The following is a 143,201-nucleotide window of genomic DNA, read 5'->3' on the forward strand; positions in this document are numbered from 1 at the left end:
AATCGTTGAACAAGGAATTTCGCTGGAGCAAATACGCTTCGGCTAGAGGACTCGTCTTCGTCACTGACGAAGACGACAAATCTTATTGTCGAGTCGAAAAGTTGGCTCCAGTGGCAAGTTTCCTGTTCATCGTTTCCAACCTGACGAAGACGTGTCCTCTTGCCGATACCTTGTCTTCAGTAACCTTTTCTTTTCAACGTTTTCTGTCTGACGAAGAGAAGTCTTCTTGCCGAAATGGTTGCTACTTATGACAACCTCGTTCCAAAACAGATGCCAGAAAGACTCGCAAGGTCCCTTATGCATTCGTCTAAGACGACTCGAAGGCTAAAGCGATGCAGTACGCCATAATTCGTCGTCATTTTGCGAAGTAGCGAAGTACCCACTACGTGTTCGCAACGCAATGTGCGCACCTACGTAGCTGCACGTGCACAGCTGATGATGATGAATTATGTCTCAGCCCTTTGTAGTGGGTGGGCAGCTTTAAACCACCCACTGGTTACGAAATTCACATGGTGCGAGACCTGGTCTGGTTCTGCGCTTCCGCCATGGAATATTACATCTGTCAACGTGGCTCCGTCGTAGAATACTTGACTGCCACGTAGAACGCCCGGGTTCGATTACGCCTGGAACCCTGGTTTTCAAATGCGACGCTTGTATGACTGCCCTGTGAAGCTGGTGATGGTGGATGGATGGATACAACGTTATTGAATGTCCGGCAAAGTTTAACGCGACCCGGGCAGCCGGGCTTAGGTCCCCCACGAGGCAACGTCAAGGCCTCGCCTCAACGCCGCCTCATGGGCTCGCTGGACTGCTCACGTTTGGATGCCGAAGTCTGAGCTGCGCGGAGCGGCGGCCCACCTCGATGGCAGGGTCTCCGTAGTGACTGCCATCATTCTGATAACTATATTGGACTCCTTTAACCTGTGTTTGAGTGTTGCTGGCCCTTCCTGGCACAATTTGCACGTTTCGTCCTGATGCGAGTCTGGGTAGATTCGTTTTAGATGGAATGGGTTAGGGAAAGTGTTCGTCAGGAGCTGTCTCCAGGCGACGGCCTGCCTCCTGTTCAGCTTGGGACTCGGCGGTGGGTATATCCTTCTGGACTTTAAATAAGCTTTTGTAATGTGATTGTATCTAGTGAGCCTATCCCGTTATGCGCGAGGAGTGTTCTCCATCGTGTGAGAGGCGTGTCCCTGTTCGGCGCGGCGGGTCATGTCTCGCGCCGTCAGGTGCGCCGTCGCGTTTAGATTCGGGAGCGCGTCGCCTTCCGTGGTGACGTGAGCGGGGGACCATACGATCGTCGAGCTCGCGCTTTGGGGTCTGTCCAGGGCTTAAAGTCTCCCTTCATTGGAGGGGGGCCCTGAGAGGGCGGCGACCTGTATACATACATACCCACATACAACATACAGCCCCTTCTTAAGAAATGGAAGTGGGGCCACCCCTCCCCCCCCCCTCCCCGAGCCTCCTCTGACTTTAAGCCCTGGGTATGTCCGCTTTTGCTAGAATGGCAAAGGCTTCGTTGGAAATGATGCTCCAAAAAACCCGCCGCCGCGGAAAAAACACGTGACACACTCACCCAAAAACCCTCCTCACCCACAGCTGGCGCGCATCGAAGAAATAAAAACATAAATAAATTCTCTTTCCAGGGTTTGAACCCGGGTCGCCCCGCTCTGAAAGCGAATTGCCTTGACCACGTGCCCATGCATGCTTGCCTGATGTGAACTGAACTAAAGCATACGAATGCGTTCTACCGACGACGCAAAAAATAACAAAAAAAAAAGCCTTGGGAAGCTGTACACTTGCTATGGGCGCTTCATCGAAATATTTCGTGTTGGTGGAGTAAAAACGATCTGCTGGACAACGCGCATCAGGAGTTGCCAGAAAAATTCTGACCTCGATAAAATTCAATTCCTAACCCGCGTTTCCATGATCGCATGAGCAGTTCTAGCATGCTTACTCTCGATTACCGAACAGCTAGCCATTTTTTAGAGCAGAGCTCTTAAGGCCGAGGCTGACCGTGTGTCGTAGATAGAAAATTATCGTCATCGTGAACCGGCATGCGCCATATGGTGTGGGCGTGTCAATTAACACCAGACCCCCCCCCCCCTACCCCATCCCACCCGAGAGGACTGGGAGGCGGCCCTGCTCGACTGCTCGGACCTGGCCAGCCAGAAGGCCCTGGTCACGCGCGCCCGGGTGGCGGCCTCTGCCAATCAGGGGCGTAGCCAAGGGGGGGGGGGGGGGTTCAAACCCCCCCCCCCCGAAATTTTTCAATTTTGCTTGCGCATATACACGCACACATAAAAACTCACGCACGAACATGCATAAAGTATGGTTGAACCCCCCCCCCCCCCCGAAAAAAATTTCTGGCTACGCCCCTGCTGCCAATGGACTCCTGTAAGGAGGAGCCCACCCAGCCATGGCCCCCATTCGGGGAGCCTCCACCTCTTGAAACCCACTCGAAATAAAGTCTTACTACTACTACTATATCTTCGTCCTCTTCGTCATCGCCTTCTTCCTTTTCTGCTTCGCTACCAGAAGACGTGCGCCGATTTGTCCGGCGAACGATGCGGTAACTTCATGGGCGAGAGAACGAGTGAGAGAGAGAAAGAAAGAGGGAGAAAGAGAAAGAAATAAAGAGAAAGAGAGAAATTCTTGGCGAAAAAAAAAATTCGCCGATGCGAGATTCAATAGCAAAAAAAGGAAGAAACAGAGAAAAGGATAGAAGGCGAGAGACCGACTACAAAGAGAGAGAGAGAGAGAATAGAAAAACAAAAACGTAGAAAGAAAGACAAAGGGAAAAAAAGAGAGGAAAAGACAGAAGCAACATCCACACAAAAGATAGAAAAAATATTACCGACGATTACGATATTGCCTGATGCGAATTCTGCGCGCAGCTTCATGTATGTTGGGGCAAAGCCAACTGTGCCTGAAGTTTTGGCTACCCGCAGTTGCAGCAATGTAACATTCGTTACATATTGCCGCAGCGACTGCTAGCGCTGGAGTGTTACGCACACCACTCTGTGCATTGCAGGCGTCGCGAACCAAGCGAAACGCCGACAGCCCCGTTACGACAAGCGAAGCCAGCCGCTTGTGTTCGTCCTGTACTAGCGCTTGCGTTCGTCCTGCACTTCTTAGTCCTCGTTTGTTCACGCTTTATGCTACAAGCCAGCCGCAGTGCACGTGCCAGCCCTGCATGCGCACGAGCTCCGACCGAGGGGCCAGCGCGCGTGACGGAGGAAGAAAGCGAGGTTAGAGGCCAGTGGCTCGTGATATCGGCAGACTCCGCATTCGGTCTCTTTCGTCTTCGTTCGCTCTATCGGTTACGCCGCCGACGCCAACGGCGACGCCGCTCAACGCGGGAACGGGCGCCGAATAGCTGCGCTCTAAAAGAGAGAAAACATAGCCACGTATAGTACAGCTAGTACAGCAAGTATAGTTTGCCCTGTAGCGTAGAAAAACTATTATCGTCATGAACCTGCACGCGTTCTCTTCGTTTTCTTCAACTTCGTCTTCTTCCTCTTCGCTCACAGAACACGTGCGCCGATCTGTCCACGATGATTTGTCCGCCGGATGGGAGAACGAGCAGAGACAGAGAGAGAGAGAGAGAGGTAGGTAGAAAGAAAGAAAAGAAACAGATAAAACGATTGAAGGCGAGAGAGCGACTACACAGAGGGGGAGAGAAAAAAAAGAAATTGAAATAAAGGGATAAATAGAGAGAAAGAAAGGGAGAATAGAAAGAAACAGACACAAAAAAGACGGGAAAAATGGAAAGAGAGAGGTGAGAGGGTAAAAGCCTAGCCAAGCCAAGATCAGCCAGCTGCCCACCGGCTCTGCTGTGACACAGCCTTGTGCGACGTTAGTGCAAGCTGCGATAATTTTTTCCCTTCCTTCACGTGTATTCAAGGCAAGTGAGTAGGATCGCTGGAGAGAAAATGTTTTGTGTGGCTTTAAATAAAGCCCGTGGCGCACTTGCAGACTGCCAATTTAAGCTAATCAAAAAGCCCACCTCGCTGCGCCATGACAGATTGGACGGAAAGGTCCTCCTTCATGCAAAACAACAACAGAAATGACGCAACAAGACCCGTGGTTTGTAAAGATCCTTTATTAATATTCAATTCTAAAACTTGATACAAATTTCCGACATTGTTATTGCATAGTCAACAGCAACAGTATATCTGTTCTTATTTTTTTTTCTTGGACAGAATTCGCAAACTACCAACAGTGTTTACTCTTTCCCTAACTTGGGGACATTTAGAGCCGATGACGCATCAAAACTGCCCCATAATTAATGACCCGAAAAGTCTTCTCGACATTCAAAATCAGTGAGTATACCACAGTGATGAAATGGTGTTAACCAAAATGGTCTACGTATTCTTGGATGTCATATCAAAGCTCGTGGAGAACTTTTGGCACAATAAAAAATGAGGAAGTAAAATTTTTGAAAATAAGTGTCATAGTAACATTATATTGCACAATCAAAACACACTTGTTGATGTAGTAAGCCTAGTGTATGAAGCACCAGATCTTCGTATGCGAAGCAAGCTCGCCATAGGTCAATGGGAGAATGCCCACAAATTGAACGTTCGTATGAAAAATCAACGTAAAAATGCTTGAACGATACAACAGATACAAAGCATGTGGACATGAGCTACAACTTTGTTCAATTGCAAGGACGAAGTTTGCTGATACAGTCGAGCACTGAAAATTGAAACCAGTTTTTAGGCAACCTGGAAAGAATTCATAACCTGTCGTAGCATGATCAGATAATATGAGCTGTTGAACTTATCATGGGTGGTACTTGTAATTCATGAATGTACAAATAGTCATAGAAAACATGAACTATGACAGGAGACCTAAAGCACAAAATTGCCATTGCACTGGAACACCAAACATACTTACTATAACGCACGAAACATGCATAACAATATTTCTGAATGTTTCACAAATACAGGGGTACTGCAAGTTGGGCAAACAGTGAAACAGATGAGCACATGGCAATTGTGACAGATAAGCACAATATGATACAGAAGCATTACTGGGGAAACTAGCATTAAAATAAGTTGAATGGTCAGGCTGGAGCTACGGTAACTGCTTTCCAAACATGCATATTATGCCATTATTCACATACAGTACCTATAAATGGTGCCCAAAAAGGAAACACGAAAATGGCATTAATTCAACATATAGGACCTCGAACATTGATGATGTAGATCACGACTCAAAGCAGTTAACAGCATACCACTGCATAACTAATTAGTCAAACAGCACGAAACAGGATGAAGACAATGAGAAAAGGATATGTATTGCCACACTAATTTTAACTTAATTTGGAGACAACTCAGTGAGCATTTCTTGTTTGTCATCTCTTACACTGCTCAAATGTCAAGGTGTTTAAAAAGATAGCGCGAATTATAACGCCTGCTGAATCGCCCTCAGAGACAGCACCTTGGGTAAGCATACCAATATTGGCTACTGCATCGCTAACAGCCCCAGTACGTCTGGTTCTTTCATCAATCCGTAACTTCGTGTGTACTCCGGTTTTGTGGAGAGGTGACCACAGTCACTGATCGTCACTAACATGCTATAGTTATTAGAAAATCTATTGAATTCCGCACAGGCAAAACTGGGCGTAACATGAAAATCATCATCCTCGTGTCCAGCTGCAAATCTGGATTACAATGACAATAACACATAGGAGTTGTACTTTGCACTAACACAACACTTGAACAACAGCATCAGTAACAAACCGATGTACTCCTATACACAAGAGATCTTAGTGGGCAGGAAATTTCTGAGCTGCGTTGTAGACCAGCTCGTAACACATACCTTAAAATACAGACACAAGTGAACCACTCATAAAAAGTTGCCACAAGTTAGATTTAGTGCCCACTTATAGATACGCATTGTCGCACTACAGCAGCATCCTGTAGAGCGTGTACATGGCATATCAATCACTATACTGCTCCTTCAAAAGTGTGACACTTTGCTAACGAACAAGATGTACAAAACGTACAAGGACGATGACCGTTACATGTCACTACATGTCAATATGGCTGACTCAATCACAACGTCAACACCTACCTATCACAGATAACATCGACACTTCTTCACGTGTTCAAAAAAAGAGCTAAGCTCACAGACTTGATGTTCGCTGCAAATGTATTATCAAGACAGCCAACTTCACCAAAAACATAAACTCTTCTGACACAAGAATACATTAAACTATATGTCTACCCTCAAGTGTACCCAGCATTTAAGGTTTATGCACAAATGAACATCAAGCACTTGCTTCATGTTTAATTGTGAACATCTTACAACTTGGTTGACATTCACAACTGAACATCCAGCATGTAAAAAGCACTGCTTTTTAAACGCATTCTGCTGCCAAATTATGTTGCATTGAATGAATTTTCACCTGATGACATGCACATAAAAAGCAGCAAAATGGATCACTTGAAAACTTAATTGAACATTCGAGTCCGTCATTTTGTACCAAGTCTAGTACGTCCAGTACTCCTACAGGTATGGCTCACATGTCATATATTAAATTGCTGAAATGTGTGATGCCAGTGCGTTTCACAATTTCCAATTTTATATTTTGAAACCATGCCTGAAAGCAAACAACTGAACTTTTGGCAGCTTTACTCACTCAATACTGACAGGATATGAAAAGCATAAGCAAAAAGATACCTATCGTTTATCATTGAAAATATCCACATTACAAAAATCAATAATAAAGCAATTGGATGGAAAAACAGCGTGCAAAGTGAGAAAAACTGTACATGGTCCTAGTTCTGTCCTTTCTCTTCAGTGTTGGTCATTAGACATTTTTTCTATCATGAACCTGTAGTAAACTAATGCTCGAATGTTTATGTAGTAATAAAGCGAAATGTTACCGACTGAAATATCACCTATGTATATATATATATATATATATATATATATATATATATATATATTATATATATATAAACCTTTCGCTCCTTTACTCATTACCTATATACATGGGAAAACTGGATTAATGATCTGGGGTCACCCTCAAGTCGCTAATTAGGCAAGGATGCAAGAAAATTATACAATCATGCATCTGCTCATGCCTATTACACATCCTTTGAAACAAAGAAAAAGGAATTAATAATTGAATTCTTTAGAAATTTATGTAGTGGTGACAAGTGTGTAAACGAAAAATGGCTACAGGAATGTATAAGAAGGTAGATGCCAACTTTTCGGTGATGACATGAGTACCACTTTCCCTCAGTACCCTTGCAAAATGAAGTGACACTAAAGTGCACCATAATTACCTAACATTATGTGTGTACGCATGAGTACTGAGCCAACTATATTATGTCCAGTGCTTTCACAGCTGCCTGTCTCGAGTATTTAGGTAATCAATCAGGCAGTGGGCACAGTCAATGTGTCTCACCTAATCTAATGATGCAAGGCTTCTTCACAAAGGCTCCTGGAATGTCACAAGCTAGCACAGTTGGCCTAAAAAAGTCAAGTCGAAAGTTTCAACTATCTGACGGACAGCCTATTAGTTAGCAATCAGTATTCTCACCTCCAACCATTTAAAACTACTGACTTTGTATAACAATAGTAAAAAACGTTTTTGTTGGCTGTGCTTACTAGAAGATAGCACCATATGTATAGCTGTGTTTTCTGCAAAAGTTTCCGTCTTCTTAAGAATCGTTTATCAATGTGCATGTAAGATATTATGCATCGTACAGTGTGCAGCAATCATTATTGCATGATCATGAAAGTGTGACCGTTTCAATTTTGAATAACAATTATATGCATCAGGTATCATTCAAGATGTTAATGTCAGTTGATGAAATGTGTGGCAATTGCACTAATGAGCTCTCGCACATCAACATGTCACTGACAGAGCTGGAATCATTGCCACACCACTGTACGTCTGACACAACGTGCTATTATCTACACAACATAGTATGCGGCTGCTGAAAGGCAGCATGAAGAGCTAAGCTTGCGTTGATTTTAGCACTTCACATGAGCATGAAACATGATATGTTAAGAATTACCTTCATCTTGTGCTGCACTGCACGATTCAGACAACTCACAAGCGATGATGAAAGCCCCATGAATAAAAATTCCTTGGCAAGTTCAGAATTTTGTGCACCGAATATTAGCACCAGGAAGTGAACCGTCATTCGGATGAGCATGTCATAAGCAATTTGGCAATAAGCCATAGCTAGCAATCAAGTTTTTATGCTACAAAAAAAACAGGACATCTCGATACTATTTCGCAGATCGATTTCTGCTGCTAATGCAGCTCACAAACAGTTATAAGTGGTTAAACAAGTCACAATACAGCTCACAGAGTCACACAAACACATTAGGGCAAGCCAAGACAATGATGACCAAGTAATGTAAAATATGGAGTGACATTCACAAATCACACAATAAATAGCATCGCACAAGCAACGAGTACAAAGTTATCATAAGAGCTAGCTGAAGACTCGCTCTTAACCATGAGAGTTAAAACGTGTGTGATTTCTATGAACTATCAGGAACCTGCCTTATCAATTACCTGCCAACTAACTGCACTTAGTAGTGGAGCTAACATAGTGTTACGATTTAATAAAGCTAAAGCTTGGCACATACCAGCTCACAAAGCGCTCAGTTTTGCAAAATCTGCTGGTTCATAGACGTCTGCAGCTGGGACAAACATTTCAACACAAACTGGCAAGCACTTTAACATAATGTTACCTTATACAAAAGCACTATGGCACAACATAAAAATTAAAATTCCGAAGGAACCACTATACAACAAAAGTTCTGGCATTTTGCGACAGGAAATACGTTGAATATAACATGAATGTAGCATACATACGTGCTGAATATGACCCTAAAAGTTTGCTTGTGTGTGTAACAAGACTTCTATATAGGCAGTAAAATAAAACTTAATGTTCACATCATCGGCAAGAATATGACAAATCATTTCTCTTGGCAAAAATAGAGAAGCCACCATTCCCCATCATTGCAAAAGCCTTAGTAGGGGTTCAAAGTGGGTGAGTATTTTAAGATTGTACCTAACTTTGTGATCGAAACTGCTGCAACAGTTTCCCAGACAGCAAGATTCATTATCCCATTAGCAAGCTAGTAATCCTGAAAAATTTTGACAGCAGAGCGAAAATGCTCGAAGGAGAAAATTCCATGACTAAGGCATGACAAGATACCGTCATAAAACACACCTAATGTGTGACGTGACATCGTCACGAGCACTTCTTCGGCACGACGAAATACCATCACCAACTTCTAGGCCATAATATGACGGTACCATCTGGTGATTCCAACTTCTAGGCCATAATATGACGGTACCATCTGGTGATTCAAAAGACAACTGCCACATCGCCCTGTTCAAATCACCGCTCACGTTTTTATGAAAGTGGGGCAGCTTTACTAAGTAGTGTCATTTCTTGATTGGCGACCACCCTTATCAGTTTATTGGCCCAATTACTTCCAAATGTTACGTGAGTGTGCTTTCTTTGTCATATGTTTTGAACATCAACAGAAAATTAACACTTCCATTCCAACAGTAGTTAGCAATCTAAGCTGCCACTCTGCTTCTTTTTCACGTAACGATTTTCATTCTCCATGCTATGATGAACACCTATCGAGGGTTTTTTCTTTCAAAGCATTTTGCTCTGTAATGATCTTCACACACAACTTAGCTGCAGATAGTTGCAGTCGATAAAGGACTAAACCAGCATGCAGTGACAAGTGAGATTACATGCACGCTTTGCCTTAAACTAAAGTGGGCAGCACGAATTTCAGAGTAACCTGTGACACAAATTATGAACAAAAATTGGCAGCAGCTATGACAGTTTCAAAGAAAAAAAATTGCAGCAAGCACTTTCTCATTGTGCTTGCAGCCATCAAGACGCTTGTATAAAGTAGCGACCCCTGGCAAGTTGGCGAAAGTGAGGAACTAAAATTCATCATCGCTGATGACACGCTCACTTGCTCTAAACAGCAAGGCGCTGCAGATGAGTGTAGGGAAAGTGATGTTATTCAAGGCACTCACTGGTTAACTACTGTGACCGTTTTTGTCTCAACAGGTAGAAAAATGTGAACCTCAACGTCTGAGTTCGTCAACTTTTGGTAAGGCATCACCAGCATGATAGAGTTACTTGACTAGATATTTCATGGCAATGTTCACTACGCACCCCAACAGCTTGAGATGGGAGACCTAACAGATCTCATAAATGTCCAGTTGATCTTTCTAAGCAGGATATATTAATATATATATAATTATACTAATGTATCATACGTATGCAAGGTAATGAAGATGATATGATAAGGTACTCAGTGCAATCAATATCAACAGAAATGTTGTCCGAGACACCGTCAAAAATAAAACCATAAAAGAAAGGTCCTCCCTCTTACTGCTTCATAGCTACCACATATCTTATGTGGCATTTAAAACTGCTTCAACAGCCAAATTAATTAACCAAGATTAGCAACTACAACTCGGAACTCACAAAGTACAAGTGGTTAGTAAGGGTGAATCGCTACAGATGCCAACTCGTTTACTATCTCAAATGACATCATCTGTCAAAAGCAACTTGATCGACATACATATTGAAGATGGGACCGCACATAACATCAAGTAATATAAAGACAAACAGCCACTTCCCACAAGTTGGCTTCAAAACACACGAAAAAGTGCACAAACACGACCTCCCGGAGCTTACGTATCACACCAATAGTGATCTACACACCAAACACCTCCAGCACAAACGACAGAGCACTGATTAAATCACCACAGTCGCGTGTCATCGAAGTGAAACAATGAAGTTAAAGGTGCGAAAAAGGCGGGACGAGCGCACTGATATGACTTTTTGCCTGAAGCTGTAGACACGATACATCCACCATCTAAACATGCCAGCCTCAGGTCCCACCTACATTTGTATAGCAGTGATGATAAAGCTCTTTGGACAGGCTGGAGGTGTTCAGTGACCTTGATTAGCTAAGGCCAATCGTCTCAGGCGCATTCAGCCCAGATCGTGCTCAAAAGCTCTCAAAAAGGCCAGGACCCACTGCTACGACACTGCTGCCAAGATGATGACACAACTGGCTGCAATGCCAGGTAATGAGTAAATGGCAGGCCCGCGTGTCTGATAGGCCACCAGCTGCCCATAGCTTCTGCAGCAATCGGGCGTTGCCACAGGCCATAGCTGTTGTACGAGTCCAACGACAGCTCAACCGTCAAGTACGCTTCCAGGCTTCTGCAGGTGTCTGCGGACCATTACCGAAAGCTTTGCTTGTTGACCACCAGGCTTCCCGACGAGCGACTCACTTCGCAATCGAGGTCAATCTGGTGCAGGGCGTTGCCCCAGGTGGCATGTTCCTTGTCCTTTTCCTTGTAGAACTTAACTTGCAAGTTAACCAGGAGCTCACCAACATCAAGAATCTGGAAGCAAGATAAAAAAAAAATTAGGAGCCCCTCCCCTATTAGGAAAATGGGGCTAAGTGAAGCTTGGCGTGTGCTTGCCTGACGTTCTATTTTTCTTTTTTTTTTCTTTCTACTGCGTTGCACAATGCTCTGTCCTAACATTCTTTTTCCTGAAAATCGGGAATCGGACCTTCACCCACATGCTTAGCAGCGCAACGCTTCTGTTGGTACAGGCAATAACAACGGCCATGCGTGAAACAATGAAAATGCAACACTGGAAGGCAACAAAGAAATGTGGCCACGCAAAATTACAAGTGACCTGGATAAAAGATCAGATTTCTATATCAGAAACAGATGATCGCCGATGAGCCTACAATCGAGAGAGCGTCGGTTATTGGACAACGGCGCATACAAACATTCATGTGACCCGTGCACCTTTGAGGGCCTATTTGTGTGTGCATTTCTTCGGCTCACTCGCCACGCCGGGTCTTTTTGTGAATTATGCCACTGCCACCGAAACCTAACTTACAGATGCTCCGCTTAAAATAAAGTTGTAAGTTGTCAGGTTCAGCCAGTGTACGAGAAAAGGCAGCACATACGAGACCTTTTAAAAGCTTGTTGATTTGCACCTGAAAAGGAACTTTCTTGTGACAAAAAGTCTCGGACGATCACCCTGCCTTGTCACTTCCTTGCCACTTCAGAAGGTCACATGTCAATGTGTAAATAGCTAAACAACTATGCCTAGAGCGTGAGACAACTAGATTCAGTCATGAAAATTCAGTCAGCATGAAGGACAAACTCAAGATACCAGCAAACACACATGCCAGTGCTGAAGCAAAGCATAAAACCCAAAAACCGAAGTGCACAGACTGTTCCGAACTAAAAAGGTAAGTTTAATGTAAGTCTATAACAGGCTAGTTGATAGGGAATCAACATAAATAAAGTTGGACATGCAATTACACAGATACAAGTGATGGAAAACCAAGAATACAGGTGCTTTTTCTGATTTTTTTTGTTAATCTGCTTCCATTAAAATAGCACCCAATTAGATTATTCTGGACATACTAATGGCAAAAAGAAGTTATAAAGTGACAGAATAGAGCAGCTGATTGAATGTTTCTAGGTATTTCTTGATGCACATTAAAAGAATGACGTCAGCCTATGTGGCCCAGTAGTGCACACATTCTGCTGCTGAACGTAATGTCACATGCTAAAGGAAGGCAATTAAATTCTGCAGTCTTACAAGGCAAAACCAGGACATGATTATGGGGAGCACTGCGCCAGAAGACTCCGAATTAATTCTGACAACTTGGAGTCCACTAACGTGCTCCTTAATCTGAGTATAGGGGTGTTTTTACATTGTGTCCCCGTCGAAATGCAGCCCCCAGGGTTGGGAATCAAACCCACGCCCTCATGAGTGGCAACGCAATGCCATACCAACAAAGCCTTCGCGGCAAGTGTTGTGTGTTCCAATTCCCGGCCACATTAAGCACACTTCCATGCATTCAGTGCCCATAAAATGCAAGTACTCTCGTGTACTGAAGTTCATGTCACGTTATACGATACCAGGTGGCTTGAAATTAATTCACAGACCTATACTAAGGAATCTCGGATAGCTCCAGTCCCATAGGTGTGTGCACAGGAGGGGCGGGGGGGGGCAGCCCCCCTAATCATCGAAGGGGGGGCACCAAGTCTGCCCGGTACATTTACTCAGATGAATTGCTTAAAGTCCAGGGTTATGGCAATGCAGATTTTGACAATAATGTCAGCCAAGGGCTCTTCACGTTGCACACCAAGAACTACTTACTTCCTGCCTTTATCCCATTTGGTCTTTGTGAGAAATCATGTCTTTACTTTATTTTTATCTCTGCATCCATTTGGAAGCTTAATTCCTTTCAGGCTCAACCAAATGGTAGGGGGGGGGGGGCTGCAGTAGAACTTTACCCCACCTAATGGAGAGCCATGATGCATATGAGTATGTCCAGCACTGCACTGAAGCATTAATCTCATAATTCTATCAACCAGAATAGCACACAGTTCATCAAACAGAAAAGCTTGCAAGCTAAAAAAAACCTGTTTGTCAAACGCATCACCAAGAGATGTTAGAACAATGAGACCCACAGCCAGGTGAAAGAGACGCAGCTGCACAGAACTCTTCCCGCAACTGCTGCGGGCTGTCAAGCAAGCCCCATTCGGATAGCAGCTGCTGTGCCGCAGCTGCAACCTGTTTCGTGCACCTTGGCTTCTGCGTATCAGATCGTCGGGCCCCGACGCACTACTATGCTAACATTTTTTTTTTTTTCACGTTTCACCATCGTACGATGCAGTTGTGTTCGTGACCTCCTCCTCAGCTTAATTTGCACTTAATTCATCTCTCCCTGCCTGATCTGAATGCAAAGTCGATTTCTTCACAATACAAAACACCACCTGCTGTTCAATATTCCTATTAGCATTGACATTTGCATGGTTTACCCTTTGTCAAAGGGCATTAGACACTCATTCATAAGCATGCTTCACAAGAAGTTAAATGGTAGCTGGCACTCGCAGTGTACAGTAAACAAAGATGAAGCAATTCTGGTCAAACAATTTTGAAATCAGGTTATTTAGGTTAAAAGACACACCGCCACCACTGAAGTCGAGATTTTTTTTTACTATTCTTGCGACATGTGCATTAAATACAAAAGCTTCTTTCCTTATTAGGCACTACATGGTTCTCATAAATGTCACTGAGAACTAAACAACACCATTTATGGCTGTGTTTACAGCACATGTGCAAAAATTGGGCTCGTTAACACAATTTGGCATGTGTGGAAAACAGTACTCAATGTCCAATTTCGATTTCCTGTTCAACTTTGCCTTCCTAAATGTGTTTTGTTGCAAAGCATATTAATTGGAAACAATTCCCTCCTTCTTCAGTGTTTTCTCTTCAACTCTCTTCATTTCAAGGTGCCAGAAATATTAGGGGCTGGGGGGGCAATCAGGCATTTAAGATGCACTTGAATTGTTACAAAGTAAGTGAAAGGGATGATTGACAACCACCAGTTTGTAGAAAGAAGCCACAGGGAAATCCATAACGAATTTCTTAGACCAGGAAAGCTTCTGGTTGAAGAAAAATTCGTCCAGGTCCCGGGATAGAACCCAGTACTAACACCTTTCCAGTGCAGTTGCACTACCAATTGAGCTATGCAGCAAATTAGCAATTGGCAGCACGAGGGCAAATTAGTCAACAACTATAAGCGCATGGGCACAGAATGTGGACACAATGCGTACCTGCAACGCAAGAGGGATTTTATCCCGCTTGCCATGCTTGGTGACACCCACGCCAAGGCTTGACCATGTGATGCAATAGGTTGAGGAGGCATGGTCCCGCGACTTCTCCTTGGGAGAGTATCGTGATCCCATCAGTGAGATGCTCCTGAGAAACACAAATAAAAAGTTAGATGTTCCTATACATGTAGCCGTCCTCAAGTGACAAGTGGCACAGTCCTTATTGAAGGTTTGAAAGCAAGTTCACATATTAAATTTGCAGTGAAGAGAAATATGGACACAACAGCCGAACAAAGCATTGAACGATGCACTTAACATGCAATTTGCTGGTTGTTGCACCCCCAACACAAATGAGCGCTATTCCTATAGTGTTGCAAGTGTCTGTGCTTTCTTTTTCTTTGAAAAGATGTGTGGACTAATGTTCAAGCATGAACAACCTATATCAAAATGCAAAGTCAAATATTTATTCACTTACTCTGCACCGGCCTTCTGTAGAAGCTGTATTTGTAATACTAAAGATTTAGCTTCTGCCTAAACAAACTGTCCTTCACAGAAAATCACATTACAAGACTTGGCTTACAGTAACAACACTGGCAGCACTTTGTGATGTCCAACCACTATATATTACCACTATGATGTCCAACCACTATGTATTTGTCCAACCACTATGCATTAGAAACAATCAGATGAAAGCATATTCATTGAGTAGATATCACAATCATTATTGATCAGTGTTATCATTCGTTAGTTAACACCACATTGCATGTCCCTAGCAATTCTTTTGACACACATTTCTCTGAATTCAATTATTCATTTAAATTATACTAATTTGCTCTCCTTTAAAGCTGAAGAGACACTAGCCTGAGACATGATCAAAGGATACAGAAGTACACAGTTATGAATGAAATTGACATTCAAAACTAATTCAGACAATACGACACCCAACACAAAAGTCTCAACAGGAGCTACACACGAAAGCTATGCAATGCATAAGAAACATGGAACATCTCTAAAAACGTGTAACTACGACACATGCACATAAAGAGACGAATATGTCACTCACTCTAACGTTTGTGCTGGCCTGAAGCACAATGTTAACGTATAGGACGTTTCGACGTTCAGTTTTATTGTGCTCTCAGATCCAAACCGGGTTCCGTCCACCTGAAACAGAGGCATGATGATGGCACCTGATAAATTGTCTTTTTCGTGTAATGCTAACAAAAAAACCTTACATTGTTCTCAAGTGATCGTAAAAACGTTTGAAACAGTGTGCTACGCAAGCTGGTAAGGTTAGGTTCAGTGAAATAACAGCTCGAGGCGAACAATCAACTCAGATGGTCTAAATTCACATTCTTCGCCTCATATTGTATTTTCATAAATGTTACATTTAGCTTGCTGCAAAATCAGCCTTATTCCTGGTAACGAACGGTTAATCAGATGCTAGCCAGCAAGCAAAAAATTGCACTCCTGCCAGTTGCAAATAACTGAACGGCTAGATTTGATTCAACTGATGCAGTTATTTTAAGTGATAACATTTCGATCATTCAATTGTATATATCGGTTTGCACGACTGAAATAAGTTTAAATTAAACTCAATAGCGGAAGAATTAGTAAAGCGCCCAGGATCTTGATGAGCCCCCTCTTTAAGCTTTCTCAAATACCTCATTTTAACATGGCTTGCACGAAAATTACTCAATGAAGAAAATAAATGACCACGTACAGAAGCGCGCATCATGGATACGTGCAAAACCGCACGTATCCAATGATGCGCCTTCCGGAGTTGCACGTGTGCGCACGCGTTTGGTGTCACGTAGCACTGAGCTCAAATGATCACATCAAAAAAGGTTTAAAATTTCATATTTCCCCCAACACCGACTCTCAATCAAGCGCCTAAATTATCTATAGAACATTATGATCACATCTATAGAGTATCACGTGCGGTCTTCGTTTTGTTCCACTAGCCGCAGCGCCGTTTTTACTCATTTCTTTTTGATTCTATAACGCTAGTTTCAGCAAAACGAACGACTCGCACCTGACGCGGCTGGCGCTCGAGATCAACAATACGCCGCACCGCAATCGATAACAAGCTTCGAAAAACGTAGGCGTTAGCGCGCCACCGATAACGATTATTGTTATATTTGGCCCCTGACCTCCCCTTTGGCCGGCAATCGCGTTATGAAACTGCGGAATAAAACGCCGATTCTTGAAGAGTACGAATGTGTTTTCGAATACGGATTGAACCGCCTGATCGTTTCTATTAACAACGTGTGTTAGCGGCAGCGCGCGCTCGCATTGTGCTTTCGGTTTTGATCATGAGGTGCGCGGTCGCACCTTCGGACACTGACTCCGCGCTAGCAGCCGATCGTAGCTTGCGATACATCACGTCTTTGGGTGGGCTCACCTTGTAATGAACGTCACCGTTGTTGTTTCCTTCGCGTTGCATGGTTAAAACCACCTTGAAGCTGCGACTCGAATCGTCTCCCATGGCTCTCAGTGCGCAGCGAAAACAGAAAGAGTTGAGTATCCTGCGGGTGGGTCACAGCACAACGTCCGTACTATCTTGCGTACGCGCCACCTGCATGCTTTGCCGCAGCTCGATATCTGTCTTGTTGCTCTTTACCTCCTTTCTCGTTGCGCAACTGATAGATTGTCCGAGTAAAAACTTATTTGTAGCGTGCCGCCATCTGGCGGTAGTTACGGTAACTAAACACTTGCTTGGTGGCGGCAATTTCAAAGTTTTGAAATCGATTGAACAGCGCGGTCTGTTCCAACATGAATATCACGAAGCATTGAGTAATCAAACTCTAGCTGTTAATTACACGATGTATGGGGAACATAGCCAGGGTCGCAAAGGAGGGGGGAGGAGGGTGTATTAGGGTGTATAAGTCGCACTAAGTATGTTACTCATGGGCGTCCCGAGGGGGACGCAAGGGGCGGGCGGCTGCCCCAACCTCCCTGGAATTTCGGATAAAATTTTTTCTATGCAGTAGCAATAAGCTACACGGCTTGATTAGCGCACTCTCTTCATATCCGCGTCAAAAGACCTTCAGGATTGCCAAACAACTTTTTCACGTTACACACAATAACCAATCTTGCAAGTGATGTCACGGCAGCAGGCCCGTGGCCAGGCCCGAAATTTTGGTGAAGTAGGTGTTTTTTACAAAAAATAAATAATGAAAATAGGTGTTTTTCTCAAATAGTCAAGGTTTTCAGCAAATGCCACCCCCCGCCGAAAAAAATTCCTGGCTACGGGCCTGCATAAGAAAGGCTGGCTGTTCTGAATTCTCCCCCCCCCCCCCCACTCCTGCGGATGCACCCCCCTGCAAAAAGTTCCAAGTTGATACTCCACTCCATTCTCCAGAAATTTCAGTGCACTGCAGGATGGCTAGCATTAACGTTGCGTGACAGCGCGTTCGTTTGCGCTGAATGGTATTTGCAACTACCGATTTTGAATAGCGCAGACGTAAGTGAAAAGAAAACGAGAGTTAATACAGAACGCCAAGTTCCTTACAATTTTTATTCGTGCAAACAGCAACTATAAAGTGCAGCTTCCAAAGTCATCGCGTTGCATGGAACTTTATCACCTTTATAGGGAAAAAAATCTCTTCCTGCAGTTAGAATCATTGATGGACCATGCTCTTAATGCACCGCGCACATGAGCCGAACACATGTGAAGTACCCGATATATTTAGGCCTATTTATAGCCGTCCTCTCTGCGGGTCAGGGCAACCGTCTTCAACCTGAATAAATATAGTGGCGCTATCGAGACACTGGCGTAAACAGTTTCCAAAGTCGTCCGACCCAAATACGAGAGACGGTCAAAACATGTTTTCGGGTAGACAGTATATATTTTCGATGGCAGCTCATCGAAGTAAGCCGATTGGTTCTTTCTGTTTGCTCGGACTTCGAACTTCTTTTGTTATTATTGGGGAGTTTCCGAATAGGGGCCCCAAACGCCTTGGGTCCTGAAAGATATAGCGTCGAAGCCACTACGCATGCGCGAGACCCAATTAACAGCGTTTGGGTTTTGCGTTGGGGACGTTATTTCTCGAATTTAACGGGAGCCCCAAAACCCACCCCAAAAGCTTTGCGGCAAACAAACATGACGGCACTCACTGAAGCGACGGGTCTTGGCCAAGACTAGTGACCTAGAATAGGGGGAATGTCCAAAGCGCCGCAGACCCTATTCGAAAACTCTTGGCTCCTGATTGACCCAAAGCGAGCACACGCAAAGGGCTACTTTTGGGGCCCCCTTTCGAAAACTCCCCATTGACACAATTCTGTTTGTCCACATTATTTCAATCTTGAATACAAGTCTCGAAACTCAAAAGAATGTGTTTTTTAGCGCACTATGACAGCATTTTGACAGCTTTCGCGTGACGTCACAGCGGTAGCTTTTTTAACAGCACACCCACTGCCACGGAAACCTGCTTCAATGGCGTAAAGACATGACCGGAGCCATAGGCGTGCGTAGGGCATTCCATTAGGGAGGGGGGGGGGGGGGTGAAGCAGAACCTCCCGCCTCTTCCCCCCCCCCTCCCGCTGAGGCCCTCACAATCACAGCGCCCCCCCCCCCCCCCCCGTCCCCACGCGCACGCTTATGACCGGAACGCTATTGGCCCTTGCGCCAGAATAAAGAATCAAGACTGCAACAGTCCATAAAGGGGGTAACAGCATAAAGCTTACTTCACGCTACTGAAATATCGGAAACAAGGCAGGTTTTCAAAGAAATATGGAGGCTTGAAGCGATGAGAAATTGCCGAACAAGGATCGAATATGTTATACTGGAGCCAATGTTCCGACAAGGGGGTTTGCCTCCTATACAAGTTGTCGAAACTTTGGCTCCAGCAGCATTCCCTGTTTGAACTACGGGCGGTGCACGTGTCTTGTCAGGCTGTTGTCGATGTCGTTGGAACGACGCTTCCAGTCGTCGAGACGTCTGGGTGAAGAACGCAGCGACAGCACAGCAGGGCGGAGTTGAGGAACCAGCACGTCGCCGCAAGCCAGATGGCCAGCTGCAAAGAGAAACTTTGCGCATTAATTTGCGGAGTTATATAAGGAACAACGGGGAGATGTGCCTAGTAGAAACTGGTGAATCTTAAAGGGCCCCTAAACCACTCCAACAGGGGCGTAGCCAAGGGGGAGGGGGGGATTCAAACCTCCCCCCCCTTGAAATTTTTCAATTTTGCTTGGGTATATATACACGCACACATACAAACACACGCACGAACATATATAATGTATAGTTAAAGCCCCCCCCCCCCCGAAAAAAATTTCTGGCTACGCCCCTGCACCCCAAGTTCAAAGACGAGGGAGTGGTTTCTTTGTCGCTTTCACTACCCTTCCTACAGGAGCTATCTCCTCCTCGCCACCTATTTCTTCATAAAACAGGTGGAAAAAGTCAGCACTAAGCGTTGAGCCTGTCAGGATTTCACGCTTTTCGGGTATATACGCTGTTATCTCCGCTTGCGCAGTCGAAAACGCACAAAACGAAGTGAAACCAGTTGATCGCGTAGGATAGTCATGCGAGACAAGGCAGAACGGGCGTGCGACTGCATATGGCAAATCAGGGTAGGAAACAATTCACAACTGATAAACGAGAGCGTATTTCCTCATAATCTCGCGCGAACATATTGCTGGCGTCACGAATTGTGCCGAAAAGACGGGAGACGCCACGGGAGATTCACATGCCCGTTCTTTGTATTTTCATATAGGGGCCCGTTAAGGCCTTATAGGCTTTTGGGCTAGTTGGTTATTTGCTATAAATGACGTCAAAGCACTGGAGAGAAAGGACGCGAGAGACGACAAGACATGCGTGAATTATCAACATACTTAAAAAAAAAAAAGATTCAGTTGATAAAAATTCAGTTGATTCAGATGCCCTGTCGTCCGTGACGCCACGTCTTTCAATCGCTATGGCGTCATTTATGGCGAATCATGCCTAACTGCGTAAGCTTTTCTTTATTTCTTTTTTTTTTGTGAAGTGAAAGCTGAAATAACCTACAAGATAACGTATCTAGCGCTCACTGCGAACAGGCTGAAAGTAGTCTGGATATGATATTTCCGTGAAATTAAGTTACCGTGATAAATGAAAAAAAAAGAAGATAACTGCGACAACTAAATGCGCCCTTGTTCAATTAGTAGCATGCACTCAGAGAGAATGGGAATACTTGTTGGACGTATAGTCCTTCCTTGACCACTTATGGAGGACCGCGTTCATGCTCTCATTCACTCCGATTTTTTCAACCTGTACGTGCATTTATTTCCGTTTCCATCCCACCTTACTATAATCCTTAGTAGAGGTCCTATTAACGATATATGATCATGTTGATTTTCACGGTCACTGAAACCGCCATGTTGGAGTACCACCATGCTGGGGCGCGAAATTTGTGATGTAACGTTAACGTTGTCTGAACATATCACATGGAGGTTATTTCGTTACTCACGCCCGGAAGACAATAACGTTCCTGGTGCGTCGTTATCACAATGAAACATGTTAAACGTGATAATGCTACCTTGAAATTATTAAGGCGGCCACGTTGGAGTACCAAGAAGTTAGGGAGCTGCGTCTATGACGTCATGTGCAAGCTATCTACACAGCCGATCGATGGAATTATGTATATGGTGCACTTTCTTTAATAGGGCGGGCTCTGTCCTACAACTGAGAATATAATGGTGAGATTTAGAAACAGCAGGGGAATAACCTTTTCCGTTAAAGAAAGAAAAGATGCTGCGTACCATTCACAGAAACGACGATCATTTTTTAATTTGTGCGCGAACAGTCCCCACGTGGGAGTGGCCCGCGGTGTTACTCTAAGGGGTGGCACTTCTCCGGATCTTTAAATAAAGTTCTCTGTACCGTACCGTACCATATTCGCAATTCATGGATGGTGGAGAGGCCACGGGCAGCTGATATGTTTTAAGGGCACCGGATATCAAGGGAAAGGACAGAAAATAAAATAATGTGCATATAGGAGCATGCGCTTACTTCGGCTCGGGTGAAGAGCGTGTGGAAGTTGGCCATCCTGATGACATCCGGCTTCCAGGGCAGTTCCTGAGCATCGCTGCAGCTGCACCGTACAACAACACGTTCTTCAGAGTGTGGCACGAACTGCTTTCGTTCCACTTGCAAGTTGAGGAAGTTAAATGCCATCTTTGTAAGTGCATACATAACTTCAATATTTAACCCGCAGTACGCTTACACAACCGAGATTCGATCATTTTTCTTGCCACAGCATCTCGTAAACGACTGGCCCCATGCAGTGTCCGATCGTGGGTGTAATCTGCAGCCAAGCTCTTTTTTTTTTTTGTGCTTATATCCGATAAGGCACGTTGCCGGGCTAGTTGGTTGGGATTCATATTTCGTATGGCGTAGCGCACGACAGGGACAGAGAAGAGGGACGCACACACACAGCGCTAACTTGCAACTAATGGTTTTATTTGCGATCACACATGCCTTTTATAAAATAACAGTGAATCGATAAAACCGAGAGAACAACATGTAAAGATACAGCACAACGCCTTCACGTGCCATCACTAATCACAACAATCTGCACCCGCCAACGTCAAAGCGAAGATTCCAACAGATCTGACAGGGCCAAAGAAGGCACACTCGCACATTTTTCTTTCCTTTTGTCGATTTCGTAGGCTTCAATTATTTCCCGCGTGGTTCTACCGCGGGCCCTATCGAGAATACGGGTATTTGGAAACATTGGAGCGCAACCACACCTCTGACAGTGAATTCCCAAATGACCATATACAGCTTTTTCTACATTGTACTGGTGTTCCCTAAGTCTTTGGTTCACACACCTTCCAGTCTGGCCTATGTATACGCGTTCACATGTCAAAGGGATACAATACACAACTTCTCGACTGCAATTGACAAGCTTTTCCCGGTGCTTCATCACACAATCCGGCTTCCCGCTACTCTGTGCATACTCTCTGTGTGTGCGTCCCTCTTCTCTGTCCCTGTCGTGGTGCGCTACGCCATACGAATTATGAGTGCTGATATTATCGAGCTCCCTCCCTACCTTTCCTTTATTTTCATCCCTAATACCCCTTCCTCCTGCAGAGGGCCGCAAACCGAACACACGCGCCTCTATAATTAACCTGCATGTCTTTCCTTTTTTCCTTCTCTCCCACCTTCCTCCATAAAGACGACCCAAATTTAATAACTTACTTTCAGATTGGTGAAGTCGCAGCATCTTATTGTCCTGGGAGCAGCGGCGCGTGATTTTAGAAATATTTATTCCCTGTTTTTAGGCTAATGAATTATTCTGTTGAGTGAGCTAAAATACAGTTCCGAAACAGTACTTCGCCATTCTAAATTAACTTAGGTCGCTCTTGACTGTCCCTTCCAAGTCTCAATCAACGTCGTCATCCCAGCAGGCAGTCCAGGAGTCGAATTCACAAAACTTCTCTTTCGTAAGTGCGTTCTCCCATCGGTCAGCCGGCTGCGCTAATAATATGTCCCACATCCCGACTGGCTGAAACATTCTCTTACGAAAATATTTATCGTAAGATGTTCTTGTGAATACGGGCCCAGGAAGCTCTCACCTGACCAGAGTGTGCCGCTCCAGCGAGTTGCAGAATCCGGCCTGGCCGACCGTCAACAAGATGGCGCAGGTGAGCACGAGCAAAGAGAAGATGCAGGTGATGAACAGTGCCGGCGGGACCATCTTCCACGGGCTGCTCCTCCTGAAAGAAGGGGAAAGTGTGTGTTGTACATAGACGTGCGCAGAGTTCGCCATTAGGGGCGGGGGGGGGGGGGGGGGCAAGTTTTACCACAGCGAATCCCCCCACTCCCTTTGTTAATCGAGTCTGAAAGAAAACAAGCTCTTCAATGGATGCAAAAATCAAAATGAAGCGATGACGCACTTCTCACAAAGGCCTGCCATTGGTCCGTGGCTTTCCGCAGTAAAGGTTGGAAGTATAAACAGTTCCTTGAATGCAACATCCGGGGCCTTTAGTCGCCATTATCGTCAAAAAACATGCGTATAAAACCATAACCATGCGCATTAAAAATTGACGTCAAAGGTCCGACTGAGTAAATGTGTGGGGCAGAATTGGCGCCCCCCTTTAGATGATTAGGGGGGGGGGGGTCTCGTGCGCGCGCATATGGTGTTGTCCAAGTGGCCGTTCAAGAAGAAGAAAAAAACATGATCGACTCTTTTTGGGAGGATAAGTGTACGTGCGCCCTGTACACTCAGCTCATCTTGATCAAGATGATCAAGGGAAATCTCGAGATTTCCCTTACACTGTTCTAAACTCAACATCCTTTAAGATAGGTTGTGTTCGGTGCATGCATTGTGCAGGATGATGATCATGATCTGAATATTACGTTCGAAACGAGGCAGTGGTATACATGCACCAAGCTTGTGTTCCCGTGCACTGGCAAACTTGGAAATATCGTTACACTTTAGTCTACGGTTGTCCACTCTAGGAAAAAGACGATTACCTTAGCTGCTTCTTATTTTTTTTTTTTTTTGAGTCCAAGAAAGAGTTTACGTCTATCTTAGAGAGAATTATATATATATGGCAATTGGTCAGGACTCACAAAAAAAAAATAACAAGTAATTTTTATTTTTAGAGTGTAGAGAGCTGCTTCATTGTGCGTTATTTTATTCCTATATGCGCCAGAACCCCAGCAGTGTTTTGCTGGTATTCAACATCAGTTAACATCAGTTTACGCCTCGATCAAGCATACTGCTTCCACGTTTTTTGTTGGATGGATACTTTGATATTCGAAAGTTTCTATACCATTTCCACACCATATATTTACAAGCGGAAATTCACGATGGTTGGAAGGATGCTATGAGCGTCCCTTTTATAACGGGGCGGTGACGTATGCCACCAGGCTCGACAAAAAAATGAACACTATTTTTGGTTGGCCTAATACCTTGTCTACTTCCATTAATTCGATCTTAGCATAGAAAAAAAAGCATAAATTCACAGCCCAGTTTTCTGCCCCTTACGCCAGAATGACCTTATTTTCGATAAACGGGAACAACGTCGCCTATAGAACGAAGCATGCGGTACCACGGGCGTCACACACTGGAAGGGGGTGGGGGGTTACTTAGTAGTGGCTTAGCATCTTTAGCTTTACCGTTCATTACTTCTAATATTCTCCTTGAATTACCTTGAAAGCGAACATTAGTCATTGCTCAAATTATTCGAGTAGATACGGTAGGCTTTACGGAGCGGGCATAAAACAAACTCGTGCGCTTTCTGTTTGCCCCTCCTGATGCTAACAGGTCTTCAACAATACTAATAACATCGCATACGCTATAGAATAAAGACATTTGTACTTACACCACAGACATGTTTTCCATCTTGCGGGAGAAGGAACAGAATATCCACAGCCACAGAAACGCGTAGATAAATGAAGACACCGTCGTGAAGAGGCAAAAGTCGCACGTCCGCTTGCCACCCCAGGAACTGGTCGCGTGATCAAACGAGTAGAACCGCACGCGACCCGACGCACCGGCGTTGCCGGCGACGTCTTCATCGCGGACCACGCTGACGTTGGCGAAGAGCGGACAGTACAGCTCGAAGTTCTTGAGCACCATTCCGAAGGCTAGGATACCCGCAAGAGAACACAGGAAAGCGCCCATGAAAAGACCGATGTGGACCCTCTGCCACTGGTGCAGACGCTTCTTTGTCAGGTCGTGTCGAGTCGAGTCGTCTTTCGGGTCGCCTTCGAAGTCGCGTCTGGGTGACGCTTGATCAGCCGCAGTCTTGGTAGTTCGCGACACCTGCTGTGGTCTGTTGTCGGAATCGTGTGTTTGACACGGTTGTCGATTGTACTTCTTCCTTCCCATGGTATCCCGCAACCTGTCGACGTCGTGTTACATTTATGGTGACTGTCCGACCGCTGCAAATGAAGGTAAAGCGCGTATGCGCAGTGAGGAGTCGTTACGACCTGTCGGCATCCGTCTTCGAAAAATTGCTTCAGTTGCACCTTGTCAGACTCGTCGCAACAAAGTTCTTGTTCTACGTTCACCAGAACAAGTGCTGCGAAGACTTGTCAACGACCGCGGTTATCTCTTCTCTGATGTACGTACACCAGGAATTCGGCTCGTGTCAGTTTTTAGACAAATTTTCATTGTAAATACATAAACTCAGCATAGATCCAGCCATGACCTCATGTTCTGATAGTTCATCAACAATTTAACTTTCTGCTATTTGCAGTTCCTTACACCGGGTGCTCACGGTACACTTCATCTTCATGTATACGAAAAGCTTCATAAAATTGCATTTCCTTATTGTGGACAACAGTCTTCAGTACCTTTCACACTGTCCCTCATGTATACTTATTATAAACGTCACAAACGCGTCTATTTCTTGTCTTGCACAAAAGCCTTCTCCATCTTCAGCACTCCAGCTTAGACTCGAGACACAGTAATACGTATAACAGACGTCATAAACACGTCTTTCTTAATCAGGACACCAGTCTTCTATAGCTTTCCTTTCTCGTCCTGCAAAACAGCCTTCTCCACCTTCAGCAGTACAGCTTAGACTCGAGACACAGCAATACGTATAACAGATGTCATAAACAGGTCTTTCCTCATCCTGGACAACAGTCTTGCTTTCCCACTCCACCCTAGACTCGACACTCAGTCAGCTCGAAGTACACACGCCTGTACATACGCAACAAACACTGGATCGTCGTCACGCAGTTCTCTTCTACGCTGGGTCTGGCCGCTTTTCATTCCAAGACCAAGTTGCTTGCGTCGTCACGTGACAGGTTCAGGCACCAAAACACGAGTTGAAATCCCGACGACGACAACGTCAGCTGTCGTGTCCAAGACAAACAAATAGAGCTAGAGACCCAGCTCCAATACTGACAGCGCGTCTTGAGCGTGTGAGAGGGTGCCGACCTTGCACTCTTCCGGCGCTAGGCACGTCGCCTCGGTCATTATTGAGCAGCCGAACCCGCTGACGATCGCCTTGTTCTCATATTGAACAGCCTCGCACGCTCGTTACCTGCTCCAAGTGCGTGCCGAACAGAATAGGAACGTACCATATGTTCGAACGTCCGTTGCAGTGGCCTGCTCATTGGGGAGTGCCTCGAGCAACTGCTTGTCTTAAAGACTTGTATAGGGCAGCTGCTTGCTTAGCCGTCACTGCACGCAACGCACCTTGCAAGAGGTTTTCCTAATCGCGCAGCTTTTCACATAACGAGCTTCCTCTTTTCTGCACGCGCCGTTGAATCGTGCTGGGCTTTCTTCCGTTGCAATCATTGCTCGCTTCCTCCGAACTGCACACGAGCGAGAATTCGCGCTTGCGACCCTACGAAACCCTCTATTTCGTACATTGCTCGCCGTCGACCTCCCTGCTTTGGGAACGAGCTAATTTTACAAACCCCGAGAAGTAAATTGTGTAGTGGCAGGTTGGCAGCGCCAAGGGCCGGCTGCGCGTCAATCGGCGGTTCCATCTGGAGGTGTCGGAGATCTTGTTTGAACAACGCGCCACCGTGGAGCCAAGACGTAAACGAGCGCTCACTGGGCAGCGGATTAAAAAACAAAGAGTGCTGGAGAGAGGAAAGGCAGGATGTTAAACAAAGCGGGCGTAAACTTGGGGGACTTGGAAAGTGGCGGAGGTGTGAGGTGGTTGACGCGACGAGCAAGATCGAGGCTGCGCCTTACCACATTGCTCTGCAGGGGTGATTTATGGTGAGCCGCGCAAGGTGTGGAAACGGTACACCTGTATGACGACCGAGGGAGGAATTTCACAGCGAATCAAGTATACACTTTGCGGCGACCCAAATATATCGCATTTTCGTTTCGCTTCTTGCGAGCTGTGCTGTAGGAAAGTATTTCAACTGTCTAGCTGCGTGCGCTCTGCTTTAATACATATGTATGTATGTATGTATGTATGTATGTATGTATGTATGTATGTATGTATGTATGTATGTATGTATGTATGTATGTATGTATGTATGCATAGGCGTGCGCAGGTCCCCATCAGGGGGAGGGGGGGGCGAATGTTCATCGCAGCGCCCCCCCCACTAAGTCAATGTACGAGGCAGATTTTCCGCCCCCATTTTTAGGTGACTAGGGGGGCGGCCGCCCCCCCCCTGACCCCCCCCGTGAGCACGCCTATGTATGTATGTATGTATGTATGTATGTATGTATGTATGTATGTATGTATGTATGTATGTATGTATGTGTGTGTGTGTATGTGTATGTATGTATGTATCAGACTTGTACACGTTACAGAAAATAAGTAACCAATTGCAAATTAATTACAATTACACTCATTGAAATGTAATTGATTGCAGTGATCAATTACAGCCCCAGAAAAGTAACTGAGCAATTACAGAAAATTAACCGATTACTTTTGCGTTACTTTCCGTCAAAGATTTATTGCCGTAACACAATAACACAAGTTTACTGAGTACAACGAATTATACTGCGGCTCGCATGGTAGAGAGAAGGCTGGAGGCATGCGTGAACGCTGGCCGAGAGACAAGTGGCTTCTGTGATGTAGTGTTACGCGTTGTTAACTTTCAACAGGAGTTGTTTTTTCAAAGCTGCCTCGCGCTGCAGGGAACATTATATACGTAGGAAAACTCCGAACACCTGACACACCAGCTCGTGCGCAGTGCTTTGATGATAGTGTCCATGTCTTCTATGATAATAATTGCTGGGGTTTAACGTCCCAATTAAAACCACGATATGATTATGAGGGACGCCAATATGTCCTCTATGAAGCCTCGCACTTCGCTGTCGCTGGCGCTCTACTAAGGCGTTGCAGGTAATTATGCCAAGGAAAAGGTGAAAAAACAGGCTTAGTAAAACCCTCCGCCACCCCCCCCCCCTCCCTCGTCTGACAGGACGGGTAGTCCATACAGAACGGGTTGCATATCGGGACGAGAACTGCCGTAGAAGACTGGTTACAACTTCATTTTGAAAAAAAAAAGTAATTACAAGTACTCAGTTACAAGAAAATGTAATTGAATTACCCAGAACGTTACAGTTTCGAAAAAGTAATCGAATTATATTACAAAATTACCGGAAAATGTAATTATTTACAAGTAATCAATTAATTGTGACGCGTTACGTACAGTACGCACGTATTGAAACGAGACATCCAATTTTTTAGTATAACGACTGGATGGTATGCGCAATTGCTCGAGATAACTACGGCATGTCGCAACAAATCTGGTCTCGATAATGTTGGCCCTTATCTACGCTTCCGAGTCAAAATTACGCCGATATGACCCGAACTGCGGTGGAAACAAAAGTATGTGCATATACTTAACCCTAAATAGTGTTATTTCGATCTGTGAGTACTGTACAACTCTGGTATGTATGTATGTATGTATGTATGTATGTATGTATGTATGTATGTATGTATGTATGTATGTATGTATGTATGTATGTATGTATGTATGTGCACGTGTGTGCGCGTGTGATTTGATAGTATATATGCAGGTGTTTCAACGAATACGATAGTTATGTTGAAAAATGTGGTTTTCGACGAAACAAGAAATTCTCTAGAAAGTAAACTTTCAAATGCAGTGGAATGGACGCCCACTATAATTATTAACAAATATTCATCACGAATTTTCTAATGAATTACTATGTTGACGAATGGAATGCTAGTGAGGACGGAATCTGAGGGTGGCGCGGATTTTATTTTAATATGTGCCATGAAATTTGCGGTAAAATGCATTGTTGTTAATTGAGGGAAAACGTGCGTCAGCGAGCTCTCAATCGCGCATCTTGAAAATGATATTGTGTTTTTGTCGAGTTAATTTTGCTATCTTGACTCGTGGTGGACATTCGTTGTAGCTTCATCACTGTGATCATGTGGCAGTTTATGTTTCTTTTTAGTTCATATTTTTAGTATGTACGTATTTTCTGTTGCAATAAACTTGCGCACAGTATTGTTCGTCAGCGCTTGTGTTGTTTTTGTTCCTTAGCCCTCGTGCCGTTTTCGCGCTGTTTCAAAGCAGTAACATGCACAAACTGGCCCTTCAAGACACCCTTGGAACATATATCCCGCTGCCGAATTGAAACATATCTTACTGCAGAATAATTAAATGTGTAATACACCGCGGCAATTACGATTAATTACCAAAACTAGCACAAAACAGCATATTACTTCACTTTCTTCCTTGGTATGTGGTATCGAGTGCCTTGAAGTTATGTTGCGTGAATTTGACACAGTTGCAGGCGTCCCGTCATAATTCGCGCCTGGAGGGGATATTCTTTCGGCGTCTATATACAATTATAACTCGATCTAACAAAACAAGATTTTGCGAATTACTCGATCCAACGAAGAAATTTCCATTCCCTGACAGGCACCCATAGGGTGCAATGTTGTCATCAACTCGAATTAACGAAGCTTTCATGGCACACTCGATTTAACGAAGTTTTTCAGGGAATAAATGAGTAAAAGATGCAGTGATCTCTTAATTTTTACAATGACGGGTTTTTCTTCAGGCGTGCACTGTAACGCTCGTTATAACATCTAGCCGCCCTAGTCACGAGCACAGTTTTATTTTGACGAAGCTGCACGCCGCACCCATGCACGGAACAACAGACTGAACATGTCGGTATACTGATTTTACGTGGCTAGCGCCAACCGGAGGCTCACCTTCTAATCTATCTTTACATTGTCCAGAGTGTAAGTGCACGTCCAAAATTCGATGAATGCGCGGTTTTGTACTGGCACAGCTGATGGTTGAGGCCTGGCATCGATAATAGTGTTAGCGCATGCCTGTCAACCGTCGATTAATTTGCATAAAGAATAAATCAAATGTCTTAACAGTTATCTTTCACGTAGACACCCACGCGTGCCGGATTGATAGGTTCGCCTATTACCTGGGAATGCGCAGATAAGTTTGCGTGCCTTCTTTCTTTCCCGCCACTGCACGCCTCTTCAGTTGTTAGTCGGCGTTTGTGGTGTCTTGACTTCTTTCTTGTGTCCATGTTTGCACGCCCTGTCCCTTAGAATGAATACTTACCAACTAGCTCAGCTCTCTGTAATTCTAAACACATATCGAAGGCGAGTTTACTTTGCCAAACCTCCTGTATACAGACGGCTCTAAACAAGTGCGGAGCACAGTAATTTTTATGCTGATATTTTATTTTGACATTGAAGCCACTTTTCGCTTCGTGCACCTACTGACGTGACGTGAGGCTACAGTATCAATTCTGGTGAGTTCACGCACCAGTGGCTAGTTGTGATGACGTCAGCCACCAAAGCGTACAAAATTACCATAGGCGTGCGCATGCAGGGTTCCCCTTCAGGGGAGGCGAAGGCTCATCGCGGCGTCCCCCCTCCCTATTAAGTCAATGTATGGGGCAGACTTTGCGCCCTCCTCATCTTATGTGACTAGATAGGGCGGCCGCCCCCCTGCCCCCTGCCCCCCCCCCCCCCCCCCCCCCGTGCCCACGCCTATGAAAATGACCGCTTGCGCGTCGCCAACCAACGGAGTGATGGCAGGGTGGCTAGTCACGGAGCGGAGCCACCGTGGATACGTCATGATATCTTTTGCGTTCACTTGACGAGAAGCTCCGTGCCGTGACGTCCGAGTAGAATCCGAAACTATAGCTTTTAAGAACATGTTGTAATTAATTTTTAAAGGCGCACTCACGCTCACCAGTATATTTCCGGGCTCTTGAGGGCTTGGCCTTTCATAAATTGTGCCCGTAACACTATATGACGCAAAAAAAACTACAGCTGAAAAATTTCGTCGTAGTACCCAAGACGCACTATATAAAGTGCAACAATTAATTGTTAAGACTGATAAATTATTCTTTGAAAACTCCGCTAGTTATGTTTTTCCTTGTTCGTTTTCTCCTTGATGTGGGTTGAAGTCCCGTCAAGGAGATGATCGACGTCGATGAAGCAGGAGGCAGGTTGGAGGCAATAAAGACTTGAAGGTATATTGTAGCGAAATATTTACAGTCATATGTACATCTTGCCGAAGCACACTGATGATAACATAGACATCAACAGTATCTTACTCTTCTACTTAACTTTTCTTAAGTTAGAGCCTAGAACACTGTTACTACATACGAAGAACCGAGTCTCACTGTTCGACCACCAAGTGGTTACGGCCCAGACAGAAGTTTCATCGTACGGAGTCTTACTGATCTATCAGTTAAGTGATTACAGCCTAGACTGAAGGGAAACGAATTCCGTCCAGTCTTAAGTACCTTGCGGTAAACAAAGAAAAGGAGAGTTGGCCACTGGTGGTCCGCCTCGACATTCCCTTATCCAATCCGTTTATCCTCAGATTAAGGTGGGCTGTCCCTAATCTCGACAGCAGTGTCTTTACAGTGCAGACAGGCGTTTTGGCACTCTTTCCCATCATGGTTCTCCCTCTCCTTATCCCACGCTCTCAGGGATTCTCACGGTCGAAATACATTTAGCCCTGGTGCATTCACGCCATTATACCATACTCATCGAGTTGAGCCCACGGCGCCAGTCGTAAAGACGGTTCCGGGAAACAATTTGCGTGTCTTCGCCTTTCCCGCATTCGGACCGTGCATTGTTGCGACTCAACCCTGCTTTACCGTCAGCGCGCCGAAAGCGCATGCCGGTCATTGTTGGGGCATTCTTTTTGGGAAAAGAAAAGATAATAAAGGACGGTCTGACGGTATTCAAGATGTATGCGAACCTCCGATTGGCGGTTGCTCCGGCAATTTGCGCACTTGCACTGCTGGCGGAGTTCTTGCCTGTAACGCCTACTTCGAAAACAGGAGATGTTTGCCCTCCTCATTTTCCCGCACGTTCGGGCCGGTCTTCCCGAAGCCGACCTCTGAGAACGGTCGCGTACCCGGAACCCCTGGGGGCCATCGTGGGATCGAGCTGCTCCCTGCAGTTTGCCTTCCGTTGATAATTGCACAGTCAAAGACCACGCAGAGAGGGAGCCGAGAAAGAAGCTTTGTACGACGTACAGTGCCGCGCCGTCCCGTCTGCACGATCGACTTATGAGCGGCAAACATAACACCGCTGTTGTTGATTTCACCGTCATAGATTTAGTAATAGAAGAGAAAATGAAGGCCCAAGTTTCATTTTCAAATTTTGCGCTAATACCTCTGCACATGAATTTCAGCGTGACGTCACGGATTTCAAAGTGTCTTTTTTTAGCTTTTTGCTTCCATTTTGGCTGAACAGAATTTCCTGAAATCTGGTACGCCGAAGGGTTCATGAACTGTGCAACCCTCGGGCTTGGCAGAAAAACGCATCCTGCGGAAAGCGGATACTTAGCTGTGAACAGCTCAGCCAATTGAACCTTCGCAGTCGTGCGAGTCAAGGAGAGTTTAGAAGTGGAGCACGAAGCTGCCATTTTATCAGGCGCCCTCTTTTGATACAGAGGTCTGCGCTCTCTCCGGAGCTGCCGGCGCCTGCTGTTCGACGTCGAACAGCAGGTAGCATGCTATTGGCTAATAGCCGACATATATCAAGAGCGGCGTTTGAATCAGATGCAGCAGGGATGTGGCCACAAGTTTTTTCCGGAGGGGGGAGGGGGGGTGAGCACGGGCTCGGTGTGCCACCCCCTGACTACGCCATTTATATATATATGTATGCGTTTCTATATGCACATGTAAAAATGAAAAAGTTTCGGGGGGTGGGGTCCTCCTTGCTACGCCAGCAATCAGATGCGCTTCTTGCCGCGTGGTGCCGTGACGTAAAATTACGTATTAGCCAGAGTTGGCGCTTAGAGGGGCCCAGCAGCAGTTTCCCAAGTAATCGTCTAATAGTTTCATTAAAAGAGGTTATTGCCTCACAAATGGACTGCCGCAAAAATTTTTAGAATCCGTCAAGTACGAGCGTAGTTACAGGGATTTGTCGCCCGGGCCGCTTCAAGCGCTTTCTCTCCCCTTTCGTGCCAGCGAGCGCGCTGACAGCTATATACGCACGGAGGACTATGACAAGGGGGCAAGATGATGCGTCCCTTCGTTAGCGCGCGTCATGACTTTTAGCACTTTCTTTTCTGCGAACACGCGGCTTACTTTCAGTGCGACCGTGAGCGCGGGCACGTGGCGACATCCTGCGGCGGCCACGGTAACTATGCAGCTCGCGATGCCCAAATCAGCCAACAGCCACATTGGGTATATGGCGCATCAATTTGGGTATATGGCCCCATTCGTAGAAAGAAGAGGGAGCGATTTCGAGCTGACTGAGAATTAATTGTAAATTCCAGGCCGCGTGCTGTGCTATAATGTTTGGCTCGCATGTTCTCAGGAGCCTCGACTACCGATCGGCAACGTTTCCTGACCATGCTGAAAAAGTGTTGCAGCGCTCCTTTAGGAATCGTAACGGGAAAGAGCGATCACGTTCCGTCACGCGCGCTCAAGTTCATGGCACGCGCTGACGTCAACTTCTTTCCTCGTGCCATCCCTCTCACTGTAGCTTCCAGCGCGCACGTCGGGACGAAAGGAGAGATAAGCGTGCGAAAAATCCCTGTAACTCCACTCGTTCATGAGGAATACGAGAAATTTTTGAGGCAATCGATTCGTGAAGGCAATAAACTCCGACAGTGACGTCATTCGACAATTACTTGGAAAAGTGGTTCAGGACACCTTTAAGTCTCTGACCTCCTTAGAGGACAATGTATATAGGCAATTTGTTCCGATTAAAGAACTATGCGGGCTTCAGCAGAGGCCGTACGAATGTATGATGTCATGGCAGGTTGGTGCGGAAGCCTCAAGGCGGCATCGCCACCTAAATTTTCTTTCTGTCGGTTTTCTCGCTTACCAAACGACTCCTCGCGGCAAGAGGAAAGGGCAATTTATTTAAACTATAAAAAGGCTTTGTTTCTTACGTGTCTCTTTCAATGCATACATAAAATAGTCATGCGATTTTGGCTTAATGTGGAGGTTTGCGAAGAGTAATTTTTAATATAGAATCAAGTACGAATCAAATAGTACTGCATTCAATGTAATATTTTTTATATTTGATTGAATTTCGCACTGAGCCTTTTCTGTCACTCGGACACCACTAAAACACTTTGTCGATGTTGGAAACCTGCACTACCATAATTCGCAGTGGTATATTAGCAACTACAATGTAGTGCTGCTAAGCTGTGAAAATGCAGGTTCAATTACCAGCTGCGACGGACACACTTCGATGGCAGCAAAATGCAGAAACATCTGTGTACTTCGATTTAAGCGCGTGTTAAAGAAACCCTGGTGGTCAAAATTAATTTGGAGTCCCTTAACGTGGCGTGGTGATACTTCTATTGCAGTTCTACATCGAACCCCAGAATTTAATTTCAGTTCTTAAGGTCAACATCTATTTGAAACAATCCTACAAAACTGTTAAACAGGTGTTCACCTTAGGAGGCCTGTGACAACGTTTTATCCAAAGAAAAGAACAGGCTGATACAGTACCGCTGTGAAATAACATTTAATGTGTTGTGCTCTATAAGAATATACTTGGTATAAATAAAGGTGCGCACGAGAATCTTAAATGTTTACACAGTTGCACGAATAACTTCGGACATGAATTGCATGAGACAGCGCGACAAACACACTCGTAACGCACCAGCATTTCCTTCCTAAAAAGAGGCATCACCAAGGTGACCCTCCAAAGCAAAAGCATTGTCCTGCACGCAGTCACAGTTTTCACGCTAATGCACGCTCAATAAACAATCATTTAACACACTGTTCAATGCTTCTTCCAACATGACCAAGAAAAATGAGAAACAGACACTGATTAGAACTGTAGGGAGCAACCGCAATATCGCCGAAACGCGGATAATTCAGAACTTTTTTTATTAATGCAAACAAAACTCGGAATTTTTGGTATCGCGTTCGTAACACTTTTAAGTTGCCGGATCAAAACTTTCTGACTTCTCCGAGTGGAGCAAAATTGCCAAGAACGACTTACGGCACGAATATTCACAAGATATAAACACATACTCAAAACGTACCCACATTTAATACTGAGGTTGCTGTGGATTTTGACAGGCGGTGTAACAAGATAACATCGCTAAGCCTCTGGTACATTCCACACTATGACATACCAAATATATGGGCTTAAGTACTCTCTGCCACTGTCTCCAGCAATGGCCTATCACTCATTCACGTAATCTGCGCAATTCACGACATTCCTTTGTACAGTAACGCACAATTATGCTTTCGCATAATCTCTCTTCAGACAAAATGTGGATGTTCCCAACATTCCCAGTCAACACAGGTTGACCATAACCAAACACCGAGTCTGCGCCTGTAAGCGCAAGATAAAGACTGTCACTCAAAATGCGACGAGACAGTAAAATTTTAAGGGGCCGTTCACCAGGTTTGGAGACTGCAAACAAGCAAGTGTGTGGTAACTCAGTAGCGATCATGTCTGCAAATTAAGAAATGCTGGTATGGTGCCAAAATGGTCTACACGACCCACATACAAAGCATTATTGTGTACCGTAAAATCCCAAGCAAGCACCCCCCCCTACAGCGAAAGATAATCGGACAAGATTTGGAGGCAGTGCCTTGCTCGGTTGCCGCCCGAAATTCAAGATGGCAGTGGAACAGCCTCTAAGAAGAATACACACGCGTACTGTTTTTGCCATAATATACCACCAACTCGTCCAACTTTCAGTCTTGCTTCAAGAATACACACGTGTACTTCTAATGAAATGCTTTGACGAATATGTGTTCCTTTACTGTTTTTATTGAACTGGAGAGAATCCTCATGTGAAATTTCATGTTTTACGACAAGGGTCTTCAAATGTTGTGACAACTCAGAATGCAACCCCGGGGCACCGCCCTGTAAAAGTGCTAAGAAATCGTGCACACACCTAAAGACTCTCAGAACTTGGGTTCCTGGGAACCACTGCTGCAGGATTCTGTAGCGGAGAACAGGTTGAAAAAAAAAATGGTGGGAGGGGAGGGGCGCTTGCTCCGTCTTTGGCGTATATTTCAAATCTCCCGAAAAGGGGAAGGGGACACTTATTCGGGATTTTAGGGTATATCGAACAGTAGTAAAATATCCTAGAACATATTTTCGATATGTAAAATATATCACATACCAAATTGCTTATATATATAGAACTCTTGTAATCCCCTTCCAATTCGATATATCTGGGTTCCAGTGTATGATATTTGAAATGAAACCTAGTGAGGGGCCCTTAAAGAAAGCAACTCCACTTAAAGCAGGCAGAATTCAAGGCAAACACCTTGTGCAAAGGAATTCGCTAAAATGGAACAAATGCAAACTGCACGTGCTTATTTTTCGTTTGTAGTTAAAAACGTTACCTAAAGACGTAACTTGTTCTCAAGAGTACTGGCCACCACTTCCCAAAAATAGGTTAGTAAAAACAGAAGTGCGTAAATTCAAGTACGAGTGGTGTAAAAAAGAATACAGACAACACGACTGAAGAGCAATCACCACTAAAAAAATGGTGGCCAAGCCAGAACTGCACATTACATCAATGACAATTTCAAATGCTATCACACAGAGAGGGCTGTGAAGGAAACTAGCCAACAAACTCTATCTCAATACTATCTTAACTATTATTCTCCTTTTCCCCCTCCCCACGTGTAGGGTACCCAAACGAGCATGTTCTTGGTTAACCTCGCAGCCTTTCCCCTTCGTTTCTCTCTCTCTCTTGATAATTTTGACTGTCTTCTCCAGTAGCTGTACCTTTGTCCACAAGTAAACAAAATATTGTATTGAAAAGGAAGCGGAAACGAAAGCTGACTGGCTTTTAGAGTATATAAAAGTACAAAGCCTGTGACAATCCACTGACATCACTGGGGTTGCTATATTTACGAGTTTCTCATTATGCAATATACTGACAGTGCTTGCACAGCACCATGTATCCATTTTTCTATTTTCTACAAAGATACTGCTGAGTTCAAGGCAAAGGCAAGTATTTAAACCTGGAAATTTAGCACTTTTCTGGAAGGAAAAAAAATGCAAATTGGCCCATAAGTGCATGAATATCATGACATTTGCAACATCGTGCTTACTCATTCAGCATCCTGATCTTGGCACAGAATGAGAGAAATATAGCTCTGGCTTTCATTTTCTTCGCCGACTTTTGAAGCCTTTTCTGATTAATGTTTACCTAAGTTACCCATTCCTTTAAATTTTCTTTCAAAAAGGTTTTAGTATATAACCCATCTCCCATCTTCCCCGAACGTCTGCCTTTTATTATAACCCATGCGGCAATAGCATAACTATGAGCAAATGCCTCCACAACCATGTTCTTTATAGACCAGAAAGTGGTTAGATTTGTTCAACAAAAATAAAAAGTGTTATATAAAAACCACCACAGATCGTCGTCAAAGTAAGTGAACAGCTTCCTGAATCTGCTGAATTATCTGTTGGAAGTCGCCAGCACAGCCTTTCTTCCCATTTCTGTGCAGTCAATGGCTGGGTGTTGACTGCACAGAAATGGAAAACTGCACTGATTGGCAAACCATTCGTTTTTGTTCCTTGATGGTCAATGCACCCAGATATTGATGCCACAGTAAGGGTCGGTTTTCCAACTTCCTTTACTTTTATACTGTTTCCAACATCTGTAGCTCTTAGGCTACAGCAGCACTGGATCATCACTTCACCAACCATCGAGGCTTATAGACTTTTGGCATGACATTAGTGTTCCTTCAACTAATCCATGCTTGGTGTAACATGCTAAGCCAGAAGGCAAGCTCGGCAACTTTTCTGAACGGTCGATTGCAGTGGAAGCGATAGCCCATGTTTTTTACCCCTGAGGCACTGATTTAGGTGTTAGAAAAAAAAAACCTCTGTGTTCACAACCCTCCAATAGCTCAGCTATCTTATACACATGCAACTTCGCAGCCATGAGAAACATCTGGTCAGCTTGTCATATACACCACATTGATCCTGTGAGATTGCTCTTATTTATAAAAAATGCTCGCGAACCTACTTGTGCAAGACATTTCAAACACAAAATACTCTTTAGAACATCTCTCGCACAAACAGCTATAAATGTAAAAACAACCCGACTACTGCATTCACAATACGTCTAAGACTGCTCGTTAAAAAATACCTGTGGAGATGCACGCACAAGATAATCAAAGCCCCACACAGGCAAGTTTCAAATTCGACACTGCACCGTATAGGATATCTTTCACACACATAGGCTCCCTAACATTCGCAACACAAACTCGAGACCTTTCACAAAACGTCTACCGTGCCTGCCATACCAAAGGAAACGCGGTTCACAGTCACGTGGTCTTGCCGGAAGTAGCAGATCTCAGAATCAATTCAGCATGCAAAACCACAAGACTGCTTCGTAACCGCACCGTTGAAGTTCTTGGTTTGGAGAACCTCTCCTGCCTCCGCCAAAGGTGGCAGATGTCGTGGAGTTGATTTGATTGCGTCGACTCTTCTTCCTTCACTCGAGGATGGGGATCGTGTCGTCGACAGTCTGCGCCTGGGATTCGTGCGAGGCGTTGAGCAGACGTCGTTCCCGGGCCATGCTGATCATGAGGTTCTCGCGCTCATGGTAGAGGCACAGTTTGCGCGTGCACAGCACCGCCTGGAGGACCCAGCACACCCAAGAACTCCAGGCACCAAACTTCCAGAAAGAATGAAAAAAAAAATGCAACGGTCAGGTTGATCAAGATAACGCAGCTGATCTCAGCGTCTCGACAACTTTCCATGACACGTACAAAATCTTGAAGGTAAATTTGTAATACTGAGTAATATCCTTTATACAGGTTGCTTTTGGTTTTTTGCCGAAAGTCTGACGTCTGTCACTACCATCAAATCAAGAACCAAATTAACATTCATTTAGAATCTCTTCAGTGCAAATTATCACAGACCAAAGATCCCACAAGAGCATTTCAATGCAAGCGTGCTAGAAAAACCCACTAATTTAATAATTTATTTTCAGTGTTTAACATCTTGGAGCAATACATGGACTATAAGTGGCTCGTTTGACAGTGTTCACTGAGGCAATAACATACTAACCCAACTCCAAACTTAGGCAGTTTGAAACCTGATGAAAAAAATTAATGGTCCATAAAAAAAAATGAAGCACACAGACTGATTAACTGCAAGGAGTCCGGGAGCTTCCTGTGTACTTACTTACATAAAACCTATTCTCTGAAATGAATAACGCGAAGAATTCCTCAGCACATTTTCGAGATCAGTTAATGTAACACTAGCGGCGGCTCATAAGAAACGTACTTACCTGGGCTGTGCCGACGTGCATGTAAAATCCGACGGTGTCTACGTGGTCTGGTTTGCTAATTTGCGTGACTGACGCGTCTTCGCACCTGGAAACAGATATGAAGATTGGTTTCTTGCAACAACAACCCAGGATATGGACTTAAGATGAACAACGAACATTTTTCGTGGCGTCCTTTTTAAAAAGCATCAAAAGAGGCACTCACGCTGGAAAGCGCTGGGTGATGGCTCGGCACCATGCCCGGAAGCCGTCCGACACCAGCACGGAAGTCGTGAAGACCAGAAGCATCACAATGACACTCACCACGGAGTCCAGGAAGGCAGACAGAAACGAGCTGCAATTGAACATGGCATCGTCACTATTGAAACACCAAAATGAAGTTAAATGAATGCACATTTGTTACGCAGGAGGTTCAGTTCATCCAAACCTCAATGTATCTTGCTCTTTCATAGGCACTAGTCAATAGAACTAGCAAAAACAAGTTGTGTACACAAATGTGTACAAAATGTCTCGAAACAGTTAAGGAAGGTGACAAATGCCAAGTGACCTGAAACTAGAACTGAAGAGAAAAAAATACAGAATTGAAGAATCCAACTAAAATGGTCCAAGTACACAGCACTGCCACTTATGTTGAATTCCAATGGCAGAGTCGGAGCAGCCGATGGACTCCGCGAGCGAGCACTCGACTCTGGCGTAGAGCGACGCCTCCAAATCCGCGATTGGAACACAATCCGCGCCGCCGGAGCAAGCATGGGAGCAAGAGGGAAGCGGAAGTGCTTGAGTTGCTCAAATTACCTTGCGTGTAGTTATTCCATTCTGCTAATTCCGCTGTCGAATTCCCGCTCGTACGCGGCAGTTTCAGTGTCGCTGTCGCTATCCGATGAATCGCTCGTGCAGAAACTGGAGTTTTCTGACTTGGAGCTGTCGCTATCGATCAGCGGAAGCAATGCCGCACGATTTGCCCAGACACCCATGTTGTCCGCTATTACTGTCAAAACACGCGACAGCGGCAGCGCCCCCAAGCAGGCAAACTGGTCGACTCCGCCGATTTTGGCAGAGCAACTTTTCCTGCTCAACAGAGTGACTCCCGCTCTGAATCCACTCCGACTCTCCCATTGGAACGCTTGACTCCCGCCCTCACTCTGCCATTGGAACACACTTGCTCCAAAAGGAGCAGAAAAGCTTGCTCCGACTCCGCCATTGGAATTCAACATTACTTTCAACGAACATTACATGATTTTACATACGTTGCATATAGCTTCAGGTATACGTCACCTGGTTTCATGCTCATGGAGATCTTATAATCTGACCACATGGCTTGTGTTATGACAATGTGGAACCAAATAACAGTAATGTGATGCATAAGTGTCCCATTTATTCAGTAATGTTATGATAGAAGTAAGCACTAGTCCTGTGTACTTATTTCTTCTGGGCTTCTAAGACAAGCAAGAGCAGTGACAATCAGCATGACATGGTGCGACATAAGAAACGTATCAGTGTGGCATAAGATAGTGGTGCATGCATACCCTTCAAGAAAGGAAACGCAAGCAGACCAGATGATTATTATTCCGTGCCTGCATTACACTGCAACGGTGACACTCTTAAAAGTGCAGAAGCACCGGGATTATTTTAGAACTGTGTGCATGAATCACACTTCTATGTGCAGTGTATGCATTATTACTCCCTTACTACTCCACCTAATGAGATTCGTGGTGCAGGGTGCCAAACCTGTCTGTGCCCACATAGAGGAAGATTGACATGCAGACCGTCTGTATGAGCGAGTTGGCCACCATGAGTCCACCAACGGAGATTATCCCGTAACTGAAATACGCCCTGAAGGTGACACTGTTTCAGAGTGCAACAGCAACGGTGTATTTTGGGAGTGTGTGTGTGTGGATCACACCTTTGTGTATGGCGTGTGCATTATTACCCCCTCATTGCTCTGCTTTGTAACGGAGAGGGCCAATTCTGTCTATGCCCACATAGAGGAAAATCGACATGCAGACCGGCTGTATGAGCGAGTTGGCCACCATGAGTCCACCAACAGAGATTATTCCGTAACTGAAATACGCCCTGAAGGTGACACTATTTCAGAGTGCTACAGCAACGGTGTATTTTAGGACTCTGTATGTGGATCACACCTTTGTGTATGGCGTGTGCATTATTACCCCCTCATTGCTCTGCTTTGTAACGGAGAGTGCCAAACCTGTCTGTGCCCATGTAGAGGAAAATCGACATGCGGACCAGCTGTATGAGTGAGACGGCCACCATGAGTCCACCAACGGAGAGCGTGAAGAAGCAGTAGAAGGGCGACGCCCATCGGGCGATGAAGTGGCCGTCGTCGCTGTCGAAGGTGCCCGTAGTGTAGAGCAGGCAGTGGCCGTCAAACTTGGACACGTGCACCGCCATCGGCACTACAGTGCACACCGAAAGGATCAGCGTTATGGTGTAGCATGTGGCCTGCGTCAGCAGGAGTATGTTGCCCAGGCCCATTGTGGTTCCGGCTCAGAAATGGTGCAAACCTGCGTACAGACAAAGAACATCAGATAACTTTAATTTTTGGGTTTTACATGCCGAAACTAGTAGTATATGATTACAAGCCATGCTGTAGTGTGGGACCCTGGAATAATTTTGACTGTCAGGGGCTACATTATCATGCACCTCAGTCTAAATACACAGGCGTTTCTAATTTCACCCGCTTTCGCATTGTGGCCGGGAATCGAACCTGCAACCTTATTATTATTTTATTATTTACTCATACTATTGGCCTGTCGGCCGTTACAGGGTGGGTGAATAGCAGCACTTTTGCCTGTTGTACATAAAAAATAGAACTAAAAAAAACACACTTGAGAAGAGAAAAAAATACACAAGAAGCCACACTACATAAGAAAAAAAAAACACAAGCGTACATATAAGAAACCACACTACATAAGAAACCGTACATAAAATACTACAGAAGAAAACATATATGTACATAAGCCAAATAGTTCGTATATACATGATCAAACAACACCAATTATACAATTATACAACACCATAAACACAATTATACAACACCACAAATACACAATTAACAAGCGATGTTAGAAAATAGAACTGACCATTGCCGTACAAAAACACACAGCCGTTCATAAGCAAAATAATCTGCACCTACACCGATCAAACAATACAAAGCTAACAGCACAATACTGACGAATGAACTCACACAACCACAAAATAAAAATCATGCATAAATGCGTGCGTCTTTATTGGCCTGCTAGGTTATTTTCAAAATGATCTGCATTGATACTTTCTCGCGTTAGTAGTGGCAATTGATTCCATTCTTTAATGGTTCTTTGGAAGAAGGAAAACGCGTAACTGTTAATATGCATCTGAGGTATTTCGAATGTACCATCTTTGCTTTTTCGCAATGCTCTACCTTGTCGTGCTATCAAGTACTGACTGCTATTGATATTAAATTTGTTTTTAGTGAGAAGGTAAAAGAACTTTAACCTTGCTATGCGCCTGCGTTCAGCAAGCGTGGGCAAGTTTAGCAAACTGAGCATTTCGGTGACGGAATCTGTACGAGAGTATCGCGCTAGAATAAACCTTGCTGCTCGACGTTGAACTTTTTCCAGTCTCTGAATTAACCCTGACTGATGAGGGTCCCAGATTATACTGGCATACTCTAGCGTGGGCCGAACGTAGGTCAGATAAGCTCTTAGTTTTTCTGACTGTGAAGCTAAATGCAGTTTCTGTTGCAAGAACCAGAGCTTCTTTTCCGCAGTTTCGCATATTTTGCCAACATGGTAAGACCAGCTTAATTTCGTGGATATATTTACGCCTAAGTATTTCAGCACGTCAACTGTAGAAAGTACCGAGGAATTTGCTGTGTAATTAAAGTAGAAGATGTTATTTACTTTATTTGTTACGCGCAATAAGACAGTTTTATTCTCACTTATTTTCATTTTCCATTTGTCGCACCATTCTTCTACTGTCCTAAGAGCGTCACTGAGCAACTCCTGATCTTCCGGGCTATCAATTTCTTTGTACAGTAGACAATCATTGGCGAAAAGCCGTACTGTGATTCTTTCGTCAATTTCAGAGGCGATATCGTTAATATAGACTAAGAATAGCACTGGGCCTAACACAGACCCCTGTGGAACACCTGACGTCACGTTCAATGGCTTTGATTTAATGTGCTCTACTTCTACGTACTGCGTTCTGCCCCGAAGGTACGCGGTTATCCACTTTACTATTTGTTCGTTTATTCCCATAACTTCCAGTTTCAGAAGCAATTCTGCATGTAGCACTCTGTCGAATGCTTTCCACAGATCAAGACAGATGGCATCTATCTGTTTCTTTTTGTTTAACATCATGGCAAAGTCATTAATTGTTTCAAGAAGCTGTGTTGTTGTGGAAAGGCGCTGTCGGAATCCATGTTGGTTGGGAAAAAATGTGTTGGCATTTTCAATATACGTGTAAATTGACTTGGCTACAACGTGTTCTAGGAGCTTGCAGCAAAAGCAGGTCAGCGATATTGGACGATAGTTTTCAATGAACTGCTTATCGCCAGACTTGTGCACAGGTATAACCATAGGCGGAGAGTTTTCGTTTTACCGGAGGGGGCGGGGGCCCGACTTGCTATATATATATATATATATATATATATATATATATATATATATATATATATATATATATATATATATATATATATATATATATATATAGAGAGAGAGAGAGTGAGAGTGAGAGAGGAGTCCAACTTCCGAATTAAAGAATTTAATGTAACTTTAGTCTCTTAGGTGCCCGCGATATCATAATGAAGATGTGTAAGTGGAAGACCCTAGATTTATTTTTCAGTTTACACAAAGACATCGATCCACCTGATAACTCTTGGCTCGAAGCGAAAAAGGTCGCGTCGGCGACCTTTTTGCGTTGGGTTAGGCTTTACTTTGTTAAAACATGCGCCACACAGGAGAAAGTGGGCTAACGCCATCACGGGAAGCTTTAATTGTATGCCAGTGAGTTCAATTCAAGACGGCCGAAAGTAATTCTGAGATCGTAGCAAATACCATTTGCTATGACTACACCTTGTGCGAAGCTTCGGTTATGAATCTGGACGAGTAATGGAGTTGCTCATTGGTGGCCAAACTTTTATTAAAACCCTTTACTGATAAATCAAAACTGCGTACAATCTTTTCTCGGCACTTTTATAAACGGGCATGTCGAAGGGTACCAATATGTAGGCAACCAAGAAATTACCCGTTTTTTTTATTGGCGAGTAAGTTTGTGCGAAAGCGTTCACCGACTGACTGTGTCAGGATTGCTTTGTATTCTCAGTATCATTTTTGTGTTCTCAAAACCATTCACTACGAGCTTCAAGACAATTAGAGCGCAGCTCTTAGGCGTCCGTTCCTGCGTTGAGCGGCATCGCCGTTGGCGTCGGCGGCGTAACCGATAGCGCGAACGAGGACGAAAGAGAGCGAACGCGGAGTCTGTCGATATCACGAGGTACTGGCCTCTAACCTCGCTTTCTTCCTCTGTCGCTCGTGCACATGCAGGGCTGGCACGTGCACTGAGGCTGGCTTCGCTTGTCGTAACAGGGCTGTGGGCGTTTCACTTGGTTCGCGACAGCTGCAATGCACAGAGTATATAGTGTGCGTAGCACTCGAGCGCTGGCGGTTTCTGTGGCAATATGTAACGAATGTTACATTGCTACAACTGCGGATAGTCAAAACTTTAAACACAGCTGGTATTGCCCGAACACGAGGCTGCGCTCAGCGAATTAGGCAGCATCGTAATCGCCGGTGAATTTTTTAATTTGTCATAGCTTAAGTCGTCGCTTCAGTTGTTCATCAGCACAACATATTCTGCACGTAAAAATCCGTTTGAGGGGCATTTTTCCATTGAATATTTGACTTGTCACTGGCCTATGTGCCGAACTTTAAATGGCTGAAATGAAAAAGAAGCGGGCATAAACAGCCTCCTGTGAAATAGCTGCCAGACAGGACGACCCGGGGACCTAAGCCAAGCTCTTAAAGAATACCCTGGGCCGGCGCCAGGGGGGGCTCTGCCCCCCCATGAGGCAGTCCGGGGGGGCCCAAGCCCCCCAGCCCCCCCGTACTCTCCGCCTATGGGTATAACCTTTGCCGTAAGCCAATCATCAGGGATTCGGCATTCTGCGAGTGATGTGTCAAATATAATCTTTAAGTAATGAGCAACCCATTCCGCATACCTGTGCAGAAATGCGTTCGGTATCTCATCAGGGCCTACGGACTTTTTTACGTCAATATTCAGTAGTTGGGCCACAATTCCCTCATAAGAGACTTCAACGTCTGGCATTTTTTCCGAGCGAAACAATGGAGAGGGAGCGGATTCGACACTGGATTGTGACGGAGTAGAAAACACCGACTGAAAGAACTCGCTGTAAGAAGAAGCGATTACTGCAGGATCAGTAACCACTGTGTTATCCACTACAATGCTAAGTGACTCGTTATCCTTTTTCGACATGTGACGCCAAAATTTATCAGGAGACTTCGTCATGAACTCTGTCAGTGTTTCTTTGTAATATCTATTTTTGGCTTCTGTAAGCATGGAACGCAGTTGTGCAGACAATTCAGTTATTTTTGCGCGGTCTTTTGTTACTTTGCGTCTCTGGCGGCTTATTCTACGCTTCAGTTGGATTATTTCTCTGCTTATCCAAGGGTTCCGCTTAGCGTTCCTTCTTTTCCGAAACGGTACAAAATTTTTGATACAATGGAAGATAATATTCTTGAAAGATTCCCACATGGCATTGACGTCACCTTGAGAATCAAAACTGTCCAGTGCAAATGACAAGTAGTCAATGATACTTGTGTCATCGGCCTCAAAAAAAGTTGGGGACATTCGTAATCACCTCTTTATGTTTTGACATTCTTTCGTTATGTGTTATTTCGACAAAGACAGCTTCATGGTCTCAGATACCCTTATCAACTGACACTTCAAACTGGTCAAAGCGGCCGTCAAGGAAATGTTTAGCACGGCAACACCATAGACACCAAGCTGCCACAGTGCACCGACAATGAGTATAAAACAAAAATTATGGCGAAGTGTTGCTTGGTTAAAGTATGCTAACGCTAAATGTTTCTATTTCTGACAAGCCTTCTCTGGATGCTCTAAAGTGTTGTTCTTGTACAGTGTATACAAGACACAACAGGAACGTTCAGGAATTGAATAAAAGTACTGCCATTTGAACCTTCTTTACTATCATGCATAAAAAAAAAAAACACGAGTTGACAACAAGCTCGCGCATGGTGGCTCTGGATAATACAAGTGCACTTAGAAGAAACACCGAAACAAACATTTCACGTCTTATCTTCTGATCTATTGATGAGCAGTTGATCAAGCTTGTAACGATGACCTAATATAACTTTAAATTATTAAGAGATGCCAATTCAGATGTGCATGACAGTAGAGATGTCAGCTACAGCATCACTTTCCGTTGTATGTGTAAGGTATTAGACGTCAGCATACAAAGCGTTCCTACATTTAAACGTGTGGCGCCTTCACACCGAAAACGCCGTGCCGAGGTGAACTCAACAACCACCACGCGATCAAGCCCTTTCGAACCAAACCCCCGGAAATGTCTCAAAAGCCGCTGCGCGACGTATTTCCAAGTGTCAATAATGCGACCTTCACGAACGCTAAAAAGATGCACAAGGCAATCAGACCCATGTTGAGAACAAACTGCTGGACAAGTATACGAAAGGCGTGGCCAATCACTCTCAAGCAAACGTTAGGCGAGTCCAGTTAAAGCGCATATGCGGGTTGCTGTTAACTAACCACGCCGAATATCTTGCAGATCGGATTGAAGCTGACAGCCGTTGCAGCGAGTCCGCTCTTCAGTAGATACACTATTATTTGATTTGGTCACTGATAAGCAATCACAAGGGAGCATGATACCGTTGCGCACTTGTATATACAAACAGGCGTGGGTCGACTGCACTACGTAGCGCGTTTGAAGGGTCAGCAAACACGAGATTTGGGAGCTCGCGACAGCTTACCTCGATCGGTAAATAAACAAGCTTTCAGCACATGGCAGCAGCGAAGGTCGTCGGGCGGTGTTGCTGGTTATCTTCGCGATCGCGGCTTCCGCGGCCCAAGGAGATGACAAGGCGCGCAAAATAGCAACAAGTAAAACAACTGGAAACCTAGGAGACCGATGTTTGTCGTGGTGTGAAACCAGCGAAGCGAAACGAGCCCGCCCCGTATCCGCCTTTTAAAGATATCGCCCTCCTTTTCTTTACAAGCAGAGAACGCGGACGCCGGTAGTTCGAAGTCTCATCGGTCTCCACGCCTCTGTTCGAGCTAAATTTTTACCCACGCGGTGGATTAACTGGTTTGATCAGATGCGAGTATAATGAGTTTTGAGCAACTTGTTTCGGTTTGTGCCGTTTCACGTTTTGCAAAATGGCGAGCGCGCGCGTTATTTTACCGGGTTTGCCTAGTGAATTTGCCCGTCGAAATAGAGGAGGCGTTGGTTGTGTCTCAGCCTCGTACGTTTATTCGTGACTCGTGCTCGCGTTATTTTACCGGATTTGCCCAGCGGACTTGCCCGTCGAAATAGAGGAGGCGTTAGTCGTGTGTTTATTTGTGATACGGGGGACCTGTGATCTTTTGTTGCGGCAGTTTTATTTCCCCGGCCGTTATTCGGAGTTAATCTGGGTAAGCTTCATTATTTATACACGAAGGTATCCTCCTTCTACGAATAAATTGAGTACCCAACGTTCTGGGTGGGCGTGGACGGCCGAATTAAAGCGCCGTTCCGCTCCGACTGGCCACTTCCGTATCGGTCAAGTCCTCACTGGCTGATCATCGTTAATCCAGGTTAATCTGAGTTAATCGGGTCCTACTTGGCCGACGTTACCTACCTTGCTGGCCTCAAACGTACGTCAGACCCTTCGAATTTACGTTCCCAGCCGAATTTTCGCTACAGCGTTGTTCGTTTGGTCGTCCTACCTTCGCTACCGCGCAGTACCTGCCGCATCGCGCGAATTTAATTCGCTTAACGCAGTAGCGTCATTTGGTGGAATAAAATTGGTGTTTTAATTCTTGACCAGAACCTATTTGTCTCGTTCCCACCTTCGATAGCTTATTGCGTGAATGATTGCCTTTTTGCGTAATTGCGGTCACGACAAAATGGTAGCGATCTTTTGTTTTGGCGAGGTAACCGCAGGTATTGTAACGCGGTTGTTGTGATTCTTTGAAATCTCTGAGCCACGTAGCACGAAAATGGGCCTTGCTATTGTGCCCTTTAAACAGTTCTAATTGCGTTGTAACTCAGCAGAATGAGGCCAGTTTACGATTTACTTCGTGCCGTCGCCGTATCGGAACTGCTCGTGAGCACATGATACGATTACCTGCGCTGTTACCTGAGTATTCATTCTCTGTACACCGGCACTATTTTAAAGTAGTTACTATTTAGAGCTATTTGCGTGCCCGTCAGTTGAACGGTAAACATTTGCGAAACCTGATCACGGAAGAGGCTGTGCCCCAAACCTGTCATTTACATTCGATTTCGAGAGAAAACGGGAGCTATTTGTTCTTGCGCTTAGAGCTTGTAAGCTTGCGGCGTCGTGTACTATAAACAAAAGCTAGTTTGCGCCTTTTACCTGTTTAGTTTAAGTAGGTCGCAGTGTTCATTGAAACGTGGCCTCGCATCCAAGTGATCCTTAGCTAGTAACACTAGGTTTTCACCTTGTTAATTTTTCATGCTCTCCTGGGTTTAACAATTTGTGTTGGAAGAGTCATGCATATCACATGCTTAGTCATGCGCATCACTGTAGGGTTGATATCTTTGTGCAAATAAAAATTAATATTACTCTTACCATGTGAAGGCATAATGACTAGGAATTGATAAGGTTTGTATGAAAGATCATCTGCATGTAATCTACTTACCTTTTTATTTCTCTTACTGCAAAAAAGCCTACAATCTCTACTGAAGATTCACAGAATCAGTGCAAATTCATCGCTTCATCTCCGCTATTCGAAGAAGTACGTATTTTCATTTCACACGGTGATTATCAACATGCTAACTGTAAGATTAGAGCTCAGGGTAGGTGACCGTGAGTTTGATGTCCAAGAAAAGTTGCACAAAAAACATGAGCACCAGAAAGATGATGCAACAAAATGTTACCGCACCAGCGTTCTGTTCGTTGTTTGTTTTCAAAGCTTTTCTGTTGTGTTTCCATGCCGTTATTTTCTGTGCAAGGCTTCCATGCAAGGTTTTTCTGTTGCACCGTTACGACCATCAAGAATACTTGTTAATCATGCTAAAGCTGAGATTTGTCTGTTATTGGCACTTGTCCGAAATGGTGCTGGATACGGATGGTTGAGAACCCCCGAAGGTAGCGGGATCAAATCCCGGCTGCGGCAGCCGCATTTCGAAGGCATGATGCTAGGGGCCCGTGTGCTTGGATTTATGCACATGTTAAAGAACCCCAGGTGGTCGAAATTTCTGGAGCTCTCCACTACGGCGTCTCTTATATCATTGTTTTGGGATGTAAAGCCCCAACAGTTATTTTGAAGGTTGAGAACCAGTGCAGCTCCCTTGCACACTTTCTAAGATAAAGTGGCATGCTGAAAATTTCTAGGTGATTCGCCGGGATTTGCGTTGGTATCTACCAAACCACTAGTTACGCGTGCTATGCATGGGCGTCCGGAGGGGGGTGCAAGGGGGGGGCGGCTGCCCCCCCCTGGAATTTCGGATAATATCTTTCTGTGCAGTAGCAATAAGCTGCACACGTTCGTTAGCACACAAAAGGGGCGCATATCCGTGTGAAACAACCTTCAGGATTGCCAGCCAACTTTGCACGTTATTACATATTATTGACTAACCTTGCCGGTCAAGTCACGGTAGTGAACCCCCCCCCCCCCCCCATGGATGCACCCCCTGGAAAAATTTCTGCGGACGCCCTTGATGCTATGTGCTCAGGTGGTGTTTAGAGGCTGTCATATAGAAAATAAAACAATTGCTGCTCATGCTTCTTGGTCGAGTTTGCTTTGTCAGTATAAACTATTAATTTTTAGACAGTTGAGCCGAAGTAATGTTCTGTTACGCTTGTCCTATAAGCCCACTGCTAATTGCCAGCTGCTCCCAAACCTGCATTAGTGAACTGGATACAGCGATTCCATGGCTGAAATTTTGCTGTTCTTTCACTGCGTCCAGTTTGCCACTTTTGGCTGTGTTTCCATTCCACAGGCAACTATTGTTTCCAATATGTCACCTCTTCATTTGTTGTGTGCATTACGCAACTTGTCCAAGTCTATTTCACCATAGACTACAATGTCTGCTAAACGGCCCCTCCCCAGGTTTGAGTATTGCTTGCGGAACAAGCGCGACGCTTACACCAAATGGTGGCAGTTTCGCCAAAGCATTGACCGACTCCATGGTGTGGAAATGATTGAAATTTCAAAATAGAAAAGTGCACGCCTTGAGAAAGCTGCTCTTCAAGCCAGCGTAAAAGTCCCACAGATTGCTTGGAACGTGGCTGACCGTGTCATGTGACCGGTTCATCAGCCAATGCGGAGTCTCCGTAAAGCAAAATAGAACTGATGTAAAAGGAGGCGGGGCTTGTCACGGCATACACGCTTCCTCTAATCCACAGTATGCCACTTGCCAACACCATAACTTAAGGGCTGACTGTCTCTGCTGGAAGTGCTTCTCCCCTCCTTACATCATGGTAATGGGACTGCTCAGCTTATTCTTACCCCCGTATTCAGAAACGCTTTTTGGCTTGAACTTGACTTGCCACTGCCTCAAGGCAGCGTGTGTGAAACACGTTTGTGCTGCCTTGGCACCGCCTAAAGGCAGAGCGCTCGAAATGCATTGAAGGCGGTGGCAAGTCAAGTTCAAGTCCAGGAGCGTTTCTCAATACGGGGGTTAGTTGTCCAAATGAACTGATTTTAAATGTTTCTTCCATAAAACGCTGCCTATGCTCCCTTTCTTATGTGCAATGCTGTGAAAGCTACGCAAGGAGTTCAGTCAGCAAAATGTGTGTCTACGTGCCTCGTGCTTGGATTTTGTCATTGTAAACATGGCCTCTGCAGTTGGCTGTGGCTGCAAGCTGCTGGAACCAATCGTGGAGTTTGATACGAAAAACAAAAAGACACTAAGTGTTTGAGGACAACCTATTGTCAACTGTAATAACGGGGTTTATTTCTAAGGCACAAAGCATCTTCATTTATTGCTCAGTCTAAAAACAAAAGAAAAAGATCACATTGCGGATGGTAAAATCATTGAACTATTTCTTGGTGTGAATGCATCTACTGCAAGAAGTCTTGCTAGCTTCCGTAGCATGGCACCTCATTTATGAGATGGGAGTATTCATGACTCCTAACAACGGCCACTGTTTAACGAAAATTTTCAATGATCCTGGTCAGAGGTACTTTAACCTTGTGTGTCTTCTACAAACAGGGTCATGTCCTTGGCCTTCAACCCATCATGTGATAGCACTAATCCCTTGTTCTTAACCGATTTTTACTTTTTTTTCCAGTACGCATCGAGCAAAACACGATGCACTCAAGCAAAAACGGAAGCGACAGCACAAGCAGCTCCTCCTCCGCGTCGGCTGACGCCAAAGGTGAGCGTGACGGTGCAGTGCGCTGCCACCGGCAGGGGCTCCCCCCTGTCTTGCTTCCCCCCCCAGTCACTCCCCCCTTCCCCGATCGCTTTTCAGTGACTTGGCTCTGTGAGAAAACGGCCCACCCGCGCCCCCCCTCGGGGGTGCTCTATTGTCGTTTTTGCATTTCCGGCAAAACGTTGCCTTCTGCCGCCTCCTTCGGCCGGCAGGGGGCGCCACGGTGGCAGCGCCGAGAGGAAGCGACGCCCGACAGGTGCGCCTCACACACACATAAAAAGTGACAAAAGAAATTGCCGACAAGGGCGGAGGAGGCCGCCGTTGTTGCGCATCTCTTTGTTTTTCATCATTCTGACCCTGTTTTGCGTTGTGCTGTTGTGTTCCGCGGACCCCTCCTGTAGACGCACACGCTCTCTCGGTGGTCGTAGACGTCACGTCGAGACGGGGGACGTTGCCACAGTGGGATGATGACGCCCGCCACTCTTACTACTACTTCTTGTAAGCTAAAGGGTTGACTCCCAAGGTAATAATTACATCTTTAAAATGCCGATGCCTTCCTTCTCTCTTGCACTCGTTTTCTTTCGTGGGTGGACCGGTTCGGTGGCCCGCGCTTGCTAACTGGCTGTGTGTCTCGTCTCTTTTTCTTCTCCCCCGCTTCTTTCCTCCTCTACCTGTGGCTTCTACGGGTGGATGGGGTCGTGGCCGTGTAGGTGGCGCCGGCGATGTCAAAAAGGAAGGTAAGGAGTCGGTGGAACTGGAGAAGTACTGGCAAGTGGTGCGGAGCAACCCGGCGGACTTTACTGGGTGGACCTACCTGCTGCAGTATGTCGAACAGGAGGTAAGAGCCTAAAGAAGCACTGGTACAAAAACTTTGTCTTACTGCTCTGTTGCAATAAATAGCTAACGACCCACTTATCATGGCTGGAAACCTCATTTGATCGAGCGTGCGACGGTTAGTTGTTTAGAAACTGTTTTAGAGCGCCCAGTCACAGTTTCGGTTTGAAAGAGCACCAAGTAAGGCGGGACCCAGAATGGTCATTGTGCAAACATAGCTGGCTACTTGAGCACACAAGACTGCATTCATAGGAGCACTGCATTGACAACTCTTTTCGACCAAGGCTCCCAAGGTGCTGCTATAATCCCCTCTGGGATGTTGTAATTATGTACGACCCACCAAAAATGCACAGACGGTCAGCCTTTGTACTCCCGTGCAAATCCATAAAGGAGGTGCTCCCTCTATCTGTTGAAAAGGTCGACTAGGAGAGAGTGCTTGCAAGGATCATGGCAACCAGCACAAGCGCGTGATGCAGGTGGCAGCTAGTTGCTTACAATAAAATTAAGCTGGCGTGAATGTCGTGAGGTGGAACGATTCGCGTGCAGTTGCGCAACTTGCACTTTAAAATTGATTTTAAGTATGTTCTAGGCTATATTAGCCGTTGATATTTTGTAGACGATGCATGTGTGACCCCACAAATCTATCCCACAGGTCGTCTCGCCTTCAAAGTTTTGTGTCGTTACTCCTGTGACTAGTGCACACAGGAGTATTTTCTGCTTGTCAGAGTGTCTGCTTAGTTGTTTTCATCTGCCAATTCTGTCATTTGCTTTGTCGTTTCCTTCGTCTGCTACAGAACAACCTGGCAGCTGCACGGGAGGCCTTTGACAAGTTCTTCTCCTACTACCCCTACTGCTATGGCTACTGGAAGAAGTACGCCGACATGGAGAAAAAGCTGTGTTCCGTCGAGAAAGCCGAGCAGGTGAGGACGTGTTTGACATTCACGTCAAATCTCGACGAACCGGCCACGTTTTGTTGTCACATGCTTATTGCAGGCCGCTCTTCCTTAGACGTTCTGGTCGTGACAGATGAATCACTTGTCACACATTTTTGTATAGCATGAGATATGCGTGGAGCAGATCTGTGTTCTGTTCTGCACGTAAGTGGTTTCTCTAGACGAGACGTTTCGGGTAGGTACTGCAAAACCTGTGTGGACAGTGCAGTGGTGTTTCGCGTTGGACTGTGTAACGTTAAGCTTGACGTGTGTCACCGTTGCACCCTTTTCCAGACGTTCGAGCGAGGTGTCGCTGCCATTCCGCTGAGTGTCGACCTTTGGATTCACTACATCAACTTCGTCAAGCTGCACTTCAAGGACGAGGAAGACTACTACACCAAGGTTAAAAAGTGAGCAGTGATGATACTTGTTGCATTTTGTGTGATGCCCTACTGAGGGCACTGCACAGACAGACGCGTCGAACGTCAAGGGTGCTCTTCCAAGAGAACGGAATTTTCGTAGTTCATTCCGAGGGATACTTGGAAAGAAAGGGAGGAGGTGCTTTTAGAACAAGGCTAAGAGACTTGGTGCTGAACTACTTCAGATAGCTGTTGTCGCTGTCTGCGTTAAATCCACACGTAGAGTCAGCATGCTGTGGCTCACTGCTGCTACGGCTGTCGAAGAAAATAAACTGCCAGTACAGCGGAATTGCAAGATTTATGACGCTTTGCATGGACCGCAGCACTAGCAAAGGCGGCCATTTTTTCACTTTCAAATGCTCGGGTCTTCCAAGCCCCCCCCCCCCCCCAAAAAAAAAAAAAAGCTGTGTAAGAAGTGAAACTTGTCCATTTGCTCTATGTTAGATGATGAGCGTGCTTGGAGAGGGCTTTTGAAGAGTTCTGAAAAGTGACGCTTGGAACCCTGCGTTAGCAGGCAAAAATGCCCACTGGTTAAGAGTTAGCGTGATTGTTTAGTGTTCATTCGCGCTAAATGCCTCAGCTTATTTGACCAAACAGAAACCTTTACGTAAGAAATTCATTTGGTTCAGTTCAGTTGTTGTGTCTTGTTAAAAGTCCAATGGAGAACTTGCAGTGCAGCTTAGCGTGACGTTTCCGGGAGAATGATAAGGCCTACAAATGGTGCACCGGGTTGGGTGTCGAACCGACAGCCGGCGCCGTATAGGAAAGATAGCTGTGCCAGTAGAAAACTGGCCGCATAGCAACCGTATGCCTAATGCCTCCTGGCATTGTGCTTTCATCGAGTCTGGGATGTGTCTGAATATGCTTGCCCTTGTCCTGTAGCCTGTTCGAGCGTGCCATCGAGTCGTCGGGCCAGGACTTTCGGTCGGATCGTCTGTGGGACATGTTTGTCACGTGGGAGCTGGAGAACAAGAACCTCAAAGAGGTCACCGCCATCTACGAGCGGGTGCTCCAGGTGCCCACGCAGCTCTATGGACACCACTTCGAGAAGTGAGCAGCCATCATACTGTAGTTTGTTACAGTCCATGTCTACAGTGGCATGCTTGCTGCTGCGTAACCATAGATGCACCAGCCAGTTATGTCCGTTCATTTCTATGACACGAAGTGCTTTTCCGTGTTAAATGCAGTTAATTTTGCCACACACATGTTCCTGTGTCGCTAGTCTTTTTTGGTTGAGCGAAAGAAGGGAAATTTTAAGGGCTCGTTTTCTTTTTTAAGACTGGGCCCTTAGAATTTCCCCTCTTTCATTCATTCATAGCGAGGGTCTCGTTCTGGCAGACCTGATACCTTCTAGTAGTGTGCGAGGGATTATTGGTCAGCTGCCAGCTTGTAAAAAGATCACGTGCTGTTTACGTGACGCCACAAGGCAGAAAAAATGAGGGTTCCACACTCGCTACCATGGCTACGATCTGTGCTGACTAGCACTCCCAGGTTTAAGGGGAGATGCGGGTCGAAAAACGCAAGTTTTCTAAAAAATTATCGATTTTTTGTTTTCACCTGTTTTGTTAAGATTAGTACCTCTACTGTTCTGACAAAAAAATTCAATGTCGAGACTCAACTGGAAATGCTTTAAAATTGCGTCTAAAGAGCACAAGGTGGCTGTCAAAAGGCCGAAAGTGTGTCATCTTCGAGCACCTTGCCGCTGATAATGCGCCGCCGCTCGCCATTGTCGACCGCATGAGGCGAAGAGCCGAGCCTCACTCTTCAAATAACGACGGTTTCCCGCGCTGCTGCAGCACAAGAAATAATAAAGAGCAGCACGCTTTTGCCGCCTTTTTCGAGCGCCGCGACTGGCTTTAAATCACGTGGTACGGATCGGGAGCCGCCATTGGCCGCTGCGTGCCTGTGTGTGCTGTGAGGCCTACTTGCAGGATCCGCGTCTCGTCGAGCAGCGCAGCTGAACAACGCTTTTCTCGAGTGCTGATCCGTTATGGATGAAGAAAGCCGTAGGAAGCGTGGTCACCGTCCTGTGAAGTTTCACGCGGCACACAAATTTCGAAGACGCCGGCGCAAATCAAAGCCGAACACTCAAACCACGAAAAGATCATCTGCTGCCGCAAGGCGTAGTGGCAGTGACGCCGATGCGTCCGACGAGTTTGCCGCAGCATTCGAATATGTGAGTGCCTCCCAGAAAAAGATCGGACTCATCGAAGACGAAGAAAAATCACAGAGCGACGAGTCTTCATTGACTGCTGATATGACAGCACTGAACATGTTGGTTTAATCTAGGGCACTCCAGTTTTGAACGTGTTCTGGAAGAGCTTGGCGTGCTACCGCCTCATAATCTGGTTGCTCTTGGCTCATCACGGGACAGCACACGCCAGAAAAAAATGTCTCAAAAACTAACAGGAGAAGCAAGGGCTCGTCGGCGTTCACTGAAGAAAAAATCTCTTGTCGAGGAGTCAGCTCGAAAGAGCCGTGAGGGCCAAACCTATGGTGCTGGCGCATTTTAATGGCAGTGGCCACTACAAGGAGGATTGTTCTTTCTTGTGTACAAATTTCGTTGCATTCAATGACATCTTTGATAAATAAACATGCAATTTTGACTTTAAAACTCGTTTTTCTCAAAACACAAATTTTGCCATTTTTGTCAATGTGCCCCTCCTTTTTCGGGTACTTCTGGTGCTCAAATCTGCATGAAATTTTTCCCAGATTTTTTCCAATGTACGAGAAATGCAATTATCTTGTTTAAGTTTCAATATTCTTATTATATAATAAAAAAAGGTTATGTAAACTTTTACTAGGGTAGGAGAAATATGAACTTCCCACGTTAAAATTTTTCACGTCTAGTACATATTTTGTATGGACTTCCTAATTAGTTATTTGCATTCCACACTTTATTTGAAACATTATGAACTATCAATTGTAAAAAATTATTGAAGTTTAGGTCTGAAAAGAGGGGGGGCAAAAGGCTTAAGTTTTTCACTTTGTCACGTTGCAGAACTAAAAGTATGCAACTTGCAAGAAAACTAATTATATATTTGAAATCAGCATAAAAAGTTCTATAAGCAGCTCAAGTTTTATTGCTCTAGGGTGAATATTAAAGAAAAAGTGTCTTCGAGTAGCATCTCCCCTTAAATGCACAGATATACCCAATGAAGTAGATAGAGGGATGCCGCCGCTGTAGCTCAGTTGGCTGCGCATCGGACATGTTTGTCGAAGGTTGCAGGTTCGGTTCCTGCCAGCAGCAAGTTATCTTTTCGTCCACTTTACTTTCTTCGCATTTATGTCATAGTTACTACAAATAACACCCCTATACTTTCTTTGGCATTATTGTCCGTTAGTTCTCATTAGTCTTTTGGTTGAGAACTTAGACATCCTTGTAAATTTTATGGGAGAGCCAGATAGTCGGCCAAAAAGAATAGGACTTGGTCAAAAAGAAAATTTTTGACAGAAGCAAGAAACTGATTTTCTAACAAGAACACTCCAGCTAGCATCTAGCATATGAAGCTGTGAGTTTTTGAAATACTAGTAAAAGCCCACTCCTGCGGGATCATATACACTGAAACCTGGATATAACGAAATATCGGTTATAACGAAGTAAATGAAGAATAGTCTTGCAAATACACAGTGTTAGGAATGTACGTTTATAACGAATTTTTGGATATAACAAAGTTATTTTCGTGTAAGATGTAGCTTCATTATACAGTATAGACCGCTTATAACGTAAGTCACCGGAGTCGCGAATATCCGCACTATAAGCGGTACCGCACTATAACCAAAACAAACTTCTTCAAAGGCTGCACTTGCGCAAAACGTGTTGAGCATGTAGCCTCGCGTGTCCGATAATCGACATATGCGATTTGGGGCGCTTACAACCACTTAAATCTCCGAATGTTCAAAAATTAACCGCCAAGACCCGCATTGCCAACGAAATGAACACGGGGGAAAAAAGCAAACAAAACAAAGTGCCATCGCGGAAATTCGCCGACTACGTTTCAGGCCACCTCGAGGTACGCGCATTACACAGAAACCAGAATCGCGACCGAAATTTCACGTGCTGAGCGGTACCGATCGTTCGATTTCACGGGCGCGCACGCGATGTCCAAGACATTGCAATCGAATCCGGAACCACCATTCGAGAGTTGCATGTGCCAACCATGCCCTCGTTTGCATTAACGATATGATTCCCTTCCCTTCAAGTGCACCCATCGCAAAAAGTTTCGTTGATTCCGCACCAAACCGAAACTTTTATCGCCCGCGACCGCTACCGAAAAGCAACCAACGCTGATTAGGCCTAGCCTGCGGTTCAGCATGTTGTCGCGGGAAGTTTGTCTAAGACAACATGAAGATCGGACGTCGAAAAGATCGCACTCAAACACTAACCCAAGAACAGCGCGCGTGATACGAAGTTTGTGTTCGCGGCCGGGAGATCAACGGCGACAAAAGCCCGCCAAGCTCGTTTAAGTCCGCGCACTGGCAGAAAAGGCGAAAGCTCGCGTCATGAAGCCGCAAAACTTTTCAATTTGCGGACGAGGTAGCAAACGCGATATCTTTAGCAAGTGTGATAACGACGACGCTTTTCCCGACAGGAAACTTACTTTAAAGCGCACTTGATGAGGACGCGATCGTACGTTCCACGCGGAGCCTTGCCGCCTCGCCACCGCCGGTGCAAAGGCTACTCCGTCGCCTAGGCAACCACCACCCTTCCCCACTTGGCGAGCCCGCACAGCGCTGCCGCGGTCTTTTTCCTTCCTCCGCCCCTCGTTCGTTCACTGTGCGTGCCGTCGCCCTTCGCAGCGACCTCTTCGCTCCCTCCCCAGAGGCGTACCTCCTTTGAGAACCGCACTCGTTACCACGTTTCTCAGAAATATTTTCCCGCCACCGCATTATAAACGGTATTTCATCTTGGGGGACTGCACAATAAGCGGTATGCGTATACATGCGGTTCTATGGGAGGGTAAACGGGAGTCGAAAAAGACCGCACTATAACCGGTCCTGCACTATATGCGGTTACGTTATAAGTGGTCTGCACTGTAACAAGGTTTGAGTGTAGTCCAATTTTAAGTGAAAATGTGACTGCATTATCCGTATGAGAATATGTTGCTCCTATAGGACGTTATTCAGGAAAAGATTTAAAAATCTTATCCCGAAGAGCATATTATGCAGAATCGTATCAACAAGGGTCCACTGAATTTACAACAGTATCCGAAGATACCTCAGATTAGCTTATTTTTTTTAGTTTCCTTCGGCTACAAAGTAAGAGGTGGGGTTCTTACGTGACTGTAGCTCTTACTAGGTTTCAGGTCGGATTAGCTTGTTGTTGGTGATGATGAGGTGACAACACAAAAACTGGACGGGGACAAAGGGCAGGTGAAGACAAGCACTCGTCCTTGTCTGTCTACGTCTATAGTCGGATAAAACTTAAGAAGTCCGGAGAGGCCCCGACCATAAGACCGAAGCGCAGCAGCCGATCGCCACCGCGACTAGAGAAATAGTCCCGCTCAAGCATTCGCCACTGTTCTCCAAAGGCAGGGTCATGGGGGCATCTGGCTCATGATGTCAGTCTAAAGCACGTGCCTATTGGTGCAGGCTTGTGTGCATGCGCCTTTGAGGAGGGAATGCCGCAGACTTCTGAAGTTGTATCGGAGTATAGTTTCCGTGCTTTTGCCGGAGGCTTCGCTTTGGTGTGTACAGTGTGTGCCGTCAACGGTATCCCGTAGAACGCTTTTCCAACAATGACTGTTGCTGCGCAGGTTCCAGGAGCACGTGAAGACGCACTTGCCAAAGGACATCCTGTCCACGGACGAATTCCTGCAGCTGAGGCAGCAGTACATGGAGTCCATGCGCAAAGCCACACCCGTGGGGCCGCCCGGCCAGTCTGGGGACGAGGCGGGCACTGCCCAGATGGAGATCGACGAGGACGACGGCGACGCCCCTCCGCCGGGTGTGGACGACGCTCCTCCTCCAGGTGTTGAGGACGCCACCAAGGAGGACACCAAGGCGCTGGTGAGTTTGGGGAGTCTGTGCTAGAGTGTCGGCCGGTCAATTTATTTCTTGATTTGTGGGTCATTGTGCATTTTTGCAGCCAGCATTAGAGGAACATTGAGCAGATGTTTATTTTTTTATTTGGAAATTGGCTAATTGTGCAATGTAACACTGGCATGAGAGCAAAGAAATTGTGACGAGACACGAATAGCACCGATATATATCCACACTAACGCCTGCGTTAGTCCAGCTTACATGTTTGCACTTTTTATTTTGTGCTTTCATTTGTTTGTGCCACATATAGGGCTGTGGTTCTTGTACAGGTTTGTAATGTGACTACAATTGCCTCTTCAAATGTTTGGCCATTGCTGACATGAAAGTAATCAAACAGCGCTAAGTCATGCAGGTTACGCTGGTGCCTGTCCTTCTTCAAGCCACTGTTATTCTGGTTTACTTTCTGGCTCTAATCTGGAACAAGCTTGCAAATGAATCGTAATAGGCTGCCTACTGGAGGTGTGTTGCCGCAGGGGTTGTGCCAATCTTGGTTCTCAGACCCATTTCTGCCCAGCTGATTTGCACGTTTTGGAGCATTAATGCCGAGGACGGGCACAGGGTTCCAAAGCATACAAGAAACATTGCTATAATGGATTGCCTATTGTGACCCATTCGGTCGTGTGCAGACAACCAGAGTTGCTGTAGGTTCCCTTTTGGCCGATACTGTTTGTTTACTCTGGACCCACTGTGTGACGAACTGAGCTTTCTTGTTTCGATCCTGAGAATGAGCTTGCGAGTCAACTAAAACAGTCTGTTTTCATGCATGGGGCCTATGCTGGAATTGCGCTAGGGCAGTAGGCCTTTGTGCATACATATGGGCAGCAGGTCCTTGTGCATACATGAGGAGAGTAGGCCATTGTGCCTGAACAATCACAGTAGGCCTTTCTGCCTGCATGAGTATAGTAGGCCTTTGTGCATACATAAGGACAGTAGGCCTTTGTGAATACATGAGGACAGTAAGCGTTTGACTGGATGAGGAGAGTAGGCCTTTCTGCCTGCATGAGGATAGTACGCCTTTGTGCATACACGAGGACAGTAGGCCTTTATGACTGCATGGGGACAGTAGGCCTTTCTGTCGGAACAATCACAGTAGGCCTTTTTGCCTGCATGGAGATGGTAGGCCTTTGTGCATACATAAGGACAGTAGGCGTTTGTGCCTGAACAATGACTGTAGTAGGCCTTTGATGCATTCGGCTTTTGTGCCAGCATGCCTTTGCACATACACAAAGACAGCAGGCTTTTGTGCCTTCACGAGGGCAGTAGGTATTTGTGTGACCGCCGTGCTTGCAATGCACACTCAACTTGAAGCACACCGAATAATGTTTTGTTGCAGAAAAATGACAATGAGGCCAAGTACATCCGGGACAAGGTGGTCGAGAAGCGGCGAGAGCTGTTCAAAGCGAACGAGGCCGAAGTTGGCCGGCGGTGGGCCTTCGAAGAAGGGGTGAGTGTGCTCTTCTTCTCTTCGTATCACGGGCCCTTGGAATAATTAATGCAAACAAAACAACACGACACACAACATTTTCATTAAAAACGCTTTTTCTACAGTACTAAAAAATGGTGTCTGAGGTTGCTTCAACACAACTGGCTTCAATGTTGTTGGTTTTGTACTGGATTAGAACACCCCTGTGCATCTTACATTAAATGGAACTCCTTATTAAATGAAACATACTTTCCTTGTCGGTTCATGTTCTGCTTGATGACATTGTAATTAATTACACATTATTATCATTTGCTTGTCCTCTTCCTCAGATCAAGCGGCCCTACTTCCACGTGAAGCCCTTGGAACGACTGCAGCTAAAGAACTGGCGCGAGTACCTCGACTTCGAGACGCAGAACGGCAACCACGCGAGGACTGTGATCCTCTACGAGCGATGCCTCATTGCCTGCGCCCTGTACGAGGACATGTGGATGAAGGTAATGGTGTTCATTTGTTGATTATAAAAAAAAAAAGCTTTTTTTTTTGCTTTTTTTTCTCTCACATTAATTGGCATTTGTCATTTCCTCTTTAAATCTATTTGTTGATATGGTTGAGCTTCGCTGTAAGAAAATAATGAATTTAAGGAAGTAAATTTAAGGGGAGTCATGGGTCTTAAAAATGGTTTTTTAAAGGTTGGGTGAATGGCATGAAATTTAATACACTTATTCAGTTTTTCCGCAGATTCGAAATCTAAGTAGATTTTTAATAGCTGGATTAGAACAAAGGATATGCAATTTCTAACACATATTTAAGCATATTTCTCACGGGGATTTTTGGCAGCTTTGCTTTGCCCAGCCCAAAAACAAAGTATGTGGCAAGATTGCCAGGAAGCTGGTCTAGTTGGTGCTGCTATTTATTTTCTCATGATGTTCCCCAATTTGTAATTCTCAATGATCAGAAATAGTATGCAGCAAAAAAATTTCACCCATATTTGTGTCTATTTATCTTGTATTCAGAGTTCGTTGAAAACAATTGGATTAGCCTCACCGGCTAGACCAGCTCTCTGACTGTCTTGCCGCATACTTTGTTTCTGCGTTTGACGAAGCAATGTTGCCAGAAATCCCTGTAAGAAATACGCTTTTTGAAATTGCACATCTTTTGTTCCAATGCAGCTACCAAAAATCTAATTAGAGATTTGGAATCTGCAGAAAAAAAATTGAAAAAGAGTGTTAAATTTGATTCAGTTCACCCAACTAATAAAACAAATAAAAAAAAACTCATATCTCCCCTTAAAGAACTTTTGATACCCACATACGGATGCATTTAAAAGCCTCGTTTTAATGAAGTAAAATTATAATGGATTTAATGAACTGGATCGTTCTCCATAACGAAAAGTTTCTCAGGGTTTGGCACTCGCTTGGTGTGTCAACTTGAACCTTGTGTATCCTGTAATATAAACCGTTTCAATTGAGACACACGCTGTCCACCTGTACTACAGTCGAACCCGGGTATATCGAACTCGCCAAAAAACGTTTATTAGTTCGATATATGGCATAATTCGATATAGGCCCGCTGTAGGATTTAATGACACAAAGGCACATAACAATAAGAAAAGTACTTTAATTATATGGTGGCTTACTTGCGTGCCCTACTTTGGAACAAAATAGTCCTGGATTTTCTTCTGTGTCAACGACTTCGCTGCCTGCGACAGCACGCACGCCTCCACGTTGTCCAACGAGTCAAAGCAGCTGAGGCCGCAACCTTCCACATTCACGCAATAGCGCCGGACCAGCGCAAGTGCACTAATCACTTCGGAGGATGTAGGCAATGGGCCATCGTCAATTTCCTTATTGCTGTCGCTTTGGCTCGTGGTCGGCACGACGTCTGCAACGTAGTCCTCATCTTGTAGCTCACCCATGATGGCGACATCATCGTCCGCACTGACGAACTCGTCGAATGTCGATCCGTCGATAGCTCCCGGGAACTCTGCCAGCTCGCTCCAAACTTCGGCGGAAACAGCTGCGGTGTCTTCAGTGCTGTCATCGGAATTTGGGGTGTCATCACCAGGCATGCGGAAGCCGGCATGCCTAAAGCAGTTCTGGATCGTCTCCGTGACATCTGCCCACGATTTATGATTTATGATTTCGAGTTTCGCGGCGAACGGCAAATTCTGCCTCTTTGCACAAGCCATGACGACAGCACGCCAATAAAGTTCACAGAGCACCAACAGGCAACACCACCAGCACGGACCACGCTGAATGAGGACTCGAGGAAAACAGGCAGCAGCAGGCACACAAGCATAAAGAAAAAATGGCGCTCACTTCTACCGCCTCCGCGCCTCGGAGAAAGCACGACGGCCTCTGATTGGCTGTAAGTGCTGCGAGCGGGCCAGGATCATTTTTTGCAGGGGGGTGTTCGCCCATGCACAACCGGGTCTAAACCACTTTTTCTAGGGTGGCGCCGGCAGTTTTCCCCGCCACCGCGAGGGAAAGCCAACTTGCTGGAGCACTTTTGAGGCACATGGAGTTTGATATATCGGTTGTCGTTGCTATTTTCGTTCGATGTAACAGTAACTTTTGCTATATATTCTCAATGTAAATTTACCGTGTTTAGAAATTGTTCGATATACGGGATAATTTGATATAAACGGGTTCGATATAGTCGGGCTCGACTGTACATAATCGTGCGTGCTAGTTGAAGGCTTCATCCTCAACTTAATTACGTGATGGAACAACGGATGCTACGTAAATATCCTCACCGTAGCAAATTTGCACTGCCCATTGCATTGTTTCTTCACTAAAGCCAGTAGCTTTTCTGAGCCCTTCGGCTATATCCTTGCATCGGCGGTAGCTGTCAGTGGTTCTTGCTGCATCTTTTTTTTTCTTAGCCGTGTCAGCTGCAAGCAAGATTCCAGCCATTCGTTCTTGTTAATTGCAGTACATAAAGTACTTGGACACAGCGGAGCCAGAGAAGGTGAACGACGTCTTCCGGCGGGCATGCACAACTCACCTGGTCCGCAAGCCGAGCATCAGCCTTGCCTGGGCTGCCTACGAGGAGAAGCACGGTGGGTGCACTTGATGACAGCGTTGCAACCACCATGGCTGCAAAGGAGCTTGTGACCCTTAAAATTTCTGGTTCAATTTGGTTTACCCTACAGAATTTCCATATATATTCTGATGAAAAATAATTACATTAGAACCCCAATTACAGTAGACTCTCAGTAAACGGAAGTAAACGGCTCATGGCGTCAGCCTGGAGTGCGCAGGCTTGTCTGCATCCGCCTTTGTGGGGGATATGCAATGCACTTGTCACGTTGTATCTGACTGTTTACCGTTTTGCTGTTTACGAACACTGGCCCTGGATGTCTTCCGGTTTCATGTACTGACGTAGCCTAGTGGCATTGGCGAGGAACAAAAGCCTTGGCGAGTAGCCAGCAGATTTCCAACGCTTTTCTACCTGTGTGTAGACAGATATTTCAAATAAATGTTCTTCTAAGCTATCCACAACATTATAAGAGTTGGTCCCTAACTTTCTGTGCTTCCTTTTATCTGAAAGCGGAAAAAGAGTCTTTCCGTACTTCGACACAACTTAAAAGACATGCTTTCCGCTTTGGCGTTGGAGAGTGATAACCTTTCAGCGCGAACTGGACGGAGCACAAAAAAGAGGACACAAGACAGCGCTAGTCTTGTGTCCTCTTCTTTGTGCTCCGTCCAGTTCGCGCTGAGAAGTTTTCAAGAATGCATCAGTTCCAACTCGCCCACCTCTCTACTTTACTGGAGAGTGATAAATGGAGTGACCGGAAGTTTCTTGGGGTACAACATGTGCTGCTACTGTCACAATCTAAACAGCGTATAGGCACCTGTCACCATCAGAAGCCAGGGTTGGAAATGACCCAGAACCGGCTATTGCAGGTCATTTTGAGGAGGCCTCAACCATCCTGGCCGAGATGGAGGCGCGCATACCGGACCTGCTGGAGCCGACGCTGCGACGGATCAACGTGGAGCGGCGGCGCGGCTGCCCCGAAAAGGTGGAGGAGCTGTACCGGAAGTGCATCTCGCAGACGGAGAGCACGTCGCTGAAGAGCCACTTCGCCGGCAAGCTGGCCAGGTTCCTCAACAAGGTGCGCCGAGTCTTGCCCGGCCCCCGAGAGACATGGGGCGTGACTGTTGCACGAACTCTTTTTTGTCTCGGCTTTTGGGATTTTCCCGTTTTTTTGCTCATACGGGGTTGTCAATGTGTGAAGGGTCCTCGCTGTGTTGGAGAGAGAAAAGAGTCTCTTGGTGCGGTCTCCGTCTAAGTCGTGACTTCAGGTAATCATTAGCCCCGTGCGTTAGGTTGGCACTCTGCGACCACTCGGGCATTCCAGACGTGATTGTGAAGCCCTTCGGCTCTGGTATGTTGTCACTGAAATTAACACCTCTGTTGACGAGGTTTCATTTGGCACAAGCGTCTTCCTGCTGTTGTGTATATCACCCGGCTTGGAGATGTGACATCTTTGCTGGAGGTCAAGATTGGGACGAAGTGTTCGACAAGCGTGGAACATTTCGACGGGCTAAGCACGTCTGGTCTGAACGTGGCGGCGCATGGGTCCGTGATTTTCAGTGAGAGGGCTGTTGCTCAAAATCTCCGCGCCTTGCAGCACCAAGTCATAACCGGTTTGTTTTCTGTCTGGTCTTCTTCCGCCAGGTTCAGAAAAAGCTGGAAGACGCCAAGGAAGTCTTGAAGGAGGCCCTCGACCGGGAGCCGGTGAGTCGGTCAGGCACCGTTTTCCTCCGAATCTCGCTCAAGAAAATGCTGACAAGAGTTTTTTGCTTTCTTTTTTTTTTTCCTTCCTTCAATTTTTTCTTCTTTGTCTGCAACCACAGTGGTTTCAGTCGTCGAAGGCTGCCATCCCTCATCAACCCGGCGACTGGCGTTGTAAATTGCGAGCCCCATTGACTGTTTTTTGTAGCAACCTGACCAATAAGAAATCAACAGAGAGGCTCGATCGAGCGAATTTGGGGCACGGAAAGTAGCCCCTCGTTTTTGATTAGGGTGGTTTGCAGCAATAGCTGTGCTCGAGCATGCTGTGTTTTCAAGAAACGATGCTTCTTCACATAAGCCTCAGAATGTGAAAGGCCTAAGGTTGGAAGAAAAAAAAAAGATTGAGGCAAACTCCTTGGGCTGAAACTAGCCATGTGTTCTTTCTGTGTGTCCACCGAACCAACAGAGTGACACCTCCTTAGCCTCATTAGACTGTTCTTTGCATAGGCCTCAGAATATGAAAGGCCCAGGGTTGAGCACAAGATTGCTTGAGGCAAACACCTTGGGCTGAAGCTGTCTATATGTTCTTCCTGTGTGTCCAACAAACGAACAGAGTGACACTGCTGTTCCCGCTTATAGACTCTGAAACGGAAGGTGCAGGTCTCGCTACGCTCTAGGTGTCCATGGTCGGCCTAGCGCTAGGGCTTTTCAGGTAGGACAGTTGATTTTTCTCCCCTCTGCCCCGCAATACAACATGTGCGCGCACGTCTTCTGCGACTACAGCTGCAACCAACTCTCGGGGGTGCGAAGCGGAAGCTGGGGGCAGAGGAGTGAGTAAAAAAAAAAGAAAGAAAATCGAACGCCACTCGGCGCTCTCGTGCTGCTGCGTCGTTGACGCTCGTCTAACTGCTCGCGCTCTGTTCTCTTTCTCTCTTTTCTCCCCTCCCCTGATTCCCTGCCTCCACCCCACCGTGGCACAACCTCCGCACGGTTGTCAATAAAAACCGGTGTTTGCCATGCCGCCTACGGCTTCTGGTGGACCGGTATTGCTTCGGCTTTCTCAACCTGCTGCTTGCCACGATGGTCGTCTGCTGTTGGGACGCGACGGCGGCAGACGAACACGCGGCTCTACATGCAACTGGCCGACCTCGGATACGAGCAGTGCCCGCCAGACGAGACCCTGGTGCTGGAGGCCTTTGACCAGGCCATCGCCTGCACCCAGTTGCCGGCCGCCGACAAGCTCACCTTCCTCCAAAGAAAGCTGGAGTTCCTCGAGGACTTCGGCAGCGATGTGGCCAAGTGAGTGGTTCTTGACCCTTTGAGATGGGATTGTCGACAGATAGCGCTTTACATTTTGAACATCCCCCATTACAATTTCATTAGGACTAATTACTGTACCACACAGATTAACACATTATGGCATTATTTTTGTTGCTATAGAATATAGAGTGCCTTGAAATGATATATCAATTTCATGCATTTACAGACTGTTGTTCGTAGGTGGAGTTTTAAAGGGGTCATGAAAGGGCTGCTCTGTGCAGCTTGGCATCTTAGTAGAATAAATTTTGAGTGCCTGGCAGGTTCCAGGTATAAGATTGTCTGGTGCGGCCATGCCTCGCGGGGTCCTGCATATCCAATATGTTTCATAAGCTGTTCAGTATAAAGGTGGAACTGCATGCTGTGATTTCAGGCGTGATCAACGCGTGCCTGTTGGGATGCGAGCGTCATTTTTACACACGCCCAACAGGATTCATCGCAAAACCGCAACGGTGCATTTTGTTACTGAGTAGAAAAAAATGCCTTGTGCGGTGTGGCGGGTGCGCGTCAGCCAGTCAGAGTTCCGTGTGCAGTCACGTTGCGTTTGGTTTCTTCTAATGCCACCAGATGGCTCTGTGCTTTGCGCATCTTGACGGAACTTTTGCTCGGCAAAGCTGGCACACGCATTCGACAAAAATACATATTTGTAAACAAGCAGCTACTGCTGATCATGCGGGAGGTCCGTGGTCGCAGTTTTGCACAAAATGTGTCTGCTTGAAATGGAACTTAATAAATACACTTCAGGAAAAATTTTCAGTTTAACTGCATGAACATTATTTGTATTGTGGTCTGTAATTACAAGAATATATTATTTGCGCAAAAATGCGGACGATAAATGTTGTTAAGAGTTATGTTGCCTGGCAATTTGAGAAACGCGACGGAGAAGCGCCGCTGCACTGTTTTCACGCGGGTGCTCTTGCGTCGGCGGCAACTTGGGCGTTCGCCGCGCGTTGCATTTTTCGCTTGCAAAAAGCACGCCATGCGATTCTAGCTTGGGACCCTGCAACACTTTTAGGGGCGAAGCTCCTTAAAGCGGCACCTGTTCGTCCCTCGTAGTTGTCGTAGTCGTAGTGCGTAACCAGTCGTAACGCTAGTACCAGATCTTGACCTCCAAGGTGGTGCCGGTGAGAGATTTTTCCTGTGCGTTGTTGAACAATAAAAAATTCACAGCGTGCGCGTTAACTAAAAGCCGAATTCTGTCTCTCATTCCCCATTAGCAGCCATTGGCATGTTCCAGTAGGAAACGTTAGTAGAAGTAGAAGTGTAAGTGTTAGCTAAAAGCCAACTTCTTCTGTCTCTCATTCCCATTAGCAGCCATTGTTTACCTCCAAGGTAGTGCCTGGTGAGATTTCTCCTGTGCGTGATTAAACAAAATTTTGTTCAAAACGCCGTTGATTGATGAAATAAACCAATGAAAGACGCCAGATGTTTTGTAAAAGCAAAACGAAAGAACGCCAGATGTTTCTAAAGCAAAACGAAAAGACGCCAGCTGCTTAACGAAAGACGCCAGATGTTTTCTAAAGCAATGGTTTTCTAAACAATGAAAATTCACAGCGTACATGTAAAATTAAAGTGAGCTGCAAGTCGTCATAACTCTCATCGAACCTTTAGTATAAACGCGCCCGATCTCACGTCGGTGATGATGTACTGGGCAGAATTCACGGAAGATTCACAGTTTACCGATGAACCTCCGCAGCTTCGCCCACTCATCATCATTCACTCCGTGGATATGCTGTGATTTTTTTCAGCATAGTCAGAAAACACTCGGATCAGTAGTTGCGGCTCCTGAGAACACGCGAGCCAAACATAATAGCGCAGTACGTGTCCTGGGATTTACAATTGGTTCTCAAAGTCGGCTAGAAATCATTCCCTCTGCTCTCGACAGATGACGCCATAAACCCAAATGACGGCGGCTTAGACCCGAAGTCCACGACCATTAACTGATTTGAGTGTCATGAGCTGCACAGTTACCGTGGCCGCCACGGGATGCCGCCACATGCCCGCGCACACAGTTGCGGTCACACTGAAAGTAAGCCGCGTGTTCAAAAAAAAAAAAAAAGAGTGCTCAAGGTCATGACGCTTGCTGTCGAAGGAATGCATCTTGTTGCCCCCTTGTCATCTCCTTCCCTGCGTAGCTTTCAGCGCGCTTGCTAGTACAAACGAGAGAGAAAGTGCTTGAAGCATGCGAGCGCAAATCCCTGTAACTCTGCTCATACTTGACGGATTCCAAAAAATTTTGCAGCAGTCCATTTGAAAGGCAATGAGCTAGCTCTTTTGATGAAGCCGTTTGATGATTACAGTAGAACCCCGCTGTTACGTTCCTCACTGCTGCGTTTTCCCGGCTGTTACATCGTTTTCCGCCGGTCCCGGCATAGCTCCCATAGGATATAATGTATTGGGAACCCCGCTGTTACGTCGTAACTGTCGGACCGTTCCCGTATGATACGTCGCGAAGTGCGCTCGGAGCCGACCGAGTGACTACCGAAGAGGGCGGTCATTGGTGCATTTTCACACAGCTTGGCCTGGTTTGACCGTAACATTAGCCGCATGAGAGGTGCAAGCAATAGGATCTTTCGATTGATGCAAACAAATGCGTCGCCTTCGAGATTCGTATTGCAAAGATGGCGTCTATGACGTAATTGCTCGCGAAAGCAAGGCCTTCGAGAATGGCATTTACAATTGACAAAAGCATAGCCTTTGAGATTTGTATTTCACAAACATGGCGTCTATGACGTAATTGCTTGCGAAAGCAAGGCCTTCGAGATTGGCATTCACTTCTGCCATCGCGTTGGCGTAGACTCATCATCATCGTTAGTTCGAGCTGGTTGGAGCTCGCATGGTCGTGCGCGCGGTTCGCGGTCGGACTCGCCGCGCTGGTCATGATTGCGTGTGCTTAGTTCTTTCATGCCTACAGCTGTTGGTGTTAAAAAAATCACATAAGTTGATTACATTTCTGTGGATGAGGCCGTCCCCAGCTCCGCGTTTCTATCCATCGACTAGATTGTGGCTGAGCACGCCAATTTTCGTGCTGCTCGTAAGCATTGAAATAAAATTCTGTACCACTAAATATTTCGTTGTTTTTCTTGTTTTTCGGCTCTTGCGTTTCCCGTCTTTTACGTTTATTTTCTACAGTCCCTTCAAAAACGTATCAGCGGGGTTCTACTGTACTTGGAAAAGTGTTGCAGGGCCCCTTTAATGCACAACGGATATCTTATTAACCGTTGCATGCAATCTCCGATATAACGGAAACATCATGCCGTACTGGCAATTTGTATGTCCATAAAACTTAATCGGGGTGTGTTACTCAATATAACCATAGGGTTGTAAATGCTTCTGCAACTATTGAACAAGGGCCTGTATAACTGCAACTAGACGTTAATCATATTTGGCATTGACATGCAGTGGTCAACTTCGATGCCACATTATTAGTATGCCATCATAGATTCTAGACCTTACAACCGCAGATGCAAACATAGCAAAAGAAAAAGAAATGCTGGTAGACATGACTGAATATTTTTAATGGGCTGTCATTTCAGAGCGTAGATGTGAAAACGTAACTAATCGGGGGTGTATCATTAAGATTTGTACTGTATAAAGGTGGGTGGCTTTGGGATGTCATTTGACGCCCTCCAGGTACTGATGCAGGCTTCGTTTTGTCCTTTCATCCCAGGGTTCAAGAAGCCTTTGACGAGTATTCCAAGGCAGCCAAGGCGCAAGAGGTGGCGCAGAAGAAGAGGCCAGCGGAGTGAGTTGGCATTTTTCTTTACGCTCTGGAGCACTGCATGGTCCTGCTTTTCTTTTGCGATGAAATGAAATTTCACTTTGGGTAAATTCATTACGAGTAAGTAGCATATACAGTGCAGACCACTTATAACGTAACCGCATATAGTGCAGGACCGGTTATAGTGCGGTCTTTTTCGACTCCTGTTTACCCTCCCATAGAACCGCATGTATACGCATACCGCTTATTGTGCAGTCCCCCAAGATGAAATACCGTTTATAATGCGGTGGCGGGAAAATATTTCTGAGAAACGCGGTAACGAGTGCGGTTCTCAAAGGAGGTACGCCGCTGGGGAGGGAGCGACGAGGTCGTTGCGAAGGGCGACGGCACGCACAGTGAACGAACGAGGGGCGGAGGAAGGAAAAAGACCGCGGCAGCGCTGTGCGGGCTCGCCAAGTGGGGAAGGGTGGTGGTTGCCTAGGCGACGGAGTAGCCTTTGCACCGGCGGCGGCAAGGCACCGCGGTCGCTTGCCGGCAGCGCGTTCCGCGTGGAACGTACGATCGCGTCCTCATCAAGTGCGCTTTAAAGTAAGTTTCCTGTCGGGAAAAGCGTCGTCGTTATCACACCTGCTAAAGATATCGCGTTTGCTACCTCGTCCGCAAATTGAAAAGTTTTGCGGCTTCATGACGCGAGCTTTCGCCTTTTCTGCCAGTGCGCGGACTTAAACGAGCTTGGCGGGCTTTTGTCGCCGTTGATCTCCCGGCCGCGAACACAAACTTCGTATCACGCGCGCTGTTCTTGGGTTAGTGTTTGAGTGCGATAATTTCGACGTCCGATCTTCATGTTGTCTTAGACAAACTTCCCGCGACAACATGCTGAACCGCAGGCTAGGCCTAATCAGTGTTGGTTGCTTTTCGGTAGCGGTCGCGGGCGATAAAAGTTGCGATTTGGTGCGGAATCAACGAAACTTTTTGCGATGGCTGCACTTGAAGGGATGGGAATCATATCGTTAATGCAAACGAGGGCATGGTTGGCACATGCAACTCTCGAATGGTGGTTCCGGATTCGATTGCAATGTCTTGGACATCGCGTGCGCGCCCGTGAAATCGAACGATCGGTATCGCTCAGCACGTGAAATTTCGGTCGCGATTCTTGTTTCTGTGTAATGCGCATACCTCGAGGTGGCCTGAAACGTAGTCGGCGAATTTCCGCGATGGCACTTTGTTTTGTTTCCTTTTTTCCCCCGTGTCCATAGTGCGGGTCTTGGCGGTTAATTTTTGAACATTCGGAGATTTAAGTGGTTGTAAGCGCCCCATATCGCATATGTCGATTATCGGACACGCGAGGCTACATGCTCAACACGTTTTGCGCAAGTGCAGCCTTCGAAGAAGTTTGTTTTGGTTATAGTGCGGTACCGCTTATAGTGCGGATATTCGCGACTCCGGCGACTTACGTTATAAGCGGTCTATACTGTACCACTAAAGCAATCTTGGCAAGGCTGCGTGGGCTGGTGAAGGTATAGTTTTCTTGTTAGCGGCCTTTGTACAGCACTTAAGGGGGGACATGGTTTTTAGAGATAACATAGGTTATTTTTTGGCCAAATTAGATGAAACTGCACTGCTTTGTTCAGTTTTTTTAGCTTTATTTAACTATCCAGTTATATTTTACACAGGTCAATTATTTCCAGAGATAATTAGTAATCTCATTCTATTGTTTGCTGAAACAATAAAAAATTATCTATGCAACATAACATCATTATAAACCCATATATAGATACCAGAAAGCCTAAGGAGAGCAACGCTACAAGTTGATTGGAAATCGAACAACTACTTCTCAATTTACAGCACTAATGAGTTCATGGCCTACACCTAGCCAAAAACAAGAAAATTTTAAACTAATATAAAAAAATGGAATTGCAGATTGAAAATCTGCTTGCAGCATTGCTTTCTATGCACATTTAGCTAGGTTGTGCAAAAAGAATTGTAGCTCTAGCTGTCCTAGGTCGACTTTTAGAGAAGAAGCAAACAAGGGAAGTGGCCAAAATCCATGTTTTGAGAAAATGAGCAAAAAAGGTTAAAACTTTATTTAGCATTACAGAATTAAAAATATCAAAGGCACACATACTTTTAGTGATTAATATGCACCAGGCATATCATCAGACTGATTGTTAGCATGAGCATGCCTTTTTTTCAAGTTCTGCTGCAAGTTTCAAGTTCTGCTGCAACGAGGCCGCTTATCAGTTCAATGACGGTACCGACGCCAATATGTGACGAGTGTCCGCGTGTCATCCACGATCCGTCGTATGACACGGCTATGTTTCCCGGGTTGTCCACGTTGAGTTTCGCGTAGATGTCGCGAACCGAACTCGCGCACTCACTCATGAGTTTCGAGGCAACAAGAGTAGCGGCAGGTGTTAGCTTCTTCTTCACGTACGCCTGCCACGTTTTCGTGTGGAGGCCGCGACGCGATATGTTCATCATTGCGAATATGTCGTTGAAAGCAGTCTGCCTGTTGCCAGTAGCCTGCATTGGGCGGGTGGCGAGCACGTTTACTGTGAATGGATTTATTTTCTGCTGTCCGTTGACGCGCGGCGAACTCCACTTTGACGACCCGTCACCGTAGTTCACACTCTAGCTCAAGCTTGACGGCAAGGCCGTATTCCCGCTCGCCTCTCCTGATCTCGGTGTCTCCGTTGTAAATATTGCACTTTAAATGCAATATTATCAAAGAATTTACCGCCTCCAAGTCCAGGATGGTGAAGGTCGTTTTATCAGATGGGGGACCCCCGGCGTCCGCGCGTTTAGCGATAAGGCTGCGCTTCCGTTCCGTCGCCGCAACAGATGAAATCTCTTGCAGCTTCACTTCTGCCTTCTTCTTCTTGTCTTCTATCTGTTGGGGCTGCAGAATTTGTGTGTCGTGACGCACTAGGCCGCTTTCCGCGACGTTGTCGGCAACTGACGGGCTCGTAGGACTAGCGTCCGTTAGGCCTACCGCGCTGGCGTCGACGGCCGCTGCGAGTTCGTCATCCTCGTTGTTCTGGGTCGTTGCGGGGCGCTTCCTGAAGTTCTCGGCTAGCGATCGCCTCACCCGCTTTTCGAATTTGTGTTTGGTGCGGAACTTCTTGATGACAGGACCCATAGCTGTAGGCAGTCGACAACACCAGGACAAAATAGCGCACGCTCACGCGCGTCTCGGCGGTGAAGCAGACGCCGCAAACGCCGCTTGGCGAATCGGATGCCTAGATTTTGTCACGTGCCCCAAGCAGCCAATAGAATCGCGCGCTTGTACTTCTCGATGACGCGTTTTTGCTAGAAAACCAATGAGCAAGGCGAGCCAGCGGTGGCGGGAAATTGAAGATGAAAAACGGCTCTTCCAAACGAGATCAAGATGGCCACGATAGTCCGTGTGTACCGGCAACGGTTCCGCGCGGAAAGAGCGCGATTTTAGCGTCAATTTGCGCTCAGACAAACCTCATATTGGTGTTACAGATTGATTTTACGGCGGAAATAATGAAAATAGAAGCTACAAACTTAGCAGACTTGTGCAAAAATAGATATAGATTCCGAAAATGTCAGCTTCAAAAAGTCGATTTTTTTTCGCGATTTTCGGCCTTCTAAGACCCGTGTCCCCCCTTAAGCAGATGATGTGCATTGTTGCTATGACTTAGATCTAGGCACACCACCTCCAAGATGTTTAGCGCTACGTAATTTATCGGTATAATATAATTGCCTTGTGTTCCAAAGGAGCCAGACAGTTGACACAACAAGTTCTGGGAACAATTATTGAGCCAGTGTGGGCAAAATATGAAAAAATACTTTGAAATCTGCAACGTTGCACACTGGCACTGAGGTTTAAGCATGAAATTCACGAAATTGAACTTTACGTTCATTTTATAATTTGATTAAAAGACCATGATGTCAAAATTAACATTAGTAAATGAAGCTACATACAAGTGATCAATCTAAACTTTTTTATTTCGGTGCCCCTTTAATGTCATTACAGTTAAGCTGTACTTCCCGTATGGAAATAGCTGTTATATCTGAAATCCATTGTATATATGTTGTGATGAGAAACAAACATTCAGTTGACGTTAACTAAGATTAAGGGGAGACGCAGGTCTTGGAACGGTCAAAAATGGTCAAAAAATCGATTTTTCGCAAAGCTTATTTTCGAGGCATTTGTACTTCTGAGCACCTACTCTCAAATTGCTAACGCTAAATTCGGTCGGGAAACGCGATAAAATCGGCTTTCAAAGCACCCCGGCAGCACTAAAATGTCCCCAAAAGGACGAAATTTGTTCGAACTTCCCGCGCGCGCCATGAGCGTTGCAGCGGGCCGAGCGCCGCCATCTTGGGCTAGATTTGAAGCTGTTTTCTTTGTGCACATTTTGCGCCATCTCAAAATGGCGTCGCTCAAGCAGAACGGCCGCCGTCGCGGGTTTTCTGAAGGTCGTTTCCAGGCCACTGATTGGCTCTCACGCGGCGCGCTTTTCAAGCGCGCCTTTCCGAGTCTCCCATTGGCTGGCGCGACCGACACGTCATTTTTTTTTTCTTTGTGTTTAGTTCTCCGCCGTGGCTGTCCGTTTGTGTGCGCCTGCTTTTGCGATCGTGCGTGTTTCTCGACGGACCGTGTCTCTACTTTGTGCCGGTAGTTTTTCCACGCGATCGAGATGCCTGGAGACTCTCGTCTGAAACCATCGACGCAACGAGCTTTTGGAAGCCGTAAAAAACGGGCTTGGAACAAGAAGGCGCCGGCTACAAGTGCACCGTCGGCAGCGGAGTTGGAGTCGCGGCCGGACCCTTTGGACCTGCCGGGAACTTCAACTGACGACACCGTGGGACCAAGTTCGACTAGCGAAACACTTCGGGTTGATGCCGCGTACTACTCAACGGCGGAGCAGGCGCAGCGAGTTGAGAGATCGGCGCAAACGAAGACCGTTCTGTCTGGAAAGTCGGCTACCCAGCGCAAGTTCGACCTTCTTGGAGTAAGCGCGGAGTGCCAGACCGGTGACGCCGGGACCGATTTTTTGCTCGTCGATATGAAAGTTTTGAATAACTTTTTTGCACAAGCGAAGTGCGACAAATGCGACGCAAAAAGTCTCAGCGTGAGGAAGGCAACGGACAAGGAGTACGGCCTTGCGGTAAAGCTTATTTTTTCTTGCAGCAGTTGTGATTTCGAGAAGAAGCAATTTTCTTCTCCGAGAGTGAGCGGAACTGCCACCATCACTCCCTTCGAAGTCAACATGAGGGCCATGAAGGGGATACAGATGATAGGCAAAGGTGTTACTGCCCTTTCGGACTTTTGTGCGTGTATGAACCTTTCGCACCGAGGCTTGCACCACAAGACGTTTCAGGGACACCTAAAAAGTTTAGTGAAAGCCTGCGAAAACACAGCGACTGAAAGTGAAGCTGCTAGTGTGGCAGTAATAAAAGAGCTGTATACAGACTTCCTGAACCCCATAGGGAACATCGATGTTGTGTTCGACGGCTCATGGATGACGCGAGGTCGGAGCTCACACATAGGTGTGGGCTGCATCATTGAGCTCTACACTGGCCTTGTAATTGACCATGTTGTTTACTCAAACTTTTGTCTCGGCTGTGCCCTGGGACCACAGCCTAGAAAAAGACTCTCTGCGTTTACGCAAGGCAAATGCAACTCATCTGAAGAGCACCAACACAAAAAAGACTCTTGCAAGGAGACACAAAACGGGTGCAACTGAAGATTACAGTCCTGGACTACTTTGAAGGTATTCTCTCAAGCATAGCAACCTATTACCCAGGGTAACATGCTGCCTAACATCTAGAAGGTTCTTCCTAAAGACTGAAAAGACATGAGCAGCCAGTCGCTTGAGCCTCATACCCCATGGCTTTTCCAGAACCCCCCAGCCGCTTGTCATGGTGGGGTTTTGATCATGCTTTGCACATTGGAAAATTTTTTTAGATATGATTCCTTGGGTGGAACAAGACACTTTCTGTTTTGTTTTGAAGGGAAACAGATGGGGAACATGTGAATAAAATTTATGGTTAAAGGTTCCTTTTAGAAATTTATACAGTGCGTGTCAATCTTCAATCGCGATTTTCTCAGCTTCACATTTTTTGCCAACTTGACCAGCCTTACGGATCTTTTCATTATGTTTTTGTAAGGTAATTTTGATAAATTTTATACCGTTGAATTCGTAAGAAATAGGACTGTGGAGCTATGCTATTTTTTTGTGGCTAAGATGAACATATGAAATTTTGTGAACAATAATGTGAGCTAATTGCATTTCAAGATTACACAATGTCAATACAATTGAAAGTTCTTATATGATGATATATCTCAGTGACAATATAAATAGCATAGCTCCACATGGCAGGTCTTTGGCTACAGCTGCATCTTAAACAGAACCTAAAAATACTGAGGGAAAGTGTCTTAATGACCCGTAAGAAATTACCTAATTAGATTTCACTTATGCTCTCACAATTTGATAACTAATTGAAGTACATGAAAACTAATTATATTTTTGAAAACAGGAGGAAGAAATACATATACACACCCAATTTCATTACAATATCTCCAATAATAAAACTTTTCGTTTCGAGACCAGTGTCTCCCCTTAAAGGAACATTTGTAAGTTACTGATCCCGTATTCGCAGACCTCTGCACATGTTGCTGGGCCTACAAATTAAATCTTTGCTGTGTGTGAATGTCTGTGGTTAGAACATTTTTTTTTTTGTCTTGCCAGAGAGCCGCAGGAGACGCCAGAGAAGAAGCCAAAGACGGCGGAGCTGAACGGAGCCGATGCAGCGGCCGCATCTGCAGCACAAGCGATAGCCGCAGCCACGTCAAGCGCAGCAGCCGATGCAGCGGCCCAGTACAACTATGCCCAGCAGTGGGGCAGCTACCCACAGGTACTTGCACGACTCTTCTCTTAATTATAATAGTAACGGCTATATTTTTGATGTGAGGTTATAAAGGTACCGTCAGAGAAAGGTGCAGAAACAGCATACATAAGTCAATTCACTCAAACCTCAATATAATGAACACGGATATAACGAATTATCGGTTATAACGAAGTAAATGAAAAAATAGTCTTGTCATAGGTACATTGTTACGAATATACGTTTATAACGAATATTCGGATATAATGAAGTTATTTTCGTGTCAAATGCAAATTCGTTATAATGAGGTTTTAGTGTATCCACAGCAGCTTGTTCTGCGAATGTGAGACACCTGTGCATGTACAGTAGAACCTCGTTTATACATTCCCGTTTTGTGCAATTACCCAGTGCCAATGTTTGCAATATTGTTATTAAGCGAAACTGTGCAATTTTTTAGTGAATTCAAATTATATGTTTTCCCTAGGCTCGTGCAAATATTCGAGCGCTTCGAATATTTGAACGAATATTGCAGTATTCGAATTTGCTTCGATTCGAATTTAAATTATTGGAAATTTCAAACTATTCGAAATGAACTAATAGGTGCGTGTTAGCCCGCATGTAACCCCCTGCAAAGGTGATTTCACTGCAGTGGAGGGGTGCTATACCGTGAATACAGCTTTCCAGGAAAACTCAGCATTGCCGCAAAGCCCCACTGCAAGGTTAAATGAACACATTACCCTCACATCGATTCGTCATTTTTTAAGTTTAAATGTTGTTATACCGACCTATATGCTCTAAGTATAGTAAGTTTTAAAACGTAACATATTTTACAGGTTATCACTAGCATTCTACCGAAAGTCAAATCCTGCTACAATTCAAAGTTCCTTCCATTTCCTTTGAACCAAAAAGAATGACATTCGCACACGTCTTGTTTCAATTAAAAAAATATATATTGTGCAGGTTAGTTGGGTCATGACAAATATGCTCATTTTTCTTTACAATATGTGATATATACTATTTGAATTCGATTCGCAATTATTCGACCAAATCGCTATTCGCTTCGAACCTAAAATGTACTATTCGCACAGGCCTAGTTTTCCCACATGGTATGTCTTTCCCGCGTACTTTTTTTTTTTTTTTTCGGGAACGTATGAATGAGCGTCGTGGCATAACATTGCAAAAATCAGGACAGTGAACACAAGACTCGGCATGTGTTCACTGACCCCTTTTTTTCTTTTTGCACTGTTCTGCCACAATATTCGTGAACCAAGTAACCTAAGAACCCCTGTGTGAACGAGGTTCTACCGTAATCTCGAATTTGATGTGACACCTGCAAAACATCGCGGCATTGTTTCGTCTTTTTTCGCAGGCCTACAACTACCAGCAAGCGTGGAACGCCTACCCCGCCAGTTCGTACTACCCGACGCATTGATCAGCAAGCGCCTGCGCTGCTGCGTAGCAAGAGAGACTGCCATTACTTGTACATAAGATCCCGCACGCATTTAGCCACCACTCCCCCCTAGTTGTCTTCGCAAAGTCAACGCCCCCATCAGGCCCCACCCCACGCGACTTGTTCTTGCCTCGACCTTCGTTGGCAGGCACGTCCGAACAGCGAAGACCTAGCCGCTGGACATGGCTTGCGTCGAGGCTGCGGGAAAGTAGCTGGGACGGTTACGTGTTTATATTTTGCGTTTCACTCGAGCACCTCCACTATGTTCACCCCCTCCATTCCCCTCTCATTTCTTTGGTGTCTCGGTATTTCCAGTGTTGTCGCGAGCTGTACACTTTCAAAGGAACACAAGGAAGGAAACTGTCGCATCTTACAATAAAGTGTTCTATCTTGTGTAATTCGAGTGTGTCACTGCTCTTCAGTGTGTTGTCTACACTTGCAGCATTTCCTGCAACTGCCCAGTTTCACTATAATCAAGTCGCGTCTGACACTGTATAGTTAGCACCACTAGACACCATGTATTTTTAAGCTCTGTGCCATGAAGTGTGTTGATCCACGTTTTCACTATAACGTATTTTCACTCCTACCACAAAGGAAGACCAAGGAAGTAAACTTTTGTTGATGTCATATGGTTGACTAGAACATGGTTTTTTTGCGGGCATATTTTTCTAATTGTGCACTGCTGAATCTTGTGTCCAGAGCATACGTGACGAAAGAGCGTGCATGCGAGTACCCTGGGCCATCGCACCATTATCACATTGTGCAATGTGCACTATACAACTGGCGTAATTTCATATTTCACGCCGCTCGTGCCTTGCATCTGCATTCACTTGCCATATTTTCTCGCGTATAACCCGCTCCTGCACCTAGCCGGTACCCCCCAAGAATAAACCGGTGAAAAACAATAAGGTTCTTGCATATTTCCATGAAGCCAACCTGCACAGCGAAATTCGTACCTAACCTGCACCCCGATTTTAGCTCCAAAATTTCTGTATACATATCTTGTGCAGGTTATACGTTAGTTTTTAGTGTTTTTCGGTGACATAAATTTCGGCTCATACGAATATTTTTCGTGACCCCGTGAGATTCGTATCATTGAGATTTTACTGTACTTGGCATAAAAAGCCAAATTTCAGTCTAACGAAATTTTAATATAACGAAGTAAATTGCTGTATTTACTGACTTTGTTATGTTAATGTATGACTGTGCCTTTGTAATATCAGACGCTATAAGCATACACAGCAGTTTTGGTGGGGGAAAAAGTTGCCAATCTGATCTGTGTGAACAAAACAAGTGATGCTTCTATTGGGCGAGTAAATTAAAAGCCGACCAGGAATAAAAAAACGAACTGATGTTTCGGTTTCAACATGGGAACCTTGTTCCTAATGTGAATAAAGACGTTTCAGTTCCCGCAGAGGAACCTTGTTCATGTGAACAAAGTGCCAATGTGGGAACTGAAACGTTTGTTTGTTTTTATTATTTGTGGTCTGCGTTGAATTTCAACTTCTTACAATAATTCCTCCTCCGTACTAGACAGGTTCCAGCAAACTATTGACTTGAAAGGGCGTCTCGTTGATATTTTTTTCTCAATCGCTTGTGCCATAATTAAGACGGTATTAAGGCTCATAGTAGTTGAGGAGAATGGCTTAGTACTTTAGCTACCCAGGGTTCTTGCAACATGCACTTAAAATCCAGCCACTTCGCGAACACTTTCGAAACAGCGAAGCTTTTGCCCGTCATTCATCAGACTATATTGTACGTCTACGTTTTTCAAGTCTTCGCTTCGCTGACGCTTAGTTTCGGCCTCCCTTGCGCGAACATCGCGGTTGGCTCGGCGATGACATGCCCGTTCTCGCGTCAGCTCTCCCTGACGCTCACATCGGGTGGCTTCAATGGAGAACGAGGAATGTTCGCCATTCTGAAAGCGCAAACTCGTGAACAATGACACGCTATTTTACACTCCACTGTGCCTCACTGTCTCAAGATGGGGCATCTTGGCACATTTCTCAAAGGTTCACCCCTCAACATCCTCCGCCCTTGCACCTTGCAGCACGGCGCAGCCCTCCCCTTCCTAGCGATCCCAACTCTCGCCACACTGCAAGGCCAAAGGCCACGTGATCATTTCTACGCCGATGCAGACATGAAAGCCTCGACTACGAACAGCTTCGCTGTTAAAAAACGCCAGGCCTGCGCGGACCACGCAGCACAGCCGCAGTGAAAGCTGGCAGAGTGGTTTTTCTAGAGCCTGTCATAAACTATCTTGGGGCTACTAATACTAGTACACTTGCAGGGTATCCACTATGCCGCAAATTATATTTTTAAAGTAGGGAAGCACCCACTATGCCATTATTCGTCATTCTGTGGAGAAGCAATGTACTCGCTACACATCTTTAAGACATTATATGCACTTTGTTGATGCTGTGGCTGATGATGAATTACGGCTGAGGCCTTTGTAGTGGGTGGGAAGCTTTAAACCAGACTCTCGTTGCGCAGTTAGCATTGTGTGACGCCTGGTTGTTATTTTACTCTTCTACCATGCTACATTACGTATGTTAACATGATTCTTTACACGACATGACGCCTGTATGGGTCTCTTTGCAAAGGAGTTTCAAGCACCAGCGTGGCCCTGTGGCAGAATAGTTGCCAGCCACACAGAGGGCCCGGGTTCAAATCCCATCCGATCCTGGATATTTTTCTCTTTTTCGTTGTTTTTTTTTCTCGTTTTGCGCAATAGCAGTTACGGACACTAGCGGTGGCAGCGGACAACTACGGTGCCAAAATCAGCTATTGTGATCACGTAACAGCTTTCGTTGTAAACTTCTTGCAGGTTGAAATGTGACAATTCAGGGCTAAATAATGCACATACTTTTACTTACACCATCTTCAGTTCGTGTCATGTTCAATAATTTCAACTTGGACACAAACATCTTGTCCCACCTTACCTTTAGCTGCCAGTTTAGTAGTGACACGATCTCGGCGATCCTGCGTGATTGCACGTACCAGTCATTATACTGAAAGTTTTTGTCTTGTTTCAATTAGTGAGCATTGTACAAGGGTATTTTTGCATTTTAGTCCTATCGAAATGTGGTCGTCACGTCGCGTCTTGAAATCAAATCGGCACCCTCGTGTTTAGTAGCTGCACGGGCTCGCTGCTAAGTCGCCTCAGTGGGTTCCATCAGTGGCTTGTGTGCTTGATGATGGTACGTAAATGACAATAAATTGCAAGTGCACTTTATTGCACTGTTTATACACGTTTGTGTAATGTTGAGAGTTTTCTGCCATGAGGAAAAACCTGAAACTTGGGGGGACGTTCAATTCTGGTAAATGGCAGAAGGGATGGGGATTAGGATTTTCGTTGTGGTTGATTGGTGCATACGATCAGTGACAACTTATGTCTTCAGTAGGGGTGTGCGAATATTCGAAATTTCGAATATTTTTCGAATAGTGTTTGCTATTCGATTCGATTCGCACTGGAATTTTACTATGCGAACTTCCCAAAAACAAATACAGCCAACGTTCGATTGAAAGTGACCCCTTCAGATTTTCAATATGCTTCACCTCATTACACTGTCGTATTGCGGCAAAGCTGCCTTTCAAGCTCTGTTATGGTCGAACTTTGCCAAGACACCGTCAACGTCCGATTGGAAGTGGTCCCTAGATTTTCAATATGTTTCACCTCATCACACCCTGGTATTGCGGCAAAGCTGCCTTTCAAGCTCCGTTACGGTCCAACTTTGCCAAGAGACAGTCAACGTCCGATTGGAAGTGGTCCCTAGATTTTCAATATGCTTCACCTCATCACATCCTCGTATGGCGGCAAAGCTGCCTTTCGAGCTCCGCTACGGTCGCAAATGTATTAACTCAAGAAAACGATGGTTCCAACATGGACATGCAAGATGTGGCAGAGTTGGGGGCTCAATTAATGCTGTTTTGGGCCTGAAATTTGGGCAGCAAGTCTGAAAAATCGGAAGCCGAAGCTTTTAGCACCCAAAATTTCAGATGTTCTTTATATCGACGTCTACAAGCCAGGTTTGGAACTCCGGACTTGAAGGGAGCACATCCTTGTCCACCACATCAGTAGGGCTTCCACAGAAGTTGAAAGAGGAAGAGAGGCTGAGGAAATGGCATCTTTGCCTATCACGTGTAGTGTTGTCGGCAACACTGGTTGCACCAAATCATGTACGTAAATAGAATTCGGCCTCTACATTGCCTCATTCTTCATAAGACAACTATGAAACATCACCCTGCCATTGCTTCGTCAACCTAGCGAAAAGAAACACTTTCATGTTGCTATCTCGTAAGAATATGCTAAGGAATCCTCTCCAACATTTTTTTTCTGCAATTTCGCTTCGAAGTGTTCGAAAAATATTCGAGAAATATTCTAAAAATATTCGATTCGATTCGCACTCACACTTCAATATTCGAATTCGCTTCGCACCCAAAATTTTGCTATTCACACAGCTCTAGCCTTCAGTGACATGGGTGCCACTGTTGAAACCTAACAAGAATTTCTTATTTCACAGCCCATTGCATTTGCACATTTTCAATTCCTAGTTGAATAATCTTCCCGCGCAAACGTACCTTTGTGTCACTTGGTTTAGGTTTAACACCTTAACATTGTGGCAAATTTTCTGGGATATCCTTATGTCAGTACTCAGCCAAAGGTAATATTTTAGATAGAAACAAGTGTGTGTTGTAGTATTTGCTGTAATGGAGCAAAACATGCTTCAAGCAGACTAAGCTAGCGCGACCCTGTTGCAGATTTAAAGGGCAGGTTTACAGTGATTATGTGAATGGAGCAAACACATTCAAAATTCTTAGGTTGTCACCACGTATAGATGACTTCACTGATGTCATCATAGCCGCCATGTTGGAGGACCAGCAATGTCGTAAAGTTGCCCCTGTTGTGGTTGTGTGCAGTGGTTCGGCTGCAAGTCCTCGCACGCATACCAGCAGTGTTCTGATTGCATCTCGGCGACATTGAAGCAGGTTGGTAGTATCATTGATTGTGATACACTGATATCTTTCTTGCCACCATGTTGGAGAACCAGTACCATGAGAAGCTGCGTGTCTGACTTCATGCGCTAGGCATCTATGGAGTCGTTATGATTAAGTCAGGAGAAAGCTCCACTACAACCTACAAAACATGCAAATAGTGTCTTCTGCTAGTTTTGTGACTGAGCCTAAACGGTTATGACATGGCGAAATGCAATGACCTCTTGTTGGTAGTTGGGCATGGGTTGGCACAGTTACCTTGGCAAGCTGGATATTCTTTTCTTAAGAGCAGTGTCTTCCTAACACACTACTGTGTGGGGTACGATGATTGCAAGAACTACTACAGGCTGGAACATTTCATTGGAGTCTTATGTTCCCAGAAAAAGTGGGAATATAGCTAAAAAATTGTGCTTCCCGGCAGGGGCGTAGCCACGTTAGGGCACACCCGGGCCCGTGCCCCCCCCGAAATTTTTTTTTTGCCATAGCATATATACAGAGCAGAAAATGACACTCGACCACATCTGCCTGCTCGTCCCCACTACAGATCAAGGAGGTGCCCCCCCCCCCCCGAAAAAAATTTCTGCCTACGCCCCTGCTTCCCGGATGCTTTTGCAACAGGCTGCAACTTACACTATAAACAAAATGGTTAGAAAAGTTCAAACTTTCTTTTCTGAACTAGTGTGAAGCCACAACTTCCTAGGTTGTGTGTTTGGTGCATTAAGACTTTGCATAGCCTGCTAGAATAGAACAGAATGTAGCATGAACGTATAATGTTTAAAGTTTTGCACAGAAGTCTTGCGGGTGCCACTCTCTTCCTGCCACTGCAGAGTGTCAAACACACGCCTAGCACCAATGTCTGGAAGCATGGCCAATATTGGTAGTTCAGCCAACATTGTGCCCACTGGCAATACTTTGATCTGTGTGGACTTTGTTTCGTCATTGAGGCTCCGAACGCTAGTAGACTGGTGTTAACCATCAATGCAAGTTCGTTGTTGAATATTTGTTGCTTGCCAATCGTAAGTCTATGCTTTGCTCGACCTATTTCCACATGCAAGCAAAATAAATGTGGTTTAGAATATCAAAAGCACTGCAGACGTACAAGACTTCTACGCCCACAATACTTGCACACTTTCTGTAGTATCGCTAGCGAGAAATAATTGCACTATTTGCATATCTAACTTAAGTTGACAGCTGAAGTTTACCAGTGTCGCAAGTGGCATATCTAACTTCAGTTGACAGTTGAAGTTTAGCAGTGTCGCGGGTGTTTCTTGGTCTTGTCAGTCTTATTTTGCGGTAAGTGGATACGTCTCAAGTCTATGGCATTGCCTGCTGAGTAATTAATGGAGAACCTTGTTGTGCATAGTTAATTACTAGTACAGGCTGCCTTTTAAATTTTTATCGTAGAAGTTTACCGTTGAACTTCACATTGTACTGCAACTTGTGTAAAGCTAGGTCAAATTTTGCAATATTCGTGCATCTGTTGTGTGACCCTGTTGTGTATCTTGTAATAGCAATGCCTTCTGTGCCATCCTAGTTGTCGACCACTTGTGGCTGGCTGGTCCTATTGATAATGCGAGTGGGCCGTTACTCTGACCATTGATGAACAGAAAAAAGTGTGAAAAGGCAATGGCATTGGAAAAGGAATAGCTGCAAAATAGTGGCTCTTATATATGTTGCAGAAATGTGTTGTTTCAATTGTAGGTTGGCAAATAGGTTCACTAATCTGCAACGCCTTCTGCGTAACGATTGTGTAATATTTTACATCAACATACAGTCGAACCCGAACATATTGAATCTGAAGGAGATCATGAAAAACTTCTATATATAGGTTATTCGATATACAAAATATTTTGTATATGAAAAATATTTCAGGGGAATTTTAGAACTGTTTGATACACACAATTCCTTAAATGTGGGTTCGATATATGCGGGTTCAACTGCATAACATTATACAAAACGCATGTCTTCCATTCATGTGATGCACTAAGTTTCAGTCACGAATTCGATCAATGAGAGAGGTCTCCCTAGCTTTGACGTCTGCCACGTGTGGAATACAGCGATATTCTACGATGCTATTAATGCGTACGAATCGTTCCTGCGGTTATTTGGAGTGTATTTCGTCTGTTTGCGGTTTCGATGTGTTGTTTTCTGAAAACCAGTTTTATATGGAGTCTGTGGCAATTCCTGCTGCTAGCTTGCATCAGCGATCCTCCGACAAAGGTCACCTATTCTGGCACTGGCGATAACACCTACCTTTGTGGTTTGCCTCCCTGTCACTTGGCGATGCTGATGGAAATTTGTGCCGGCGTCGCATAAGCACCACCCTTCTTGCAATTCTCCAACCAATTCTGGCACATTTTATAATAATGTCCCCCCGTTTCCCAATAGTTTTAAAGGGGTCATGAAGCACCCCTTGGGCTTGTTGAAAAAACACATCCTGCGGAAAGCTGACACGGCTATTAACTGCTCTGCCAAATACTAAAGTCGTGTGCGCCGCGTAAAGGCCACAAGCGGAGCGCGAAGTTGCCGTTTCCCCAGGCGCCCTCTTTTCAAACAGAGGCCGGTTCTCACTCTCGTCGGTGGGCGGGGCGTCTGTCAGTTTACGTCGCGGATCTGTCAGTTTACGTCGCAAGAGACATAGCATGCTTATTGGCCGATAGCCGACGTAAACGAGAGCGGCGTTCGGATCAGATGTGCTTCTTGCCACGGGGTGCCGCCACTTGCCGGCGCCGCATTCCTCAGTACACGGTAGTCGCACTCGCGCAAGCGAATCACAGCGGGAGAGCGATCGCGTTTCATGACGCGCACTGACGTAACTTCTTTCCCCCGTGTCATCCCTCCCTGTCTAGCTTCGAGTGCGCTCGTCGGCACGAGAAAAAAGAGAAAGTGCTGGGAGCATGCGCCAAACCCCCGTAACTCCGCTGATTCTTGACGGATTCGAGAAATTTTTGCGGCAATCGATTCGGGAGGCAGTAAACTCCGATACTAAGGTCATTAGATCATTACTTGGAAAAGTGGTTCATGACCCCTTTAATGCAAACCTTTTTTGATTGGAAGTAAATTAGAAACTGCATGGACTACTTTTCAGCCACCATAAAAAATGTTCCAAACTAAAATTGTTAGAAAACAAATTTCTAGTGACATAAAGAAGGATGCAAAAATGATAAAAGCTATCAGATTACCACCAGCGCTTGGGCTTGGACCGGCGTCACTGATGGCAAACAGGCAAGTCAGGTGAAGAAGACGACAATTTGAAGTGGATACTCTGGCATTTCGCTGTAAACCAGCAGTGCATGAACGCATCAAATTGTCGTAGTGTTCACCTGATTCGCCTGTTTGCCGTCAATGGTGCTGGCCCACAGCAATATAAAACTATAACGAAGATGAAATGTACACAAAAAGATAAAAAATATTTGAGGCTGTGTTACGAAGCTGTATCGGACTTGAGAGTGAGAGGCCCAAGGGCACAAGAACACAAATGCATAAAACTGAGTTATAGCAGCACATTTAGTTAAAGTTCGCTATCTACTGTTATAACAAACACAAGTAATACATGTTTACTAGAATGCCCCTGCCTCACTCCATTAAATGCTTCTCACAAATGTGCATCAGACATGCAATTAAATGCAAATTAGTTAAACAGATTAATACGATAATTTTGGGAGGGCACTACCTGCAAAGAAAGTCAACCCCGTGAAAACGCTTTTGCATTAAAATCACAATATGATTGTAAAACACTGTAGCGGAGGACTCCAGATTACATCTGACCCCCTTAGGTTATTTACCAGGCACCTACCATAAAATCCCCCCCTCCCTTTTTCTCTACGGTAGGCACCTACCGTAAAGTGCCCCCCCCCCCCCTTTTCTGGAGATTTGAAATATCTGCCAATGACCGAGCAAGCGCCCCCACTGCCCTCCCACCATTTTCTCTGCTTCATTCAGAGATTTTATTCGCTTGACGAGGGCTAATAACGTCTGTGAATGCATGCCTATTCAATAATGCATTTCAACGGAAGCACTCTCTTCCGCCACCATGTTGAATTTTGATCCGTGACCGAGCAAGGGCCACCCCCCCTCCAAATTTTGTCCTATTATGTTTCTCCTTAGGGGGGGAGGGGGCGCTTGCTCAAGATTTTACAGTAAATGCAAATTTTGAAAGAAAATTTTTCGCCCCCCGTCGAAACTCGGCCACCAAGGCTTGAAACTGAACCCGTGCCTCCGCGCTTACTGCTATGCCATCATGGTAGAGTTGCCCAGAGTAGCCTGCCAACGAGGCAGGCTACTCTTTTCAGCGTCTCATTTACTGAGCTAGCTAGTTTGCTTATGCAGAGCGTGTCCTCCCAAAGACCGACGACGAACACAAGAGGGCGACACAAGGTGGTTCCAGGCCATCTTGTGATACAAACTAGCCTTTATTTACTATGATGGCGTCACTAGGAAAACAGCACACTACACTCAAGTATGTATGTACAAGGTTGTGACAAAGGTTCTTTTGTTTTTGTGTCCACAAATCTGTTGCTCTCCGTTGAGCGGGTCGTCATCGCGGCACCGTTTTTTGTCTATGTACACAATGGCGTTCCAAGACCAAGACGCGTCCGAATAGTTGCTTTTCACACGTACGCACACCATCGTAAGAACATCGTATATCCTTTTTGTGTTGTGGCGTTAATTAAAAACAAACTTGTTATGCTTATGATACACACATGGCACATAGAAACCATTCCTGCGACCGCATGCACACCAACACACACGCACACGCAAAAAAAATTTGTTTCTTTAGAATATTCTTTCATTTTTGGCAAAGAAATCTTGTGATGTACTATTTGCTAAAGATTGGAACTGAAGAGAACAGTGGCAGAACCTCAAATGTGTCCAGCTAGTTTCAATGCTACAGATGAAATAATTATTTAACCGTAAGCAACATACAGTTCTAACGAGCAACGCTTTTACACATGGTTATTCAAGTAATTGGATAACGAAGATCCGTGTCGTTACCATCAGAAGCCGCTAGCAATTTACTTCCCTCACATTTGAAAACTTCAGCATTAAATGAGTTTGATTTGTTCTATTAAAGATAAATTCTAATATAAAAATGAACTTGCAGTTAGGAAACTGCAATTTGTTCGTCAGAACTTGATCACTAATTTTGAACGTATTTTGCAAAAGCAGACACATTGCTACGTTAAGTCTGACAGGCATGCAATTCTTACATTGGTGACGTAGCGTCCATAATGAGGAGCGTGTGTTTTCTTAAACGCAAGCAAGGGCATCGGAAATGATAACTTACGACGATGAACCACAACAAAAAGGTGAGATGTACTAAAGGCGAAATAACTTAAAAATGAGAAGTCAATGCACAGCTTTGTTATATAAATATACAAGGCCAAAGAGGCCCCCACTAAAAACAGTTCGAAGGAAATAAGGTAACTAAGAGCAGTGAAGAAGTGAAATATTTCCTAAGCAATTTTTTTAACAGACAACATAATAACATGAGTAGTAGCAGCTACAGGCAGCCACAACAACGTAAAAAGAAAGCGTAATGCCTGCGCGCGTTCTGAAGAACCACACAGTGCACATGTCTTTGATTTGAATGTTGCGCACACAGCTTCCTCCAGGCCTGTGACCTAAGGTATAGTCAGATCTGCTTTGCTTCGAGCTAACACTGCCGACTCTGTTTATAAAAGCAACGCGCAACATTTCAACAAAAAAGAAAAAGCCCTATACAACAGCACTACAAAAACAAATGCTGTAACACTTAACAAAAACAGCCAACCAAAACTTAAACAAGTCCTAAAGAATACAGCCATTTCTCGCTTTGCACACGCGACATGTTATACGCACTCGGAAACAACTGATAGCCGTGGAAGTCGAAGACATTAGCAGCAGCAAACAACACAGGAGGACGTAAAATTTGCACTTAAGGGAAAGGTAACTGTATCCAATGCTCGATAACTACACCAAGACACACACTGCAAGCATGCGAAGCACACATCACTTTGCACCCCCCTTTTCCCATGCCCACATGTTATTTCTACACAAAATGAGCAGTCAATCAAATCCATTCCGTAAGGGCTGAAGTCTTGCTGGCATTCTCAGCTATAGAAATTTACAAACATTACCACAGAGGAGTGTGCGGATAGAGGTTACGGAAACTAGTTCATTGGCCTGGCCGGAAATGCTCTCCACAATGCCCGAAATCAAGTGCAAATGGGAATAAATAGAGCAGAACACGTCCTGCGCTCTGTAGCCCTAAAACATAAGCTTCTGTGAATGGATCTTACCACTGTCAAAACCCGGATAGCAGCAAATGCACCTCGAAATTGTATACCTCATGTCCATACTTCATTCAGGAGCGAAAACACTTGTGGAGTCTGATTGCAATTTTAAGATTGCATTTTATGTCTGCCCCCTTTTAAGCCAATGGTTCTCAGACTTTAGCAGCCTCTAATCCTTTGGCTACCTTGTTCCAAACCATCTGTCATCGTGGAAGCTCTGAGAAGTTAGCCAAACCGGAGCACTTTTACGTTTCAAATGCAGAAGAGTTAGCGCTGCATCAAAAGTGTGTGCTGTGACAGGCAAGCTTCACAAAAGTCAACGTAAAAGCTGCAAGCACTCTTCCAGCCCAATGAAGTCAAACAGACACGTTCACTCCCATGCTGACACATAACTACCATGTTGGCAACATCCGTGAATACTTCAACGTTGAACACTTCCCCAGTATTACTGGCCTGAAACACTACACTTTAATGCGCACAGCTGACAAGGCAAGCAAAGAGGCTGCAGTGCCATAGAGTGAGGAATGACTGGGAATGGTGATTTCAAATAGACTCTAAAGACAACGTCGCACCGATCCAGACTGGTAGTTTAATTCGGCGTCATAGAGAACTGGAAAAGGTGGTTACTCACGACTTCAAGACTACCGCGCGCAAGGAGACGGGCGTGGATAAGCGTGAAGATGCAACATCTGTTCATCGTCTTCTTCTGCAACCTCATTTGCTTGCGGACTGTGGGCTTGGGATTATGGTAGATTATGCCTTTTGAATGTCGAATGCGTTAATTACCACTAAAAATGGTGTTTTAGGACCCAAGAAGGCGACACAGGCGTGAAGGACATGCAACGTCGACGCCACCAAAGCAATCCCATGAAAGCTCTCTGCACCACGACGTATTATGGGAACAAAAGCGCACAGACATCAAGAAGCATAGCTAACCAGCCTGCATCAATGGCTCGATTGTACTTAGTTTCTGTTTAGTGATCCCACAAAGGCCTGCATCAATGGCTCGATTGTATTTGAGAGCGTGAATGTCTTCAAAGACGTTTGCGCACCTGAATGTGTTTTGGAGATAATCAGGTGCACAAAGCTTTGAAGACATTCAGGTGCACAAACAGACATCTGGAAATATACGAATGACTTTGAAGACGTATTTCCAGAAGAACGTCGCCAGCACCTCACCACTACTTCTTTCGCTGATGTCACAACAAATATTTTCGTCGAATCTTGGCAAGACAGCACTCAAGGAAGCAGGCACACGCAAGAAGACTCAAAGAGCACATGGATGAATCTAACACACGTTAATAAGCATCTTCGTACGCTCATTCACCCCGTTTCACTGTGAGCACCAAGTTGGCCCGTGTCTTCCACAACCATAAAAATTCAGCCTCCATAAACCACAAAACACAAATGTGAATCTATAGACTTTTCTTTTTTCACTTTTGCACAATTTGCAGTTGACATTTTCTTTATAATGCTACAAGCTTCATTAAAATCTATTTGGTCGATTAACAGCCAAGCCCTTGTCTCTATGTAAACCAACAAAAACTGCTGAGCTAAAGTATGTTTCTAAGAAAATTTTGTTCATACAGGCTAAAATACTGAATTGAAAAAGCAGCTAATCTGTACTGAACATATTTTTGAGACTCGAGCTGATTACACACTTTTGCAAAGATATAAAACCATGGATGCAGGCTTCCATTGCCTGGCTATAAGAAAGAAATGTGTTTACAAGCACGAGGTCGTGAACACCATCCTGTGTTTGTAATCGTGTTCCCAGTAGCCCATCGAGCGCTACTCTTAAATGCATAATCAAGAATAAACCAGATGTCGCACAACATTTCAGGGAAAATAAACCCGCAGAACAGGAGCAAGCATTTTCTTTCGGCACGAAGCGGCACACCGGAATACGTTTCTCTAACTGCACACAACAATAACACACACACACGCACACGCTTCCCTCGTTGCAAGACAGGTGGCTTTCGAGAATGTGCGGATGCCCATTCTGTGGCAGTATCATGCTACACTAGCAGCTACTAGCTTGATAAACATTGATTCGATTTATAATAAATGTAAAGCTTTCTTTGTTTTGTTTGTAAAAGCTTCTTTGCCAACTTGCGACACCGTACAGCCATTTGAAATCCACATCTTCGAAGTTTAGACAAACCTGTGTGCTACCATCGTTCCCACGGCTGCCATCGTTCCCACGCTGTCAGTGCCATCACGTTTGCAGCTCCCACTGACAATAGCGCCAGTTTCCCCTAGCAGTTATTGCACGAAATACTGTTCTACAAGGTAACACAAGAGAAACTTGAACTGAGTTTGTGGTCGTTCGTATCTGGCCAGCGAGAGTGATATAGACAAGGACAAGACGATGCCTGCGTTGTGATCCTCTTTTCGTCGTCCTCATTTTACCGCTGTTGCTTATTATCATCATCGCTCTCAACCTATACTATGTCCACTGCTGGATGAAGGCGTCTCCCAATAATCTACAATTTACCTTGTCTTGTGCGAGCTCAAATATACTAGTCGTTTATCAAATGTGCTATAAGGTACCCAGTACGGCACACCAGTAAGCCAATAATGTTCATACGAAAACAAAAAGATACAATAGATTAACAGTGCTTGAACATGAGTTGCCTTAAGCTGGTGCCAATATCTTGACAAGGGGACTTAGGGTGGCGAACGCTTTCCTTGGCAATGTCTGCATGGCCCACATCCTCCTCATGTGCTCTCGCCCAATTAGGGAGAATAAGAAACGAATATTGTTTCACCCGAGTCACATACGCGTGGCATTATGTAGACTAGGGTGAAACTTCAAATGGGCAGCAACACAACTGAAACATTTTTAAACAAGCAAGTTGATCTCGCAAGGCACACGGTTATCGTGGTGGTGCGTGTCTGCCGAACGTTACAGGTCAGGGCGTGCCGGGGCGATTACCGGGATGTGGTCATGCCAACACTGACTGCATTTTTATGTTTCAGTCATTACAAGCTAGTTCAATCACCACATTTAATGGTCACTGACTGAACTTCAGTCGAAAACGTTGCTTTTTCAGCGACCTCCATGCATTGACAAGAGTGTAAGTATAGATATATGTAATATATGTAGAGAAGCACAGATTTAGACATAGCTATTGAATACTTCTTTTAACCATATTCTTGTGTTTTGCATATGCCATATATTATATAAAGGAATAAATAAATATAGCATAATTTGTTCGTTGATAGCAAGGCAAAAATGCAAGTAGTTGAAACCTCGCTTACATTAGTTTAACATATCCCCCCATTTTTTTTTAACGACTCGTGTTAATGACAAGCATTCGTGTATCATGACTAGCAAACACATTCAGGGCATCTGATTTCAACTTCTGATTGAGAAAACATCTGTGCATGTTTCTTTTTGATGTTATGACCTAGTCCTTCCTATTCCACAAGCGTCGTCCCGTGGTTGTCTATTCCACGTGGAGATGCGATTACAAGGGGGCAAGAACAAGCAATGCCAATGCTGTGGGAAGCAGCCGCAACCAGAAGCGAAAAACGATCCTGGCGCGCCCGCAAAACACAAGCAGAAAAAGGAGTCTAGCAAAAAAAGAAAGTGCACAACAGAAAGAGAAAGTGGCATGAGCTCTCGTGCTGACTCGGGCCTCGCCCGCAACTTCCACTGGCTAGCAGCTACCACCACGTTAAATATAAGAGTTTGCTATCTACAGAGAAAGGTTTGAAGAGACATTAGCAAACTTAAAATCTGTGAGGATGTTATTATATTAATTCGAATATTAAGTTGCAAAACTTTGATCAGGCAACTGACCCTTTATGGATGCACAGGACAGGCTGCGTAAAAGTTCTGCATGCCCCACCAGGTCGGCTCGATGTACCGATTTTTGCATGCGCAACTTCAGCCACACATTGTCCGCACATCAAGTCACGGTCACAAGTCACCGTAACTACACCGTCTTTCCATCCACAGGCAATAATTCTGCGGTAAACCATATATAGTTGTATGGAAGCACCTGTTACGAACTTGACAAAGCTGCAACATGTTGCAACGGCCACTGACCATTATCAAACAGAATATGCTTTGACAGTGGTCAGTGCCTAGCAATGATGTTTCAGAGTTAAATATCAGGAATCTAATGTTATCACACTTTTCTGATGAAGTACAGAAATACAGGAAAGAAACAAATAATCACTTATCACATGTTGTGTCAAGCCTTTTAAATGAAGTACTGCTATCATGTGCCTTGGACAGAACAACAGCTGGGATGGTAGTTTAGACACTAGCCAGATAGCAGCTAGGCAAAGCGGTTGTGACGGCCTGCGTACCACTAAAAAGGCCTGATTTCGCTATGGCCAATCAATGTCAAGCATACGAAGGGTTTCCACACAGCTGACTACGAACATTTTAACATTTTGGCTGCTGCCTGAGAGCAGACACAAATGCACAAAAGCCACCTGTCAAGCCAACGGCAAACACCTCGGTCGAAAGTAGAAAAAAAAAAGGCGAAGGGGTTAAGAACACATTGACGTGCAATCAGCAAAGCAAAGCAAGTGTAAAACACGCAAAGCGCAGAACACACATATCAGTCTAAGGGGCAGCACGATGTTACCAGCAGCTTTCGCCAGCGCAGCCTCTCGAGAGATAGGTAATCTGAGGAAGTTTACACTGTACAAGAACACATGTCCCGTCACATCTCGCACTCGGGCTGTTAGATTCAAACTTATTCGACTCTGCACAAGGAAGAACATAATCAGTTAACGTCCCGTCTCAACGTTGTGATCAGTTGCAATAAAAGATTTTTAAAAAACTGGTCCGAATGTTGGGCTGTGAGGTGCAATTGTGTATCGGTACAGTGCACACGTTGCTAGTAAAAAATTGAGCCGTATTTACAGCTGCATCAAGTCCAATTTCGGCACAGCTTGTTTACGTGACACACAAATTTGTGACGAGATGTTCTTAGCGGACAGGAAAAACACACAGTGACGTTACATACGCAAGCATCATTTCTGCAGATGAAAAGCTTCTGTTCAAAGAAAAGAAAAGACTGCTTGCTACATTGACTCTTAACACCCAACACTGTATAAACCACCAAGTGACTTGAAGCCAGTGGCAAAGGAGCTCAATGCAATGGTCTTGGTTGCAGCAGAATTGTCGGTTGTTAACGAATCTCATAGTGCAAACAACACGGCCATCGTGTCCTATTTAGTGTACCCAATCTAATGTAAATCCTTAGAAGGCTGTTGTAATTGCTACAAATTAAAAGCGTAAATTTCGAGGTTGAATATCTGCTGCAAATATAGAGTGAGAGGAAAAAAATCTACACAACTTTCGTTCGCCTCAGACACAAAGAAAGCACCACACTGCGCATTTTCGTACAGAGAGCTAGGCATTCGCTTTCCAGGCCGAGAGTATTTTCTGAAATTGTGTGCGTTGAGAAACACTCGCAATCTTGATGAGAGGGTTTTTACGTTAACGCTAAATGGCTGCATACATGGGGGGTTTGTCATGGTTAGCTGGGCCCAGGTATCCTGTTCCTCGCAAGGAAGAGCTGGAAGGAACAATTTCTTTTTACAGGGAGCCTCTGTCAATTTTTGGTAGCTGGGAATACCTGGGCACAACCCTCACTGACAGGTTATAACACACGAGTGACCTCTCCGCATCCACGGCATTCTCAAGCTTCCCGGATCGTGCCGCAACAAAGGGCTCCGAGGGACACCCCAGTCCGCTTTCAGTAAGAAGCATGCACGAAGCTGTCTGATGGACAAAATGGTACAGCGGGTGAGATGCAGACTTGATGGGTGACGGTGATGAGAATGGAGAAAAAAAAGTGGAGACGCTTGAAAACGTATATCAGCGAGTCCGGCGCGGACGCTCCACCCTTGGCTCTGCGACCAAGAACGGGCAGTCGCTGACTCGTACGCCGATGATATTGCATTTTTCAGTGGTTTTGCCGCTGCTTCAACGCCGCACTCACCGGAGGTCCAGCATTGCATCAGCGTCGCACCACCCGAGGGGAAAAAAGCAGCAACCCCGACACGTGAGACAGCTGCACACGAGTTCAAGCAGTCAACTGCGCACGTCAGTAGACGAGCTGCTTACCGCTGCCCACACCTTTGCCATGCTTGCGCGGGAGCGCAAACTGTTTAGTCCGGCACAAGATCACCTTTGTGTCCTCGGTGTGCATGACCCGCCACTGAACTTTCACAAACTCCGAACACTCACCTTCCTCCTCGTCGTTCCAGTCGTAGACGTCGAACGAAGACGAGGGGCCGCCTCCGGCACTCTTGGCCGCTTTCGGCGTCCGCGGAGTAGTGGGCACTGGGGTAGGTGGACTCATCAGTGAAGAGCTCTGCTTACGTGCCGGCGTGAACTTCAGTTTCAGTCCGACGCCCCGCCGCGTCCTCTCAACAGTCCAGCGATTGGGGTTGCTCTCAGACATGCCGTTGCTTGTTGCGTCCTCGTCATCGCGGCTGTGCCTTCGCCGTGCCGCTGTCTGCTTCGACGCGGACGACAGTGGCGCCTCGGACGGTGTGTGCGCCGTCAGCTCAAGTGGCGACGAAGACGAGTTCTCCATGGACGGCTGCTGCTGACACCTCGCGTTCTCGGCAGCCATGATTGCAGGGTCCGAGAAGGACCACATGGAATACGGCTGCTGCTGTTGAGGCTGTGGCTGAGGTATTAAGGGCGCCGGAGCGGTTGCACTCTCCACAGCCTTCTCCAGGTTCTCCTTGTGAGCGTCAATGCTCCGTGAGCCACCGCTCCTCCTCTGACCGTTCTCGTCCTCGGTCTCGTCGCAGATGCTGTGCAGGAGGTTCTGCAGGCCAAACGAGAAGTCCGGCTGCGGAAGCTCGCTCGTGAACATCGCATCCTGCTGCGGAGGGTCGAGGAAGCTGAGGTTTTCGAGCGGCAGGTGGTGCGAACTGGATGCTGGCGGCACCCCCTGTGAGTGGTGTGACAGGTGTGGTGGCGGAGGAGGCATGGAAGCCGCTGTGGCCGCCGCTCCGCTTCCGGCCGGATCCATCTTGGCACCGGCTCCGCCCATCCAGCACGACTGTGGCTCCTCAGTCTTGTCCGGAAGGTACGGAGGGTGTGGAATGAGTGGCGGCGGAGGGCCGTGGTGGTGGACATACTCCCTCGGGAAGCTCTGGCCGCAGATCTCCGACAGTTGGCTCGTCCGCGAGAAGTCCAGGGGAACGGCCGCGCCGGCTTCACCCACGCTAGAGAGAAGTCCCGAATGGTGCATGGCGCTGGGGGGCGAGTCTTCCTGCGGTTCTTGCTTCACCATCACCTGTCCCGGGTCGAAGGTGGGCCTCGTCGTGAACGGCATGGGCGGCGGCCGGTGGTAGGCAGCAGAAGACGCCTGCATGCCGGCCGCATTGAGCATGGCAAAGTGGTACGCGGAAGGATGCATGTCTCCGAGCGCCTTGTCTAGGCCATGGTCCCCATTGCCCACAAAGTCGTCCAGGCTCGGAAAACAGTCAATGAGCTCCTTCACACACTCGAAGTTGTCGTCGCGCAGTGCAAACTCTCGGTGGTGTGCACCGTCAGGGCCTATGTGCTGCTGGAGGTTGTAGAAGTAGGCATTACAGCACTCGCAGTACTGGTGCTTGGCCGGCGGCGGTGGCGGCGCTGCGGTCGCGGTGTTGGCGGCGGCGGCTGCTCCCTGTTGTTGTGAGGGCTTGTTGGCCGTCGCAGTGACGTCGGTCTCCTTGTCGGTGCAGTCCGAATCACCCGAGGAGGCGACGACGACTCCTCGTCCGGACTTTTTGAGCTGCACGTAGCGCTCCTGAACGGCGGGGTCGTCGAACGGACTGGACGGGTAGAGGGAGTTGATGTAGAGCGACGGGTCCGACTTGAACACCTTGTAGACCGGCTTGAACTCCTGCTCGAAGTCTTCGACCTTCACGAGGGGTCGCGGAAGGCGGGACGCCTTGCGTTTGCGAGAGGTCGCCGCAGCTGGTATCTCCGGCGACGCGGCGGGTTGGATGTTCAGTTGCACCTCGACCCAGCGCAGGAACTGGCTGATGTTCCACAGTCGGATGCGCGCCTCCCGCACCCTGTCGATGACGCAGTCTTCGGCGGCTCCCGCTTCCTTCTGCGCGCGGCTCAGTATCAACTGACCGCGCGATCGCGGCGCTTGTTCCTCGGAAGTTTTGGGCGCCGCGGTTACCTTGGTCGGGTCCTGATCGGTGACCACGAAACTGACCGCTTCGTCGAGAAACTCGGACACGCGACCGCCGAGCACCTGTATGTTGCGCAGGAGCTCGGCCTCGTCGAGTTTCAGACGCTTGATCCAAATGAAGAGCGTGAATCCCAGGAGCGGTTTCTGTTGCTGGTGTTCCCTGTCGGGGTTGAGAGATCGCCAAGAGGACCACTGGATGCCGTCCCAGACCCAGCCGTAATCACCCACTTTGAACGTCATTTTGCGGATCGCGCCGCTTCTGGCCTGTGGGCCATTGGGGAACCCCGCGGGCTCGTCGCTAGGAACGAACCTGTGCTTATCTTTGGACGAGCTTCGTAGACTTGTCACACGGATGATATCTCGCTTCAACAGGGCCAGAAGCTCGGCCTCTCGGGCAGGGACGCCTTCCCGCTCGAAGGTACGCGACGCCGACGGGCGCACATCGCGACCTGATGTTGTACGGGCACAGGCTTCGGCGACTTTTAGGGCCTTCGCTGGCGTCGGTTTGCGCTACGATGCTCCATGATCGCGACCGCGTTTCCACCGATCGGGACCTCAGGACGGCCGAGGAACACAAGCCGAGGATGCGAATAAATCATCTTTCTTTCGCCTTCCCCCTTTGCGATGTTTTTTTTACTCTTCTTGCGTTGTTGGTTATCCCTTTTGGAGCGCTCTCGCTGGTAGTACGAGGAGGGGGGGGGGGGTTGGACTCGGAAACACAAGCGGTGAGAAGAGAGAAGGGGCTCTCGAATGTCTGAGCACCTATGCGATGCTAAAACACCGCCGCTGACTTAACACCGTTGAGATTCGAGCGTTGCGATGGCGTGGGAAACGAAAACGAGAAAGCACTTGCCTCTTTAGGTTTCACACATCTCAGCGAAGAGAGACAGCGAAGGAAAAAAAAATATATTCTCAGCCACCGAGCGATTAATGGTAGAGAGGAGGGGTAGCCCCCTGGCCGGATACGAAACCCGACGAAGCGTCCCGCTCGCGCGCTTAGGAGAGAAGCGCGCGGCTGCCTAAGTTTTTTAAAAATGTCGTAATTGTGCGCGCCAAAAAACTTTCGTAAAAGACGCGCCATATGCCGCGCGCTCGCGCGTCTCATCGAGAATAAAGGCACGATTTTTTGCGCCACAGCTGTGAAATCGGCGGCTGTGATCCTTTGACGCACAGAGCACGTGATCGTGATGACTTCCGGCGGAAGCGCGCACACTCGCATCACACTTGCACACACGTACGGGAGCGTTGTGTAGTCGAGTCGATACACGCACGGCAAGGTCTGGCTATGCTGCAAAGGCCTGCGTGATAAAAACATAAGGAAACCCCTTGCAACGCGAACTTCGTTCCTAGCCGGTGGTGCGTGTTTCAAGTCCCGTTGTGCTCGTTTAAAACGTTCGCCGACTGAAGTGCGCCCAGCAATTACGATGGCGGACAACGAGCAAAAAGCGATGCAGCTTGTGGCCGACGCCGAAAAGAAAATCAAGTCGGCGCAAGGATTTCTCGGATCGTTATTCGGGTGAGTTCGCGGGTCTGGCACAACGTAGCGAGGGTTAGCTGTCAGGTTCAGGTGCGATGTTGACTAAGGTTTGTTGTGTTTACTACCAGGCCAGCAGCCCAAGCGCTTTTACAAGGCGGTGCGGAGTTTTCCTGTCCACATCAGTGTGGCTGTTGCCGCAGTGGTGTGATCACCCTCAGTCTCGCACACCTCTCTGACTCATTTTGGTGTCTAAACTACGAAATCCGGGTTACATTCGTATCATTGTTTAGGGTGTCTTAGGCCCTTCGAATGTTAGCAGTTTTAACTTGCATACCCGTATGACCAAAGGGGGGGGGGGGGGGTATGTGCGGCAGTTGTATCCTCGCCTTGTCGTTATGTCAATCTGCAGTGGCGACTAACAGCGGATCCGCATTCTTTCAGTTTAGGTTGCTGACTCGCCACTTCAACTACAGTTTCCACCCGCTTGCTACGCGAATATTCGGAGTGCGTGAATTTAATGAAGACGAGGGAATGTCAGATAGGATCAGTTAACTCGCGATGTCAACATGGGTGTTTTGTGACCCAGGTAATACCGTTGGCTTGCCGTTTCGAGGCACGGTGTTTGTTTTCCGAGTTGGCTAGCCGTTGTTATGGGCTGTATGAGCTGAAGATGCTGGCTTCGTGACGTTGGAACTGTGTTCCGAACGCTTAACGCGGGAGTTATGCGTTTATCCTACGATTCGTGCAATGATCGACCTCACCGTGTCATGACTTGTTTTGCCTGAGCGGCTTGCGCTTGGAGAAGTCGAAACCCGTGCGATTTCGCATCATAACCTGTCATAAACCCCGCGTCATAATCCACGTAGCTCATCCGCGTTATATCGCTTTGTGGGGAAAGAAATTTCACCGAGAAGCACCTCCGTAGTGTTATTCCGCATTCTGAGACAGTTCCGCCCCCCTTTTCTTGAGCCGTCGCCAATCGGGATGCATAATCGAATGTTGTATCAGCGCCTAGATGCGTTCTCTGCCACCGGTATCGCGCAAGAGAGTGTTTGCCGGTGTCGTGCTATTAGATAAGTACCCTCCTTGTTTAACTGCTGTCTGAGACAAGAGGTACTGCGTACAAAAGGGTGCCTATCGATCGATTCGCTGACTGTACGAAGTGTTTTTTGGTCGCGCCTAGTTGCGTCGCGGAATGATGAAATTGCTTGTTCATGGTTTCAAAACGACCACCCCTATATCTTTGGAACGTAACGAAGGCAAACCTGTCCAAATAAAGACAAAATTGAATCACCTTTAACTGTATGTTATCCTAAAGTTCACTAGAGAAACGAAAGGTGTGTGTTTAGTGTGATGACCCGCATACTTTGTGATTAGAACACTTTATTACCTTTTGTTTATAACCGATAACCTGTAGAGGCACTTACTGTGATCTTATCTATCGACACGTCCAGTACTCCCCATTGTTCGTAGGAATAAAAAGACTAAAAATCTGAATTGATGTTCGGAAGTGTCACAGTGTTGGTGCCTGCTGGCATAGCATTGCTGCTGTATTTTTGGATGGGTGTGTGTGTATTTTTGTGTTTCAGGAGACGAAGCAAGTGATAACAAAAATAGATAGGGCAAGCTCATACATGCACATTAACTTGTTCTGTAGGTGGCTTCTTTTTCCGTTTTACTGAGCAAGCAGGAAGTATGATAAGTGCCTAATATGATGGCGATACCAGGAAGAGATAAGATAGCTATCAATGGCAAAATGCAGGAAACCACAGTTCATACATCCTGGGGCCATTTTGGGAGATCTGACGGACAGTAAAATTTAGCTACAAAACAAGCTACAAAATGACTTTTTCATCCTAGCTTTGTACTCTAATAGGTTGCTGGTAAGTGATCAAATGATTGTTCAATGTATCCCCTTCAGCGGCCGTGTGTACAATTAATTGTACACATAAACTTCGAAGGTGCGTCACGCACCGCGTGTTTCTTCGAAAGGCTTGAAACGCATTGTGCACATTCGTGCAGGCTTCCTGAGTAGACACAACTAGCAGTCATTTAGCTTCATTGTGCTTCATATTGCTGCGGAGGATCACTTTGCTGGAGACATTACCATGTTTGACAATCGTTCGACCTGCCGCGTTCCAAGACCAACGTCAAGAGTTCTTTTCTTTGCGTGAAACAAATGCAATTAAAAAAGCTGTGCGTGCATTTTGGGCCTAATATTTGGTTCTTTCTATGCAAGGATTCAAGCTTACTGGTTGCAGAATAATTAGATATTTAATTACACGCTAATTAACATTAATTACCAAAACTCACACAAAACAACACATTCCTTTATTTTTTTGCTTGGAATGTAATACTGAGTGCCTTAGAATCATGCCATGCGAATTTGACGCATTCGCAGACAGTGCATCATAATTCGTGCATGAAGGGAGAATAGAGAGAGAACAAATGTAGGATACTTCAAAGCAGCTTATCAGTCAACGGCTTGAATAGTTTGAGCTGCTTGAATATTTAAATTTCCTAGTTGAATCATATGTGAGTATTGGCAAATAACCTTTTTATCATAGAATTGTGTCTAGGCCATGTCTGAATCGTTAAACATGGAAAGAAAAGTTCTGCACAACACATCTTGATTTATAAAAATTCTCATATACATTATTTGATACATCCAACGGTGTTCTCAAGAAATATTCTTGAATGAATGAACAGAAAACTTTTTTTTTTTGCGCTTAAAAAACTTAAAATCTCACAAATGAGAAAATATTTACTGGAATGCAGTTATATCTCATCTGGTGTAGGCATAACAGTGACGGTACTGAAACAAAGTACAGCGCATGGGCATCAGCAGGGGGATGCAAGAGGGGCACTTGCCCCCACCAAAGCTACACCAACGCTCCCTCCCTCCCCCAGCAGCGATGCAATACGGGTTTGCACCTCCCAAGACAATATCCTGCCTATGCCCATGGCACAGCGTGTGACCAAATGCATAAAAGTAGAGTTGTTATTTAAGGAGCTAAGTCAGTTTGACGAGATTGTCCAAATGAAAAATTGCTTTGTCCACAATCAAAGTCAGAATTGTTTGCTGCCCAATAGTGAGGCATCCTTATAGAGTGACTGCAGATTTTTGTGCGTTTATAGGCATCTGCAAACTTTCAATTGGGAACTTCCGTGCAGTAGCTGCTGCTCTTCTGGAGTGCAGTCATTCTGAACTTTTGATGCTTGAATCAGTCGTTCTCTATGCAGAATTTCAGTAAGCATTGCCATGCTTACGTTGTGGGGCCTGAATACAGTGCTGCTCTCAGAACACACGGAGACAGTTCACGCTGTTGGGCAACAACCACGTGAACATTTATTAAGCACTGCTTTTACATAACGGCAAGCTCGCTAGCCGAATCTAATACACAGCTAGTAACCACCCGCTAAGTAACTTTATACAATGCCAATACAATACACAGAAAAAACATAACACACACAATGTACTGCGAATGCGGCGTCGCCGATGTTCGACTCACCACGAGGGGCCCGCAAAAACGAGCTGCGGTATTGTCCACCATGGACCCACCGCGGGAGACGTTCATCCAAGCACGCTACCTAACACCAAGAAGGCTCGCTGCTGTTTTCTGTACGCCAGTCTATCCTTGCCGACAGGGCGATGCCACCGCGCCACCTTACACCGCGTGATCACAGCGCCACCTCTCGTTCGGCAGCTGTTAAACCTAACTGCGGCTAATTCTCGAGATGCGCACGCGCCATGAGGCGCAAACGACTTTGCAGGCAGTGATAGCACCCCCACAACGTATGAAGAATGAAAACTTCAAAATTTTGAATAGCAAATTCTCATACGCTGACAAGTCAAACGAAAAGGACTGCCCAATTTTTTGAAATTGTGGAAGTTTGCATGTCTCTGTAATATTACAATATGACATAATAATATAATGCAAAATTCTAGTATTATATTTATATTGCATTGTTATGTTATCTATAGTATGTAATAATAATATTACAATATTAATCTCAAGAAGCCCAAAAGCCATTATGTGTCAAGGTAAATTAGAGCGTCTTTGCCTTTGCCTTTATTTCTGGCTATAATGAGTATGTTTGCAAAAACAGAAATTGTTGCTGCAGTAAACAAATTATGTGATAAATGATGAATCAGTATTTGATTTACTGATAAACTGCCCATACCTAATTTATTAAAAATGCTACTATGGCCTTTGCGCTGTTTCGCTCACTTGAATTGGGAATTTTAACCATCAAACATGACGCCGCTGAAATGATAAACAAATTAGTACTGGTGTAATTAGATGGTTAGTCAGTTTGTCAAAATTATTTTGGTATTTTTTGAGGGAACGCTGGGAGTGCAGTACAAAATGCCAACAGTCGCATCAACTTTATGGGCACAAGTGCAAGGAAAGACCTACTGCCTTCAGGCATTCCATTCGTGCATAGTGCATTATCAACTGATAACCGATGTGAGAAATCTAGCACTTGTGTGCATAGTACGAAAGCAAGATAAAACATGCTATCTGTGCATGTGTAATGTTCCCACATTGACAGCTGCAGACATGAAGCATTGTAAGGTACTAAGTACCATGTATCTATCAAAACAAAAGAAAAGCTACATGACAAGACCGACATGGTGCAATAATCATCATTTTTATTATAAAGTGTGTATGTATTTGTATGTGCGTGCATATATGTGTTGAGATGTTCTATTCATGTTACACGATTGATTATACTTCTATTCTATTACTGCTATGTTTATACTTACATATGTACTTCCAAAGTGCCAAATGTTTGATTAATAGTTCTGATATGTTGATTTGTAGGCTCTCGCTGCTCTAACCTTAGTTACAAACAGTTTGTTCTACATATTTATACTAGTGCTAACAGGAGGTCACTCTGACAGCTTTTTGCTTTGAGACGTTCTTCAGTGTTATATTTGCTTTGTAATTTTATTAATGTCTTACGTTAATAAAATGATTGATTGAATGAAAAAAAAGAGGGGGGGGGGAAGGGGCTTGTAAAGCTATAAGTGATGTGTAGTTAAACGAAAGAACACTCAGATTTAAACATAGGGGACTAAATTTAGGATGCTGCCAGCTAGGCATCTTAAAGGAACACCAAACAAACACTAACAAACAAACTGGGCACGAGGCTTTCAACAACCAAGCCTCTTGAAACCATTTGTCCATCAGTTTTATTTATTTGACAAGTTACTGTCACTGCTAAGATGTGCCCTAATATTCCACATGATGATGTGGAATAGCTTGTATGCTTGGCATCGTTCAACATGATAATAAATGGCAGCTTGGGACTATTCATGCACAAGTTACATACATACTGGATTATCTGCTTTACTGCAAACATGCTTTTAAATATCTTTAAAGTGTCGCAGGTCTCTAAAATAATCTTGGCGACTTGAAGAGGCGAACACTACTTGGAAGGATAGATTGCTGAGGGACATTGACAATTAGGCAAATTTTAGTTAGCCGTAAATAATTATATCACAACACATATCTTTATTACAGAATAAAGCAGCGATGAAGTAATAAATACCTGTTTAGGATGAGTTCCTTGTACAGTGCCATGCTTGAGTAATCATTTTTGCAATCCTAGGATGGGATCCATAGATGTTTACATAACCGCGTGGTGATGTAAATATGCTAAGTGCTGGTAAGTGCTAGCTAGGATATCAATACGTTTTGCCCCAGATTTTGAGGCCCTTTTTCTCAAAAGTGATGCTATGCTGAGGATTTCTTCCATGTGAATATTACCTTGATTCAGCAGTTTGGGGACGTGCTTGAATGCCATTGATTGTGCAATCAATTAATAAAAGTAACTTAATTATGTAACATCACTGCTTAACTTGCCTTGCAAAGTAGTAGTGTCTTTCTCTTCAAGTTATGCAGCGGATGTGTCGGGATTGCTGTATACTGCAGATGACGTTAAGTTGATTTTGATGAAAGCAGGCAGCCTGTTTTATTTACACGTGCAAGGATGAGTGTTCATTCATTGTAGCGTCAGTTCCATCCCATTGAACAACTATAAGAATAATAAAAAACAGGAAGCGGTGGCTGTCATGCCATCTGCAATACACAATGGCTCTATTACGTCACGCTTGCAGGCACTGCATTTGGATTGTCAATCTTACACTCTTGTCAGCATTTGAAGTGGCTCCAAATAGAGGAATCGCTTCAGCTCTATTGGCAGATTGCACCTATGTGCATGCAATAGAACAGTAACAGCTTTATCAGCAGATTACCCTTCTACATTACGAATAAAACAATAACTTAAACTCTATTAGCAGATTAACCTTCTACACTACCAATAAACAATAACATCGGCTCTGTTAACAGATTACTCTGCTACATTATGAATAAAACAATCACTTCAGCTCTATCAGCAGATTACCCTTCTGCGGAGCAATAAAACAATAACTTAAACTCTATTAACAGATTAACCTTCTACACTACCAATAAACAATAACGTCAGCTCCGTTAACAGATTACTCTGCTACATTATGAATAAAACAATCACTTCAGCTCTATCAGCAGATTACCCTTCTGCGGAGCAATAAAACAATAACTTAAACTCTATTAGCAGATTAACCTTCTACACTACCAGTAAACAATAATGTCAGCTCTGTTAACAGATTACTCTGCTACATTATGAATAAAACAATCACTTCAGCTCTATTAGCAGATTACCCTTCTGCGGAGCAATAAAACAATAACTTAAACTCTATTAGCAGATTAACCTTCTACACTACCAGTAAACAATAACGTCAGCTCTGTTAACAGATTACTTTTTTACATTGTGAATAAAACAATCACTTCAGCTCTATCAGCAGATTACCCTTCTGCGGAGCATCAAAACAATAACTTAAGCTCTATTAGCAGATTAACCTTCTACACTACCAGTAAACAATAACGTCAGCTCTGTTAACAGATTACTTTTTTACATTGTGAATAAAACAATCACTTCAGCTCTATCAGCAGATTACCCTTCTGCGTAGCAATAAAACAATAACTTAATCTCCTATTAGCAGACTACCCTTCCGCATCATCAATAAAGCTACTTTTGCCATGAAAGAAGCCCTGATATGACAACAGAGAGTTACAGATGAAAGACAGAGAGCAACACTGCCTTAGAAGAACATGCAGTTGAGCTAGTAGGTGGCTAATCCAATCAGCACACACACACACACACACACACATCACATTCCACTGTCAAAGATTCGCAGGGTCTTACTGCTAACTGTTTATTCATTATAAAAATACTCGCACATGTAAAGCATGTGATGCATTGCAATCAAGACTGTCGAAAGCCACTGCCATCAAATTTAAGTGGGCTCGTTTCCCAACCAGGGGGCCACATTTTAATGGGGGCGAAATGCAATAACGCCCAAGCGCTCTGATTTAGATGCGTGTTAAAGAATCCAAGGTGGTCAAATTTATTTGCGAGTTTCCTCACTGCAACGTGCCTCATAATTGTATTGTGGTTTTAGCACATGAAAAACCTCAGAATTTGCAGTGTAAAATGATGCCCTTGCAGTGTAAAATGCCGCCACGTCATCATGACAACTTGTCAAAATGTGCGCGATGCATGGTGGCCTTATCTTGTCTGTGAGCCAATAAAATTGCATATCATCATCATTACCAGATTCACCAAAGCGAATTTTTTTTATAGCTGGTGTTTAATATTGAGCCTTCGTTTCCTCATCCGTGTTATTTCAATTTTCTTGTGCGCAGGAGCTCATCTAAACTGGAAGAAGCATGCGAAATGTACGCACGTGCTGCCAACATGTTCAAGATGGCCAAGAAATGGAGTGGTACGTTCTATACATCACCATTATTTTTTATTATGTTAAGCGAAGCTTTTGTAACTCACAGATTTGGCCGTCATACGTGAAAAACCCGGCGGCAGCATGCATACAGAAGTGCAGCCCTCGAAAGTGCGCCAGTCACACGCGTATCTGTATGCGCTGTTTTCCAACAGTTGATGCTCTCTCGATCGTAGGCTTTTCGGCCATCACTCGTTTATCATATGGCAATCTGATCTTTTATCGAAGCCGCTTCTCATTTCACGTTGCCACATTTCATTGTTGCCTGAATACGAATGTGTGGCTGTCATTGTTGCTTGTAGCAACTAAAGTGTTGCGCTGGTAAGCATGTGGATGAAGGTCCCATTACCAGCACGGAGGAAGGGAACAGTTAGGAGGGAGCATTACGCAATGTGAAAGAAACAAAGTAGTATGTCAGGCATGAACACACCGCCCCGCCATGGTGGTCTAGTGGTTATGGTGCTCGACTGCTGACCCGAAGGTCGCGGGATCGAATCCCGGCCGCGGCAGCTGCATTTTCGATGGAGGCAAAAATGTTTGAGGCCCGTGTACTTAGATTTAGGGGCACGTTAAAGAACCCCAGGTGGTCGAAATTTCCGGAGCCCTCCACTACGGCGTCTCTCATAATCATATCGTGGTTTCGGGACATTAAACCCCAGATATTATTATATAGGCATGAACACACCAAGCTTCGCTTGCCCCCGTTTTCTTGATAGGGCAAGAGCTCCCGAATTTCTTTTTTTATTTTTGTTCTGGTAGTGTCGTGCTCTTAGGGAATTTCCCCACTGATGTCCATGCTTTCATAATCGCTGCATTCAGTTATCGTGTGGCCTGCTGTATTTATCAGGGAGATTATAATTCGTGCATTCTGTGGGACTTTTTCGTTCTGATCGAGTAAAGGAAGATCATAAGCTTTACAAAGACTGTTTTAATTCAAGGTGCTGCAGCTATGACACCAAATTTTACGGGCAGCAATTGTCATTTTTTCACCATTTTAACGACATCAAACATATGTAGACTTGTTTATTGCTGAATTTTATAGCATTTCATGTCACCTTATATTGCTATGATCTGCTAGCACCTATGCTTCTCAACATAAACATGAAAGTGCAACTTTAAGAGCATTGTTTGTTTAATAAAGAATTTTTCATAAGTAGCAGCAGCATTTAAATGCATCCTGCTACTAGGGAGCATTAAATGGACAAGAGCGAAGTTCGCAGTGACTCAGTAACTTTAACATATTTGCATTTTCATGTTTCAACAGGTTGCGGCAAGAACATTTCAGTTAACTCTGAAGATGAAATTTCACCAATTTGATTGCATTTGATAAGTTTTTCGTAAGCAGCAACATGTTCAAATACCCGTCATGGTGGCTTAGTGGCTGTGGCTTCACATCACTAAGCATGAGGGCGTTGATTTGGTTCCCGGCCATGGCAGCCATGTTTCTATAGGGACAAAATAAAAAAAATTAGGAGTCCTTCCCCTATCAGGAAAATGGGGGCAAGCGAAGCTAGGCGTGTGCATACCTGACCTGTTTTTCTTTCTTCCTATCACATTGCACTATGCTCCCTCCTAGCTTTTTGCTTCCTCCATACTGGGAATTGGACCATCACTTACGTGCTTAGCAGTGCTGCACTTCAGCTGCTGCAGGCAGCAATGGCCATTTGTGAAATAATGAAATGCAACAATGAAAGGCAACAATGTGGCTACGTGGAATGACAAGTGACCTCGATAAAAGAGTATGTTTCCATATCAGAAACGGCTGATAGCCAACAAGCCCATGATCGAAAGAGCAACATTTTTTGGAAAATGGCCCATACAAATATGCTTGCGCCACACCTTCGAAGGGCCTAATTTTGTACACCCACATTTCTGTACACTCGCTAGCACTGTTTTTTTTTTTTTTTTTTTTCGGAAAATATGCCGCCGCCACCAAAATCTGTAACTCACAAAAGCCTCGCTTAAAAGATGCCCATCTACTTATGATTTAGGTGTACGTTGAACTCCAGGTGGTCAAAATTAATGTGGAGACCCCCACTATGACATGTCTTGTAATCATATTGTTGTTCTGGTGCATAGAACACTAAAATATTATTAAACTTAATTGACACGCCTGAATGTATCCAGCGGCCGGGAGTGCTTTCTGCGAAGCCGCCAACCTCCACCTGAAGAACGGCAGTCGACACGACGCTGCGACCTGCTTTGTTGATGCTGGCACGTGCTACAAGAAGTCGGACCCACAAGGTAAAAAGCTTTCCTGTTTTGGGGTGGGGGTGGGGGGGAGGGGGTGGCCTAAAAGATTTCAGTTTTCTGTGACGAAAGAATTTTTCTTTGGGTATAAAACAGTTGGGCTTTTGAAACAATGAAGCAAATTACGGCAGAAGCATATTTATTTATTTATTTATTTATTTATTTATTTATTTATTTATTTATTTATTTATTTATTTATTTATTTATTTATTAACTTAAGGATACCTTGCAGGCCTAAGATGGGGCATTGTGTAATGTGGGCAGTACATGATGTGGGTGTCATGATACATTGAATATACGATGCATACAGACAACAGCAGTATACATCACATAGTAATAACTCAAGTGATTAAAATGAATAATTAGTTCATGCAGTATTAGTGAAAATGAAACACTGGTAAAGACAAAACATACACAGTAGACTCTCAGAAAACGGAAATCTCTTAAACGAAATTGCTGCCTAAATGGAACGATTGCCTCTAATATGATTGGTTTTTTGCTTGAATTCTGCACCCCTGTTCATCTCTCAGTAAATGGAACTACTGTTAAAATGTCCCTTCAGGTCTCGTTTAACGAGTCTACTTAATAGGGGATTAATTACCAAGTATCTTTCTTCATTTGACGCGTGAGCAAACAAAACTATTGAAGTTTACAGGGGAAAAAAACTCAACACTGTGATGCTAATACAGTAGCATTGTACAAAAACGGTCCAAATAACACAGAAAGAACACATATTCTAAGTACACATGGTAGCTTCTACATGCTTTCTGCCACATTTGGAATGGGCATTGTAGCAGCTGCTGTGGATATGCACAGATGGATAAGTGGCCCTTTTGAATCAGGGGTGTTGTTGAGCATGAACTATAAAAGACCTTGAAGATGTCGTTGACATGTCGATGGTTACATGGACAGCCTACTATATTTATTTTGCTTATTCTTGTTCAGAGGCTGTCAACTGCCACCTGAAGGCTATTGAAATCTACACAGACATGGTAAGATTTCTCGCTAAACATTTGATTCTGGACGGGAAAAAGAATGCTTAGTGTTATGTCATACTGAATGACTGTAAAATTCATTTGTGCTCCTGTCTAGATGTTTGACGTGCAGCCTTTATAGGCTTTGATTGCAGGCGTGTTTCATGTAAATGCTTTCTTGTATCTTCCGTGTCAAATTATCAGTAGTCATGAACAGTCAGAATGATCACTTTTAAATAAAGCAACATATCAGATTATGCTTTTAGGATATGTTGGGTGTTACGTTGTCTACTTAAACTTGTGCACAAATAGGTTTCTGATAACAATAGGCTCTCATAACTACCCGAACATGGATATCTTGGTTTGTTTTAACGAGCTCATTTCGGTGCCATATTTGTTCATTGTCTTTCTTTTCTCCAGTTCATCTCCAACACTATGGAAGCGGTGGTTTTTTATCAATGCTGTTTCAGGCCTTTAATTATGACCTAAAGTCGAAAAAATCGGGTGGCGCAAAGTTTTAGCATCCAAATTTTTAGATGTCCTGGTACGTTGGCTCTGTGGTTGCCGTGACAGTGTCGAAAAAAATCTGTCCTCGCCTGTGTTCGATAATTTGCGAAATCGAAGTTTGATATGTCGCAGTTCAACTGCTCTCACGAACGTCTCATTGCAAAGAGTCACTTTTTCCTGCTTCCAGGGCCGCTTCACTATTGCTGCAAAGCATCACATGACGATAGCAGAGATATACGAGTCAGAAATCGTCGACATTGAGAAGGTGTGTGTTTTTTTTTTTTTTTCATTTTGTGGCGTAGGTAAGTGCGTACAGTGCGGTGCAAAACATGCGCTTACCCTCGCCCTGTTTATAACTTGGTGCCGTCATATGGTGCTGACGCACAGAATAGTTGCTGCTCACGCACGCTAGTTAAAAATTTGGACGGCTGTACAGCTTCACTGCATCGTTCACTTAATCCCTGTGACTCAGTTCATGATATTGCTGGAACCCAAGTCTTGGTTGGAATTTTTGGAAAATAATATCAAGACACTTGTGGCAAAATGCAATGCGTTCAGCAACCACATTCAGTCCAGCCCAAGTCACTCGTTGAATTAAATGTCTTGGAACAATCACGCAGCTCAGTCTGTTAGCCATTCTCCGAGAGCGAGTGCGTACTGCATTCCAACACATTAAAGCCATTGCCCGTGCTTTGGGAAGTGATGTAGTTCTAGGTCATACATGCTGTCATCGGCTTTTCTTCCCCAAGTGAATGTCAAGTGTGAAGTGTTTAGACGTACGTTACACGTCCCGTGACTGATTCGTCTGCGGACTCAATCCCTTCGTGAACCCAAGTTGACCTGCATTGGCCATCGCTTTGCCCACTCCCATAGTTTCCATTTTCACTTATAGTAAGTGGATTCGGGCTTCTTTCTTGGACCGAGTCACTTGTAGAATTTTTAAGTCGCTTGTCGAGTTTTTTTGGGTCTCGCATTGTTCCTGCAGATATAGTTATTTTACTGCTCGTCGTGTACACTTATAGCGAGTTTGTCGATGACTTTGTGTAGCTGAGCGTTTAAATCAAAGATACCTTGGGGGAGTCAACAAGTAAACTTATTCATACACTTTGGCAAACATATAATGAACAGTGTGGCGACTACCCTGTAGACCTTTCTAAAAGGTAAATATGGGCTTTTGTTCATAGTAGCACATATTTTCACTGTACAAGATAATTAAAGTTATTTTTTTACATTCAATTCATATTTGAGTGACGTTTTTTACTATAAGTTTAAAATATTTTCAAGAATTAGAAAGATTATAAAGTTCCACTCCTTTCGGACTTCCTTGCAAAAGTCGCGCTGCTTATTTTTTTGAGGGGGGGGGGAGGGGTCTTCTGTTGGGATGATTATTTGCTTAGTGCAGCAGAATCTGGCAACTCTGCCCACTCCATGTTGAAAATGTGTTCCAAGCTATTTGTCCCATTTGCTGACCAGTTGCCTTGTCGGTTCTGTCGTAGGCCATGTCCCACTACGAGCAGGCAGCAGACTATTTCAAGGGGGAGGAGTCTACAAGGTACGTTAGTGCAAATAACTAAATGAGAGTACATGGTTGGCTTAGTAACATAAGTGACTCCTTTATACTGACATGTAGTTGGGGCAGTGCAAATAGGTTTCAACACTTCTGATTATGAGTTCTGTGATACCTGTGCCACAAGCGTGCACAAAACTGAATTAACCTTCTAATGCCTTAAGATTTAATGCCATTTGTGTAATGCCATATAAGCAACCCTAATGTCATTTGTCTTGTGTCGTTTGCCACATTATGTGTTCGCCAGAACTCATTCGACAGTGAAATGTGTATTTTTGATGCTACAGCTTGCACAGTGCCCTATAGTTGAAGTATTTAAAATAGCATGAATTGAAAAAATATTTTATACGTGACTTTGAACAACTCTCACGTTATTCCCCAGTTTCACTTGGTGAAATTCAGTTCAGCATTGTAATGGCCTTTATATGACGAGCGCCATGTTGCTTCTAGCTTTTGGATTACACATGCAATAGCCAAAGTCGCAATGGTTGACTGCAATGTTGTGAAAAACAAAAATGAACTCGATCTAGTGGCACCTTAGTATGCTTAGCTCTAAATTTCCCTAGCCTTGAACGTTCAGCAGGTTAGACACATGCAACGTTTCTTTTTATCGTTATCCGGAAATTGCTCATTTGAGAAGTCACTGTTATAGACATCATCCGGTTAAATGTAATTAAATTTAAAGCAGCTTGCTGGGCTAGTTGGCATACTGAACTTGGTGCATTTCCAGCACTTAGGCGAAATAGGGAAGAAAAAAAAAAGCATGCCAACACGGAAACATGCTTATTTCGCCTACACGCTGGAAATGCATCAAAGGTAATTAAATTTAGATGTGCGGTAGCTCCATGAAAAAAGAATTTTATTCAGGAACCAGGCCTTAATAACTGAATGTCATTTGTTGCGCCTCTGTGGTACGTGTATTAGATCCGATGACGCTGTTGCTTTTGCAGTGCTTGCATGAAAACACAAACCGACATTGTGGATGACTGCTTAAGCACTCTAGAGAGTTCTCATAATATTTTAATGTTCTGGAAACGGGACAGTGGTACGAACCAGAGTTTAAATAAAGGTGATCATCGCCATGTGGAATGCAGAAAAACTTTATTCAGGTCCAGTGGGGCGTGAACTAGTACGTAGCAGGCCGCTCCCATGTCGGGACAGATAGGCCATGTTTCATAGGGCAAGATAAGGTTAAAGGATAAGGATAATGCAGAGTTGGAAGGTTGTACGAAGTCGGAGGGGAATAACTGAAACTAGTGGAACTGCAATCAAACCTCATATTTGCGAAGTGGTATAAGACACGAAAATGGCTTTGTTTTATCTGAAAATTCGTTATGAAAGTATATTTGTAACACTGTCAATGACAAGGTTATTAATTTAATTCGTTAAACGATAAATCTTTATGTCTAGGTTTGACTTTTCTGCCCATCACTGTCACGATGAATGAAGCGTTGTAATGCCAGCATGCGTGAGCATTAGCGCGCAATGATTTCTGTCGTCCGCTGTGGCTCAGTATGAAACACCACACTTCCACAGTGCGGCATTGTGGGAGACGAAAGGAGGGAAGCGGGTTTGAATCTAACAGACGATTAGCTAACACAACATGGTTAGTTGGTGTGATCAGGTTAGAAAATGGGTACGACTGGACAGCTGTATGTTGCTGGGGAGAGGCATTCCACTTTGATCGCACATGAGTTCGCTGATGATGATCGTGGTGTGCTGGCAACAGTAAGCGGTCTTAACGGTGGTAACAACGATGACTTGTGTGACGGCGCTGATGGTAACGACGGCGACGACAATCTGGTCTGTGCAGCTCTGCCAACAAGTGCATGCTGAACGTGGCTCGGTACGCTGCCCAGCTGGAGCAGTACGAGAAGGCTGTCGACATTTATGAACAGGTGGGAACAGAAACCGGTGTTCCTTTTATTTCCATATTCATTCAGCGCTCTTGCACACAGAAAAGCGTGTCTTTCTGTCTTGTCTCCTTAAGTACCTGTCACTTGCGGTTAAGACGTTTTGTTGCTGTGCACGGTGTAATATTTATCTTTCTTATTACATACTAACGTATTGCTTGGGCTATATGCAAGGCTGTTGAGGGATTGGGACACAGACGTTACTCTGACATTAGTTTCGAAGTAAGGGTGAGTATTTACTGTTGATAACTGTAAAAGTCATCGTGAGCTTGCCCTAGAGGTGTGCACGGGCTCCGGGTAGCCCGAAAGCCCGAGCCCGGCCCGGCCCGCGGGCCGGGCTCGGGCGGGCCGACGTATTTTCACCTCGGGCCCGGGCCGGGCTCGGGCTACTTGGAGTTTTATCGGGCCGGGCTCGGGCCCGGCGCAAAGCCCGACTCAAGCCCGAAATATAGAGAATGAGCGGGAATTCTTTTCTAGCACGCATGCAGCGCCTTTTCCGCGACCGCCCTTTACCGCTTTTCTTTTCCATTCGCTACTTTAAACAAAAGGGGAGCAGGTAAAGCACTGCCTCTGTTGCACTCCGACAAACAGAAGTAACACCACCTGAGCTAGTGACGGCGCCACGCGACTGTTTGCGTTAGATTTAAGGCCAAATCCCATATGAGTGAAAATGCACGCGACAGCGACGAGCGACCCGACGTTGATCGCCTTCGTGCAAGCTGACGCTTGCATGGGCATACCTGGGCATACCCCATACAGGTGACGGCTTTGGCGAGCGAACTCCATTGTTGCTGGCATGAGGCCGTCTACTTGTATAGCAAAAGTGCCACGCTGTCACAGGTATGCAATGAAAATAAAATATTTGTTGCATGTTGGTACGTAAAACGTTTACCATTGTCTCGCAGTATTTTTATATGCACGTGCATAATTATTACGTCATTTGTTGGTGTACAGCTGATGTGCTTAGTACGTCGCTGATGTACATCCGGTTCGCGTGTTTTGTGACTTCCGGGTGATGAGCGACGGTTTCCAAATGTGAAAAAACCGAGCGATCGCGCGATTTCGAACACGCGATACATCGCGCGAACGGCCCGCAGCGAACCTTCAAAAAGTCGGGCCGGGCCGGGCCCGGGATGGTGTTTTCGTACGTCGGGCCGGGCCGGGCGGGCTCGCAGCCCTTTGCCGTCGGGCTCGGGCGGGCCTTCGACAAAGTCAGCAGGCCCGGGCCGGGCTCGGGCTCGGAAACACGGCCCGTGCACAGCTCTAGCTTGCCCTAACCCCCCCCCCCCTAATAAAAACACCTACTGGGAGTAAAAATACTGTGCACACACAAACATGAATGTAAGCATCGTATTAGAAGCAACAATGCTAGAGCATTGAGCTGTACAGCAATTTATATAATCATCTCAGCTATCCTTGCTCAGGCATTTGTGAAATAGGGTTTGTCATGTTTGAAGAAAATGTTGAACAATGGCGAAGAATGTGAAAGGATGTTTAACACTACTGTGATGTCCCCATACTCACTCTCTTTGTCATGAAATGCAATGCGATGACAACATGATTATAGCTTGTTTCTATTGTGTAAAGAAGTATAAGTACCGTATCTACACGACTGTAAGTCGACTCGAATGTAGGTCGACCCCCCTAAAATCGCACATCAAGAGAAAAAATAAAAGTGCGAGAGCATTTCATAAAGGAAATTTATTTACGATGTCGCTAAAGAAAACAATCTTGAATTCTGATGTGCAAAGCTGACTTCACCGCAGTGCTTCAAAGCTATGCAGAAAAGCTAGCTTCGCGGCAATACGCGGGGATTTTTAGAAAATTTTTGAAACTAGTTTCTGTTTCGATTGTAAGTCGACTCCCCCAACTTCGGACTTCAAAATTTGATAAAATGGATTGACCTACAATCGTGTAAATACGGTAGTGTTGGGTGTGTGACACGCTCACTAAGTGGCGTTGTCTTTGTAGGTGTGTGCACTGGGCTGCTATCGCGCAGTGATTCTATGACATTTTTTTAATGCCTTTTACCACCATTAGCCATCTGCGATTGGTCAAGAGGTGCGGCCCAGAAACTTTTTTCCAATAGTAGATGGCTAATGGCGACACAAACCATAAAAAAAGTAATAACATCGCTCCACAATACTGCCCCACGATTCTGGAGATATTTACAGATTGGTAGCCACTATTGTGCAGGTGGCAGCATCGTCCCTAGACAACCAGCTGCTCAAGTACAGCGCCAAGGAATACCTGTTCCGCGCTGCACTCTGCCACTTGTGTGTCGACATTCTCAACGCTCAGGTGAGCTTGTAATCTTCAGTGACAGATGGCTGGTTTTGATGGAGTGTGCCTTGAAAGCTGAGAATCATCATCTTCATCATCAGCCTGACTATGCCCACTGCAAGGCAAAGGCCTCTCTCATGTTCCTCCAGTTAACCCAATCCTGTGCTTGCTGCGGCCACATTGTTTCCGTAACCTTGTTAATCTTATATGTCCACCTAATTTTCGGCCTTCCCCTCGTGCACTTGCCTTCTTTTGGAATCCAGTCTGGTATTCTTAATGAGCTGGTGTAAGTGCTAGGTAAATACCAATAATGGCAGTGGTGATGATTAAGATCCCGTTATTGTGACACTGTTGTCACTGTTTCTGTGTTGCCACCATTAGGAGGTCATTGTCACTTTTGTGATCCTGTTGTCTTCTCATTCACTTTTGGGACACTCCTACCACACTGGTCACAATTGTGACATTGTGATGTCACCATCACTTTACGATGCTATTGTATTACTGTATCTTTTGTGACAATTTTATGGTGTCATGGTCACTTCTACAATATTATCATGCCCAGTGGCATAAATCCAGTTAAATCACGAGGGTGGACACGCATCTCGCCATAGTGGCCATTTTGTTTTTATTTTTATTTATATAAATATTAAAATCATGCTTTGAAATAGAATAAAAAAAAACGAGCATGGGGGGTTCCCAGCTCATGTAATTGCATTGTTCTATTGCGTCTTCTGCAAAAGCAGTCAAGCGGAAGTTGCAACTTCAGTAGTTTCGCATAGCTGAAGGGTATTGGACACAGGCCTGCACACACTATAAAATAAACAGGCATTAACAAAAAAAAGTTGATTGCACTATACTTAACTCCCAAGCAATTCAAATATATGGTCTTTGAAAGGTAAATCTCAAGAGGGACAATGCAAGGGATGTCCCCCCCCCCCCCCGCCTGAACACAAGGGGGGGGGGAGGGTGGACCCCCCTGACCCCCCCCCTGCCCCGTGATTTGCACCAGTGATCATGCCACTGTTACTTTTCTGATGCTGTTACACTATGTTACCAACTCTTGTGACACTATTTCAGTGTCACCACCATGTCTGTGACATAATCATTGTGTCATGTCACTTCAGTGGCACCATTAACTAGTCACTACCACTTTTGTGCCTGTCACTTTACAGTCACTTTTGTGCTCTTGCATTGTCACTGTCAGTTTTGTGTTGCTTTTGTCACTCTCGTGACACCATTATGTTGTCAACTTCATCACACTATTATCTTGTTACTGTCACATTCCTGATGCTTTTGGCTTGTCATTGCCACTTTTTGTGACTGTTGACATTGTTGGACTTTTTTTTTGTGCATCGCATTCTATGCGATTGCCTCAGCGTCACTTTTCCAAACCACCTTTTTCAGCATGCACTGGCCAAATATGAAGAGATGTGCCCCTCGTTCATCGACTCCCGGGAATACAAACTAGTCAAGGTGAGAATAGACATCATTGCCTTGTGCTTGAAAATTGTGGCAAGATTTTCTTAAAGGGGCCCTGCAACACTTTTTGAGCAGGGTCAAAAAGCGCTGCCGATCGGTAGTCGAGGCTCTCGAGAACACGCGAGCCAAATATTATAGCGATGCGCACGGTCTGGAATTTACAATAAATTCTCAAAGTCAGCTGAAAATCGCTCCCTCTTCTCTCGACAAATGATGTATTAGTCCACAAAATATGACGCGATTGTCGGCAGTTCCACCATTGGCTGATGTTATAATCACGATAACACCCTCATTATTACTTTCGTTGTTAATTTCGAGTTCAATAAGTAGATAATATGTATGTTTATATTCTGTTATCGCGTTAAAAACACCGAACAAACATTAATATTAGCACTTCCGGTCTCACCGACAGCTCGTCTGCTCGTAGTTGCGTGGTTCCGTTTTCTTCGCCATGCGCAGTGCCGAAAACGTGAATATTTCTGTGCTTTTGACCATCGCCGGTTGCCGTTGAGAGTGGCAGCCGTTCGAGTGTTGCCTCGTCCGCTGAGAACTGCATCGTCGGCACGTTCTCATGACCGACCGAGGCAGGGGCGCAGCATGTCTCCAATAACAATGCTGGCGTCCGGTAATGGCGGCGCTTCAGGGTCGTCTGCCAGTGCCGTCTTACGAGGCGGTGTATCGGAGTATGGGCCGAAACCGATCTCAGCTGTCATTCGTTCCAAACGAGCGCGCAGGTTTGCTTCCATGGTTGGCAGAGCGATGAAAACACTACGGCGTTCGAGGTGCACACCCAACATTACCAAACCGACGCGCAGTTTTCAAGCACGCGCGATACACAGTGCGATCGGCTCCGCTCGACAAGAACGACGCAAGCCGACCAGAAGTGGCGGCACAGACCACGTGGTTGCGCCCAGACGACAGAGAGAAAAAAAATGAAGAAAAAAACTCCGCCGGCGCTCTTGGGCGGAGCCTCGCTCCTCTGCGCTCCCGGCGCTCCCTCCGTCGACTCGCTGCCTAGCTTTCCGCGCGCTCGCGGCGTTGAGTTGAGGGAGAAAGCTGCGGAACGTGATCTCTATAATTTGGTAACACCACTTAGACTTGACGGATTCGAAAAATTTTTGCGCCATATGACTCGTGAAGAGTCATACGTCAATAATGAGACTATTCCAATATAACTAAGAAAGGTGTTGCAGGGCCCCTTTAAGCATTGATGGATGCGGTAACCTTTGCACTGTACTACATTGTTTGTACGATGCACCAAAAAATTGCATACAAGGTGTGTTGTCGGTTGGGCTGCATTGTACTTTCATGCTCTTTTAGGTTGTTTTAACTTGTAATGCATCTTCCTGGGCTCGAGAAGTATTGGTTAAACTTTTCTTGGCGTTAGCTATGACAACGTTGATGATGAGCTATTAAGAGGCCTCCGTCAAGGCACCTGCCACAAAATGTCATTCCCCTAAGAAAACATTAACTGAATAAAACAGGAAACTTTCACTTTATTCGTTGGAATCTCTCCATGCGATAAATACGGCTCTGTTTTGGAATGCTAAACCCCTCGGTTTAACGCCAAGCTTTGAAACATTTCAAGGCCACCTCCCCCCCTGCATGCATTGCAAAGAAACACGTGAGGTGCATTGATCACTTGGTGGCGACCATGTGTCCAAATTATAAAGTTCCTGCGTGCGAAAGAAAGTGGGCCTCATCACGTCTACGTATAAGCGCTCCCTCACCTCCTTCAGTTGGAAATACACTCAAACCTCATTATAACGAAGTTATACCTTACACGAAAATAACTTCGTTATATTCAAAAATTTGTTATAAATGTATATTCCTAACACTGTATGTATTGCAAGACTATTTTTTATTTACTTCGTTATAACCGGTATTGTTATATCGACGGTTCAGTGTATGCATCGCTTGGTAATCTAGCTGAGGCAGAGAGTGTTCGCTCTGGCAGTAAAGCTTGCCTTCTGGAGGTACGGTGACGGTCAGCCCAATTTCTTTTAACGTGCCTAATGATAAACTGAATAAAAAATTCTCTTTCGGTAAAACACGCCCCCAGATGGCACTTTAAAACTTCCTGTGATGAAACATAATTTGTAATTGAGGCGTGGTGAGGGGAACTTTAAATAATCTGAAATGGTTGAAATAAATCCAGAGCTCCTCACCATGGTCACCCACATAGTCACACTGGGACATTTTAGCGGTGCCGCCATTCACGCTCTGCTATAATGGTTCTGTGTTAAATGTACCATGGTTTGAAAACATTCTAGCTGCACGTTTTGCTCCATGGGTACACTAACATGATGAGATGATTATGGTGAGTGATACAGGTCTTGCAGCTTAAAATAACTACATGCCGACCACGACGGTTAGGTATTTCTGTACATGCCATACAGTAAACTGGCACTGCTAGAAGGTCCTATTGTTGTCTTCAGATGTAGAGTCTGTAATCGAATACTTTGTAGGCCCTGATCAGCAAGTTGGAGGACCAGGATGTCGAGGGCTTCACAGACACCGTGAAGGAGTACGACTCCATCTCTCGGCTCGACCAGTGGTACACAGTCATCCTCCTCCGTATCAAGAAGACGTTGCAGGAGACGCCCGACCTACGTTAAAAAGATTTCCTAACGGGGTTGGGTCAAGCATAGAGGACAAAAAAAGAAAGCAGATGTGATGTCCGGAGACAAGTCTTTGTTGTCTGTTCCATCTGCCCCTGCTGTGTCAGCATTTTTTTTTTTTGCTTCGTTTAAATCATTGTATTGGAGTTCGAAAGCTGAACAAGCGAAGAACAGTGGCCAGGATTGTTTCTGGCAACCTTTCTTGAGTACGATAACGAAGGGCTTGTTGCTTGTCGTCTGTCACTGGATTGGACAGAATGTGTAACAGGCCAAGGGCTGCATTCGCAAGGTAGAAAAAAAGAAAAGAAACTTGACGCTTTTTGATGCCATTGGCGCTTTCCGAAGATAAAACAAAAAGTTGGAACAATGAACACCTTGCTTTGTTGTAATTTACAGCTCAAGTGCGAGCTGTGCATTATGAAACACATTGCCAATCCACTCTTTCGAACTGCGTGAGATGTGTATGCAAGATGACAGACTGCACGTGCACAGCAGAACTTGGCAATGAACAAGTTCTGCAGAGTCCAGTTGTGCCTGATCAGTCATCAATCTGTTGTGTGTGTCCTGGCATCCATGAAGTCTCTTGTGGCAGCCTAGCCGTAAAAGCCATCTTTGTGTTGCTGTGACTAGTGGGTTGTCGCTTGTTAAAAATTGCTGTAGTTCAGAGATCCAATTGAACTCGCTCACAAGCAAGTTCTTTTCCTTCACTTGACGCGACTGACTCAGTTCAGTTGACACGTGGCCGATGTGACGCTGACCGAGATCAAGTGACTCTGGTCAGTGTGATTTTACTGTTTGGGGTCAATTGGCTCTGGTCAACATGACACTACTGTCTAGAGTCAATTGACCCTGGTCGTGACGCTACTGACCGGGGTCAATTGACACTGGTCAACATAATGCTACTGACTGGGGTCAATTTCTCTGGTCGACATGACACTACTGACTCGGATCAGTTCTGCACATCAATAGTGACATCTGTCATAGCACTCACAGAGATGCCTGTTGGTTTGGTTGTGCCAGCCTTCGCAGTCAAGTCTTGTGTTGTGTTTGGGGACTTGCGTGACTTGGAGGCTGTCATTTCTTCTAAACTTCGATGTTTCAGAGATCTGACTCTGACTCTTTTTTGAGAAGTGTGGATCTGCTCTTCAACCCAGAGTTAAGGCAACTCTGCATCAACAGTCTTTTGCACACTGCAATAGTTTAGTCTCACTCACATTATGGCAGATCTTAACGCTCTGGCAGTAAGCTGAAACCATAGACATTTTGCTGTGTTGAAATTATGAGTCACCCCACTTTCAGGCCTGCCGAGATGTTTTCAAGACATTTTTTTTTTATTTCACTGGAGTGCTATTTTAGTTGCATCATTACTGCATCACAACAATCTCGGAGTTGTTTGATTGGCACTTAGAGAAAAAAAACTGCGGATGGTACCGAACCTCATCTTTTTTTGTTTGGCAGCTCAATTGATGCCATTAGCAAGGTTCCTTTGATACATGGATCGTTCTGTACCTGCATATCGTTAATATTTTAGTCTCAGTTTATCATTATTGGCTCGTTTACATTGTTACCTATTTTCCTGCAAGATTCACTGTACCCCTGATGCCAACACTAATCAGAGCTCTTACATTATTTAAAGTGGTGACGACAAAGCAAGTGATAATAAATGCACCTTGTTGAATAACTGCGTTACGTTTATCATTATCGTACTGCGTTACATGATCGAGCGTAAGAATGGTCTCTCGTCATGTATCTCATGGCAGAGAGGTGAACGTCTGTCGTACACGTATAGCTATGGTAGTAATAGTATTTATGGCAATGCTAGTGTGATTTCTTTTTTCACTAGTACAGGCAAACTTTCACCTACTAAACCTGGGCAAGTCAGTCTTGGTACTCGTGGAGCAAAGGTTCTCGGTGACATGCCAAGGCTAGATCGTTTTTCGAGTGGCTTCGGAGTGTACTTAATTTTACGAGGAGCAGCGCAAAACACGAAGGTTAAGGAAGAGTGTTTTCGTCGCCTTTTGGTTTGCTCCTCGTAAAATATGTACGAACTTGCCCAAGCTTGTACTTTGTTTGAGTGTACTTAAGCTACATCTAGCTACAGCAAATACGATCCTATGCTGTAGCTTAAGCTACAGCATAGGATCGTATTTAAAAAAAAAAAGGCTTTCTTTCTGTTCAAATTTGCTGCTGCCCCAAAGACCTTCTCTAGCAGTGACTCTGCTTCCCCCATAGAACATTGAAAGGTGCCTCATGGTGCGATCTTGTACGCGTTCCAAAATAAGCACGGAAGCGTGGCGTTACATCCAGCCGCACGCGATTGGTCAATGCAGGGCCGTGACGTCTGTCGCGGTTCCCATTGGCCATTCGCGTGCGGCGGGATGTAACGTCACGCCTCCATGCTTATTTGGAATGCGTACAAGATCGCACCACTGATCTGCACCTTTATTGTCGATCATGACGAGGGAAGAAGGCATTCCCACTCAAAAGAAGCCTTGGCAGTCCATGTCGCTTATAATTCAGCCTGTTACTCTGTGCTCTTGCTTTGTTTGATTCATATCCCAACACGCCCTTTGTAACACGCATAGCAAATGTCTATTGCCTGTTGGTGTCTAGCCAGTTTCCATTTCTCGCATTCTACAACCGAGTTCGTGTTTCCATCTCAACTGAACTCTACAGCTTGCCGTACTGGTGCTATGAAGTCATCGTCCTCTGCGAAGACGAATTTGAGACACGTTGCATTGTGTTTCGTGTTGTCTACCTGCTGTGAAGATGGGTTTGTGTGTAGCCAGGGTGGCCAGCTGACGGTCGGCAGATAGCCTTTTCATAAAGGGCCCGGATATATGAAGCATGGTGGCAAAAAGTACACCAGCATGATAGTCGGGGAGGCTTATGTACTTTGATCAAAATGTATTTTCAGTTTGAGCTTTACTTCTGTGCCTAATTGACCTGTGCTCCACACTGGCAAAACAAGTCGGAACTACATTTTAGTTCACCATTTTGTGTTCATTGCAGTAAGCGACAATAGTGGAAGGTTTAGGACAGCTTTACGTAATCTTGACGAAAAGGGTGCTTCGGAAATGTCTCATTCAAGGAAATTCGTGGAAGCGAGATTGTGCAAGCTACACGTATCTTGAAAAAAGAGAAACAAGCGCAGATGAGATGTGTATGCACCAGTGCATGACGGTGTACCTCTGAGATTGAGGTTATAGGACAAGTAAGGCTGGCCACCTAGTGTGTGATGTCAGTGTGACATCATATAGAACAGTCAGCTGATGATGCTTGACGTGCGCTGCTACTGGTGCACAAATAAGTGACTCAAAGAGTTAACATCGAATCAATACTATTGCACGTTTGTGTGTTGTTCCACATAAGACGAAATGCCCTCTCTGGTAGGAAGTACAGTTGCGCACAAATTTTTTTGGAACACTGGCTCTGCAACAAACAGTTTCGCTCTGTTGAGGTTGCATGGTTCTATTCAGTTGCATATGTCGCAAAAGAACAGTAGAATTTGTGAATTCAAGACCTTGTGTTATAATTTTTTGGGGAATACTAGAGGTTTGTAAAGAGTTGTGCCCTATAAACTTATGTGGCCAACTGTACTTCCGTGTGGTTTTACTTGTACATAGCTAACCGCACATTTTGGTTGTGCAGTCACATAAGAAATGTTACACAGCATGGTCTTTTTTTTTTTTTTTTTTGCTGGCATAGTCTTTAGAGAAAGCTTTTCAAATGTGGCTCTAGGGTAAGCCAGTGTTATAAAATGCTTGAGTCGTAATAGATTCCAAAGAAAATTGTGGGCAGGCTAAAGGCATCTCGGACAGAATATTAGACCACTGACCCATTCACAATGAATTTTGCAATAACATTTGAAGTTCTTTGTGTTTGGCCTTTCCACTACATATTACGGTTTATTGACCATCAGAGGTGCGAATGGCTGTAACACTGCTGACAGTGGCAGAGTGTCGCAAGCGTTCGTGTTTCGCGCTGTCTGTGTTCAAAGAACGTGCATCCATCACTGCATGTTCATAATTACGTCTTGCCCATTTTGTTACGGTTGGCAGCTAAGTAGCACATAGCCCATCGTTGTAATACTAATCTAAAGCTGAAAGCTGAACACGTCATCACAAGATTACATTGCCAGCACTGATGATAGCATTGTGTCCAGTATTTTGTGAGTGGTAATTTGCATGTGATTGGCTTAAAAAACATTTGTAAAAATTTGTCTCCATTTTTTTACAAGAATGTTTGGATTTCCTTCTATAGTTTTATGTGAGACCCAAAAGCAGTAGTATTGGGCTTCGTAGGAAGCCCTTGCTTTTGTTCGGTTAGTTACCTAATTTTCTGTTGAACACGTTGAGGCCTGTGTCACAAACAAGCAGTCTATTTGAAATGATGCTGTGATTCTGCTAGCAAGTGTTGCAGCAGTTTCGAGTCCTGTCTTGCATAATGACTTTTCATGCATCCGACAGGTTCGGACGTGCCTTCGCAACCGAACCTTGTGTCACAGTTGCATTGGTCAACCCAATTTTCATGTTCCTACAGTGCTAAAGACCTGGACACAATGTGCAGCTTTTATTTCAATACTATTTCTTTTTTTACTTTCCGTCAAGACCAACAGAGGGTGATCTGGTGCTGAAATCAATTATAGTGTGTGGGAGTCGTGCAGTGTGTGGAGATGTTTGTCGACCTTGATGGTGTGGGCTCTTTTGAGGATGCAGTTTGTGGAGTCTTCTCGCAATTCTTTGACATTCAGATTAGTGGGCTGTTCTCCAAACTTCCTTACTGTCGCAAAACGTTTGGTGTTGCCGACTGCATGTTTGATCATGAACTCCTTGCAGCAATAATGGTATTTTAGTGCATGTCTCAAGTCCAGGGATATTGGGAAATGGTCTTATAGTAATCAAACGGCATTTGCAGGCTAAGTAACAACTATCATAATGAAGCTTTGAAAGGTGCTTACAAAATAACGGCCGAGTGGAAAATTTAACTAAAATGTCGAGGGGAAGCTTAAGTCCAGTTCCAGTGTTCCGATAAGATGACTTGCACATTCGTCTTGTGCTAGCCAAGTTTTAGACCATCGTGAAAACTAGTCTTCAGTGAGACGAATGCAAAAGTTCTTCCTCTCGTCGAAAGAGTGGCGCTAGACATACCTCTTTCTTTCCTGGTTTCCTTATCTGACTGCAATCACAACTGTAAGTGTTGAATACACGTTGAGCCAACTCATTGGAAGACTATGAATGACTGGACTAGAGATCAGTTCAGCGTTTATCAAGACGTGCTGCTGTAGGCGCTAGCACCAGATTGTCCTCTGTGTTAGTGTGAAACTGTGTGTACTTTGTACACGTGAAACATTGAGTGCAATATATCGCCGCAGCCTAGTGTGAGAAAGTGTTCAGCATGTCTGCAAACAAGAGCGTTGAAGGTTTCCCAATAGTAAACAGGTATACCACACGCATATATGCAGTGTTCTCGAGAGCATCATATTGGGCTTTGCATGTTGCAGTTAAGCCTTATCGTTTCAGGTTTCAAGGTGTAAATAATGTAAAAAAAAAGCTATATATGCACAAGCTATCGTTGCTGTATTCACCTGTGTCATAGCATTCCCTTCCCAAAGTGTTTTATTGTAAGAACTTTATCATGCTTTTTCCATCTTCAGTGCAGACTCATTTTCAGTGCCGATAGCATGTAGACCTGTGAAATGTATGTGCATCTGGTTTAGGACACTCATTTCATTAACACTCATGGTCAGTGCTGAGATAAGAGTTTCATGCAGTTACTGCTGGAGGCCAATGCAACCACGGTAAAAGAAGCCGCATTCCGATTTGTGCTTTTTTGTGTGTGTATTGCGACACAAATCAAGCTTGCAGAGATGTTCAGGGTTTTCGAGTTGATGCACGGAATTAACAGCCTGCGAAATGCAGGTTCAGCCTGTGCATGTTGAAGCACGAAGCTCAGCGGTTTGCACAAACATTGTTAGCGTCATGTTCTCATCTGGTGGTCACTGCATGAAACTCCGTAGGCGTTGGAGTCCGTAGGAGATAATTGCAAGCGGGTGTGGACTCCACCAGAATCAATGAGATTCTGTTCCGCATTCCATTCCAAGCTTGGTTGTTTGTACCTTAGGCCTTGATGCGAGAATGATGTCAGCAATTCTTCCTTTCAGAACCTTCTTTCCGATCTGCTTGTTGTGGTCAACGACACTGCCCGACAGAGCATGTATGTTGGCTGTGCAGAGTCTTGGCTTTGGGCATATATTGATATCTATTAAAGAATGTTATCTCAGTCTGCGTTATTTACTTGTCTCGATGCTACTTTTCACTCCAGCCAAACGTACGGGCTGGGTGCATCAAACGACAGGACCCTGCAACATCTTTTCGTGTAATTGGAGAATGACATCGCGCTTGGACTCTGTCGCCTCTGAAAACCCACTGCAGTGGTCTAGCTGTTGTGGTGCTCGACTGCTGATCCGAAAATCACGGCATCGAATCCCGGCCGTGGCATTTTGATGGAGGCGAAAGGCTAGACGCCCGTGTACTTATATTTAGGCGCACATTAAAGAACCCTAGGTGGTTGAAATTTTCGAAGCCCGGCGTCCCTCATAATCATATCATGGTATTGGGACGTAGAACCATAGCAATTATTATCTGTTACCTGTGAAGTCTCTCGCCATAAAAATTGGATCCGTCGAGTATAAGCAGAGTTATTGCGCAAAATGAGCGCTTTCTCTCCTCCCTCGTGGTCACAGGCGTGCTGGAGTCTACATAGAATGGGATGTCAAGTGGCGATGTGCTGCCAGAAGTTGTGACGCCACACGTCAACACCTTCGTATTTTCTCCTTTTTCAAGGCTATTGGCTTGTGGTTCAGCTGTACATGGCACAGGTACGTGGTGGAACACCATGAAGGCCGTGGTAGGTGTGGTGCCTACGTAACGTGGCAACAAGATCATTTGCCGGTGCACTGTTCATGTAATCGGCCAACATCCGTTGCTGATCCTGCCTTCTGTGTGCTTTGTTGGCTGCCTGACACAATTGCAAATTCCCTGCTCTGTGAGATGCAACAATAGTTGGCTCGCATGTTCACAGGAGCCTTGAGCACAGATCTATACTGCTGACTCACGTCTCGTTCTGCTTCATCAGACCAGTGAATTTACATTAAATATGTCTAGGGGCTAATTGGCCATAACTGGCTCTTGTGCCATTAAACACAATATATCATCATCACAGATCAGCAAGTGTTTTCTATGTTCGATAAGTGTTGCAGGGCCTCTTTAGTGTGGTTAAGTCGAATTGCTCCTAATATGTCAGGCATTCTTTAGGAACATACTGCAGTTTCTTGTGACTAACTAGCCATTTTCATTTGCCGAGCCTGAAGATTGTGTGATCGCTGTCATCCTGAAGATGGGCGAAGGCTCATTCAAGGCTCTCAATGGTTGCGCATCCATGCAAACAGTAGTAGTTTTTGTTGAAAAGCGGTTGCTTTGGATCACTCGCAAAGCTTGCGAACCAATCGGATGTGTGGAAACGGGACATCTGCTTGTTTTATATGACAATGGCAGTGCAAACAGACATCAATGGTACACATGCGAGGCATTTCGTGTAGCGATGCACAGGTCACACTAGGCAGTGTGAACATTGGTTGCCAAGAGTTGCTGCTTCTTCACCAGGTCACAACTGAACGATCGCAGCGCCAGAGTCCCCTCTAGTTAATTTTAGGAAACTCTATGTTGCCAAGAGCCTCTACTTCTTCATTAGTCCATTGGTCACATGACCTTTCTCTGTTGCCAGCATGAATGAGCAATTACACCATTTACAGTTCTGCCACACAGCGCTGCTCTAGCACTCTTGTATCGCGAGAGCTTTGGAATGATGTACCTCTGGTGTGAAATGCACATTCCTGTCCGAGATACTGCGCCTCTGGTTGTGAAAGCTGGCTGCTCAGAGTGTGAATGAGCCATAGCACAGCAGTGAAAAGCATGCGGTTATGCAATACGACTGTATGACACTGCTCGAGCAGTGTTCTTTCGGGACAGCTTTGGAACGCTCGTGCCTCTGGTTGTAGATGCAGACATTCTCGTCTGAGACGCTGCACCTCTGGTTGCAAATGCTGCACGCGGTTTCAAACTGGTCCCTGCAGAAGAGGAACTTCATCAGTCAGCTCGCAATTATTAGTTGGCACTCCTTGATGCTTAAGGGTAACGCTTGAAGGAACAGACAACATGGATGTCGTCTGTTTCTTTGCGTTTTACCCTTCAGCGGTACAGAGCACGTATTGCTACAAGTATACAACCATCTCCCAAGGAGTGCATAATTCATTCTTGGACAAAAACCATTGTTTTTTTTTTGTGATCGTTTGTAGAGAAGAAAGAGAGCAAATTTATTTTCTTAAGAGGTATGTATCTGCTATGGTCTAAAAACAATTTCGCCCATGTTAGGTGTGCACTTGTTACACGACAACTGTCATTTAGATTGCTCGTTCTAGATTGCTTGCCTTTTTTTTCTTGAAACCTTCGTGGTCACTACTTTCCACTCATAAATGCTGTCATGCAGATAGCTTTCTTATGTCGCAGTACTTATCAGAGCTTTGTACTAGGCAAGGTGTCGGTACAGAGATTAAGGTGCTTGGCTGCTGACCCGATATATGCGGGTTCGATCTGGCTGTGGTGCTTCTCGTCACCGCCATTGGTCCGTGCATAACCATTGATGCCGCTATTGAATCAGGCCAGTGCCCCGCTTTTGCATGAGTGCAATAAAGGAAGGTGTTATCTAAAACATATTGTGTTGCAATAAGATTCAGGGATGCCAATGCTTACATTTCAATAACACAGCACGAAACTGCCAAACAGCGTAGCTAGGGAAACCACAGGATAAGTTGTTTTTGACCATTGGAATGGAGGATTTTTATGAAGGGGTTTAGGTTATTTTGCTCAGTTTCACATTGTTGAACACATGACCTACCTAACGCACATCTATTAAGTTGAGCTGCAACCCCGCCACAGTGCTACAGTGGTTATGGTGCTCGGCTGCTGACCTGCAGGTCGCGTGTTCGATCCCGATCGTGGCAGTCTCTTTTTGATGAAGGCGAAAATGCTAGGGGCTCGTACGCTTAGATTTAGGTGCTTGTTAAAGAACCCCAAGTGGTCGAAATTTCTGAAGCCCTGCACTGCGGTGTGCCTCATAATCGTATCGTGTCATAATCAGTTTGGCATGTGAAATCCCACAAATTATTATTAAGGCATTGGTTTGGGTTAATTGGTAATCCAGTGCCTTGGGTTTAACGCGGAATTTTTTTGTGACGACATTTGAACAAGTGCGCACTTGTGGCTCTCGTGTATTGCTCCAAGTGTCTCAGCAAAATTTCGCACTATGAGCAAAGAAGCTTTGTACTTAGATATGGTGAAATATAAAAAAACCAAGATGCATAGAAAAGCCTTATAATATTTTACATTACTTATGTATTAGGCAGACTGAAACATTGCTTTATGCTACAAGTGCAAAGATAGTGTACAGGCAATGATACCCTTATGAGAGTAAGACTTTCATTTAAGCGAGTTGGTTCATAGTTCTTTAAAAGTGCAGCGCAAATAAGATAGGACAATAACAAGAAACACCCAGCGACATCACAAGCACTGTGACCACCTGTGACCAAACACTTGTGACCACACAAGCATCCAGACACAGAAACGTTCATCAGTATAACAAGCACCCCACTGCCCCCTCAACATTTATTTCTAAACTGAGAGCCCTAAGAAAAAAGGTACACGTCGTATAAACACAATGTACAGGGAAGACTTCGCAAGGCCACGGTCAGGTGAGAGTCTTGGAGATTGCGTTCGCGGTCTGCTTGATGTGTGGACCGTGGATCTCCGGCTCGTAGGTCAGCAGCACGATCATGACCCAAAAGTGCATCAGGCCCTGCAGTTGTACAAGATACAGGCACACGTGACCGTCGCGAAATCCTGTACATGTCGCGTTACGATCGTAAACGTGCTGTTCGGACAGCCATGCATGACTCACTTTAAGTGGTGCCGGAGTCACATTCGCGTATTTGTTCTAAAACATTCAGGCTGAACCAACTCGAGTTGTCATCAATGTATACGAGACAGTATATGGATTCTGACGCGTATACGACAATTTTTTACGTCTTTATTCAGTGTTCACCTCGTTTTCATTCTCGTCAGTGGCAAGAATTGGACAATGAATGCTGAAGTACAAGACGTATCTGAAAGATAGCAACTGCACATAAAGTTGGTAGACAACTTAATCACTGAACTGCAGCTGAGTTAGGAAAATGTTGCTTTTATAACAACAGAGGGCTAACACCATCGCTTAGCCAACGTGGCAACACTAGCCAACATTTACCGACAGTAAGCCGGCATTGGCCAGTGCCCACTAGCACTGGCTGTATGCGAGTTAAATACAGTATGCTAGGATGTCACTATTAACCATTCATTCACAACTCGCCTGGGCTACACTGCCATAATGTGACTATATGCTGTTGCATATAATACAGACTGAATGTTGCAGCCTCTACTACTGTGAATCGACAGCACATTACTTTTTCAAAAACAACTTCGTAGGTTTTGCCAAAATAGCAGCTATAAACCAGTGAGGTTGCTTCGATGTTGTACTTAACAACAATTAAAAGCACATGTACGGAGCTAATGACCGTTTGCTCGTTACCCATTCCATTACTCTAATATGGACCCACTGGGTATACAGACTCATGTGGACCACCGGTCTGTTCTGTTCATCATACGGCCTGCCTAACCCCAGTTCCTTTCACTCAACTGAGTATCAACTACTCACTTTTAAAAATGATGACACGGCAAATGCTGAAAACTAAACAGAAGATCATAATTGAACTGTATTGCTTCTGTGTAGATCCTTACCATATAAATGAGGATGAATATCCGGGCAAGTGGGTAGCGCCTCAAAAATATTCCGGCACGTATGCTGTAAAAGCGGGAAGGAGAAAACAATGGTTACGACAAATAATACGGCAATTTGGAGATTGCATTATTATTACTATACTGACAGTACAACTACACCAAGTAATCTAGATGGTCACGGCTACGAGTACATATACAGGGCCACAAATATTTCACTTGAAACCTTGGAATAAAAATGTTAAGCTTGTCGCCACACTGTTTTTGATCTAATCTTACGATCCTGATTGTTTAACGTAACACTTGGCACCATTACTGGCCTAGCTTTTAATGAGAAAAAAAAAATTGATTTAGTTCCTGGGAGAGCTACGTGATACTGATACTATACTGTTTTCATATACCTGTGTCACGGTCTTCTGGCCAGCATACCCAGACAGTTACCGCACATTCTAAAAGAGTAAGCAACATAAATCAACCTTTAATTATTTTTCTTGGTACCTAGGCTTGTGTCAAGTGTTACGCGCAACGATCAGGATCACAAAATGTGATCTTAATGCAAAACTTCAAGACCATTCTTTTGCGATTTTAAGAAAAATATGCATATCCTTGCACACAACATATGTAATACACATATACTGTTAAAAACACAGTTATGATACAAAATGCTTTGAAAATGAAGCATCAAGTCGCCTAACAGGAAACAGCTGTTGGCAATCCACCAAAATGTCGTAAAGGCCAAGCACAAGAACACATACTACAGTTTACAGTGATACCAATGCTCTAGTTAAGTGGCTCTTTTATAACATTCTTTTTTCATGCTGACACCTGAAAATGTCGCAAGCACAAAGGCCTGACAACTATACCTAAAGGAGTCGATGACCCCGTATGCCCTCTTGACCTTCCGGGTCACAGTGCCATCGAAGGGAGATTCAACAAACATTCCCGGAAGCCTCGCCCTGGGATCTGCAGCGAGAGACGCGCAAAAGACGCGTTCAACATCACCGACCAAATTGCTCACCACTGTCGAACCACATCTAGAGCGTAGCTGGCGGCAATCACTTACCCGACTCATCGGCTGAAAGGACGTAAGTGTAGAGAGGACACAAAAGTTTGTAAGTCAGTTTTGAAGCGAGAGGTACGTACAACCGAGCACATGCAACACGGGACAGCTATGCTGCATGCCCATTTCCCGCCTGTCGCGTTCACACTTGGCATGCAAAACACGTTACGCCCAAATCTGCACGTTGTTGCATTCCGCAATGTACCGCAGTATGTACTAATTTTGAAGACATGGCATGCAGTCGCTACCGCATCTGCGATAACCGTATAGGATTGCTAAAAATAGCAGTGAAACAAAAAAGGAACTTCTACTCTGCAAGCGTCATGGCAGTAGCAGACATCAAACCTCTGATTGTTAATGGAATTATTGACAATTTTACAAGATTTGACAAGCATTTCAATTGTGCAATCGTAGTCAGGCCAAAACTCAAGACTTATGCTCGGAGCTTTGTTCTTTGCATCAGTTTCAAGGAATATAATGTAGACTTAAAGTGTGCTGTGAACTGCTGCTCAAGGTAACATATTTTCTTTTGCTAGGTATTTTTGTTCATTAATAACTACTAACTTCCTCCCAGGGAAATGTTTACAAATACTAATCTGATGGTCCCTTTAAGGATGGACCATATTATACGGTGGACTGTACAACGTATGAGGCTTTTTCTTTACTCACATTCATCTGGTTGTCCGAATCCTGCTATCGCTGTGTGTGGTTTGGAAGGTGTGAGCCTGAGATTCCTTCAACTGACGCTGAAAAAAACAACAAAAAAGCATGTGCCGCATAACCTATGATCACACCATGACAATAATTGCAACCACTGACCAAAACTGGGAAAAGGCATTCCTATCTTCAACCATTAATAGCTGCAAAGTTAGCTTTCTTTTTCATAATTGGTCACTACCAAGACATGACTTATAACCACTTATAACAGTGATGCAACAAAGTTAACATAGAGTTCACGAGGCCACTAAGAGAAAAAAAATTTCACTTGTATTGTTAAAACACCCTCCCACAATATTCAGAACACCATTCTTAATTTAGAGGATGCTCGTCAAGCCACTAACAGCGTGAAGAATAAAATACCGAATGTGATTCTGTCAGGAAGTCCCTGTTAATTTTTTATCGCTGAAAATTAACTGCAGTGTTCTAAAGGAGCCAAAGATTAAATAAAAGAAGCTTCTGGGATTCCTACTGAGTTAACATGACTCCAAATACGAAAAAGCGAACATTGATATCTGTGACATCATGCCAATGTACCACCAAAATTTTAATAGACTTTCATTTTTTTTTTTTCAAACAATGAAGCTATGATGGCAAAAATGAAGTAAAAAGTTTTCAAGGAATATGCTATTAGTCTATTTAGCTAGATTTTGTGCTCAGCTTTAGTGTTCCTTTACTCTTACTTTGAATACAGTAGACTCTCGTTAAACGGAACCTGACGGAACCGGTAAAATATGTTCCATTTAACGGGAGTTCTGTTTGCTGAGAGATGAACTGGGGAACAGAACTGAAGCACGAAACCAATGATATTAGAAGCAGGTGTTCTAATTAAGCAGAAATTCCGTTTAAGAGATTTCTGCTGAGAGTCACTTGTATATGTGAAGTCTCTAAACAAGTAATGTCACTGGGACCAATGTTCCAACCAGGAGGCTTAGACAGAAACAAATCCCGTGGCTGGAACATTGACACCAGTGACATTCCCTGTTTTTATCTTCTTATCTTTATGCTCCTTATCTTTATGGCTCCATCTCCTCCTGATCTTCTCTCCTATCTTTATTAGCAGTTTGAATATGCTATACACTCAAACCTCATTATAACAGTCACATCTGCCACGAGAATACCTTCGCTATATCCAGAAATTCGTTATAAACGTTTATTTGCAACGCTACCTACGACAAGGCTATTCTTCATTTACTTCGTTATAAGCGATAATTCGTTATATCCGCGTTCGTTATATCGAGGTTTGAGTGTACTAAGTTTCCCAGGTCAGGTGTAACGCTGTGGAAGCTATGCAACAAGCTCGGTCAGCAAAATGTGCAAGTCCGCGCGTCTCGCGCTTGGCTTCCGTCATTGTAAATGCTCATGCGAGGCAAGCACGAGCCTGCACATGAGGCGCCGTGACTGGCTGCAAATGAAACACCAAAATATGAACGTGGCCTCTGCGACTGGCTCCGTACTGCTGGAGCTAATTGTGGAGGCCGCAGTGCGAAAATAAAGAGACGCTAAGTGGTCCAGAACAACCTATCGACTATCGTATAAATAACGAGGTTTGTTTATTTCTAAGGCAGAAAGCATCTTCATTTGTTACTCAGTCTAAAAACGAAAAAAAAAAAACCACGCATTACTGGTGGTAAAATTAGTGAACTGTTACTTGGTGCGAATGCACCAAGAAACAAGGATTCTAGTGCAAGGATTCTCGGTAGTGTCCATAGCGTTGCACCTGATATGTGAGACGGAATGTGATCTCGCTCAAGTACACCCAGTACTGGAGTTTCAGAAAGACACGCGCCTACCTCGAGTCTTTCCAGCTGGAGGACGAGCGAGTTCTTCTCGGTGCTCAGTGCTTCGACCAGGGTCTGCTTCTGGATGAGGTTCTCGGTGAGGGCGTGTAGCCGGGCCTCGAGCTCTTCCTCGCTTGTTGAGCTCATCGACTTGGTCATGATCTACGATGACAGCACAAACGCGCTCTAATGTCAACGCGAAAATGTACTTTCCGTCTTCACTCGCTCTTTTTAGACAATTTAAAAGCAAAAGCCGCATTGAGTTTTTGCAAGACATGTATATCCGAACTCAATAAGAGTTTATTTTATCAAACAAGAAAAACGAAAAAATAAGACATTTAAAAATAAAAAACTTAGTGGCCGACTCGATCACTGGATTGAGTGTGAATGGCGTAAATGTTGCTGCCATAATAGCAACAGCAGATCTAATCTATATTTCATAAAAGCAGAAAAAAGACGTCTACGCTTTTCAATGTGATGGTGTTCATACCTAAAGCAGAATGCAGAAAGCCGCAAGTGTGCAAATTTGAATGCAACAAATTACTAAGCTGCCTAATTGTCAAATATTCAAAGAAAACCCCCTGAAAGATACTGCACACAAATCTCAAGGCTTAATGTTTTTCAATGTCCAACGCGCGTGTTGTAGAAGTTCTGTCCGAACAGAATGTTGGAATGTCGGCAATGTACGCAGACGCCCAAATGCATCACCTTTCCATGCCGTACGACAGCACAAGAAACAACGCAGATGACGTTTTTCGAGCTTTTTTTACCAGTGTTCATCATTCATTTACAACAAAGAAATATGAGAAAAGAAACCAGCCTGTTTCCGCAGCTTTTCCAGCTCAGATTCGCGCTCGCCGAGCCTCTGCTGCAGGGCCTCCTTGTTACGTCGGAGCTCTTCTTTCAGAAATGTGATCTCCTGAAATGTCAAGCACCAGTGTCACAGTGGTGTGAGTGGCCGAGCTCCTTACTTGATTGGCACTGCACATCATCACACCTCTGCTTCCAAATAATTTTAGAAGACGAGCGTGAGCTCTAGGCAGTACTTAAAGGCAGTGCTGGCAGAGAAAGAGCTCGCAATGGACTACAATTGCAGTTATTAACTGACAATGTGGTAGTCACAGAAGTCACCAAACTTTTAAAGTGTGCATAACAACCATTAAAAACTCTAAGACAACCTTCCAACAGCTTTGGCTGTGTCCGTCCACTCTACTGAGGTTCACTGCCGCCATTGTGATAAATTGCGAACGTTACAATTTTTACTACAGACTCTACCCAGTTCTTGTCCTTGTCGTGAAACGTTACGCAGTTATGTCAAAGTTTCAATCCAATATGTCGTTTTGTCTATCAGGTCCAATCATTTGAATGCTGTGAGTGGCCTCCAAAGGCACCTGTGGAAGGATCTGCACTAAATTAAAAGCCAGTAACCAGATAGAAAAGCTACGTACACGGCCAAAAGACGACGCGACAATGCTGGACTAACCGATTTGATCCAGCCGTCCTCCATTAGTCCAGCTTCGTCCCGTCATTTTTTTTCTTTTCTCGCGTACGTTGTGGTTCCAGCTGGTCGTTCAACTTCAAACACGCACTGATCGGCCTGCCTTTTGACATCGCCGATATGCACTCACCTCCGTCGCCTGCCGTGCCTCGAGCTCAGCCTCTTGCCGCTGGTGCCGCTCTTGCTTCAAGTCCTTCAGGAGGTCACGCTGTTGCTCTTGCAGGGACTCCAGCTCCCTGTCCAATGGAAAAGGAAAAACAGAGACATGCTTCAGAGACATGCTTCTGTTGGTGACACCGAAAACAGAGACCATGTAAAGACGTAGTGAAGTTGGTGACACCAGGAATGGCGACAGCATAGAAAACGTACAAGTCCATGTCACTAGAAAGAGTGACAGTACAGAAACATATGAGTCGGTGATATCAAAAGCGGAGACTGTATGGAGACATAATGAAGTCGGTGACACAAGCAACGGCAACAGTATTGAAACATACGAGTCGGTTACACAAGAAACGGCGACAGTATTGAAACATACGAGTCGGTTACACCGAAAACGGAGACTGTATGGAGGCATAATGAAGCCGGTGACACCAGAAACGGCGAGAGTATGAAACCATACGAGTCAACACCTGAAACAGTGACAGTACAGAAATGTACAAGTCGGTGACACTGAAGACGGAGACTGTATGGAGATGTAATGAAGTCGGTGACACCAGAAAAAGTCGAGAGTATGGAACCGTACGAGCCGATGACATAAGAAACAGTGAAAGTATAGAAATGTATGAGCCAGTAACACCGATAACGGAGACTGTATGGAGACATAATGAAGTCAGTGACACCAGAAACGGCAACAGTATAGAAACGTACGAGTCACTGGCACCAGAAACAGCAACATTGTAGTAACGTACGAGTCGATGACACCAAAAAGAGTGACGGTATAGAAATGTACGAGTCGATGGCAGAGACAGTATAGAAACGTACAAGTTGATGACACCAAAGACAGAAACTACTATATGTAAATGTACTACTTTGCATGTCAGTGACACTGAAAACATTGACAGTGAAAGGAGACAGGAAACGCTGCACTAAGACTTGCACGAAGACTATTCTGTCAGTGCAGTCATTTAGCTGTGATCAAAAGACATTACTTAAGCTTTTATTTCGCTGCCTTTTGCGCATGAAGGTAGAGAAGAACTGTTGTAGCAATAACTGGAGTCACGTTACTCACCTGCGCAGTGTGCTCTCTTGCTCGTGCAGCTCTGCTGACAGGGAGTCAGCGTGGGCCTGCGTTTTCCTCAGCTCGTTACGGAGGTGCTCACACTCCTGCGTCATGGCCTCCAGTTCGGCTGCGGAGGCGGCACTCAGGCGGCTGCCGTCGACTTCCGAGCCATCCAGGGCCGACCCACTCGCATTGGCCGCATCTTTCAGGCTTGCGATTAGCTTCTCCTTTGACTGTTCCCACAGACATTAAAATCTAAGTGGAAGCTTCTTCAAGGGAAACTGTCCACAATTTGCATAGCATTATATGGCAGTCAGTATGGTGTTCTGCACTGTTATTTCAGTATAATTAAACACGATATACACGTTTATACATTTACATGTATTGCCGTACACTCAAACCTCAACATAACGAACATGGATGTAACGAACAGTCAGTTAAAATGAAGTATATGAAGAACAGTCCTGCCACAGATACAGTGTTGCGAATATACGATTAGAATGAATTTTTGGACACAACAAAGTTATTTTTGTATCAGATGCGACTTTGTTATAATGCTCGAGGTTTGCATGTACTGCCATACCATACATGAATGGCTTAGTGATTTATCGTTATGTTAATTGGATTAGTATAATGGCTTAACTGACCAAATGATGGGTTGTTTGAACTGTAGGTTAGCTAATTGGCTGATCTATTAACTGACTGATTCGCTAGTCTTATTGACCCAAAGCAATAAAGGGAGTGAGAGAAGGTGAGCCAGTTAATCTTTTTTTTCTGCAAGCGCCTGCTTACCTGCAGAATTCTCTGCGCTTTCTGCTTGTAATCGGCGAGCTCTTGGCGTGCCAGATCTAGACTGCAACGCAATGATGAGACTTGGCTGCCCGACTCCTTCGCATGCGCTGTTACAGACAAACAAAAAAAGAAAAGTTCGGATCAGAAGTCAGTACCAGAAATGACTGAAGGCCCGCTTGAGGGAACACTTAACAAAATCTAACTAAAACTTCACCAAAACTAAACTGATGAGCTACGGTCTTGGAATAGCAAGTAATATCACTCTTCTCACGAGCCAAAGGCACATGTCGAAGGCCAACACGTGACAACATCGCCACTTCCATGTATGACCGTGGATGCCATGAGTTTCTCAGATTTTTACGAGATCTGGCTCAGCACAGCAGACCATTTGTTATGAAAGAAGTTACGCTACATCGAAACAAGAATAAAAAGCTTTAGAGCTTCTATGGTCTTCAACAGGAAGATTTAACAGTGCGTTGCCAAGCTCATTATTATTAAGTTTCAGCTGCACATTTAGCATAACAGGACATCAGTTGCTTTGTCCTGAGCACAATGTCGCGCATTTAACCATGAATCGTACCAACCCACTGAATGTCTATAACCAGGACAAGGGGCAGACAAAGAGGCAGCTTTGCAAGAAGATGACAACAAGAAAGAAGTGCCAAGTCACGGTTGCACATGAAATGGCAAATGTCTAAGCACACTGAAAAGTGGTGTCCCAATAGACAGCCTACCCTTCTGTTCGGCGAGCTGTTTCTGCGCCAATGTCAAACTCTCGGACAGGTTCGCAACTTCTTCCTCCATCTTCAACTGCCTCTGCATGAATTCAGCCTGGAAAGGAACATCACAATGACGATGCAGTTTGTGTTGTTATTTATGAAACTAGTAGATTGATAAAGGTCGATGTGATACTAGCATGCTTATATATATGTGTGTCCTGAGGGCAAATTCGACCGTATAGAGGTAATCAAGCTTCGTAATGCATGCGCCATGCATCTGCTGAGGTGACAATTATTTTTTACTTTATGGACATGCCATATCCGTAATACGTCATGTTACGGAAGTGACTTTGTCATGTCTGGTAACTTGTTATATGAATTCGACTGTGCAGAAAGCTTCATAATGTGCTCACCATGCATTTACTGAGTCAACGATCTTCTCTGTAAATCTACCATCATGCCACATTCAAAACGTGTTATATTATGGAATTAAAGATTGCGTTACACCTGATAACTTGTTATGTGATCGTTTGGCCATGCAGTTCGAGTATTTCAGTGCGAGCAAACACTATTATAAAATTTCGAATATTCGCACACCACATGTAATGCATGTCTGGTAACTGATATGCTCAGAAAGCTTCATAATGCTTTTCATGATCTTCTCTGCAAATACCATACGTGTTATCCGCCTATAACATCCAGAGATAAGCAGTGCCTGGTGAGCTCACAGATTTCCATGGGCTACATCTAGTACGTTATGGGATGTTTGTACACTGAAACCTCGATTTAACGAACACTAATAACGAAATTGTTATGAAGAAAATGAAAAATAGTCTTGCAATACATTTAGGAATATACTTTATAACGTTTGGATAAACAAAGTAATCGAATAAGTAACTCTTATAATGTAATTTCATAATTTGCGTGTATCGTGCGTGTACTCTTCACTGAGCGTCGAGCCAAACTCCACACCTGAGCATGCCGATGGCTCTCTTGCTCCTTGCGGAGGGCCTCTTCCGCCTGGGCCAACTTGTCGCGCAGGGTCTCGACAGTCTTGCCCTGGACTTGGGACAAGTCCGTTTGGTCCCTTGTCAACCTGCACCATGACATGAATGAATGAATCAATACCACTGCACTAAGGCATACTTTTTGCGATTCACCCTGGCTCTGTTCACTATGTCACTATGCTAATAAGCTCTCGGGTGACAGCTCTGCTCTGGTTAAACTTTTCCTAGTCCTACTTGAGACAATAGCTCAAAGTTGTGAGACAGAATTCGCACACCATACATATCTCATTCAACTCTTTCTACAGCTGACTGAACGGTGTACGACAGGGCATGCGTTTTCCTTCGTTGCTTTACTAGGTGAATGCATTTTTCGTTCATGATGGTGATGCATTTTTCGTCTTCTGAAGACCTTCTAACCCTACATTTACGAGTTGAGCATGTGTGTCGATATCGTGACCACCATGGTGGCAGTGCTCTTACGCTCCACTGTCATGCATAACTTGCGCCGCCTTCCCAGCTAAAATACAACCACGTTCATACGTTCTTGAAAAAGAAAACATAGGAAAAAATGCACTATCCAGGAAGACATACAATCCAAATTCACTGAAACATTGCGCAGTTAGGCTTGATGAAGATATGGCGAATGTTGGAATTGGCAAATCGTATGAAACTGACACGTATCAATGAGGTTCTACAATACTGTGGGGCTGAGGATAGGTACTCGCTTTGGTGAGCGAGAACCTATCATCAATTCAACCCGCTTACCACAATGTTGGCCCATGCTTGACTCCTCACAGTGCCTAGACTTTCCCAGCCATTGTTTTATGCGGTTATGGTATCAAGGCCAGATATTTTGCCAGGTCAAAGTGGACAGTGGTAGCCGAAGAAGTTCTCTCGCATTGAAGAACACACACCTCTGGTTCTCATTCCTGAGGTCGTCCACCAGGCGGCGCTTGGTGGTCAGTTCTTGGTCCGCCTCCTGGAGCCGTACGCGCAGCA

General features: G+C 45.0%; 7 protein-coding genes across 12 annotated transcripts in view; 2 read left to right on the forward strand and 5 right to left on the reverse strand.

The window, feature by feature from the left end:
- Positions 1 to 4,089: 4,089 nt before the first annotated feature.
- LOC119401699 (CB1 cannabinoid receptor-interacting protein 1) lies at positions 4,090 to 17,386 on the reverse strand. The gene is made up of 4 exons (XM_049418822.1): positions 17,085 to 17,386; positions 15,747 to 15,844; positions 14,687 to 14,831; positions 4,090 to 11,434 (listed from the first exon to the last, which is right to left on the reverse strand). The coding sequence occupies exons 1-4, from the start codon at positions 17,166 to 17,168 to the stop codon at positions 11,270 to 11,272; spliced, it is 492 nt and encodes a 163-aa protein (XP_049274779.1). The 5' UTR covers positions 17,169 to 17,386; the 3' UTR covers positions 4,090 to 11,269.
- A 2,163-nt stretch (positions 17,387 to 19,549) lies between these two features.
- Positions 19,550 to 25,503, reverse strand: LOC119403142 (uncharacterized). Its single transcript, XM_037670089.1, has 4 exons — positions 24,995 to 25,503; positions 23,240 to 23,380; positions 21,672 to 21,753; positions 19,550 to 19,711 (listed from the first exon to the last, which is right to left on the reverse strand). Exons 1-4 carry the CDS (start codon positions 25,501 to 25,503, stop codon positions 19,550 to 19,552), a joined length of 894 nt encoding a protein of 297 aa, XP_037526017.1.
- Positions 25,504 to 35,040: 9,537 nt separating this feature from the next.
- LOC119401700 (transmembrane protein 179) lies at positions 35,041 to 48,236 on the reverse strand. Its single transcript, XM_049418821.1, has 5 exons — positions 47,843 to 48,236; positions 42,022 to 42,337; positions 40,021 to 40,149; positions 39,819 to 39,903; positions 35,041 to 39,200 (listed from the first exon to the last, which is right to left on the reverse strand). The coding sequence occupies exons 2-5, from the start codon at positions 42,306 to 42,308 to the stop codon at positions 39,018 to 39,020; spliced, it is 684 nt and encodes a 227-aa protein (XP_049274778.1). The 5' UTR covers positions 42,309 to 42,337; positions 47,843 to 48,236; the 3' UTR covers positions 35,041 to 39,017.
- Positions 48,237 to 48,371: 135 nt separating this feature from the next.
- LOC119401701 (pre-mRNA-processing factor 39) lies at positions 48,372 to 80,554 on the forward strand. Of its 6 annotated transcripts, XM_037668627.2 has the most exons (18): positions 48,441 to 48,503; positions 52,334 to 52,420; positions 52,517 to 52,673; positions 52,819 to 52,940; positions 53,128 to 53,255; positions 54,046 to 54,171; positions 54,478 to 54,593; positions 55,485 to 55,652; positions 60,359 to 60,611; positions 61,978 to 62,088; positions 62,397 to 62,561; positions 65,002 to 65,128; positions 65,976 to 66,184; positions 66,751 to 66,810; positions 67,922 to 68,106; positions 71,795 to 71,869; positions 78,571 to 78,736; positions 80,076 to 80,554. In XM_037668627.2, exons 6-18 carry the CDS (start codon positions 54,133 to 54,135, stop codon positions 80,136 to 80,138), a joined length of 1,737 nt encoding a protein of 578 aa, XP_037524555.1. In that variant the 5' UTR covers positions 48,441 to 48,503; positions 52,334 to 52,420; positions 52,517 to 52,673; positions 52,819 to 52,940; positions 53,128 to 53,255; positions 54,046 to 54,132; the 3' UTR covers positions 80,139 to 80,554. The 6 variants fall into 6 exon arrangements, with proteins under 6 accessions (XP_037524551.1, XP_037524556.1, XP_037524555.1 ...); XM_037668626.2 differs by having other exon boundaries at positions 52,819 to 53,255; XM_037668623.2 differs by lacking the exons at positions 52,517 to 52,673; positions 52,819 to 52,940 and having other exon boundaries at positions 48,372 to 48,503.
- Positions 80,555 to 89,529: 8,975 nt separating this feature from the next.
- On the reverse strand, positions 89,530 to 100,488 carry LOC119401702 (uncharacterized). Its single transcript, XM_037668629.2, has one exon. The coding sequence runs from the start codon at positions 99,844 to 99,846 to the stop codon at positions 97,504 to 97,506; it is 2,343 nt and encodes a 780-aa protein (XP_037524557.1). The 5' UTR covers positions 99,847 to 100,488; the 3' UTR covers positions 89,530 to 97,503.
- Positions 100,489 to 100,838: 350 nt separating this feature from the next.
- Positions 100,839 to 128,815, forward strand: LOC119401703 (alpha-soluble NSF attachment protein). Its single transcript, XM_037668631.2, has 10 exons — positions 100,839 to 101,122; positions 108,838 to 108,917; positions 111,057 to 111,173; positions 112,125 to 112,171; positions 112,848 to 112,925; positions 114,157 to 114,212; positions 116,041 to 116,125; positions 118,337 to 118,441; positions 119,828 to 119,896; positions 122,371 to 128,815. Exons 1-10 carry the CDS (start codon positions 101,031 to 101,033, stop codon positions 122,518 to 122,520), a joined length of 879 nt encoding a protein of 292 aa, XP_037524559.1. The 5' UTR covers positions 100,839 to 101,030; the 3' UTR covers positions 122,521 to 128,815.
- A 3,399-nt stretch (positions 128,816 to 132,214) lies between these two features.
- Positions 132,215 to 143,201, reverse strand: part of LOC119401704 (golgin subfamily A member 5-like) — a 16,772-nt gene continuing 5,785 nt past the window's right edge. Inside the window, 13 exon segments of the mRNA XM_049418823.1 lie at positions 132,215 to 132,435; positions 133,413 to 133,476; positions 134,273 to 134,372; positions 135,139 to 135,187; positions 135,189 to 135,215; positions 136,980 to 137,129; positions 137,788 to 137,886; positions 138,596 to 138,701; positions 139,694 to 139,917; positions 140,477 to 140,583; positions 141,211 to 141,307; positions 142,168 to 142,291; positions 143,117 to 143,201. The exon segment at positions 143,117 to 143,201 is cut by the window's right edge and continues 135 nt beyond it. Coding sequence (XP_049274780.1) covers positions 132,328 to 132,435; positions 133,413 to 133,476; positions 134,273 to 134,372; positions 135,139 to 135,187; positions 135,189 to 135,215; positions 136,980 to 137,129; positions 137,788 to 137,886; positions 138,596 to 138,701; positions 139,694 to 139,917; positions 140,477 to 140,583; positions 141,211 to 141,307; positions 142,168 to 142,291; positions 143,117 to 143,201 — 1,340 coding nt within the window. The 3' untranslated portion in view covers positions 132,215 to 132,327.

Source organism: Rhipicephalus sanguineus, chromosome 8 (genome assembly GCF_013339695.2).
Source record: "Rhipicephalus sanguineus isolate Rsan-2018 chromosome 8, BIME_Rsan_1.4, whole genome shotgun sequence".
NCBI classification, from domain to species: Eukaryota; Metazoa; Arthropoda; class Arachnida; order Ixodida; family Ixodidae; genus Rhipicephalus; species Rhipicephalus sanguineus.

What these genes read in the sequence shown, in the direction of transcription:
- LOC119401699 (XM_049418822.1), bottom strand. Translation starts at nt 17,168, where the DNA reads ATGGGAGACGATTCGAGTCGCAGCTTCAAGGTGGTTTTAACCATGCAA. An exon ending in ACGGTGACGTTCATTACAAG is followed by an intron (nt 15,845 to 17,084) that starts GTGAGCCCACCC and finishes CCTCTGTTTCAG; the next exon opens with GTGGACGGAACCCGGTTTGG. An exon ending in AGGCCAGCACAAACGTTAGA is followed by an intron (nt 14,832 to 15,746) that starts GTGAGTGACATA and finishes TGTGTTTCTCAG; the next exon opens with GAGCATCTCACTGATGGGAT.
- LOC119403142 (XM_037670089.1), bottom strand. Translation starts at nt 25,503, where the DNA reads ATGGGAAGGAAGAAGTACAATCGACAACCGTGTCAAACACACGATTCC. An exon ending in GAGCGGCACACTCTGGTCAG is followed by an intron (nt 21,754 to 23,239) that starts GTGAGAGCTTCC and finishes TGTACGGTGCAG; the next exon opens with CTGCAGCGATGCTCAGGAAC. An exon ending in CGCTCTTCACCCGAGCCGAA is followed by an intron (nt 19,712 to 21,671) that starts GTAAGCGCATGC and finishes TAATGCGCAAAG; the next exon opens with TTTCTCTTTGCAGCTGGCCA.
- LOC119401700 (XM_049418821.1), bottom strand. Translation starts at nt 42,308, where the DNA reads ATGGGCCTGGGCAACATACTCCTGCTGACGCAGGCCACATGCTACACC. An exon ending in CTCTACATGGGCACAGACAG is followed by an intron (nt 40,150 to 42,021) that starts GTTTGGCACTCT and finishes GTTCAATTGCAG; the next exon opens with CTCGTTTCTGTCTGCCTTCC. An exon ending in TGCACGTCGGCACAGCCCAG is followed by an intron (nt 39,201 to 39,818) that starts GTAAGTACGTTT and finishes TCTTTCTGGAAG; the next exon opens with TTTGGTGCCTGGAGTTCTTG.
- LOC119401701 (XM_037668623.2), top strand. Translation starts at nt 52,354, where the DNA reads ATGCACTCAAGCAAAAACGGAAGCGACAGCACAAGCAGCTCCTCCTCC. An exon ending in TTCGGCAGCGATGTGGCCAA is followed by an intron (nt 68,107 to 71,794) that starts GTGAGTGGTTCT and finishes CTTTCATCCCAG; the next exon opens with GGTTCAAGAAGCCTTTGACG. An exon ending in CAGAAGAAGAGGCCAGCGGA is followed by an intron (nt 71,870 to 78,570) that starts GTGAGTTGGCAT and finishes TTGTCTTGCCAG; the next exon opens with AGAGCCGCAGGAGACGCCAG.
- LOC119401702 (XM_037668629.2), bottom strand. Translation starts at nt 99,846, where the DNA reads ATGACGTTCAAAGTGGGTGATTACGGCTGGGTCTGGGACGGCATCCAG.
- LOC119401703 (XM_037668631.2), top strand. Translation starts at nt 101,031, where the DNA reads ATGGCGGACAACGAGCAAAAAGCGATGCAGCTTGTGGCCGACGCCGAA. An exon ending in GATGGCCAAGAAATGGAGTG is followed by an intron (nt 108,918 to 111,056) that starts GTACGTTCTATA and finishes GAATGTATCCAG; the next exon opens with CGGCCGGGAGTGCTTTCTGC. An exon ending in CAAGAAGTCGGACCCACAAG is followed by an intron (nt 111,174 to 112,124) that starts GTAAAAAGCTTT and finishes ATTCTTGTTCAG; the next exon opens with AGGCTGTCAACTGCCACCTG.